General features: G+C 38.0%; 4 protein-coding genes, 2 non-coding genes and 1 pseudogene across 7 annotated transcripts; 2 read left to right on the forward strand and 5 right to left on the reverse strand.

Annotated features, from left to right (window-relative positions):
- Positions 1–37,168: 37,168 nt before the first annotated feature.
- Positions 37,169–39,941, reverse strand: LOC107790343 (uncharacterized). The gene is made up of 3 exons (XM_016612262.2): positions 39,391–39,941; positions 38,053–38,279; positions 37,169–37,533 (listed from the first exon to the last, which is right to left on the reverse strand). Exons 1-3 carry the CDS (start codon positions 39,697–39,699, stop codon positions 37,470–37,472), a joined length of 600 nt encoding a protein of 199 aa, XP_016467748.1. The 5' UTR covers positions 39,700–39,941; the 3' UTR covers positions 37,169–37,469.
- A 10,660-nt stretch (positions 39,942–50,601) lies between these two features.
- On the reverse strand, positions 50,602–50,690 carry LOC142170846 (small nucleolar RNA R16). The gene has a single exon (XR_012700459.1). It is a non-coding gene; the product is annotated as a small nucleolar RNA R16 (small nucleolar RNA).
- A 101-nt stretch (positions 50,691–50,791) lies between these two features.
- Positions 50,792–50,870, reverse strand: LOC142170845 (small nucleolar RNA R16). The gene has a single exon (XR_012700458.1). It is a non-coding gene; the product is annotated as a small nucleolar RNA R16 (small nucleolar RNA).
- Positions 50,871–52,909: 2,039 nt separating this feature from the next.
- Positions 52,910–55,863, reverse strand: LOC107790341 (uncharacterized; annotated as a pseudogene).
- A 4,682-nt stretch (positions 55,864–60,545) lies between these two features.
- LOC107790342 (uncharacterized) lies at positions 60,546–61,711 on the forward strand. Its single transcript, XM_016612261.2, has one exon. The coding sequence runs from the start codon at positions 60,722–60,724 to the stop codon at positions 61,592–61,594; it is 873 nt and encodes a 290-aa protein (XP_016467747.1). The 5' UTR covers positions 60,546–60,721; the 3' UTR covers positions 61,595–61,711.
- A 968-nt stretch (positions 61,712–62,679) lies between these two features.
- On the reverse strand, positions 62,680–68,441 carry LOC107790344 (uncharacterized). Of its 2 annotated transcripts, XM_016612263.2 has the most exons (7): positions 68,313–68,437; positions 67,122–67,258; positions 65,372–66,935; positions 65,217–65,295; positions 63,849–64,291; positions 63,440–63,538; positions 62,680–63,326 (listed from the first exon to the last, which is right to left on the reverse strand). In XM_016612263.2, exons 3-7 carry the CDS (start codon positions 66,818–66,820, stop codon positions 63,156–63,158), a joined length of 2,241 nt encoding a protein of 746 aa, XP_016467749.1. In that variant the 5' UTR covers positions 66,821–66,935; positions 67,122–67,258; positions 68,313–68,437; the 3' UTR covers positions 62,680–63,155. The 2 variants fall into 2 exon arrangements, with proteins under 2 accessions (XP_016467749.1, XP_016467750.1); XM_016612264.2 differs by lacking the exon at positions 67,122–67,258 and having other exon boundaries at positions 68,313–68,441.
- A 32,637-nt stretch (positions 68,442–101,078) lies between these two features.
- LOC107791064 (outer envelope pore protein 24A, chloroplastic) lies at positions 101,079–105,839 on the forward strand. The gene is made up of 3 exons (XM_016613057.2): positions 101,079–101,434; positions 102,069–102,428; positions 105,536–105,839. The coding sequence occupies exons 1-3, from the start codon at positions 101,234–101,236 to the stop codon at positions 105,614–105,616; spliced, it is 642 nt and encodes a 213-aa protein (XP_016468543.1). The 5' UTR covers positions 101,079–101,233; the 3' UTR covers positions 105,617–105,839.
- Positions 105,840–144,179: the final 38,340 nt, after the last annotated feature.

Here is a 144,179-nt window from a genome sequence, read left to right on the forward strand (position 1 = left end):
GCTAAACAACGCCACACGGAGACGCTTCCCACCAAAGAAGCCTGTAATCATTGAAGAAGCAGAAGTTTTCTTCCAACAAATGAAAATGCTAGACTACGAAGTGGTAGATCATCTACGCAAATGCCCCGAGCAAGTGTCCATGCTATCACTACTGATGAGGTCGGCCGAGTACCAAAAGATCTTGCTCAAGATCCTGAACGAAGCATACGTACCAGTTGAAACCTCAGTTGAACAACTGGAACGGATGACAGAAAGGTTCTTCGCCGTTAATCAGGTCTCCTTCAGCAAGAACGATTTACCCCCAGAGGGACCAGCACACAACAAAGCCCTGCATCTAACAGTTAAATGCGAAGACTACTACGTCAAGCGGGTAATGTTGGATGGAGGTTCAGGTGTTGACATTTGTCCGCTCTCCACGCTACTGAGAATGGAAATTGGGACCGGAATAATCCGCCCCAATAATGTCTGCGTAAGGGCTTTTGACGGCGTCAAGAGAGACACCCTTGGGGAAATAGACTTGGTGTTGACCATAGGTCCAGTGGAGTTTGAAATAATTTTCCAAGTGCTTGACATGGATACGTCCTACAATTTTCTCCTCGGCAGACCTTGGATTCATGCGGCAGGGGCTGTACCTTCCACTCTTCATCAAATGGTGAAGTTTGAGCACGAAGACCGGGAAATTATGGTCCACGGAGAAGATGAACAGTCTATATATCGGTACCCATCCATCCCATATCTTGAATCAAAAGAAGGGAGCGAGCACACGGTCTATCAGGCTTTCGAAGTTGTGTTAGCAGAGCAGTATAAGGAGGGAAGACCGTGCCCCAAACCTTTCTTGTCTAACGCCTCGATCATGGTAGCAAAAGAGATGATCCGGCACGGATTCAGGCCAGGGAAAGGGCTCGGACGAACATTGCAAGGAATAACGCAACCCATCACCTTGCCTTCCGCCAAGAAACTTTTTGGGATAGGTTTTCAACCTACTCCAGAAAATGAAGAATGGGCAAAGAAGAGGAGGAATGGGGGTTAGAAACTGCCTCGGCCACTGTCGGATTTATATGAAACCTTCGTCAGACCAAGATACACTGAAGAAGAAGACGATGAGGTTTTCACGGCTGAGGAAATCGAGGAGATATGTGGGGCAATGAGAGAAATGCTCTACGAGGCTCACATGGTTCAACCAGGAGAAGGCACCAGCACCGCCGAGATGCTATATATGGGACCAAACGCCAAACTTCGAAACTGGGAGGCCACGTCATTCCCGACTAGGCAGAAGTCCGGGTAGACCTGTCCTGCCACCTTTCCTACATCACGAGTTATCTCCAGGATATAACTTGGATATTTTCTTCCCTTCAATTGTTGTTTTGAATTCCTGAGTTGTAAACATTGTTGTCTTCCAAATTCCGAGAAAAAAAAATCATCATTTTTTTCTCATTTTTCCCTTTGTTCTGATTTTTGTTATTTTTCCTTTATCTTTTCTTTCAGTTATAATAATGCGGCTTTAAATATGACATGCTTGCGGACTTCACGCCCAGATCACAACGAGCTATTTAATTGTGAAATAATGAACCCAGAACCAGAATATGATGAAGAAGAGGCTTTTAGGGAAATAAACCGAGAGTTGGAACATTTTGAGAATAAACCTAAGCCAAATCTGAATGACACCGAACCGGTTAATTTAGGAACTCCTGAAGAAATCCGGGAGACCAAAATAAGCATTCACACGAACAAGAAAACGCGAGACGCGATAATTCAACTTCTTTTTGAATTTAAAGATGTGTTTGCTTGGTCATACGATGACATGCCAGGACTAGGTGTTGATCTAGTGGTTCATAAATTGCCAATTCACCCTGATTATCCTCCAGTTCAACAAAAGCAACGAAAGTTCAAAACTGAGGTCAGTGACAAGATTAAAGAGGAGATCACCAAGCAGCTGAAAACGGGAGTGATTCGGGTAGTCCAGTATACAACATGGTTGGCAAATGTGGTTCCAGTGCCGAAAAAAGATGGGAAGACTCGGGTATGTGTGGACTATCGAGACCTGAATAGAGCGAGTCCCAAAGATAATTTCCCATTGCCCAACATCCACATCCTTATTGATAATTGCGCCAAACATGAGATCCAGTCTTTCATAGATTGTTACGCTGGGTATTATCAGGTATTGATGGATGAAGAAGACGCCGAGAAGACTGCCTTCACCACGCCTTGGGGCACTTACTATTATCGGGTCATGCCATTTGGTCTGAAGAATGCTGGGGCTTCTTACATGAGGGCCATGACTGCCATTTTTCATGACATGATGCATCAAGAAATAGAGGTGTACGTGGACGACGTGATAGTCAAGTCCAGGATGCAAGATAATCACATCCAAGACTTGAGGAAGTTCTTCGAGAGACTGAGGAAGTACGACTTGAAGCTGAACCCAGCCAAATGTGCTTTCGGAGTCCCATCGGGCAAGCTTTTGGGCTTCATAGTAAGTAGGAGAGGTATTGAATTAGATCCAACAAAGATAAAATCTATCAGAGATCTACCTCCCCCAAGAACAAAGAAAGACGTGATGAGTTTGTTGGGCAGGTTAAACTACATCAGTCGATTCATTGCCCAGCTGACGAGCACGTGTGAGCCCATATTCAAGCTATTGAGGAAAGACGTGGCGATCAAATAGACGGCTGAATGTCAAGAAGCTTTTGACAAAATTAAAGAATATCTTTCAAATCCCCCAGTTTTGGTCCCACCAAAGCTAGAGAGACCACTGTTCTTGTATCTGACAGTCTTGGAAAATTCTTTCAGTTGCGTCCTCGGGCAACATGATGTAACCGGAAAGAAGGAGCAAGCAATCTACTACTTGAGCAAGAAATTCACCGGCTACGAGGCCAAGTACACTCTGCTGGAAAGAACATGTTGCGCTCTGACGTGGGTTGCTCAAAAGCTGAGACATTATCTCCAAGCTCACACTACTTTCCTCATAAGCAGGCTGGATCCTTTGAAGTATATATTTCAGAAACCAATACCTACTGGAAGACTGGCCAAGTGGCAAATCTTGCTTACTGAATTTGACATAGTCTATGTCACCCGCACGGTAATGAAAGCCCAGGCGCTAGCAGATCATTTGGCCGAAAATCCAGTCGATGAGGAATACCAGCCATTGAGTACCTATTTTCCAGATGAAGAAATAAACACCGTAGAAGTGGTCTCGGAGAACGCTCACGTTTGGAAGATGTTCTTTGATGGAGCCGTAAACGCCAAAGGTATAGGAATCAGGGCAATTTTGATTTCGCCTTCCGGTCAGCATTATCCCGCCACAGCTAGACTGCATTTCTTTTGCACGAACAATACAGCTGAGTATGAAGCCTGCATCATGGGCATGCATATGGCGATCAATCAGGATGTCGAAGATTTATTGATTATGGGAGATTCTGACCTGATTATCCGGCAAGCCTAAGGTGAATGGGAAACTCGGGATGTCAAGCTTATTCCTTACCGACAGCACGTGGAGGACCTCGACAAGCGTTTTAAATCAATAGAGTTCAGGTATATCCCGCGGTGTCACAATGAACTAGAAGATGCACTTGCTACCCTAGCTTCAATGCTACCCTACCCAGGCAACGCCTATGTCGATCCCTTGGAAATCCAAATCAGGGAGAGACACGGTTACTGTAATGTAATCGAGGCAGGATCATGTACACAGCCATGGTACCATGATATCAAGAGGTTTTTGAAAACGCAAGAATACCCCGAGCATGCTACCGGAGATCAAAAGAGAACCATCAGGCGACATGCAAGTGGTTTCTTTTTGAGCGGTGAGTTGTTGTATAAGAGGACTCCGGACCTCAATCTACTAAGATGTGTTGACACCGAGGAGGCAAGAAGGATCATGCACGAAGTACACGCAGGAGTGTGCGGACCTCACATGAACGGGTATGTTTTAGCAAAGATAATCCTTCGAGCAGGTTATTGCTGGATGACCATGGAAAAGGACTGCTTTGGTTTCGTTCGGAAGTGTCATCAGTGTCAGGTGCACGGTGATTTGATTCATGCACCTCCCACGGAATTGCATCCCATGTCTGCACCTTGGCCATTTGTTGCTTGGGGCATGGACGTCATTGGTCCGATCGAGCCGAAGGCCTCAAATGGACATAGATTTATACCGGTTGCCATCGACTACTTCACAAAATGGGTAGAGGCTGTCACTCTCAAGTCGGTCACTAAAAAAGTTGTAGTGGATTTTGTACATTCAAATCTTATCTGCCGTTTCGGCATTCCTGCAACTATCATCACAGATAACGCATCGAACTGGAATAGTCACTTGATGGGAGATGTATGCGAGCAGTTCAAAATAACGCATAGGAATTCCACTCCTTACCGGCCCAAGGCCAATGGCGCTGTAGAAGCAGCAAACAAGAACATCAAGAAGATTTTGAGGAAGACGATCCAGAGTTCCCGACAGTGGCATGAGCAGTTACCGTTTGCATTGTTGGGATATCGCACTACGGTACGCACGTCAGTAGAGGCAACCCCTTATCTTTTGGTTTATGGGACCGAGGCTGTAATACCAGCAGAGGTAGAAATTCCTTCGCTTTGAACCATTGTCGAAGCATAAATCGAAGACAGTGAGTGGGTTAAGACTCGATTGGAGCAGTTGACTCTGATTGACGAAAAACGAATGGCTGCGGTTTGTCACGGGCAGATGTACCAACGAAGAATGGCCCGTGCTTACAACAAGAAAGTCCGACCCAGGAATTTCGAAGTGGGTCAACTTGTACTGAAGCACATTCTGCCACATCACCTGGAAGCAAAAGGGAAATTTGCTCCAAACTGGAAAGGCCCATACATCATCAGGAAGATATTGCCGAGAGGAGCATTGTACCTAGGTGATATCGAAGGAAATGATCCCGAAACAGCAGTGAATGCGGATGCAGTCAAAAGATACTATGTCTGAGTGACACCCCAGCGATCCTGACACATTTGAAATGATGGAGGTTTTATTCCCACTACCCCAAACACTATCAACTCTCTCTACAATTCTTTGAGCCGGTTACAGTTCTTTGGTTACCAATCAAAAAAAAAAGAAAAAAAAAAGAAAAAGAAAACAAACAAAACAAAGAAAACAAAACATTGATCGAGGCCTGAACTACGTCTGACTTGATTCCGAAAGGATACGTAGGCAGCCTCTCTCTGAGGTTCAGTCACACCAACAATAAAATCCCATTTACCCTGAAATTGAAGTCGGGGCACACCAAACGGCTTAAAAATCGTAGTATCATCTACTTTTCTTTACCAAGCACGAGCCCTTCGAATCAATTACCAAAGGTAGGGGAAGACAAGAAGTGCCACGAATGGAGGCCGGTACACTCTAAATTGAGAGAAATAAAATGAAGAGTCTCGTCGTTGAAAACCTTTGGGGCACCGCGAGGCGACGGGAGTAGAGAAACCAAAATGAGAGAGCTTGTTTAGTAAAAACTCGCAAAGAGTGCTATTGAGCGACAGCAAGGAAGGAAATGAGAGAGGTCAGCTAGCGAAAACCCGCAAAGGGCGCTGTTGGCCGAAAGGATGACTTCACCCCAGGAAGTCTCGGCAAAGTTCCGCCGGTTTGGAAACACAGATCCATTTTTGGTTCGGGAGGAAATGCGAGTTCATTGAAGGTCAGACGTCCAGTCCAAAGAGCATGTCAAGTCCATTTAAAGTCAGCATTGTTTTCCTCAGATAAGTCTTTCTTGTCCCGAAAGGGACACTTCTTTTTTGAAATTTGCTTTCTCCGTTCTTTGTTTTTCTTCGAATCCCTTTCATTTTAACCCTAATTTCCAGATATACCAGAAAGATAAGTGGCAGGATTGGTTTCACGGAATTCCGTTTCGCAAGGGAAATGCCCCGCTTCATTGGTACGTTTGTCCGAACTTGATGATGGTTCATGATGTTGACTGCATTCTAAGTGAAGTCACGAAAACAAAAAATATATATAAAAAAAAAAGAGAGAGAAGAAAAATCCCCACAGGTTTTTCACTTTGTACAAATCCCCACAAAGAATCCGCTTTGTAAATATTCCCCAAATTGTCCGCCCCAACAAAATCCCCACAGATTTTCCCTTTGTACAGATCCCCACAGGGTCTCCCTTTGTAAAAAAAAAAATCCCCAACAAATCCGCTTTGTAAAATTCCCTAGCGAGCCTGCCCCAACAAATCCCCGGCAAGTCCGCTTTGTAAAAATCCCCCACAGAACCGCTTTCAAACAAATCCCCGCAGAGTTTTTCCTTGTGCAAACCCCCACAGAGTCTCCACAACAAAATCCCCATTGAAAATCCCCAAGCAAAACGGGGTGAAAAAAAAAACCAAAGCCTTGCAAGGCAAATCATCGCAGAATCTGGAAATGCAAGCCTGAGCAGTCTAAAAGGTTTTCGCCGTTTGAATCCAAGCAATGACAGAGTTTCTCAACAGAAATAAGGACGCAACAAAGCAACTGGAACAATCAAGGTCACCAAACCAACCGCCATTTCCGAGCTGACAATTGTTCTTTGTTTGAAAAGTTGAAACGGGTATAATCCAAGACAACCGTGCAAGAAGCAGGTGTCACCCAAAGAAGAAAGTACATGAGTACAAGAAATAGTTTGGCAATAAGGAATCCACTCGAAAGGTAAGTTTCCACAAAATTCTCTTTTACATTTTACTAAAACAAGAAAATTCAAAAAAAAAGGGGTCAGTTAGTATCCTCGAACTTTCCCATTAAGTCAACATCAGGGCTCCAACCCTGAACTGAACTTTTTTCATTTAGCCAGCATTAGGACTCCAACCCTGAACTGAGCATTGTCAGTTAGTATCCTCGAACTTTCCCATTAAGTCAGCATCAGGGCTCCAACCCTGAACTGAACTTTTTTCATTTAGCCAGCATTAGGGCTCCAACCCTGAACTGAGCATTGTCAGTTAGTATCCTCGAACTTTTTCCAGTTAGCCAGCATTAGGGCTCAAACCCTAAACTGAACTTTTTCCAGTTAGTCAGCATTAGGGCTCCAACCCTAAACTGAACTTTTCCCCTTTAGTCAGCATTAGGGCTCCAACCCTAAACTGAACTTTTCTCCAGTTAGTCAGCATTAGGGCTCCAACCCTAAACTGAACTTTTTCCCTTTAGTCAGCATTAGGGCTCCAACCCTAAACTGAACCTATTCCAGTTAGTCAGCATTAGGGCTCCAACCCTGAACTGAACTTTTTCCATTTGGCCAGCATTAGGGCTCCAACCCTGAACTGAGCATTGTCTGTTAGTCAGCATCAGGGCTCTAACCCTGAACTGAACTTTTTCCATTTGGCCAGCATTAGGGCTCCAACCCTGAACTGAGCATTTGTCTGATAGTCAGCATCAGGGCTCCAACCCTGAACTGAACTTTTTTCATTTAGCCAGCATTAGGGCCCCAACCCTGAACTGAGCATTGTCTGTTAATCAGCATCAGGGCTTCAACCCTGAACTAAACTTTTTCCATTTAGCCAGCATTAGGGATCCAACCCTGAACTGAGCATTGTCTGATAGCCAGCATTAGGACTCCAACCCTAAACTGAGCATTGTCTGTTAGTCAGCATTAGGGCTCCAACCCTAAACTGAACTTTTTCCATTTAGCCAGCATTAGGGCTCCAACCCTAAACTGAGCATTGTCTGTTAGTCAGCATTAGGGCTCCAACCCTAAACTGAACTTTTTCCATTTAGCCAGCATTAGGGCTCCAACCCTGAAACTGAACTCTTTCCATTTAGCCAGCATTAGGGCTCCAACCCTAAACTGAACTTTTTCCCTTTAGTCAGCATTAGGGCTCCAACCCTAAACTGAACCTATTCCAGTTAGTCAGCATTAAGGCTCCAACCCTAAACTGAACTTTTCCATTTAGCCAGCATTAGGGCTCCAACCCTGAACTGAGCATTGTCTGTTAGTCAGCATTGGGGTTCCAACCCTGAACTGAACTTTTCCATTCAGTCAGCATCAGGGCCCCAACCCTGAACTGAACTCTTTCCATTTAGCCAACATTAGGGCTCCAACCCTGAACTGAGCATTGTTTGTTAGTTAGCATTGGGGTTCCAACCTTGAACTGAACTTTTCCATTTAGTCAGCATCAGGGCTCCAATCCTGAACTGAACTCTTTCCATTTAGCCAGCATTAGGGCTCCAACCCTGAACTGAGCATTGTCTGTTAGTCAGCATTGGGGTTCCAACCCTGAACTGAATTTTTCCATTTAGTCAGCATCAGGGCTCCAACCCTGAACTGAACTCTTTCCATTTAGCCAGCATTAGGGCTCCAACCCTGAACTGAGCATTGTCTGTTAGTCAGCATTGAGGTTCCAACCCTGAACTGAACTTTTCCATTCAGCCAGCATTAGGGCTCCAACCCTAAACTGAGCATTTTTCTGTTAGCCATCATTAGGGTTTCAGCCCTTAACTGAGCATTTTTACCTTGTGGCAATATTAGGGATCCAATCCCGGAGTTGGCATTTTGTAGACTGAAATTTTCCAATCCCTTCATCAATTCTATAAACTGCCTGGCAATTAACTCACGAAACCTTCCTAGTGAAACTGGGACAGAAAATTTCGTTCGTTTGTTTTTCCCCACAGGTCTGACCTCGAGGCGCATGGATCGAGACGATCTACGAGATGAGTCTCGACCCAGAATGAAGAAAAGAAGAAAAAGACAAAAAAAAAGGAGAGATGTTCCGAGATACTTGGAAAAATGAAGGACGGATCGCCTCAAGATTCGATCAAGGTCCCGAGTTCTACCTATCCCCTCTCACTCAATATCGCAGAAATAAACAGGCGCCTACAACTTGCAAGCATCAAGATTCAGATCGAAGTCTACAAGCAGAATCAGCTAAGACTCAAGATCAAGTTGCAAAAGAATCATAGATAGGAATCTTGTAACTAGCAGTTGACAAGCATAAGTAATTAGTTCAGTTTCAATTTTTCTTTGGTTGTAATAAGGCAGTCAGTAAAGCAACTATGGCAACAGCGACAGCAGTAACAGCAAGCATTGCAATCCCATGGTAGTCACAGCTACCAAAGTTTCCCGAACTACATTGACCTGATTCCTGTTTAGCCCAAGATATGTAGGAAATCTTTGAAGCGAAGATTCGGTCAAATCTTTCAAAATGTGCTTCACACGGAGTATTCCAATATGCAAAATCGCTCATATCCGCTCACTTTATCTTTGTACGGAAACTCTTCGTGTTTTCGCACAAAGAGGGGCAGCTGTGAGCACGTGATTTTTGTTTACGCGACAATTACTCCAAAAAGAAATCAAAAATAATAGAAAATGGTCTTGCTGTACAATTTTTGGATTTTACGTGGCATTTTGTTAGTTATTTGTGATTTTGTCCATTGTTATTATCAAACAAAATACAAAACAAATGTGTGTCATGTGTAGTTGAACCATAATCCGGTTATTAAAAGGAAAATCACAAAATATGCGTCTTTTGTCCTATTCGTTGCTTTGGTGTGTTTTTCACCTATTTAAATATGTTAATATGTGTATGATAATTGTGTTAAGTACTGATTAGTGAGTGTTTAATTTCATTTTTTTTAAATTAGGTTTTGTATTTTTAAAAAAAATTATTTAGAAAATAAAAGAAAAGGGTGCAAATTGGTTTAAAATAGGATTGGGCTGGTTTCCTATTTAAAAATCTGAGGCCCAAAAAAGCAGCCCAAGCAACCGGTCTAGCAGACCCATCTCCAGGCCTCCAAACGACGTAGTTTGACACCAAAACTATGTCGTTTCAGGGGGCAACCCATCTCAGCCGTTCAAGCCACCCTGATCTAACGGCCCTCATCATATCCCCCGTACCCACATACAAACCCGACTCGTTCAACCCCGAACCAACCCGACCCCAATACTAAACCAAACGACGCCGTTTGGATTAACCCTTGAATCCAGGCCGTTGATCTCGAGTGATCTAACGGCCAAGACCCAACCATCCACCCCGTATAAAAGCCTCCATATCATACCCTGCCCCCTATCCAAGCACCCCTCCCTTAAGTCGTCTCCTTCACCATACCCCAAAACCCATGAAACCCTAACGCCGCCCTCTTTCCCCTCGCCATTAAACCCGGCGGCAAGGATGCCTGTGACCACCGCCTTAACACCCTAGATGCACCTCACCACCCTGAATCCAAATCCATCAACCGCTGAGTTCGAATCAGTCCCTAGGTTCTCGAATCTTCATTTGAAGATTCGAGCAGAACTCCGATCTACACCGATCTACCCCATGTTCATACCAGACACTCCCCTGACCTCCCTCATGACCAAACCAGGCTTGGTGTTGTCCGAATCTAACCAGGGAAACATAAATCCCAAATCTGCCCTTAGGAACCCTAGAAGTCCTGATGTACGGTCTGTGTCCGTTTGAACCAGATGATTAGGGTCTAATGGACCTTAATCGAAGTGTTCTCAGTTGAGAACACTTCGATTAAAGTCCGTTCAACCCCAAGAAAGGTCGATTCAAATTCGAGTTAGGGTTTGCTGATTTTTCCAAGACTCTAAGGTATTTTTGCTTTCCCTTTTCTTTATCAGTTCATGTGTTTGTTATAGTTAAAGGTCTATTCGTATGGCTAAATGTCTTTAGTTGATTTGCTTTGAATTTTGACTGTCCCGTCCACTTTGCCCAAGATTTCTGTATTTGGTCAAGCCCTTCTTCATTTTGTGTGTGTTTGTAAACTGTACAATCGACTAAAATTGAAATTGGTCGATTAATTAGTTCCCAGGGTCATTTTTGTTTTGACAGTGCAATCTGAACCCCTTGTTGATACTGTTGGATTTCTGATCATTGGCTTCAATTGTATGTGTTACAATTAGTATAGTCGAGTCGATATACGTCGTCAATTAGTTCAGTTTGGAATGGTGATAATCTGATCCCTGTCATTGGGTTGTCTGCTGAAATTTTGTTTGAATTCAATTAGGAACTGAGTATAGCATTGTCGCTATATATCAATTTGAATCAGAAAACATCTAAGGGTGGGGTTGTAGTTGAGACTTTGGTTTAAATTGATGGCATATGTATTCTTGGGCAGCATGTGCACTATGTTCCTTTAATAATTAGAGCAAATGGGACAGCATGTGCTGTCAGGCCATTTTAGGCTGCCCATACCTTTGTTTTAGTTTAATAAAATGATAAAGGGCTATCAGGGGAATCTCATGGGAGGGGTTTTATTTTTAAATAGTTGAGTGGAAGGACAGCAGACCACATGGGAGGGATTTCTGATGTGTCTAACAGGCTGTAAATGGCCTAATGCTAGGCTATAAATAGGAGAACTTCCATTAGAACAGAGGACTGGATTTTGGGAGAGACAGAGACAGTTAGAAAAACACACAGATAGAGAGAGAGCAAGGGATAGAAAACATACAGACAAAATCAGAAACTGTTCTTCCTATTGTTGTTTGGATTTCACTTGTTTTCAACCTCTTTAATCAATACTGATTCTTCCAAGTCCTAACTGAGGTTACTGGTTGTGTGTTGCATTAGTTTATTCCTGGATTTGGTCTGTCTGGAGTTCTGTTTCTACTATACTGTTTGCTGCTGTCATTTTGCTACTTTTTCCATCGGCTATAGTTGCATCTTGCACTGGAATTTGTTCTGCTGTTACTTGTTTGTTACTGCTGCTGTTCCTTTGCTATTGTTACTCTACTGACCTCTCTTCTTCTCCAATTGTAAGCACTTCCAGGTACATACTTCTAAAACCATGTGTTGTTGAAAGCCTGAAGTTTTGAAGTAGAAATAATGAACGTCATTTGCTTCACAGTACTCATGTTCAAGGCATAACAATAGTTTGAATGATAGTTAGCCTGTATTTGTTAAGCTCATTCCAACTGCATTAGTTCTGTATAAATGGATACATATCCCAACTGAGATGAACTGCAAAATAACATGTTGTTAGATCAGGTGTATCTCTACATGCACAACAATTTAGTTTGATTTAGTATAACATAAGAATCATGGCAAGCATCTGTATGTATTCCTGCATGGACCTTTGAACTGTCAAACTTGTTATATCCGGTCCAATTTGATTTCAAGAAAACGTACTTAAGTTAACCATGTACGCCAGTTCTCTTGTTGGATTCCCTGTTTCGATATAGGTTTGATAATAACTGTTATTGACATCGGCCTACCATTTAAACAAAGTAGCTATTAATAGGATCGGCAGGTCTTTACCTATTTTTGAAGCACGAAATAACGCAACAATTTTAAAAAACACTAATTTAATAGGCATGAGTTGGGTAAGATGGTCTGGCGCTTAGATCAAATAAATTTCCGAATGGACATCAATAATTGAGGTTAATCTCAGCACTAATAGTCGCGGACGATTATTCGTTTGTTCACATAATTGTGAGGAGTTAATCTAGCTATAGGATAATTAATCATGTTCGGATATATTATTTCATCATTCTCAATTTTGCTTGTAATTTCTAGTAATGTTCCCTTCAGGAAATGTGCGCCTCAATCTAGCATTTGATATGGTAGGCCTCTTTTAGGTTTGTAACGAGTTAGGATTTTCTCTCATTCATTCTAGAGACAAATATAATAGAAAATGTAGTCGCTGCAGGTTCGCCCTTTTAAAAAAATAAAATGAGACGAGCCTCGCCAAGTAAAAAATGCAAAAATTGCGGGGCCCTCATAAATGTGCTTATATCGAATACTTAAAATTGGGACGGACTGTTTAGTGAATTTCACTGCCTTCCCCAAAGATAATAATGCGTTAGACTCTTTAGGCGCGACTTAATTAAATTACATTCTTAAATTCGGGTGCGCATTTATGTGACCCAAATTCAAATCTCAACGGAGTCGAAATGTGTTAACAACTACGGGTGCATTGATTGTGACGTGGTTTGAGATGCATTTTCACGACGTTGCAATTCTATAAAAATAAATGATAATAATAAAAGCAGTTTTAAATTCAATAAAAGCACATAAGTCACAACATGTATTTAAATCAGATATTTAGCCATTATAACAATTTAAGCGACCGTGCTAGAACCACGGGATTCGAGGGTGCCTAACACCTTCCCTCGAGTCAACAGAATTCCTTACTTAGAATTTTTGGTTCGCAGACTTCATTTGCAAAAGTCGAAAATTTCCTCGATTTGGGATTCAAGATAAACCGGTGACTTGGGACACCAAAAACCAAACCTTTCCCAAGTGGCGACTCTGAATTAAATAAATAATCCCATTTCGAATATTGTCACTTAAATTGGAAAAACTTCCCTCGCGCATTTAACCCTTCGGGGCGGGCGCGCAAAAAGGATGTGTGACAGTATGCTTGTTAAAAGAGCTATGAATCAGTCATTGAGGAGGGGAGTGTTAGAGAAATAGAGAGAGTTCTTGGGAGTTTCACCAGTCCTGAAGAAATCGGTTGGTGAGAAAACATTTTAAGCCAGTTCTTCTTTAAGCAATCGGAGAAGTTTGAAAACACTTAAAATACTGGAGAGTCAGTCAGTTTCTGAGGGATCAGTTTGGAGAGTTTTAAGCTTGAAAAGAACAGAGAGAAATACTGAGAAGTCTCACTGTGTCATTGAAATTCCTTTCCTGCTTCAGTGATTTCATTTTCCTAATTCAAATACACTAGACTGATCTTGAGTGACTTGGAGTCCAGCTGAAATGGTTTCTGATTGAACTTTAGCCTATTAAAAGTTTCAAGTGGTTCTGGTCGTCTATTTGAGTTCATTTGGTTTGTTTTGGTACTGCTGTGGGTCAATCTTTTGGTTTCTATTTGGTTCTTGGGTCATTGAATCATTCTTGGGTTGAAGAATAACTGTGTTGTGGCTTTGTGAAATTCCTAATAGTTGTTGACTACCCTGCTGAGCTAACTGCTTCTACTTCCTGTTGTTTTCTGATTTCCAGGTACACAATTTGAACTCACCTTGATATAACTACAGATTTGAATGAAATGAAACCATATTTCAAGAGCCATGCTCGTTTGGAATGCATATGGTTGTATTTGATCATCTGTTGAGTAGTATACATATTTAACTCATCTAATTTGTATTGTATTAAGGACTGTATAATTAGAACCATTTCTGAATTGTTTAGACCAACTGATTCATACTGGACCGTATTTGGACTGTGAGTATTTGGTTTTCTCAGACTTGTGTGAATACTCTTAGCTAAGCATTCAGTCATACTTATATTCAGTAGAGCAAAGTCTTAACTAGCTAAGGTTAATTCCGGTGGTCATTTCAGGTTGCTTCATAAGTTATTCTAGTAAGTAATATAGTTGCAATAAAGTCATTTTAAGAAGCTATTTCAGTAGTAGTTAAGTTTGATTAAAATACTAGCTGAGTGTGCTAGGGAACATAAAGGATGTAAATAGCCAAACTATGTAATCAAGGTGGTCGTTCGTATACTTGAGGTTACCTCATGAGCAGTATACTCAATCCAGTCTTTGCATTTAATCTTGTCTGGGGTACGAATTATTAAAAGTGGAAAACTAAAATTTCAGCAAGTGTTTAGTCTTGTTTAAATTGGAGTTGTGGTTCATTTTGTCGAAAAGGGGCTGAGAGCCTATATTTAGGCGGTTTGGGCTTCAACGTGTGAACAAGGTGGCCTAGGTCCTGTTTCACATTACATTCGTTTGGACCTGGGCCCAGGCCTGTGAATGGCCTGCCCTTGTGCTTATTTGGGTCTTAATTCTTTAAAACGGGTTTCTTAAGTCATGTTAATTAATTAGACCCTTTTCTTTATTCAGAGAGACAAGTAAAATAAAAAATAAAAAAAAATCACCGTAGCTTTTAGGTTTGCCTTTTGAATTATAGAAATGAGATGAGCCTCGCTAAACAAACAGATAAATTATAGGGCCCTCATTAAATGTATATATAAAAATACTTAGATTTCGGGACGGGCCGTTTTGCGAATCTCACGGTTTTTCCCCAAAGTAATAACGCGCTAGTCTCTTTAGGCGAGTATTTTTATAATGTTACCTTCCTAAAATCGGGTGCGCATTTATGTGACCTAAATCCGAATCTCAACAATGTTAAAATATGTCAAAAACCACGAGTGCATTTATGTGACATGGTTCAAGATTTGTTTTAATGACGTTCAATTTTCCTTAAAAAATAAATAAAAAGCGGTTGAAGTTAAAATTTGCACATAGATTCAACATGTATTAAAGTCGAATATGACAGTTGAGCGACCGTGCTAGAACCACGGAACTCGGGAATGCCTAACACCTTCTCCCGGGTTAACAGAATTCCTTATCCGGATTTCTGGTTCGTAGACTGTAATACAGAGTCAGTTTTTTCCTCGATTCGGGATTCAACCGATGACTTAGGACACCATAAATCTCCCAAGTGGTGACTCTGAATTAAATAAATAAATCCCGTTTTGATTGTTCTTTAATTGGAAAAACTCCCTCTACGCCCCTTGCGGGTGTAGGTAAAAAAAGAGGTGTGACAGCTCTGGCGACTCTGCTGGGGAGCCGAACCCAGAATATCTGGTTCAGGGTTCAGAATTTGAGCTTAGATAAATTGTTATATTAGGCTTTATCTGATTTTGTTACATGTTTGGGCCTAATGTTCTAAGTGATGTTTTTACCGCTTTGATATTATCTGAACTGTATATAAACTGTTACGAAACCCTTCTCTTCTCATCTTCGGGGATGTGCTCACTGGTCGGGACTCCCTATTCTATTAGTGTCATACCTTGAAATAAGAAAGAGGCTCGGACAAGTTACTAAGCCGGATGACCTTTTGGTTCCCGGTACGTAGCCCCCTCCTCGACTCGAGTTGTCCGCTCGGGTACACAGTCTAAAACAAATACCCAGGTTATGAACCTAGAATAACTCAGCTTCATGCCGGATCCCGAGTAGGAACGTTTGTTTGCATCACGTGAGGCTCAACACAGGGGTTGGGTCTGTCTAGGACAGGTGTACCAAAAATGACAAAAGACCATCCTAATACATCTTACTTGCTACTTGTGCATTTGTTTGCTTCGGACTGGCATGCTGACCGACTTTTGAATATTTCGAGGAAAGAGAGATAGAGGTACGAGGGTTAAAGAGAATTAATCGCCTGTTTTAAAAAAATAAAAATAAAAAAAATCAATGTCCAAATAGCGTCGAAACTCTGCCGAATTTTGAGAAAATGAAAAAATGAAAAAAATGAAAAACAAAGAGAGTTTTGTTTACAAAAAATAGTTTTATTTGCCAATGAAAAAGAGTCTCGTTTTCAAAAGAAGTTTGTTTTATCAGCCCGAACTACGCCAGTTTGATTCTCACTGGGTGCAAGATACGTAGGCAACCCCCATCGGGTCCAACTTCACTTTTTGCGAAAATAGCCAAAAGAACAAAGTTTTTATTTAAAAATAATTAGGGTGGTGTCATTCTTGTTAGGAATAGCCGAATGTCCCTAAAAGGGCGCCGGAAGGCTATTTTTGCAAGAACAGCCGCCTAGGGTCATTTTTTCAAGGCTTTCACCGGTTAGCCGACATAGCCTTAAAATCTTCGACCTCGAGGTGCTAAAAGGCCGTATTGGCAAAACCGGGTTTTATTTCAAATAGAAAAGTGTCCATGTTATCCTTGAGTCAATTGAATAGTGATTTTTGCTTAACCACCCTAATAAATGTGCAGAATGAGCACAAGTCAGAATTTACACGTAACAATAGTGAACAAGATCCCTTTGGAGTTGCACATGTGGTGGGATGACTTGGGCGAATCAGGGCGCGACACAATCAAGCTATACCTGGGAGGCCTCACTGGGTTGCTGAAGATTAATCCTAGGGGGGATATCATAAAGACCTTGGTCGCATTCTGGGACCCGGCTCACAATGTATTTCATTTCTCAGATTTTGAACTTACCCCAACATTGGAAGAAATAGCCAGATTCATCGGGAGTCCCAAAGTTCCTCTGAGACACCAGTACCTGATTGCTCCGAGGGCCATAGCCGTACACAGGTTCCTAGACTCTTTGAAAATAAGCAGGGGGGTCCATAACCCAGACTTGGCAGCTGGATTTTGTACTTTGAAGTTTATATACAATAGATATGGTCACATAGGGGGTTCAACAAGCCAGAGAACAAAATCTGTAGCAAAGGAAACCGCCTTAAGTGGGAAAAACATAGGTGTTTTGCATTCATGGTAGCCTTTTTGGGACTTCTGGTGTTTCCTAGAAAAGACGGGAACATTGACATACGAGTATCTGGGGTTGTCAGCACTTTGCTTACTCAGGCCAACAACACTCTCGCACCCATGATAGTAGCTGAAATCTTCCACGCTCTCACAGCCTGCAAAGCCGTGAGAAATTTTTTTGAGGGGTGCAACGTGTTGTTGCAGATGTGGATGATCGAACACCTATGTAGTCGTCCTCAATTTATAGTTATGGGTTGACGGAGAAAATGTGCATAGAGGAATTTCCTACGAGGGTTGACGGAATCAGCTTATCAGAAAGGGTCAAAGAGTGGATAGCGCGCCTTCATTCTGTCACTGGAAGCCAAATAGAATGAACATTTGGATGGTTGCCTGTGGATGAAATCATATATATGCCAGCCACTGGACCCCATATCCTTTTGATGGGACTCAGGAGTATTCAGCCCTATGCCCCGTATCGAGTATTGAGGCAGTTGGGGAGATGCCAAATAGTTTCGAAAGATGAAGATCTTAGCGGCCAAGTAGTCGATATCGGGCCTAACGGACAATTTCATGAAGCAGCAGTCCGACGAATTTGGAGTGAGTGTCAATACTTAACAGCAAATACATATGTATGCGATCGGTCCAAAGGTGAAGTTTTGCCAAACTACTTTGCTTGGTATAGGAGAGAAATCGAGTTTGGGAGACCGGCCAAAAGACCCCATCTCCAGGAGTTCGTCAAGGCATCGCAAGAACAGTGGGATTGGTTGGCTAAAGAACATGGGTACAGGGTTACAATAGGCAAATTGGAGAAGCAAGTCATGGATTTGCAATTTGAGAAAGATCTGCAGGCCACCGCAGATGAGGGCGAGAAAAAGAAACTAGATAAAGAAAATGAGGCCCTCCGAGATCAAATTCAGAAACTAAAAGTAGCGGCAGAAAATCCAATCCGAAATAACAGAGATGAAAATCTCGTAGCTAACCTAAGGCAGAAAATGAGTAACTATAGTTTCTATTTGAACAAAGCAGAAAGTGAATTGGCCGGGGCTCAAAAACAATTAGCCAAAAATGTAGATGAACGGGTATGCTTGGTTAAGCAGTTGAGAGAAAGGTATGACGATGAGGTCACAGGGTTGAAGAAAAGGGTCATCGCCACGAGAAACAAAATGATCAAATAGGCAAAAGACTTCAAGGTTGAAAGGGAACACTGTCACACGACATTGGCACAGTTAAAAATAGACTTGCAACAACTTCAGGAACAAAACTATGCAGCCAAGCAAACCTTGGAGGCCGGGGCCCAGAAGATTGGGCGTTTGTTACAAGAAAAGGGCATCATAAGAGAGAGAATTAGAAACATCGTTGATTACATCATTATGAAGTGCCACATTTGTGAGGGTATGACCCGCACTACATTCTTTGCGGCAGTGATGACCTTTGTTAAACAAATAATGAACAATTTGGACCAACTTCAAAGGGATCTTGCACATAGGCCCGTGGCGAGACCGAATGATGTCCCACGGACACCAGGAGCATTGATGTACTCATAATTTTCCGTTTGAATCTGTATTTCCTTTTCTATCAAAGTCTGTGAGTCATGTTGGGTTTGCATTTTCTTTCTGTTCTGAGTCTGCATTTCTTTAGAGTATGATAGCTTGATTTCGGAGTCTGTTTGTCGTCTTTGCGTCAGAGTCTGTTGGTCTTTTGAAATTTGTTGATATTGAGTCTGCGTAATCGAAGCATATGTTTTATAAAAGCTAAAAATCCCAAAAATATTTTATTTACTTGCACACTTATCTGACAGAACTACGCACGGTCTGATTCATGCGGGGACATGATACGTAGGCAATCTCTATAGGATTCGACCACCACTAAAAGGGAAAAGGAAAAATAAAGAAGGATATAATAAAGAAAGTTTAAAATAAGAGGCACAATTGTGAGAGGCCGGAATGACGCACGCAACCGAAGCAAATGCATGATAGAAATGGTTAATTGCCTAGGTGCATTGCATCCCAATGTGTAATTGCATATGTGTTAAACTCTAAAAACTAACAAGTTTGTTGATTTCCAGAGAATTCAAGCAGTTAGTTTATTTAGAGGATACTGGCACATTATCATTACCAAACCAGATCAAAGGGACCAATACCAGAAATCATGTATATCCCGGAGGTTGACACTAGTGTTGAGGTAGAGGAGTTGGACGTCAATAAAATGAAAGAGGAGATGTTCAATCTTAAGCAACAGATGGCCGAAATGTACCAGGTCTGGTCCCAAGGGCAATCACCACCGTCTTACCCAGCCAACCCGGCTTTTACCCCACCATTATCTCAGTCTCGGGATCATCCCGCCACCAATCCAGGTTTTCCCATTTATCAACACTACCATGGAACTACTTCTCATATGCCGCAAGCTCCACCACCAAAATCGATTCCATTCCCTCCTCCGCCAGTCACCCCTATCTTTGTGACATCTCCACCAGCTGCACTCCAAAGATCCCTGAGTGAACCCATGTTCCAAGCCCAGGACAACCAGTATTATCCCCCAGAACCCACCCTCAAAGTTCCCGAAACCTACCCCTACGATCCACGTTCTGATCCCTCGAGAGAAGCTGAGAGACCAGCCAAAAATCCCGAACATGAGGAGATGTTCAGAAAAATGAAAAGCATAGAACAATCCTTCAGGGATATGAGAGGGCTAGGAGGTCAAGTAAGCGTGACTTACAAAGATCTATGTTTATTCCCAAATATACAACTACCGGCAGGGTTCAAAATGCCCAAATTCGACTTGTACAACGGACACGGTGATCCGGTGGCTCATTTGAGAGGTTTTTGCAGTAAGATGAGGGGAGCCGGAGGAAAGGATGAATTTCTAATGGCTTACTTGAATCAGAGTTTGAGCGGAGCAGCATTGGAGTGGTACACCCGCCAAGATCACGGAAGATGGTACACATGGGATGATCTGGCACAAGCGTTCGCTTGTCACTTTCAGTATAATCTTGAGATCATTCCAGACCGACTATCTTTGACTAAACTAGAGAAGAAACACAGTGAAAGCTTTAGAAAATATGGTTTCCGGTGGAGGGAGCAAGCAGCAAGGGTAGATCCCCTAACGAAAGAGAGCGAGATGGTCGATTACTTTTTGCAGGCTTTGGAGCCAACTTACTTTGGTCATTTGGTGTCCGCAATTGGCAAGTCTTTTAATGAGGTTGTAAAAATGGGAGGCATGGTCGAGGAGGGGCTTAAGTCCAATAAAATCATGAGCTATTCAGCGATCAAGGCAACCACTTAGGCCATTCAAAGCGGCACTGGGGTGTACTTGGGAAGAAGAAGAAAGAAGATATCACCACTGTTGAGTCCGGAGCCTGGCTCGAATCTAGAGGTCCGTCACCCTACTATATCCAACCTCGACCCTACCACCAAAATTACCCCTAGACTCCATATAGCCCTCCACAACATTACTACCCACTGCCAGATCCCCATTTTTTCGTTCATCATGCACAAACCTATACCCAAACTCCGGCACACGCACAATGGCGTGCGCCGGCTCCACAAAATCCATACCCAGCTCCACAAAACACATATCCACCCCCAAGGGCCTATAGAAATCCCCCCGGGACAAGTTTTTGACCAAACCAAGCCCTCAAGAATGAGAGGTCACAGAAGCAAAAGACTTTCACTCCACTGGGGGAATCATATACCAGTCTTTTCCACAGATTGAGGCAGTTGGGCATGTTGAATCCAATTGAGCCTAAAATGCCAAATCCTCCCCCTAGAAATCTTGACCACTCGGTGAGTTGTGAGTACTGTTCAGGGGTCCCTGGGCATGATACAGAGAAGTGCTGGAAACTAAAAACAGTTGTGCAAGAGCTTATTGATACTCATCGGATCGAGGTTCAAGCCCCAGAAGCACCAAATATCAATCAGAATCCACTACCAACTCACCATGAGACACACATGATTGAGTTGATACACAAAGAGGGGGAGCCCAGGAAGCCCTCACAGACGGTAATGATGATCCATTCCAGCAAAACCAGCTCAAAGAAAAAAGTAACTAGTGGGAAATTAGTGGTCCAGTTGAAAGGGGTAGATGATAAGCCAGTTGTGGTAGCCGAGAGAGGGTCGTCAAGCATTGTTGCAGTGAAACCAGAGAAAGCTAAAGTGGTAGTGCCAGGGGTTGCAAGTAAACCTGTTGTGGTCGTGAAGGGTGCTCGCACAGAGCCTGTTATTATAAAACCAGTAACTCAGCTTCCAGTAATCAACAACAAGGCTGTTCCTTGGAATTATGAACGGGTGACGGTGATTTACAAGGGGAAAGAAGTCAAAGAAGAAGTTTGTGAAGCGCAAGGTTTGACTCGCTCAGGAAGTTGTTTTACTCCCGAGGAGTTAAGAAGAGCTAAAGATAATTCAACGCCGGTAAAGAAAGCTGTAACTAAAGAAGAGGCAGAGGAATTTTTGAGGAAAATGAAAGTGCATGACTATTCTGTTGTAGAGCAGTTGAGGAAAACGCCCACTCAGATCTCATTACTCTCGTTGCTAATCCATTCAGATGAACACCGCCAATCGCTGATGAAAATCGTAAATGAAGCCCATGTTCCCGACAAGATCTCGGTAAACCATCTGGAAAAGATAGCCAACAAGATTTTCGAAGTAAGCAAGCTGAAAGTAGAAGAGGAGAGGATCCATAAGAACGGTATCTGTGTGCGGGGATTTGACGGCGGAGGAAAAGACTCAGTCGGGGACATAATGTTGGAGCTGACCATAGGTCCAGTAGAATTCACAATGGAATTTCAAGTGCTGGATATAGCTGTTTCCTACAATTTGCTATTAGGGCGATCGTGGATTCACTCCGCTAAAGCAATACCATCAACACTCCATCAGATGGTCAAATTTGAATGGGACAGACAGGAAATAGTGGTGCAAGGCGAAGATAATTTGTGCGCTCACAACAGCACCATTGTGCCATTCATTGAAGTGGAAGATGTCAAGGGACCATGGGTCTACCAAATTTCTGACGCAATGTCAGTCGAGAAAGTTCCAGAGGGGAAATGTATCCTGAATCCAAAGATAAACGCTGCCTCAGTCATGGTAGCGTATGAAATGTTGAAGAATGGTTTTGTACCAGGAAAGGGCTTGGGATCAGCGTTGCAAAGCATCATACAGCCCGTGTCTCTTCCTGAAAACTTTGGAACATTTGGTCTAGGATTCAAGCCCACAGCCACAGATATAAAAAGAGCCAGGAAATTGAAACAGAGGGCATGGGTCCTTCCAATGCCGGTCCCACGTCTTTCTATATTATTTGTCAAGTCCGGTACCAGGAGTCGCCTAGTGACAGCAATTCCCAGTTCTATGATTAATCCTGACAAGGAGTTGATTGAAAGATTTGAGAAGTTGTTCGCCAGTGTGAACATGGTGAAAATTGGAGAGGGTTCTAGCAACGCGGAAGTGCAATTTGTCGGGCCAAAAACAAACCTTAATAATTATAAGGCTACTCCTCTCCCTACTCAGAAGGAGTCTTGGTAGTTTGCTTTGATTTTCCTTTAAAGTTTGTACGGATTATTCTAGGGTTGTAATCCAGATTTCATTTTTTCAGTCTGTTTGAGTGTGCAAACCTTGTTATCTTTTATCAATCAATGAAATACAATTTGTCTTTCTTCATCATTCCTGATGGTTTTCCTTTTTGTTTTGTTTTGTTTTCTATACAGTTCTTTTTACGCTGGTTCTAATGACATGGCGTGCATAAGGAATCCTCAGCCCAGTCTTAAAAATCAATCTGATTCCGAAATGTTAGTTCAAGAAGTAGATTGTGATTACGAGTCAGAATACGAGGATGAGGATGAAGCCTTCGAAGAGATTAGTAAGGAGTTAATTCACTTCGAAGAAAAACCCAAACCCAACCTGAATGACACAGAGAAACTAAAATAAGTGTCCACCTCGATCCAAAAATCCGGGAGGAGTTAATCAAAGCACTCATCGAGTACAAAGATGTTTTTGCATGGTCATATGACGACATGTCGGGTTTAAGCACTGATTTAGTAGTCCGCAAATTGCCCACTGATCCAGCATTCCCTCCCGTCAAGCAAAAGTTGAGGAAATTCAAAACTGATATGAGTGTGAAGATTAAAGAAGAAGTTACCAAACAGTTGGATGCAAAGGTTATCCGGGTCACCCGATATCCTGTTTGGTTGGCTAATGTCGTGCCTGTGCCAAAGAAGGATGGCAAGATCAGAGTATGCGTCGATTACCGCAATCTCAAAAAAGCAAGTCCGAAGGATAACTTCCCTCTACCCAATATCCACATTCTGATTGACAATTGTGCCAAGCGTGAGATTGGATATTTTGTGGATTGCTATGCCGGGTATCATCAGATTTTAATGGACGAAGAAGATGCAGAAAAGACAGCCTTCATCACGTCATGGGGAACTTATTGCTACCGAGTAATGCCATTTGGGTTGAAGAATGATGGGGCAACTTATATGAGAGCAATGACTACTGTGTTTCATGATATGATACACAAGGAGATTGAGGTATATGTAGATGATGTGATCATAAAATCAAAACATCAGGCCGACCACGTCGAGGATTTGAGGAAATTCTTCCAGAGGCTTCGCAGGTACAACCTCAAGCTTAACCCCGCCAAGTGTGCATTTGATGTTCCATCTGGAAAACTGTTAGGATTCATAGTCAGTCGGCGAGGCATTGAGTTGGACCCATCAAAGATCAAAGCCATTATAGAATTTCCCCCTCCGAGGAACAAGACTGAAGTGATGACTCTGTTAGGAAGGCTGAACTACATCAGCAGGTTTATTGCTCAGCTCACGACAACTTGTGAGCCTATTTTCAAGTTGTTGAAGAAGGACGCTGCGATCAAGTGGATTGATGAGTGTCAAGAAGCGTTTGATAAGATAAAAGGTTACTTGACAAACCCACATGTGTTGGTTTCGCCAGAACCAGAGAGACCTTTGATTCTTTACTTGACAGTCTTGGAAAATTCATTTGGTTGTGTACTGGCGCAGCATGACGTCATTGGCAGGAAAGAACAATCCATCTATTATCTTAGCAAGAAGTTCACAGCTTATGAGGTTAAGTACACTCACCTGGAAAGGACATGTTGCGCCCTAACTTGGGTGGCACAGAAATTGAAATATTACTTGTCATCCTACCCTACCTGCCTCATTTCGCGTTTGGATCCGTTGAAGTATATCTTTCAAAAGCCTATGCCGACAGGAAGACTTGCAAAATGGCAGATTTTGCTCACAGAGTTTGACATAATCTATGTGACTCGGACTGCGATGAAAGCCCAAGCATTGGCCGATCATTTGGCCGAGAACCCGGTCGATGAAAAGTATGAGCCACTAAGGACTTATTTTCCTGATGAAGAGGTGATGCACATTGATGAACTAGAACAGGCCAAAAAACCAGGTTGAAAACTTTTCGTTGATGGGGCTGCTAACAGGAAAGGAGTCGGAATAGGAGCTATGTTTATTTCTGAAATAGGGCATCACTATCCTGTTCCGGCTCAGCTTCGGTTTTATAGCACCAACAATATGGCTGAATACGAGGCATGCATTTTGGGTTTGAGGCTAGCTGCAAATATGAATGTCCTGGAAGTTCTGGTCTTGGGAGACTCGGATCTTCTGGTGCACCAAATTCAAGGAGAATGGGAAACGCGAGATCTGAAGCTCATACCATACCGACAATGTGTGCATGATCTTTGTCAACGGTTTAGATCAGTGGAGTTCAGGCATATTCCAAGGGTCCATAATGAGGTCGCCGATGCTTTGGCTACCCTAGCGTCAATGTTGCACCATTCGGACAAAGCCTATGTCGATCCTTTGCACATTCAAGTGCAAGATCAACATGCTTACTGCAACATGATTGAAGAGGAATTTGATGGCGAACCATGGTTCCATGATATCAAGGAATACATCAGAATGGGGATATACCTAGTGCAAGCCACGGGGGATCAAAAGAGAACAATTCGATGGTTGGCAAGCGGATTTTTCTTGAGTGGAGGAGCTTTGTATAAAAGAACACCAGACCTGGGATTGTTAAGATGCATAGATGCTAGACAAGCTATGTCTGTCATATCCGAAGTACATTCAGGAGTCTGCGGACCACATATGAGTGGATATGTGTTGGCAAAGAAAATTCTCCGAGCATGTTATTATTGGCTCACCATGGAGCAAGATTGTATTATTTTTGTGCGCAAATGTCATCAGTGCCAGATACACAGAGATTTGATTCATTCTCCGCCATCGGAATTACACACAATGTCAGCGCCATGGCCCTTCGTCGCTTGGGGCATGGATATCATTAGACCAATTGAGCCAGCAGCATCCAACGGGTATAGGTTCATTCTGGTAGCCATTGATTATTTCACCAAATGGGTTGAGGCCAAAACTTTCAAGTCTGTAACCAAGAAAGCAGTGGTCGATTTTGTTCACTCACATATCATTTGTCGATTTGGAATCCCGAAGGTGATCATCACAGATAATGGTGCTAATCTTAACAGCAATTTGATGAAAGAGGTATGTCAACAGTTTAAGATTACACACCACAATTCTACCCCATATCGTCCCAAGGCGAATGGAGCAGTTGAGGCAGCCAACAAAAACATAAAGAAAATACTTCGGAAAATGGTGGAAGGTTCTAGGCAATGGCACGAAAAATTACCATTTGCGTTGCTGGGTTATCGCACTACTGTCCGTACTTCGGTAGGTGCAACTCCTTTTTTGTTGGTATATGGAAGTGAAGCAGTAATACCAGCGGAAGTTGAAATCCCATCCCTTCAGATTGTCGCTGAGGCTGAGATTGATGATGATGAGTGGGTCAAAACCCGTTTGGAGCAGTTGAACTTGATTGATAAAAAAAGATTGGCAGCTGTGTGCCATGGCCAGTTATATCAAAAGAGAATGGCAAGAGCATACAACAAAAAGGTGCACCCGTGGAAATTTGAAATGGGTCAGCAAGTGCTGAAACGCATCCTTCCACATCAGGTTGAAGCAAAAGGCAAGTTCGCCCCGAATTGGCAAGGGCCATTCATTGTAACCAGAGTATTGTCCAATGGTGCTTTATGTTTAACAGATATCGAAGGAAAATGCATAGACATGGCTATCAATTCTGATGCAGTAAAAAGATATTATGTATGATTTCTTTGGTATAATTGTTGATTGTTTGTATTTGGCATTATTTCGAAGATTGAAATGATGAAGGCAATTTGTTCTACTATCTAAACACTTTACCCTTTGTTCCCCTTTTTGAGCCTTATTTATTTCTTTCATACCCCTCTTTTGGAATCAATAACGAAAAAGAGAGAAAAAGAAAGAAAAGAAAAAGAGAAAAAAAAAGTGAAAAAATATAACAACAAGGAAATTCAGGTGTGAACTACGTTTGACCTGATCCCTGTTAAGGGTACGTAGGCAGCTTTACGGCTCGGTCATAGTAAAATAAAAGTCAAAAGATCCCCAAGCAAGAAACTGGGGCAAAGGTTGTTTTGTAATAAGAAATGTGATTCCAAAAGTTGTAATCTTAAACCCATGTCAAATTATTTTGAGCCTTTGATACCCTTTCTTTCTAATCCCATCCAAAATCCCACATTGCGGTCCAATGAAAGACCTTCTGATCAGTTTTCGAGAGATAACGAGTCGAGCAAACAGAGGTGATTCATATCAGGGTAATACTCCGGTCCAAGCAGGGAAATCAATAAAAATGAGAGAGAGTTATTGGTGAAAAACTTCACAAGCACCATAAGGTGACAGAAGTTGAGAGAAATAAAATGAGAGAGTCTTATCGGTGAAAACCTTCACAGGCACCATAAGGCGATGGGAGTTGAGAGAAATGAGAGAGTCTTATTAGTGAAAACCCCTCGAAGGGCACTATAAGGCGACAAGGAATTAAAAGGAGCAAACGAGATAAGCTTGATGGAAAGGATCTGTCGAGACGTCAAGCAGAATAAAAATGTTGTTTCGGAAAAACAAGATGGGTTGCGGGACCTTTTGAATGCAAAGAAGGGATATCAGAAAGATTGATTGGTGTAAATAGACTGGGTTGATTGATCTAAAAATACACGACATGACTATTGGGATTGGTTATACCATTCAGATAAGCCATTTTCTCTTCAAACAATCGTTCAGAAAGATTTTTCTTGTTCTATCTTTCGAAGTCATCATTTTACATTTCTTTTTGGTCAATAGTAGTTTGTTGTTAAGAAGTATTTTCAAAGCCAACTACCAGTTGCCAACATGGTGTAAGGTAAATAGGGGTAAGACATGCGAGGATAATGTGATGGAACGAGAAAGACGTCGTTATAAGACCAAATGATGGATTGGTCTAAGTTTTCGGGGACAGTATGGAGCAAAGGTGGAAAACAACGGTTGAGAGGTTGATGAATACAGATTCATCAAGAAGGTCGGAAGTTATCAGCCAAGTTTCAAGATGGTCGAACAACACGGAGAATGGAGAAGAGCCAAAGGGAAAACTGTCCCCAGCAAGAGCATCCCCACGTTTTAAACTAACAAATTCTCTTTGATTTTAAGCAGGGACAGGAAATGTTATTGAGGACAGAAGGACAGGCCACAACAAAGAGCGTCAAACTGGGGCAGAAAATTTTCTTTCATTTTGAAAATTTTCTGGAAGTCAGGTACCTACTTGGGGAAGAAGGAAGATAACACAAGTTTGGAGAAAAATGACACCCCCAACAGTTTTCGGAAGAAGGCAAAACAAGTTTTAAAGAAAGCAATTTCGGGAGAAAAATAATACAAGTCTTAAGGGAAGTAGTTCCAGAGGAAGGAAAACACCAGCTTTAAGGGAAGTAATCTTTGAAGGAGGAAAATAGCATATTTTTTGAATGAAACACCGAAGTTATCCCTGGAAGTTTAAGAGGAATGAAACACCAGTGTTGGGGAAGCAGTTCTGAAAGAAGAAAATTCAAGTTAGAAATGGTTCAGGAGGCAGGAAGGAACAATGGCAATAGAACGCATTTTTAAGTCATAATAGAAGTCAGGAGGCCGCCTGGAGAATAGAGGTACTATGTTTTTAAGTGGTAGTTGTAGTCAGGAGCCCGCCTGGAGAATGGAGGTGTTATATTTTGAAGAAGTTGTTAAAGTCAGGAGCCCGCCTGGAGAATGGAGGTATTATGTTTTTAAGTGGTAGTTGTAGTCAGGAGCCCGCCTGGAGAATGAAGGTATTATATTTTAAGAAGTTTTAGTCGAAGTCAGGAGCCCTCCTGGAGAAGGGAGGTATTATCTTTAAATTGTTTATTGAAGTCAGGAGCCCGCCTGGAGAATGGAGGTGTTATATTTTGTTGAAGTCGGGAGCCCGCCTGGAGAATGGAGGTTGTTATATTTTTAAGAAGTTGTTGAAGTCAGGAGCCCGCCTGGAGAATGGAGGTATTATGTTTTTAAGTGGTAGTTGTAGTCAGGAGCCCGCTTGGAGAATGGAGGTGTTATATTTTGAAGAAGTTGTTGAAGTCAGGATCCCGCCTGGAGAATGGAGTTATTATGTTTTTAAGTGGTAGTTGTAGTCAGGAGCCCGCCTGGAGAATGGAGGTATTATATTTTAAGAAGTTGTAGTCGAAGTCAGGAGCCCGCCTGGAGAAGGGAGGTATTATATTTAAATTGTTTATTGAAGTCAGGAGCCCGCCTGGAGAATGGAGGTTGTTATATTTTTAAGAAGTTGTTGAAGTCAGGAGCCCGCCTGGAGAATGGAGGTGTTATATTTTGAAGAAGTTGTTGAAGTCAGGAGCCCGCCTGGAGAATGGAGGTATTATGTTTTTAAGTGGTAGTTGTAGCCAGGAGCCCGTCTGGAGAATGGAGGTATTATATTTTAAGATGTTGTAGTCGAAGTCAGGAGCCCGCCTGGAGAAGGGAGGTATTATCTTTAAATTGTTTATTGAAGTCAGGAGCTTGCCTGGAGAATGGAGGTTGTTATATTTTTAAGAAGTTGTTGAAGTCAGGAGCCCGCCTGGAGAGTGGAGGTTGTTATATTTTCAAGTTGTAGTCGAAGTCAGGAGCCCGCCTGGAGAATGGAGTCGTAGTAGAAGTCAGGAGCCCGCCCGGAGAGCGAAGGGTTACAACAAAGATCCCCAGCATAAATTAAAGTTCAGAGGTCGGAAGGAAGGCAACACTAGTCAGAAGAAGGCGGTTCAAGCTTCGAAGGAAAAATATTTCGAAGCTCACAAGAAGGAAATAAGCAGTTCAAATTCGGCAATCAAGAGAAGACTACGAGTCAAGACAGAAAGAAAGAAACATCAGAGGAAACACCAGTCACCAAGACGTCAAAGCAACAAGAGACACAAGAGCACGGCTGAAGATCTAGATAAGATTTTGTAATTCATAGACTATAGTTTAGTCTAGCTTCTTGTTTTCTTTTAGCATGGTGTAATAAGGAGGTTAGTAAGTAGCGGCAGCAACAACAGTAACAGTAAAACCACAGTTCCGTGGTAGTCCCAGCTACCAAAACTTCCCGAACTTCAATGACCTGATTCCCTTTTGGCCACGGATATGTAGGAAACCTTTGAAGCAGAGGTTCGGTCAAATCTTTCAAAAATGATTCACACGGAGTAGCCGAACGGGCAAAAATTGCTCGTATCCGCTCACTTCATCTTTGCACGAAAACTCTTCATGTTTCCGGACAAAGAGGGGTAGCTGTGAGCACGTGATTTTTGCCCTACGAGAACTACTCCCAAAAATTCAAAATAAAATAGTTTTGTGTTGTTTGTGATTTATTTGTATTTTGTCTATGCATGTTTATTTCTACTTTAATTAAGAAAAATACAAAAATATGTGTTGTATGTGCATTTAGGAATTAATTTTACAATTAGAAATTAATTAAACAATATTTGGATTTGCGAGAATGAAAATCACAAAAATATGTACTTGGCATTTTTTTTTGGCGTTTAATGTCAAATTGTGTGGTTTTATTTTAATTGGTATTTAATTGTGTGTGATGATTGTTATCAGGAATTAATTGGTATTTTTAATTTGGTTTGTAGTTAAAGTTAGGATTTTAGTTTTGAAAAATAAATTAAAAAAGGGAAATAAAGGAAAAGAGGAAAAAATGAAAAAAAAAAGGGAAAAGAAATCGACCAGGCCCAAAAACCAGCCCAATTCGACGCCCATGTACCCGGTCCAGTTGATCTGGCAAACGACCACCCAAACGGCGTCGTTTCTGTCACGCTCAGTCTGGACCGTTGATCTCAATCCATCAACGGCCAAGATCATCTCTCCCTTACCCGTTCCTATACCCGCCCCGACCCCGTTACTATTAAACGACCCCGTTTGGCTTAAGTGAATTAATCTGGACTGTTGGTTCCCATCATCCAATGGCCCAGATTAATCAACTAATTTTTGATATACCAACCCCCACACCCCCCACTTGTCTCTTCAGAGACCAAAACACACACCACCTCTACCACCGTGCTCTGCCCACCGGAAATCGCCTCACGGCGGTGTGGTTCAAACAGCCCCAAAATTACACCACAACCTCCCCACGACGTCCTCTTTCCAAATCCCGAATCAGTTTTCTTCGAATCAGTACCATACGCTTCGAATCTTCAATCGAAGATCAGTCCCAAAACCCTAGTTCGTCCGTTTGACCCCAAAGTTACACCACTGAACCTCCTAGCTACCCTCGTCCCAAATCCCACCCCAGTTCTGTTCGAATCTTGTTAGAGCCTTTCGAATTTCAAATCGAAAGCAAACCCTAAAAGAACCAAACTTTAGACTGTGTACAAAGTTAAAAATTTGAGGTTTTAACCGACTTTAGTCGAGTGTTCTCAGTCGAGAACACTCGATTAAGGTCCGTTTTGGCTTCAAAATTTCAAGACGAAGTGTCGACTGAAACGGATTGAGTTTGGTCTGAAATTTCGAGGTATTTCTTTTGTTTTCCTTTTTCTTTTGTTGTTGTTTTATTTTGACTGATTAATTCGTCATTTTTGTCAAGTAGTTCTTCCTCCTCTTTCGGACCTTTTTCTTGGTCCAGTTTTCTTCTGTTGATTAACATATGTTATAAATAGTTTCGTCGATTAATCCGTTCATGTTTGTAGTTTAGTAGTTCTCGTCAAGTTGTTTGGTGTCGATTGTTTTGTTCTCAGCCTCAGGGCTCCATTCAGTATATCCTCAGTGTTCCTACATTTTGTGTTTAAGGTTAATTTAGAACTATTAGTGTTTGTTGTTATTATTGGTTCGAATTGCTTCATTTTGTGTGATGTTTGGTTCCCTTTTCTTTGTTGTTCATCATTTTTGCATATGAGCTCAGTTTGTTTGTCGATTCAGTGCGTTTACAGTGATCATTCATTTTGCGTAAGTTTAATTTAGAATTGTGAATATAGTTAGTCATTCCCATGTATCTGTGTCAATCATGGTCTGAAATTTGACCTTGGTAGTTCAATATGATTTTTGTTCGGATTCATTGGTCTTTATTTTTTATGCTATTTGATCTGATCTGAGTTCTAGCTTGAACTGCTGATTGAATTTGATGATTTGAATTGGCTATAGTTGTTGGGGTTGGTACCGATTGAAGGGGGAATTGGGATAGGACAGTAATTTCAGGGATATCAGGAGGGTAATATGGGGGGGGTTAAAAGTTTGGCAAATGGTCTTGCTAGTGGGCTGTCAGTAAAGTACTTAATTAACCAATAATCTAATGTGTTAGTGGGGAACAAAACATAATGGTATGTGGAGGCTTAAAAGGAATTGATTAAAATATAGCATGCCCATACCAATTGAATTAAATAATGGCAAGGAACATATAATAGTGGGGAATGCACTTGCTGATTTTAGGGACTGAAATAGGCGTTAATGATTAAAATAAAAGCACTAGGGTGATGGGGATAATTAAAGAATTGAAAAGATAAGATGTTAGTGGATTGAGCACTAATGGTATGCCTGTTAAAAGAGCTATGAATCAGTCATTGAGGAGGGGAGTGTTAGAGAAATAGAGAGAGTTCTTGGGAGTTTTACCAGTCCTGAAGAAATCGGTTGGTGAGAAAACATTTTAAGCCAGTTCTTCTTTAAGCAATCGGAGAAGTTTGAAAACACTTAAAATACTAGAGAGTCAATCAATTTCTGATGGATCAGTTTGGAGAGTTTTAAGCTTGAAAAGAACAGAGAGAAATACTGAGAAGTCTCACTGTGTCATTGAAATTCTTTTACTGCTTCAGTGATTTCATTTTCCTAATTCAAATACACTAGACTGATCTTGAGTGACTTGGAGTCCAGCTGAAATGGTTTCTGATTGAACTTTAGCCTATTGAAAGTTTCAAGTGGTTCTGGTCATCTCTTTGAGTTCATTTGGTTTGTTTTGGTACTGCTGTGGGTCAATCTTTTGGTTTCTGTTTGGTTCTTGGGTCATTGAATCATTCCTGGGTTGAAGAATAGCTGTGTTATGGCTTTGTGAAATTCCTAATAGCTGTTGACTGCCCTGCTGAGCTAACTGCTTCTACTTCCTGTTGATTTCTGATTTTCAGGTACACAATTTGAACTCACCTTGATATAACTGCAGATTTGAATGAAATGAAACCATATTTCAATAGCCATGCTCGTTTGGAATGCATATGGCTGTATTTGATCATCTGTTGAGTAGTATACATATTTAACTCATCTAATTTGTATTGTATTAAGGACTGTATAATTAGAACCATTTCTGAATTGTTTAGACCAGCTGATTCATACTGGATCGTATTTGGACTGTGAGTATTTGGTTTTCTTAGACTTGTGTGAATACTCTTAGCTAAGCATTCAGTCATACTTATATTCAGTAGAGCAAAGTCTTAACTAGCTAAGGTTAATTCCGGTGGTCATTTCAGGTTGCTTCATGAAGTTATTCTAGTAAGTAATATAGTTGTAATAAAGTCATTTTAAGAAGCTATTTCAGTAGTAGTTAAGTTTGATTAAAATACTAGCTGAGTCTGCTAGGGAACATAAAGGATGTAAATAGCCAAACTATGTAATCAGGGTGGTAGTTCGTATACTTGAGGTTACCTCATGAGCAGTATACTCAATCCAGTCTTTGCGTTTAATCTTGTCTGGGGTACGAATTATTAAAAGTGGAAAACTAAAATTTCAGCAAGTGTTTAGTCTTGTTTAAATTGGAGTTGTGGTTCATTTTGTCGAAAAAGGGCTGAGAGCCTATATTTAGGCGGTTTGGGCTTTAACGTGTGAACAAGGTGGCATAGGTCCTGTTTCACATTACATTCGTTTGGATCTGGGCCCAGGCCTGTGAATGGCCTGCCCTTGTGCTTATTTGGGTTTTAATTCTTTAAAACGGGTTTCTTAAGTCATGTTAATTAATTAGACCCTTTTCTTTATTTCAGAGAGACAAGTAAAAAAAAAATCACTGTAGCTTTTAGGTTTGTCTTTTGAATGATAGAAATGAGATGAGCCTCGCTAAACAAACAGATAAATTATGGGGCTCTCAATAAATGTATATATAAAAATACTTAGATTTCGGGACGGGCCGTTTAGCGAATCTCACGGTTTTTCCCCAAAGTAATAACGCACTAGTCTCTTTAAGCGCGTATTTTAATAATGTTACCTTCCTAAACTCGGGTGCGTATTTATGTGACCTAAATCCGAATCTCAACGATGTTAAAATATGTCAAAAACCACGGGTGCATTTATGTGACGTGGTTCAAGATTTGTTTTAATGACGTTGCAATTTTCCTTAAAAAATAAATAAAAAGCGGTTGAAGTTAAAATTTGCACATAGATTTAACATGTATTAAAGTCGAATATGACAGTTGAGCGACCGTGCTAGAACCACGGAACTCGGGAATGCCTAACACCTTCTCCCGGGTTAACATTCCTTATCCGGATTTCTGGTTCGCAGACTGTAATACAGAGTCAATATTTTCCTTGATTCGGGATTCAACCGGTGATTTGGGACACCATAAATCTCTCAAGTGGCGACTCTGAATTAAATAAATAAATCTCGTTTCGGTTGTCCTTTAATTGGAAAAACTCCCTCTGCGCCCCTTGCGGGTGTAGGTAAAAAAGGAGGTGTGACAATCTAAAGCAAGCACCTAAACAGTGGCATGAAAAATTTGATCAAATTGATTAATGATGGTTTTTCATCAATTGAAGTAGATAAATGTGTTTATACAAAATGTGTAAATGGTACATGTGCTATTATTTGCCTTTATGTGGATGACATACTTATTTTTAGTTCTAGCCTTGATTTGGTACATAAAACCAGATTTTTCTTGTCTTCTAATTTTAAGATGAAAGACATGGGAGAAGCTAATGTTATTTTAGGCATGAAAATTATAAGATATGGCAATAGTTTGATATTGACTCAAGAACATTTTGTTGAAAGAATTCTTAAAAATTTGATAATTATGATGTGGTACCTGTAAGCACTCCTTATGATGCTAGTAGTCAATTAAAAAAGAATAAGGGAGATGCTATAGATCAAAATAAATATGCTCAAGTTATTGGTAGTCTAATGCATTTGATGAATTTTACTAGACCTGCTATTGCATATGCTATGTGTAGATTGAGTAGATATACTCAAAACCCGAGTCATGATCATTGGAATGCATTACTAATAGTAATGAAATATTTGAGAGGTACCATGAACTATGGTATTAAATATAGGATTTCCCACTGTACTAGAAGGATACAGTGATGCTAACTGGATCTCTGATTCAGATGAGACAAAATTTACTAGTGGTTATGTGTTCACCCTCGGTAGGGGTACTGTGGCATGGAAATCAGCTAAACAAACAATAATAGCTAGATCTACCATGGAATCTGAGTTTGTGGTATTGGAATTGGCTGGCAATGAGACCGAGTGGTTAAAGAACCTTTTTGGCAAGTATTCCACTAGGAATAAAACCGACACCTTCTGTGTCGATGCATTGTGATTGCCAAGCAGCAATAGCCATTGCTAAAAATAAATCCTTTAATGGGAAGGGTAGACATATCTGATTGAGACATAATGTGATAAAGCAGCTGCTTAAAGATGGAATTATTTCCATATATTATGTGAAGTCAGAAGTGAATTTGGCCGATCCTCTGACAAAACCTTTGGGAAGAAAATTAATATATGAAACGTCGAGGGGAATGAGACTTTTGCCAATTTGAGTTTTATCATCTATGATGATAACCCAACCTATGTGATTGGAGATCCCATGAAGTAGGTTCATATGGGTAATAACAAGTCATTAGTTGTTCAAATGTGCACTATTAAATTATATCTCTTCCTATGATGTGTGTGTATATATAGTGCAAGACTGCAAGGAATGAGAGGCTGGGTTATTAAACTCTTAATCTAATCCATAGCCTAATATTAGGTGGTGTATTGCGCTGCAGAATACACTTGATGGATAGAAATATATGAGTGTGGTGTGGGCCGCTCCTATTAAATTTATGGCAAAAAATTTCTAAAGCACTCATGAAAACCAGGCGCGTGCATGGCTTATTAGCGCAAAACCGTGACAAACAACAAAGTGTGTGGAGGTATAATGTGATAGATAAGACACCAAACTTACAAAAGAATTCTTATTTCATAGAAGTTCTAAACTTTCCCAATTGTTATGTAAGTTTAATCTTATTTTATCTAGGTTTGGTTTATAGTCCAAGAGACACCAGATTCGACGCATTTTGCTCATTTGTGAAAACCCAACCAGTTATTTAATTTTTTATTTTTTAATATTCTTTTTGAGATATGTGGGGGATTGATAGAAAAATATTTTTGATATCTCAAAAAAAAAAACTAAAACTATGTCTGGATTTATTTTCTTACTATTATATTAATGGGTCTTTATTATAGTAATTATTTCAAATATATTTGTAACAGAAATTAGTTTAATGTTGAATTTAATTTGGGACAAATAATCTTACCAATGCATTTTCTTTGCCCTATGTATATATATATACGTTTTTGGTTTTACTTTGAAAGTGTGTGTGAATTAAAAAAATTCTTTCTTATTTTGTTTTGTGTTGGGTTTAGTTCTTAATCTTTGTTGTTTCTGCTCCTAGTTATACTAGAAGAGTTTGTTGAATCCTGGGGGATACGCTCAATAATATTCATCTCAGTGTGGGCGAAACATCCTTAAGGACAGTGTCTTTGACACGCTTCAAGCTAAATCTTTTATTCTCCATAATTATTCAATTTTTCCAACAATCTATAGGTCATGGGTTCGAACCGTGAAATCAACCACTAATACTTGCATAAAGGTAGGCTGCCTACATCACACCCCTTTGGGGTGCGACCTTTTCCAAGACCCTTGTGTGAGCGCAAAATGCTTCGTGCATCGGGTTGCTCTTAATTTTCTCTTACTTGGAAGATGGATTAACATGTAAAGCTTGATCACTATGCTACTGAAGATGACATGGCTAAAGTAGGAGCATCATTGTCCAGTTTGAAGTTTTCTTACAAGAGTTTGGTTTTGTCATCAACTGTAACATTTTCTTTTCCAATTTAGCAGCCTGTGACTAAAAGTTACTATTCTTTTTAACTTCTTGCACTAACAGAAAATGTATACTCCTGTTTGTTTCCTGGATTTTCTATCAAAAAATCAATTGAATTCTAGAGATATATTCAACTTAACGGAAATCATACGAGACGATGAATGATGAAGATTAAAAAGCATCTTGACATTACTATCATTACTTGGGAAAAAATAGTATTGAACATATGACCCCGACCCCTTGGTTCTGAATTGTACTACATAAATATTACTCCAATAAGATTGAAACACGTGATGTATAGTAAACCAAAAATTTACTGCTAAAATATTTTTATTATTTGACATAACAGGTTGGACCATCACAGTTCGAATATAATACACAAAATTTTTGAGAATTCATAAAAAGTGAGTTTTGGCTCTTATTTGTTATAGATATTTAATCGATTTTACTTTGGTTGCCAAACTTAAATGTGCTTACACATTTGTTTCTCCTGTCAAGAAAAGATGAATACTCAAGACTACAGTTTTTAAGAGTTGTTCTATTTTTATGTTTTTGCAAAGTTTTTTGTAAAAACAAAGAATTTAATTCGATTTTCTCTACTATTTACTACGGTTTTTTTAAATTCCATTGGCCAAGAGATGTTGAAGCTGCATAGATTATTTGTATTGTACCTATTATCATGGAGAAAATATAGAAGGGAAATGAGGTAACGATTCCATATTGATTCGAATTAATCCATACACTCCCATTTTTAATAAGATTCTGGCTAGAAATCTTTAAATAGGAAGTAATACTGTAACATCATAGTCCACCAACTGGCTTTGAAATGGTATTATTGACTTGAGAAATCAAAAGGAAGACCTTTGCCTTCACTGAAATTTGATCATTTGATATCAAAACAAAGCTCTAGTAGGTATACTATGACTACCAAGAATAATGAGTTCAACCACAACTCTGCATCTATCTTCATCTCAATAGACACACTGCACTTCCATTATTGCTGTTGCTTTGTAATCGTCTTCGGCTCGCTTTTTGATCCTCTTTCCTTCTTTACTTCTCTGTTCACATTCATAATAATCAACCAGATCAAACAATTGTTTGTTATAAGTAAATTCTAGTCTAGATTCAGTTTCAAATAGTTGGACTTTTAGGAAAAGTTTCAAGTTTCAACTACCCTTTTAATAGTGTTAAGTTTCTCCTCAAGACAGTTGTTTTCTCAGTGAACCCATGAAAAATCATCATCTCATATGATAAAAAGCAGTAAAGACTAGTTTGGTGTAAGTAAACTCTACTGTAGATTCAGTTTTTTCAATCTTTGTAGTTTTAGGAAAAGTGTGAACTATTCCTTTAACATTCTTAGGTTCCCCCTCAAGATAAGTTGCTTTCTAAGCTAATCCAATTTTCTAAGATAAAAAAAAATAGTAGAGAGAAGAACACAAATCAAAGAACCCCCTAATTTACTATTAGAGCGGAACAAATATCAAGAATTCATATAGCCTAATTTTGACTAGCTTGGAACTGAGACGTAGTTGCTTGATATGTATATTATACAATAAAACAAGGTTGGAAAAATCTACCTTGGCTCGGATTGCTGGTTGGAAGGTGATTCATAAGTGGAAATGGAACGCATGGACATCTTGGCAATCTCCGCCACAGCAGTGTCTCGGATAGCCGGTGAATCACTCGTCAAATCTAGGTATGCTGCTTGGAAAGCTTCTTGCCAGAATTTAGGCAACCTGATTCTGCTACTCTGTGTGTACACATCCCACATATGTTTTACCATTCTCTCTTTTTCCTCCAATTCCTACAGATCAGCAGATAAATTCAACATCTTAATACATAATGGTGTAAATTTCAAGATATAAAGATCTCAAACAAGAAATCCCATCATCTAAAGTGTATAAAGAAATAAGAATAGAAAGAGGAAAAGCATTAAAGAAAAGGACTTTTTTTAGGTGATTTGACCTGAAACGTACACCTCTTATCACCAATCAACTACATTTCAATACCAAACTAGTTGAATCAGCTGACTTTATTACTAATACATCTAGCAAAAATCAATTCATTTTTTCTTAGTTACTTATGATTTGCCTTATAGTAAGTGGCCCCTCAAGGTCAAGGAAAAATCAGTTCAAATGTAACATCTAAAGTAGAAAAAGAAGATTAGGAAAAGGGACAGTCAAAAAAAACTTTTTAGGTAAATTTACCTGATTTGTACTCCTAATCTAACCACTCAAGTAATCAACTACATCTCAGTCCCAAACAAGTTGGGACTAAAATCAATGCAACTTAGCATTTTAACACACAAAATGGTGAAACATCAAGAGATCAAACACCCCAGAAAAGCAAATCCATCATCTAAAGTAGAAAAAGAAGATTAGAAAAGAGGAAAAGATAAAAAGTACAGGACTTTTAAGGTGACAACAACAACAAGTAGTCAACAACAAACCCATTACATTCTCACGCATGGGGTGTGGGGAGGGTGGTGTGTATGCAAACCTTACCCCTAACTCGTGCAGGAGCTATTACCGAGAAACTCTTGGTACGTGGGGTTTGGGAGGGGGTGTACGCATCTCTTACCCCTGCCTTGTGCAGGTAGAGAGCTATTTCCGAGAAACCCTCGGCACGTGGGGTCTGGGAGGTGTGTACGCATAACTTATCCCTAACATGTGAAGATAGAAAATAGATTTCCGATAGCCCCATAGCTCGAGCAGGACTTTTAAGATGAATTGACTTGAAATAAAAGCCTACTACAACCAATCAACTATATTTCAATACCAAACTACTTGAATCTGTTAACTACACAACCACTAAATCTAGAAAAGATCAAATATTTTTTCTTATTTACTTGAGATTTTTACCTTATAGTAACTGACCCATCAAAGAAAAAGGAAAAAGGAGAGTAGAAAAAGTACCAGAATATCAAGATCATCATGGATCGAGAAATCAGAAGCATCGGATAGACGGCTGAGATTAGCAGCAGACCAATTGAGACTGAGAGTGAGAGAGCCAGTAAACATAGACCAAAAAGCTAGCAATAAAATTGCAGCCAATACCCACAATTTATATTTACCTTTACCCAATAGTCCATTACATCCTTCTTTTTTCCCACTTGCTGCTGCTGCTGCTGCTACCGCAACTGAAGCTGCAGTTGGTGTTACTGTATATGTAGTAATACTTCTTGTTTGAGCTTCTTCCTCTTTCATTTCTTGGTATATTCTCATGATTTTTACAACCCAATTAAGAAAAAATAAGATCTTTGCTAATAAGAATCTTGAAAATGCAGAAGTGAGAGTAGAGTTTTTGAGAATCAAGAAGATGGGTGTATTAAATAGTGGTGGTGATGTTTGGATTTTTAATTTAAGGAATAGTGTGTAGAGGTGAACACAAATATGAGATGAGATGAGGGGATTGGGATTCAAAAGTTAAACCACCGACAAGAGTAGAGAGTGGGACAGTGCCATTAACAAATGTGGTGTTCTCACTGTATATATCAGTAGTTATTAGTAGTAGTACTAATTAGCTGTGAGGAATGTGGAGAAACAAACATAGCGGTAACAAAATGGATAAAAGAAAATATTTATTCACCCGTATTATTCTTAAAAAAATAGGTTGAATTATAAATTTTTTAAAAATGGGTTAAATATGAATAAGAACCATATTATCCATGTAGAAAATGGATAACCAATAGATAACTAATGAGTTTAATTTTCATATTTGTAAAGCCTTAATTTGGGAGTTACTAAAGTTTGGGTCCCAAAGTGATCATATTCAAGAAGTCATGGATAATATGGATATTTATATTATCTGTCGGTTAACCCATATTTTATCCGTATTAAATATGGATGGGGTCGGATAATTTATCCGTTTTTATATTACCCGTTTTCGACCAGCTCATATCCGATCTGACGCGCAATAAGTTATATTTTGGGATCTTTACACAAATAGCCGGTCATATTTACTATTTATGTTTTCTAGCCATATACATATATTATGCATTGATTATATACAATTACATATGTATAATATATAAATAATGCGTATATTATACCATCGCTGGCTATTTTTAGTTTAAGCAATTGAGTAAGCGACTATTTGGATTAATTCTTCTATTTTTATTTTTAACTAAAATTTTCGAGTTTGAGTCTGAGGTTTTTATTTGGGAATATTTTACCTTAATGCGAGATTTCTTGCCACGAATCCAAATTTAACTGACGTCTTAAAATATATATCGGCACCAAATGAAAAACAAACAAAAAAACAAAAAAAAAAATATAAATATGAGGAATGTAGAGAATATTAGACAGGGCATGTGGGGTTTGTTAAATACATTTGACTAAATTGGCATGCCGTCAATGACTTTGTAATTTGTATGGGCTTTCAAGACCTGTGGGTCAGCTAACCTTTTATCTTTTCGTATAGGGAAATTTTCGGTTTCTCGAAATTATATTATCAAATATGTTCATAGTTTGCATATTATTCGTCATGCTAATAGTATTTCTACAAAATATAAATAATTCATTAAATAAAAAATTATTGTAACTGTAGACTTCCTTATTTAGGGGCGCTAATATTGGGGAATTAAATATTCTTTCAAATATTTTACAACCACCTCACTCACGTATCAAATCACACCCCACGATTTCCTCTTCAATCACCCACGATTTCCTCGTCTAAAACCAGCGAAAATCTGCATCATTGACAACTATTAAAAAGCTTTGAAACTTTGAATTCGAATTTGGGTTTTCAAAAGACATTTGTTTGTTTGGATTGGATGTTGTTGCAAAGAATTGAGAATTCTCTTTACGTCTCTCTCTATCTCTTAATCCCAAATTTCAGTAATACAAAGCAAAGGAAAAGAGAGCAGCAATTTCACCATTGACAGCCATTAAAAAGCTTTGAAGCTTTGAATTCAAATTTGGGTTTTCAAAAATCATTATATGTTTGGCTTGAGTGTTGTTGAAAATAATTGAGAATATGGTTTGGAGTTTATATCTCAATTTTGAGGGATTTTGGTGAAGATTAGACTTAGTTTTGGCTGAATTTCAGATTGAAAGAAGAAGAAGAAGAAGAAGAAGAAGAAGAAGAAGAAGAAGAAGAAGAAGAAGAAGAAGAAGAAGAAGAAGAAGAAGACATGACATACATTATATTGCAAAAATTATAGAAAAATTGTAGACTTTGTTTATTTATTTTTCTTTTATTCATTTACCTATTGTATGAAAGTTGAACAACATTGTATAAAAATTGTATTTAAGTGGTATAATATTATAGTTATATATAACTTAGTAGAAATAATGTACGAAAATTGTAGATAAGTTGTATAATATATAATTAATTGTATGAAATTTGTTTTTACTATGTATAAATCAGATACAAAATATACAAAAGACATATTGTATAAATTTTGTATGTAAGGTTTATGTTATTGTAGTTGTATTTAACTGGGTGAAAATAATGTGTGAAAGTTGTAGAAAATTGTAGATAAGTTGTATTCCTCTGTAACGCGAGATGTTGGCATATCAAGTAACTTTAGTGTTCCAGACGAACATGCATAAAAATAAAGATAAATTCTGTTATGAACAGTTTGTAGAAATTTTGTAGATAATTTGTAGAAACATTGAAATTCTGTATTTTCATATTAATTTTTCAAATGATATGTAGTTTTATTGTAGAATAAATGTAAAAATTTTGTAGATATTGTGAAAATCAATACTGATATACGCCATAGTTAAATGAATAAAAGAATACAATTTTATGGTAGTAAATTGTGCATCCGCACCTCATGCTCAGTTCTGCAAAGTCAAGAAGACATTTTGTGCATCCGCACTCAACTCACGTAACTTTACAAATCCACAAGCAACTAGAAAATTGGTCATGTGCCTCATTTTACTTTACAATCCTCAAGCAACTAAATAAATGGCCATGTGCCTGGATTTTGACTACAACAACTTGATCAATAGATGAAGCACAACCTAATTTCAATTCCTCAATTTTGTGTCCCCGAAAACAAGCCATTGTGAGTCTTATTTGACTCATTCCTCACATTCAACCTATTCTACAAATTCACGCCTCTTTACATACAATACAACCATAATTTCTTGAATTTAAAGGTATAGCAATATATATAACTTAAAAAACATCTTCTCCTCTACACAAATTAGCTCCAAATTAGACGAAGTGGAAGAACAAGCTCTCATCAAAACTTTTAACACAAAAGCACAAAGCTCAAAAATAAATAAACAACAAAATACATTTTTTCTACAATTTTTCTATAATTTCTGCAATATAATGTATGTCATGTCTTCTTTTTCGAGTTTCAATCTGAAATTCAGCCAAAACTAAGTCTAATCTTCACCAAAACCCCTCAAAATTGAGATATAAACTTCAAACCATATTCCTAATTATTTTCAACAACACTCAATCCAAACAAATAATGATTTTTGAAAACCCAAATTCGAATTCAAAGCTTTTTAATGACTGTCAATGGTGGAATTGCTGCTCTATTTTCTTTTCCTCTTATATTACTGAAATTTGGGATTGAGAGATAGAGAGAGACGTAGAGAGAATTCTCAATTCTTTGCAACAACATCCAATCCAAACAAACAATGACTTTTGAAAACCCAAATTCGAATTCAAAGCTTCAAAAATTTTTAATGGTTGTCAATGGTGGAGGGGTTACAGATTTTCGCTAGTTTTAGAAGAGGAAATCGTGGGTGATTGAAGAGGAAATCGTGGGAATTTGGAGAGAGAAACTTGGGGGAGTGGGAATATACGGTTGAGTAAAATTAGGAGACTAATTAATACCATTAAAATCCTAAAATGGTACATAAATAGTAATTATATTAAAAGTTAAGCATGGAGGGTAATATAGTTTACTATATGGCATAAGAATGTAAAAATTACTTTCGTATATGTAACTAGTAATCTGCCTAACAAAGTGTATGCAAAACAAAAAAATTTATTTTGTGTCTCACACAACTAACATTAGTTATATGAGGCTTCTTTCTTGTCTTACAATTTTGTGGTCCTAAAACTTTGTGGACCCAAATATATAAGATACGGGTCCACAAATGAATGAGATAAGAAGAGACCTCACACAACTAGTGTGAGTTGTGTGAAGCACACCATAAAATCACTTGAAACGAAACAGTTACGACTCGTTTAGTACTGGGATAAGGAATAATTAATCCCGGGATAAAATTTGAGATGAGTTTATCCTTTATTTAATTGGGATAAAATCATGGCATAACTGATCCCTGAATTAATTATCCCGAGATTGTAGTATTTTTTAATCCCTATGAAACAGTTGGACTAATCTCAAAATAACTAATCCCAAAATAATTAATCATGTGATAAGTTATTTCCAACCAAACGACACCTTAAACTCCCCCCACATCTCAGAGTTTGACCTTTATAAACATATAATCTCTTCATAGGAAACATTTTACCTATTTTTCTATAATCGTTGTATGCACTTTTTTTGTTGTTAATTTTAAGTGTATTCATAAAAGACTTAAAAGTCTTTAGGTATGGAAAATCCTTAGTAGGGAGATTTTCTTCCCGAATGTGGCCCTATGCAGTGCGAATCCGAATATTATTGGGCTTCAATACGGGTTTCGGATAGAAATTTTTATCTCCTATAGCAAAGGTTAATACCTTATTTATTTTAAAAAATTATATTTTATAGATACCTTTTGATTTTTATATCAAATATTTATTTATGGTTTCCTCCTACTCTTAAGCCATAAAATACTCTTTGTATTATTTTTCTCTCTCATTCTTTCAGATTTTTCTCCACCCTCCCTCTCTCAACGCCAGTATTTCAGCAGTCGAACACCGGCAACCACTATCCACGTTATGTCTTCAGCAGTCGAACACCGGCAACCAAACAATGTTTTCCTTGATTTCGTGGTTAATAGCAACCCACCATTCTAAATCAATTTCTTAGTTCTCAAATTGTGCAATAAGAATTTGGGTCGTGTTTTATTTGTAACACCGGCAACTAAACAATGTTTTCCTTGATTTCGTGGTTAATTGCAACCTATCCTTACACTCTCCACAATCTCCATTGGGTCGTGTTTTCACTACCGGCTTCCGGTGAACGGCGGATTCGCTGGAAATTAAGGTTTGTTCTTGAACAAAGACGACGGAGTTTGGGGCTGAGCAACTTGATTTTCTGTTAATATATTTCAATGTATTTTTCATGTATTTCATTGTATTCATTGTCTTTTTTGTAATTCAATGTATCTCATTGTATTCCATGTATTTCATTGTATTCACTGTCTTTTTTTTTCATTGTATTTCAATGTATCCCGATGTATTATATGTATTTCATTATATTCATTGTCTCGCTATATGCCATGAATATATTCATATATTTTTTTAATTAATATAATTTATGTATTCAGATGTATTATATAATTTCTCTGAAGATTGCTATGTTTTTGGGGTATTTTTTAGTTGAGAATCTTCTTTATAACCGAAAATACAAAATTTGTGTGTTATAATTGAGTTTGTTGAGTTATATTAGGAGTCTATTATGTTAATTGATTCACTTTCCGTTTTAAAAATAGTGTAATCCCCTATTTCACGTCGTGAATACAGTCGAATACAGTTGAATACAATAATCTGTCCAGCTGTAATTCCATGTTTCACTCCATGAATCCAGTCGAATACACTCGAATACAACAACTGATTAACTAGACTTCCCAGATTTACGCCTATTTTTGCTACTGTATTCATGAATACAATAGCTTAAATACATCAAATACATCTTATAACCACACAGAAGGTATCTATAATCCGTAATATAACAAATTGTATCTATAGATGGCTAATTACTACCAAAAGATAGTGTTTTATGAAAATTTCTCTTCCGGATACCGGGTGGGAAACAAAAAAAAGTGTTTTTGTACAAAATAATACAATATTCATATGACACTTAAATAACCAGAAATCCATTTTGGAAAATGCTACAAATACGAAACATGCCAAGTGGCAAGTGTTAACAGTTTTCTGTTTTGACGAAGTTGCAACGAAAATGGCCTTTTCACATTTGGTTTGTCAAACTCTTCAACTATTTAAAAAAAAACTATTAATAGTTGCTTTCTATTAAAAGAAGCCAAAAGATAGTTTTCCTCAGCCTAAAGCGTATCAATGCGCGTAAAACTTCCACAACGTTATGTTATTGCTGTTCGGGGGACCTGGGTGGTGTTTTGTTAACGAGTATTTTAATATATTTTAATGGTTCTTTTTTAATGACAAACTTGACTTTTTAAAAGATGTAATCCTTTTTAGAGAAGGTGGTTTTAATCTCTCCCTGTTTTTTAATAGTAAATTCTCGACTAAGATGGTTTGTAGTTCCTTTTTTTGACAATTTTTGAAGTGTGTTTGCTTTGGAAGAACGGCTGAAGATTCCAAACGGTTGATGCTCAACTCATGCCAGTTTTATTAAAATAAACAAATATAGACAAAAATCTAAAAAGAGCTGATGGTGATTTACAATAATAAAGATTTCACAACCAGTCAACTAACCAACCAATAATGTTTCTGTTTACCCTAAAAATTGGATGACAATTAAACTTATAATGTGGCTTTAAGGACACGTGATTTCACCTAATACCAATTGATAAGTGTAAAGATTAGCAATAGAAAATAACAATAAAATAAGGCAAATTAGTGTTTGAACGGAGTCCAGCCCTCGAGTTTGAACACTCTCGAACTGACCACTGCAAGAACAATTAAAAGTATAACAATATGATGAACAAGAATATAAGCTAGAAAGTATTGTATTGCTTTGATATTCGTGAATGTAAGATGGTTACAAAATGATTAGGGCCCTCTTTATATAGTAGAGGAATCCTATTTATGGCACAATTATAATTACAAAAGCAAATCTCATGATTAACATAAATAACAACCCTTGATTTGATTTGTTCTGAAATTTACGCCATGATCTTAGCCTAGTCACTGATATCTTGTCTTTCTGTTATTGTGCTTTGCTCGATGTCTGTCTCATTTGGTCTCGATCGCTACTGGCCGATCTTCGATAGGTACCTCAGTCCTCGAACTCGGTGCCTTATTCTCGTACATCGGTCTGATCCGTTGTGAGGTCGACCTTCGATGTAATTCTCTGGCCTCGATCAAATAGTAAAATTGGGTAGGCTCAGTTTTAACCGTATACAGATAGTCCCTTCGTTTCTTGGAGTATAATGAGAAGAAACGAATTGAGCCTTCGATTTTGTGCCTCGACTTGTCATGATGTCATCTCCATGACGTAAGCGATGGAAGTGACTGAAACGTCCCGTCGGTTCACATATTGAGGCATTAAATGCTTGTCAGTTGCTGTCCGCCATTATTGATTTTGAACTGTCATCTTCTTCCTATAAATGTGCTTTCCTTCTGTTTTGCCCAAACTTTACTCTTAATCTCTGCCCTAATCTTTAAAGTTTTTCACTTCCTTCAAGCTTTTTCGTGCTGCACAATCTTTAGGTTTCGTTATCAACATTCCCTCAAAACACCAAACCCCATTCTCTTCTTCCTTCTTTCAACTTGCAGAGATGGCAAAAATGTCTAAAACTGTTCCACAAAAGGAGGGCGCCTCTTCATCGCGGCCGGACGGCGATAAAATGCCAATGGAGCCGCGCCCTGAGGAGTGCATTCCCGAGGGGGGTGTGATCTTACTTCCGACTTCAAAGTCGAGAAAATTTTATCTATCACTGGCCGGCGTGAGCCAATGTCGAGATACATGTGCTCGATAACTGAGAGCGACCTTGAGTAGGTCAAGAAAGACTGCCACTAGGAGAAGAAAGAGGCGGTGATTCTGGGCCCCGAGGAAGATATCACTACCCATGTGAAAGGGTTTCTAAGTGCTTACACTTATCTTTTCACACTAGGCCCCGTTGATCCCGTCATCATTGACTTTTGCCTCCAATATCAAATAACATTAAGTCAGATCCACCCTTCCTTTTGGCGGATTGTCATTCTATTCGGATTTTTCACGAGCAAAGTCGAAGGGACGCCTTTCACCCTCTACCACCTCATCAGGTTGTATAGGTCCCATCTTTTTCGAGGTGGGTTAATAAAGCTTCAGCGTCGGGCCATCAAGGTGTTGTTCTCGAGCATAAACGAGGACAAGGATCGAGGGTGGATGGGTTGGTTCGTTCGAGTGAAGACTTCCGACCTAATTCCGACCGAGAAGTAGAATATGAAGCGTAAATTCAAACCTTTCTTTAGCTTCTATTTACTATTTTGTTTCATTTACTTCTCCTCATCGACATCCTTTTCTATGGTGTAGCGGTCTCTTGGATGACTGGTGCGATTCCGAATCTCGATAGTTGGGTTCGGACTCTAGTTTCGACCTCCCCGTACTCTGAGCGCTCATGGCGCGATTTAGCAAGGGGCCGATGGGAGGCCAAAAATCACGGTAAGCCTTTTCTTCACGTATCTGATGGCTTTCGTTAAACTGTTTCCCTCTTATACTCACTTGACTTCCTTTCGTACAGGCCTCGAGAAAGATGCCGTCATGAGGCCCTCGTCCAGGGAGGAGGAGGTTTCGCCCCCGGTCGCGAAGCCGGCGAAGGAAAAAAAGGGTCTCACCCTCCGAGACTCTAAAGCCCAAGAAGAGTAAGGCTCGTAAGCCGAAGATAGATACCGCCCCTCTGCCCGCTGATGTAGCTCAGCAACTGAGAGAGGAAGAAGAAGATGAAGACAAAGGCTTCGCACTGGCTGCTCGAGTGAAGAAAAATGTTGATGCCTCAAAGGCAGCTGAGTCAGTTGGGGCCGAAAAGACTTAGCCTCGAACCAAGGGGATCTCGGAAGAGGGCCCGAGTAAAGTCCCCGAGTCATCGGAGGCTGAAGATGCTTCTTGCCGAAATGAGCAATTAGCGGGTGTGCCTAAAGGGGCTAGCTCTGAGGCCCTTCAAAATGAAAAGAACGCCCCAAGTGACTCGCTTGGGGCATTAGAAATTGGCGATTCGCCGAGCCTAACTACATTTTCTGCGGGGCAAATTCAGGGGGCCCAGGCCTTGGGGACTTCCGATGTGGAAAGAGCCCACGATGGGGAGGAATTTTTTTGTGGTTGCTTTACGGAGTCGAAGATGCTATCGACCTGAGTGATGCATCGAGTCTCTTCGATGAAGCTCAACAACTTCTGAGCCAGGTAAGCCTCAGCTCCCTTAATCGATATTGCGCTTACATTTATTTTTTCTTGCCTAATTTCCTTTCTTTCTACATAGGCCTTGACATTTCATCGGGAAGCGTTATCTAAATTCTGGGCAGAGCTGAGCCGATGCGAGGCCGATCTTCAAAGGCTCACGGAGGAGAGAAATGCCCTCAAACTTCTCAGCGGGCTAAAAGAAAAGGAGATCAAGGACCTCCCAGCCGAATTGCCCACAACTTATAAAGAGCAAATCGACCTGATTGAGCAGGTAATGAAATTTTTTAGAAGCTCGATGTATCAATTCGGGAATGACGACTAATACTTCGATCCTGCATGTTCAGCAGAAGGCCGAAAAGATCGAACAACTTCGTCAGGAGGCCAACATGATGAGGGCGGAGACTTTGGGGTGAAAACAAAACATGGACCGCCTTGCCTCGGAGAAAGATACTGCTCGATCCCAACTGTCACCGGTCAAACGTCAACTCCAAAGCATGAAAGAGGAAAGCTCGACCCGAGCCAAAAAAATTAAGGAGCTCGAGGCTCGGTTGGCCATCGAACTTGCAAAGGTCACATCTGATGCAGAAAAAGTAAAAGCTAACGCGAAGGCGATCGTGGCCGTCTACCGAGCTGATGTTGAAGCTGCTCAAGCTTGAACAAAGGAAGTTGCTGACACCGCTCAGACTCGATCATACTGGGAGGCCGAGCATGCCAAGTACCAGTCTCGAAGAGAGACTCTCGAGGAGATTCATGCTCGTGACTTTAACCTGGCTATCGAGATCGAGAATGCAAAAGAGTTTGAGGCCGAAGCCAAAGCGTTACTCTCTTCTGATGATGATTCCGGGAGCGCGAGTGGATCCAAGAGTGGAGGGGACTCCGATGATGAAGACACAACTCCCGAAGAAAATTAGGCACTTGGAATTTTTCTTTTTTGAATTTTTGTGTAGGATCCTAATCGGTCCTTGCTTATCTCGACTTTTGTCTTGTGAAAATTCCAATTTGCTTTTCACCTTATGACAATTTGTAATCAAGTGTTGAAGAATTTTATTCATTCCGCGAAAATCCTTAGAGGTGCCAAGCTAATTATATCCAAACTTTTAAGATTTTTCAACTATATTTTAGACCTTAGGTGAATACATCTCAACCAACATATTAATAGGAGTATTATGGTTTAACTATTTAACTTGTCTGTCAACCTACTAAATTCCTCCTTTTCCAGAGTTATGAACAAGTCATACGAAACATAAAGTACGAAATTAAGCTTCAGAACTTGAGGAAATAATATATTTTCACCGAAGATGATCTTTTTTCGCAGTTAATCTACAACTGCTTCTTTAAAGAATTTAAATACTTGCAGCGATCCATTTGAAGCATCTAGTGGTTCATCTGCTTTACTAAAACCAGTGAACTATAAAGTGATAAAAATTTATATTCATGACATAATTTGTATAAATACTGATTGTCAATTCGTTTATTTTGTGATTTCAGTTTTCTTTTTATCCAAGAAGTTTGTATTAGTACCAAGTTTGTATTCCAAACATGAGATATAGCCATGAATAAACAAGCCAAATAAGATGCACAATAACCAAAGAGCTGAAACAAAAAATCTGCTCAGAATTTGCAATTAAATAATCACGGACACTTATCATAAGTCCAGACATAATTTTGAGCAAGTTCATCACTGCAATCAGATGAAACCAAAAAATTTCAACACCATATTCAGCATATAAATAACACAAACAACAGAAATTCCAACCAAAACTGAAATAAAAAAACACAAATTAAATTTATTTGTATTAAAACATTAGCTATAGCTTTCAGAGAAATTCCATGAAAGGAAGTAGTGCAGACATTCAACACAGCATCAGGTTCTGACCGCCCGTCTGCTTGTTCCTCATCAATAAGCTAACAAAATAAATTTATTTAATAAATAATACTAGTAAATATTTTCAAATCTAAATAATAATTAGGAGGCATCAGAAAATTAATTGAGAGTTATTTGTCTTCATTCATTTTCAGTGTGTAGTATAAGTTTTTTGTTTATCATCATTTGCCTCCTTTACTGCAATTATAAGCAAACTTATCAAGCAGAAAATAAAACTAAACAGAGAAAAATTAAACAAAAAAAAATACATTTTAGATCTATCTCTTAGAAGAAGAATAGCATCAGATAATAAGCGGAGTAAATAATCAACAAAATTATTCAGTATTTACTGTGTTATATCATCATATGCCATAGGAAAATCATTAAAAAATAAAAAAAATTAGAAGAAAAAAGTCGAAAATTTTTTATATCGGAAAAGGCAGCGATTTCAGTTTAAGCATCAGCTATATCTCCTCGTTTAAATCTTTCAGTACAAGAAGAGGATAAATCCGATGGTATTTTAAAAAACAAAAATAAATAAACAGATTATACATATATATAACTATTTTTTGTAAACTCAATTGACGGAGAAAAGCTAATGTTCTAAGAAATAACGGAGAAAATCTTGCTTAAATAGAGTTTGGACTGTGCTTAGGGTTTTGGAGTTGCGGCGTTTGGCCAGAAAACTAGCGAATATCCTTCTTTGCCCCTGTGGTTTTTCAAAAGTACATTGTGACTCCTCCTTAATTTTTAATTACTAAAATACCCATTTTTTAGTAATATCCTTCTTTGCCCATGTAGTTTTTAATCTCAATTGATATGATGTTAAGGATTTTTTCTATTTTAAAAGATTATTTTTACTATGAAAAATTTGTGGGATTATAGTACTATGAAATTATTTAAGACTTTTTACTCTCTTTTTGACAAAACTAGTAACAAAACTACAAAGAAGCATACTTATTGAAAAGTGATTATTTCCATATATACTTGTCTAAGCGGAACATTAACAAGTATGGGCAAAATATAAATTGGCCGATCGGTAGAAATTAATCACATTCACTAACCAAAAAGTGCATCTTTCATACATCTATCCTAGTTAATTATGTTTATTTTGATATATTAATCATTTTCAACGTTATTATTCTTATTTTTGTTTATAGTTGGGTGTTAGTTCCATGTAGTAACTTCATGTTCATCTATGTATCAACACTGCATGACTACTTTGACATTTAATTCACGATAAATTATAAATTAAAGCAATCAAATAGCAAATTTACTCTTCGAAGTTATTGTTATATGTTTCTATCTATATAATTTTTGTTGACCTCTTTATATCAAAATTGTCTTTTCTAAAATTTCACTTCTGTTGAATAGGGAAAGAATGTATGACATTTATCGAGAATTCGGGAAAGTTTATTGGCAAGAGGAAATCATTTTTTAATCAGCCTACCTATTTATGTATTCGAGGAAGAGGCTAAAAGCGGAAAAGACCAGGTTTCACACATATAAGACATGTAAGGTATGGAACGAGTAGTTTATTAAAGAGCGAATTTAATTCTGTAATCGTCTTCTTTATTCGAAAAATATACTTAAAGATAATTTGATTTACCAGAAAAAACAAGACACTATGAGGTAAATGAATTAAATATATTATTTAATACATCAATCTTGATCAGATTACATTAAGTCTTATATTTGTACTGTTATTACAACAATCTTGATTAGATTACATTGAATCTTAATGTAATCTATATCATGTCTACATTAAATGTCTATCACCATTGTCCTATGGCCCTATAAAATGTGAAGTTTCTCCTCCATTTGCATAACATCACAAACAACTTAAACATGGAGAAAATTAATATAACCCTTTTTCTTCTTGGCTTTCTATTTATTTCTCATTATGTGGTCATAATCCAATCCAAAATCCCTTACCCTCCTTGTGATCCATGCACTTGCACTGGTAATCAGTGCAAAAAAAAATTTGGAAGTTGGTATCAATATGAATGGCCGGAGTTGAAAGGAGTTGAGATCATGAAAGCTAAAGCCATCGTAGAACGCACAAATCCTTATGTTACTGGCGTCGTGCTAAAAGATATTTATTGTATTGTTACAATGGACATTTGTTGCAATCGTGCGTGGCTTTGCCCTGATGAGCATGGTCGTGTTAAAAATGTACCAAAGGTTGGATGGTAAAAAGTTTTATCGATAGAGGAACTAGATCGGATTATGGATCCGAATTATCATTCTCAACTTTGAAATATATATATTATGAAAAAATCTTTTTCTTTTCAAATAATATTATGTGGATGTACTACTTCGTTCTCTTTTACATTTTGATCTAAGCTCCATGAGCACTATCTCAAATAGTAATAGTAACAACAGCAACGATTCAGTGTATTCCCATAGGTGAGGTCTGGGTTAAATAGTAATAGTAGTATTTAAAAAATATGGCTTCAAATTCTTTCACAAGACTAAAAAAGAAAAATAATCAAAAAAGAAAGTAACATTCTATCAATATTTACAAATATTTTCACATTAGCTGGTAGCCACTAACGCTAACATTAGAATAGGCTGTCTACATCACACCTATTGACGTGTGACCCTTCCCCGAACCTTGTACGAACATGGGACGTCTTGTGCATCGGACTGCCTTTTTTAGGATACAGCTCTATTGTCAGCTAAAGCAATCCTAGGATCCCATTCTTCATTTTCCTTGTTAACATCAGCAGGAGGCAAAAAACAATCCATTGACAAACCACTTATATTAAAATCAATCTCTTCAATCTTCCATGTTTCCTCAACTTTTGCTCTATAATCTATGTTCTTTCCATATCTATAAATTGTTGCTGTAGTTTTCCCATTGTGTGCTATGTTTACACCTTCAATATACCGATAATCTTTCAACATAGATTCCATACTTGTTTCCCAAAAAACACAATCATCTTCTTTAGCTGATTTCAATCTAACTAGTTTTGTGTCCTCAAATTGGATAAGAAGTCCGGAGCGTTGGCTAAAATAGCCCCATATAGTGTGATGAACAACTTCTGTGTTAGCTGTACTTTGTGCCTTTATCATGTCTTTGCTTGTCTCAAGCTTTAGTATAAAACATTCTTCATCTTTAATTTTCTTTTCACCAATACAAACAGCATTCAAGAATAAATTGGCTGTTGATCTGGGGTCTAATCCCTGTTGATCAAGAAGAATTTCATGAACAAGAGCAGTATTTATACAAGTGACCATTTAGACTCCACTTGAGTAGAACTAGTTGTTGGATGATTGCATAAAGAACAAAAGGGTAAGAGCGTGACTTGCAAATCAAAGACAAGAAGTATGTTACATTAGCCACCGAAAGATGATAAAGAATGTGTAATGGCAGCCTAGTGCACTAAGCTCCCGTAATGTGCCGGGACCACGAAGGGCCGGATTACAAGGGTCTATTGTACGCAACATTATCTTGCAGAAACGGGTTGAACCCATGACTTCCTGGTCACATGGCAGCAACTTTACCGGTTACGCCAAGCCCCCTTTCAAATGATAAAAGAATGTCTAAAGAAAATTTTATACCACAAAAATTCGAGTTTAACTTCTATGCACTAACGGTCTAAAAAGTATTTATACAATCAACTCACTTATACGATAATTAACGAGTTTTGATGCTTAGATCCTCCAAAAATGCTTACAGATGTGGAGGCATTTTTGAAAGATCCCGAGCAACATAGATTATAGGTAAATCTCCATGATATACATTAACTATTAACTTGCTAAAACGGCAATGAACGTGTTCTCACAGGTAAAACTACACATCAGTGTATATAACTTAAATTCTAAAGCCACGTGAGAAAAAGGGGTACCTGAAAGAACCTCCGGGGTGGTCTTGGAGGACCTTTTGAAGCATTAGAATTGTTGGAAGAGTGACTCCAAGCTACTATACCATTACTACCTGCACTGACCTTGCAATCAGAAACAACCAATTCTAGAAACCACAAATCAGGGTTCTTTTGCCAAAGAACAAATCCTCCATCCTCACAAGTCCTTTTGGAATTCATATGGTTACCACTTTGGTGAATATCTGATGTTGCCATCTGCAATTGTCCCACTGCATACATGCTATTTAATGAATTTAATGCAACTTGCCCTCCACTAGCTGCTAGATATTGTTGTACTATGTATTTTGCAGTAGAAGCCTTCTGTTGATCACAATCAAAAGGATTTTAGCTTGTTGTTTCAGAAATTTAAGCAAAATCTATCAGTAAAAGCCTTCTGTTTACCACAATATCAGAAGGCATATAATTGAAAAGCATAAAATTCCATGGATTTGAAAGGGAGCCTTGGCGTAACTAGTAAAGTTGCTGCCATAAGACCAGGATGTCATAGGTTCGAGCCATAGAAACAGCCTCCTGCAGAAATGCAGGGTAAGGTCGCATACAATAGACCTTTGTGGTCCGGCTCTTCCCCGGACCCCGCACATAGCAGGAATTTAAGTGCACCGGGCTGCTCTTTTTTTTTTTTGCAAGATAGTTAGTGCGGCCCGAAGCAATTTTCGAATCACCTTTGCTACTACATTAGAATCTTCCCCAGAGTCATCAAGATTCACCAAATTATATAGTATATATTACCAAGAAAATTGTTTTAACCCTATTTTTCCAATATAATTTTTCAGCAAAAGAGATTCAATTGAACCCCTAGCCTCCGCATGGGTCCGCCCCTTGTCCACCAAAGTAGGTGTTACATTCCGAAATCATGCTGAATTCCTATATAAGATGCTTAGATTTGACCTTTATTATTTGACGAATTGAGGCATAATTGGTTGATTTTTGTCGATAGATTGAAATAAAAACCAATTAAACATTAGCATGAATATAGAGCACTCACAATGGAACCATCCATAACAGGCAAGCTAATGGCATGATCCAATTGAACTTGAAAAGGAATAAGAGCAGAGCCAACAATTTTCAACAAGAATATAAACTGATCATTATTGCTTGAAACAGCCTTTGATTGAGCAGATAATTTATGAGCTTTCATAAGATTGCGCATATTTTTCCATCTTATGGCTGCATTACTACCCATTTTGCTAAACATTTCTTCTGGAATTGGCACCTCTAAAACTGTGTCTAAACCATCTTCTCCAAATTAGGACACAATTTCCTCATTGTGTAAAATGTGACACTATCCTTCAAATTTTTATGAGAAAAAGAAATAAGAAAAATTTATACACGAGAAATAGGAAGATTGTAGGAACATTTCGTTCTTGCAATAATTGAGAAAATGGGGTTTCAATAATTTTTTTCTCATTTGGAAATGTTTGAATGGAGTATGTGATTTTGAGAGAAATTTGGGAAAGAGGAAAAGGAGAAATGTAGGTTTTTTTGGTAGTTGCTATCGTGTGGGCATGATTTTGGCGGGAATAATATTTTTATAATATGGATAGGGTATCAAATGGGCGTGTAGGATAAATATGGACGAATTAAAACATGCTAAACTAATAAGAGTAATTTTCATAAACCATTATAGTTTAGAGCCTAATTATCATACGTAATTATAGTTGCCTAATTACCATTCATTGCGAGTCGAACTCAAGACCTCCGCTTACTATTTAGCGGGTACTCTAACTAATTGAGTTGTGAAAGCTTGTCGCTCTCTTGTTTCCGTTTAAAATAATTGATCTCTTATTTCAGTACTACAGATAGATTTGCTATAAAATTCAAATATAACTACAAATTGTAATTTCTGAAAGTATAGTTGCGAATGATAAATACAATAATATATTATATATGTTTGCTATGTCGCGTAATTTTCAATCAATAAATAGGCGAGTTAGTAACATGGCCAAAGGTTTCTTGGGCTTCTATGGCTTAAATTAAGATGTACTAAACAATAGAACATATACTGACTTTAATTAATTTTAATTATTCTTAATCTCTTGTTGTCAAAGACGGATCAAATATTTAAATTTGATAGAATCATCTTTTAAAGTTCTAAGTTCTGAACTTATTGCACTTCAAAAATTATGAGTATTTGATAATATTACGGTATTTTTCTATATATCATCATACTATATTATAAATGTGAACACCTTAAGTCAAAGTTAATTTACAAATTTACCCATCAAAGATTGAGTGACGATTTTACCCTTAAATTAAAAAAATATTCGAACAATATTTATGTACAAAGAGGTAAATATACGTTCCAATGAAAAGAAAAAATAAATAAAAATTTAAATTAGAATGCGGACCCATTAAGATGACCAGCTTTTAATAAGCCCTTTGGGCTTCTTCCAAATTGTCTATGCAAACTTGAGTATTTTATTTATTATTCTACATTCAAAATTGTATAGCAATTATATTCGAAAAACTATTGCTGCTCAATTCATTACAGATGACCGTGAGCCTATTTCTATTATATAATATAAGCATTTCGTGGTAACTGACATTCAAGCTACTAGAGTCTCTCCTGCTTCCTACCGTAATTAGATTCTTTAAAAAAGACATTATCTTTTCAACATTAATATGTAAAAGCACTAAATAATATAAATGTATCTGGCACCTTTGGGGTTTGTGAAACTTTTAGTATTCCTAATTAATTAATTAATTGTGCAACTTATTACATTATGAACTGAATTCATGAAACTTTTCAGAAGAGAAAGTACAAATCAAAATACAAATTGTCACAAAGCTCTCCCTGAATATATTGCTACTTTTGTTGCAGTTGCAGTTGCAGTTGCAGTTGCGTCTTCGTCCTCTTGATAGAGAGACATCAAAGCTCTCCCTAAATATATTGTTACTTTTGTTGCGGTTGCGTCTTCGTCCTCTTGATAGAGAGACACCATATGGTACATGTATAATCAAGGAGCTGAAAGTTGTGTATCATCAAAGACGTGCGCTAAGATGATAATATGCTATAAGCTATGGCCTCAAAGAAGTTTTGACATTTGTGCTTGCTAAGTCGGGAAATATTTTCCAGATCTTTTTAAAAAAAAATAATAAGTGCACAATTAGTGTTTATAAGAGTAATATGGGATTTTCAGATGGGAATGAACTCAGAGCTCAGGTTTTATGTTTGTTATCAGAATTCTTTAAGTTTTACTCGACGAAAGTTCTTTTGAAATTTGGAATAATTTGGTTGAGGACAAAACATGAAATTGGAAACTAGAGTTAGTAATGTGTTTGATAACAAATAGTTTATATCAACAAGGGTTATAGGGAATTAATAATTTCTTCATCCTTAACTACAGCTTTCGAGCCTTGATATGGAGCCGATAACAAATAGTTTAGTCAATTTATTTAATTTGCTAGAAGAAATATAGTATATAGTGATATGATGTAGAACTAATTGACTTATGACATCCAAACAAATGTGTATTTGAAAGAATTTAGCCTATGTCATACTAAACCATAATTAAGAATGAACTATTGGATATCTACTCATTCTTTTTTAGTTATTCAGGACTTGGTATATTTTTGTCTCAAAGCAAGATTCTTTCTCCTTATGTGTGTTGCTCATATAGGTCGTATTATTGCATATTTTTTATTAATATGAATAGTTTGACTGCACAAATAATTATATGTACTGATTGTACAGGACAATCTACATTTAGGAAAAAAAGATGAAAATGGACAAAAAAGAAACATAAGTTTGAGGCCATTTATAAATGCAATGTGGTTGCCACAATTTTTAGCCATCTATCTATCATCTCTTTCTCTCTCTCTCTTTTTTGTGTGTGTGTGCACGCTTAATTTAGCCAGTCAACTAGGGTATTTGAATTGGCTTTTAAGCTGGTCAAATCAGCTTTTAAGTTGTTTTTACTTCCTTTTGTCCAAAATAAATAATTTTTTGGTTTTTTTCTTGTGGTCCAAAATAAGTGATTTTCCAGATTTCAAGAATGAATTAATTATTTTTTTCCTACATTGCCCTTGGAGTAATTAATGTTGGAGTATGTGTTAGGAATATTTATGTGAAGAGATAGTAAAGGTTAATATGGTCAATTTCATTGCTAATTAATGTTAAAAGGTAAATTTCTTAATGTGTGGAAAAAAACAAAAAATCACTTATTTTGGACCGAAGGGAGTAGCTTTTTTCAGTATTTGACAGTTAAAAAATACTTAAAATAAGCTAAAAACTACTTAACAAGCTAAAAACAATAAGTTGGGCATTGCTTTTTGGCTTAAAAGCTATTTCTACTAAAAAGCCATTTTTTAAGCCAATCCAAACGGACTCTAAATAAGGCTGAGAGATAGAGAGAGTTTTGTCTTTCTTAACTAACTTGTTTGAATAAAAGAAAATTACCCTAACGATCTCCTATATTATTTTTATAATTGTCCTATATTATTTTTATAGATCTTTTATGAAAAGATATTATAATTAAAATAATATTTGCAAATAACTACAAAACTAAAAAAATATCCTCCCGTATTAGAACTTTATACTTTTAACATATGATACTCACATGCAACACACGTGATCAAAGATTAGTATATACAAAAAGCACATAATGTTAATTAGAGAAAAATGCCGAACAAATAGTGACACAGGAATAAGGATGGAATAAAGAAGACAATATGACCAAATCAAAACAACCTTAAATCTTTTTTTCTTTTTCTTTTCTGCTAATAACCTTAAGTCAATATCGACTTTTTGCAACTTTTATCATTGTCATTCCTTTTTTATATTCGGGGAAAAAAGAAAAAAAATTATTCTCATTAATAGGACTATCTTTATGGTATTTGGACAGCAAGGAATTCTTCAACTCACAGCTGGATACATTTTCAGCATTTGTTTAGCAAAAATAGCAGGATGATTTTTCTACGTAAACTCCTTTTTTGGATAACTAACTAACAACCTTTTATATCAAAAATAAAAATTAACCAAGAAAAATATACTGATATAAATTCTGGAGCTTGCTGGCAATAGTTGACAAAGTTTGCTTCATTTTTTTTTATTTTTTTTTTGGCATTTGATATTAAGGAAAAATCTAAAATCATTAAATTAAGAGTGGGTTTGGTACGACGAAAGCCACTTTTGTTTGCAAATGTTTTTTGGTGTTTATGTGTCGGTAAAATATATTTCTCGAAAAAATACATACTTCTTAAAAATTAATAATAATATTAGCAAATTGAAGAATTTTTTGATTAAAAACTCCTAAAAATTAATAATAATGTCGTAGTGTTAATTGGAACAAGTAATATAAGGTCAAAAGCTAAGATAATTGTAAAGAAAATGACTTATAGCCACTCATTTTCCTCCTTAGTCGCGACGAAGGAAAATATTTCTGGTGGTAACTAAACACCAATAAATGGCTTCCTCATGAAAATTATTTTCCTACAGAATGACTTTTGTCATACAAAAAAGCGGGTAAACATTTGAAATAATTAAAAGCATGAAAAAAAATATCATGGGCAGTTAAATAATATAGTTAGACATTTCTATAACAGCATTACGTATATAACAATCATTCATTTTAAAAGCCAAGTTTTTTTTGGAATTAATTTTCATGCTAAGTTATAATATATGTTCTTTATATATAGCAGCACTTCGCTATAATAACCAAAAAAATCTTGAACAAACGAGATTGTTATAGAGAGATTTGACCGTAGAATGCAACGCCATGGCAGTTGAATCCAAATTACAGTCAGACCTCTCTATAACAACATCACTATATAACAACCATTCACTATAAAAACCAAGTGTTTTTTGCAACCAATTTCCATGTTAAGTTATAATTTATGTTCTCTATAGTAACACTTCGCTATAATAACTAATAAAATCTGGAACAAACGAGGTTGTTATAGAGAGGTTTGACTGTATCACGAAAGATAAATACAAAAGAGAGATAAAAACCTTTGATGTCATACATCAAGAATTAACATTACATAAAAAACTACTTGGGACCATTTCCTCTATATCTAGGATTATCTCAAGGGAATTTATATGTAGCTTTCACATCTGAATGTCATTACCTCACTCAGATTTAGTCAGTCATAATTCTCCTGATATTAGGGGGGGAAATTACTTTTATTAAAAGATTAGCCTACTGTCAGCTGATCAAAAGCCGGCCATTTCTCCTCCTCGTCAATTTTCTCATATAAAACAACACCATATTCTTGAACTCCAAACTCATAGAGTTAATCGGTAGTGAACATTCCGTCTGTAATTGTACAGGCGTCCATAGCAATAACATATTTTGGTTCAGACATTTACTCGCAATTTTTCAGAACTTTTTAGAATGAGAAAGCGTTTCAAACTCAAGCTTTCTATACCTTCTTTTAGCTTTTGTCGATCCAAAAAAACTTCTTATTTGCCAAAAAATCCAATGCCAACTTCACTATACAAAATTTCCCCTGCCTATAATCTTGATATTTCACCTATTCCAGTACCCCCTTCAACCCCATATCACCCTTCTCTTAAACAATTCAGAAAAGATCACAACTTGACACAAAAAACATATAATTCGCCGATTTCTGATTATTCTGATCATGACAATAACATGATCATGAAAAAGGAGAATAGTAGAATAAATGAGTCAACAAATAGTAGGTTGAATAATATGAGTTTTGCCTCTACTGATAGTGGCTGGTTCAGTTTCAACAGTGAATGTAGTAATGAGAAGCCTAATGATGAAACTGAAAGCTTTATTTCTTCTCCAAGTTTTGAATCTTCATTTGACGTTGATTATCCTATAGACCCTTTAACCGGAACCAGAAGGAGGAAAAAGAATAACAACGCGAAAGTAAGGAGGATCAAACGTTACATTTCGAATAGTTTTAAGGATTCTGATTATCAGAAGATTACTACAACAAAAGCATCTGTTATAGAGAAACTGATGCCATGTATGGCTGATGGGAAAGTGAATGAGAGTTTTGCAATAGTGAAAAAATCAGCAGATCCTTATGAAGATTTCAAGAATTCAATGCAGGAAATGATAGTGGAGAAACAGATGTTTGAAGCAGCGGATTTGGAACAGCTTTTGCTTTGTTTTCTGAGTCTTAATTCAAGACAACATCATGCAATTATTGTTGAAGCTTTCACTGAGATTTGGGAGGAGTTGTTTGGTAAATCTTCAAAGTCTGTGGATTTAAAACTTAGAAGATTTCAATGAACAATAATATAGCATCATGTTGGTTTCAAGTTCAACTTCCTAAAATTACATAAGGAGAATCACATCACATGTTATTTTTTCATTTGTTTAATCATAATTTTTCGTATGGTCGTGTAATCTGGCTATTGTGCTTTGCTATTTTTTTTAATAGTTATATTATGACTCATGTTATATACAATGATTATTGATTATTATCCAGTTTTATTTTTATTTTGCCAAAGAACCTTTCCATCACCTGCGAGCTGTCTCTTATTGAGATAATAATGACGAGAATACTATATGGGTCAAAATCTATCTCTAGAATATAAGTCAAAACGGCGTCGGTAAAGTATCCCAGGCCGCCAAGGGTCGAGGCGATCTAATCAACTATGAAGACCATGGTCGAAGAGTCAACAAGGGCTGAAGCCGAAGAGTCATCAAGGACCGAGGTTGAGGTCGAGCACCCTTGACAGGATTATAACAGCCAGTTTTAAGTTTAAACATAGGATATAAAAGAAAATATTCTAGTAGATATTCTCCGTACTTGTACTATTGGGGGTTTTTTTAAACATGTTCCATATAAATAGAAAGAGACACACGTGAGAAATTCATTTGTAAAATACTTGTTGACTTTAAAGGAGAGGATCAAATTTTATTGCAAGGATACAAACATAACTTTTTGGCTAAGATTCTTGTCCGCACTTTTCCCCAAATTCGAGAATAACTCCAATATTCAAAGGATTGTCCATCACTCATCATTGTCAAAAAGAATATTCATTACTTTCATCTTGTCTTGGGTGACTCTTTCGCATTTATTTACATAAATGTCATTGCATTATTTCTATTTTGATTCTTGACCCTCGACTATTGCATGTTGTCACTCCTATTAGAACAGATCTGCGCGTCATTCGATATACTATTACGATTTCTTTCAAGGATATTATTGTTAACAAAGATTTGCCCTCATTTTTATATGTTTAATTAGTTAAACCAAAATCCATATTGTCGGTCAAACAAATACCACTTGAACCATGCATTTGGCGACTCAGGATAACCGTCATTTGATCTAAAGTACAAAGCAGAATCACAGATTAAAAGTCATTTGATCTGAAGCACGAAGCAGAATCAATATTAAAATGTATTAGGTTCTGCACAATGAACAATAATATTTCATGTTACATTATTGGACACAATCAACCAGCAAGATACACGATAATCCATTTGTAGAGCAGGAATATTGAAAAACCTGCAAAAGCTGGCTGCACGTAGAGGCCTCAGATGTCGATCTAAGGGAATCATCGAGAAATATATCACTTTCCCTGATTTCACTTGAGCATCATATTAATCTGGGCAAAGCCTTATGGGCTGTTAAAGTAGGTCTGGGCTGAGGTCGTTCCACTGCTGCCACCTCTTTGGTAAAGTAGGCTGATGGGTCGCAAGAATCTAACCACACCCACATAAATGGTACAAAGTTTTCCAGCTTTTCATACTTTTAGAGAACTTCCAGTAATCACGGAAACAAAAAGCTATGTGAAGTAAGAGAAAAGTCCGTTGATTGTTACTAAGAGGCTAACAAAATTTCTCATAGAATCAGGTCTTCTTGTTTGTCGCCATCAGATTCCAAAGTTAGCTCGGGATCCTCAAAATAGCTGACATGACAGAGCATACCACCAGCTTCATCAGCAAAAGAAATTTTCCTTCCCTCCCTGTGGACTGTGTTCTTGGAAACAGCAGCACCATTTTGACTCAATTTCTATATCACAGAAAACCAATGACTCAAATAATGAGTTATGAAGTCCATATTCAAACATTGGAAAAGTTTGAAGATAGAGCAACTATGAATAACAGAAAATGAATGGTACCAACCATGATTTTACAGAATCTGGTGCAGTCCCTAGTCATCATTGACAACCACTTTCGTGTTGTCTCTTCGACTTTTGTTGCACTTTTTATGGCAATCTTCACCTGTCAAACATAAGATACTAGAGGCTGAGAATGATATACTTACATGACATGCAATTCATCTAAGCATGTCATTCTAATGTAGCCTTTTCCCCGTGTGTCACAATGCCTATTTCAAGTTTATAACCGAAATAAAGATCAAATTGATATATTTTCAATTGTTAGATAAGGTCTTGGAAAATGAAACATCACTAGTACTTGAAAATTTAAAATGAAAAGTATCATTTGCTATATCAGACATAACTATGAATTACTTTGGTCATTTAACTCAACAATGCATCTCGGATATGCCAGTATATCTGGAAGAACATACCTCATCAGCATCATTCTTCAAAGAACTGGTGCGATATGCTTCAAAGAGCAATTTTTCTTCTACCATATCCTTCATCGACTTCAATTCAGACATAAGCTTCAATGCTAGAGATTCCATGTCATGCATCTGCCTCTGTGAAAATGCTATAGCACTCTCTGAACAACGTGTGATAGAGGTGCACCCAGTGTTAAGTTGAGGTAGAGAACGCGAAAGACGAGGACCTTCCAGATTGCCTTTCGGAGGGGAACTCTGCTTTTGTAGATTGCCTTTTGGAGGGGAACCTCGTTTTTCAGTCTTCCATCTCCTAGCAATCTGCTTGGGACCTATAAAAACTTTAACCTTCTTAAGCCGTGCAGATCCTTCGGAATCTTTAGTTGTGCTAGCATCAGCAAGGTGTGATCCTTCAGAATTCTCATTCCCAAAAGTGAGCTTCTCTTTACATTCTGAAAGAATTTAGCCAAGAAAAAATAAGTCAGCTTCTGTGGCACTCTCATGTTCTGAGGCAGTTCAGAACATTTAGGAAGAAAAATATTATCCTTATCACAAGCAATACAAAGGACATCATCATTAAGAGTAAGAGAACCAGGAATTTCAATCCAAGCTTCTGTGGTCACTCTCATTCTATGGATTGATTGGAATTAAGTCCAGAAAAACATGTGTGGTGGATAATCTTAAGGAATTTAATAACTTTCAAGGTTGAAGTATGAAACCAAGAGTTTATCGTTCATTTGACAAGTTCTTTCATTTCAACTGGTAAATTAGAAACTTACTCATTTCTTCATGTTGCGCGATACGAGCTAAAAGCAGAAGTTTTCCACCCATCAGTTAATATTTGATATGATACTAGAGTCAAAGCAAGAAGGCACTCTAAAACATAAGTCTGACAAGAAGTAAGTCATTCTCTTCTTCTTTTAATAATAGTCTGTTATCTTCATTTGTCAACACATATACGCTGGATAATATATAATTTGCAAATTATTTAATTTGTCTGATTTACTGTAAATCAAAAGGCTTGTAAATGAAGACAGATCTGTGTCTAAAGTAAAACCTTTAGAACCAAAGATAAAATTCACAAATATCTGTTTGATTTGTCATCTGGTTATTGGTTCTTGGGCTCAACCAAAGAAGCAACTACCAGAACTCTTAAGATGAAACAGCTAAAATGAACTTTGAATTAAGTTGAAGCACCGTTCAGTTGTTTCTCTGATCTCAACTGACATCGATTTATCAGTGAAGAAATGTGAAGCAATGCATCAACTGTGCTTGGAGTTGCTATGCATATACATCAGTTGAATTATATAGAAAAGTGATAAAAATATAAAGTCTGTCCACCTTATGATGAAAAACCTAATTTCATATATGACTTACTATAGTTCTCCAGGTCATCGATTAATTCTATGGAGTTCATAGCCAGACAAAGTCGCTCTTGAGAACACGGAGAAATAGCCTGCATAAGATTATATAGTTTAAAATACTTCAAGAAATACAGATAAAGCAAATTATCTTCAGCAAACACCCCTAACCTTTCGTGTTGATAGAAGTCTCTCAGGAGGCTGTGACAGCTCAGACGCTGAGATCTGATCCAAAGCATTCTGAGATTGACTGGTTAACGTCAAATCTTTTTCCTCACAAATACTTGAAGATTTCAGAGGCTGATTTTCATCATCCGAGCAATTTCCTGTAAGGCAGCACTCTGTTAGCTGCTCCTTGTCATTTATGTCATCTACGAATGGCAAACTATTGTCGCTGCCCGAGCAAGTTTGCAAATTACACGATAAGATACACTTATCAACGGGGTCATCAACTGAACAAAATTCCTGATTTGAGAGCAAAACTTCCTTATCTCCATCTCCAGACATGCAAACATCATCTGCATAATGAAGACCAGCACTGTCAGTGCTATTAGGTATCATTGCCTCAGGAATGTGAATCACAACATTGTTGGTACTCTGACCAGAACTCTTATCCATATCAGAACAATTCCTGAGGCAGTCATGCATGCCTAAACTATGATCGTTTGCAGTTGCTACTATCTCTGTAGATCTTGATGGAGCAAACAACTCTTTTTGACTGTTTTCTGTATAACATCTGTCCTCCTGATTATTTACCTCTGCTAGCGCTTCACTAGCTGAGTAAATATATTTAGGATCCACATGTTTGAACTGATCATTGGAAATCTGATTAAGAGTACAGAGTTTCTGCTCTTCTGCAAATGAAACAGGTATCTTTTCCTCAGAGTCAAATACGTCTGATAATTCACTACGCGTAGTTGCATCAGAATTAGGTTTGCTATCCATCCAGATATTAGAGGGGCAATTGGAAGAATCTGAGTTTCGTGACATTGAAAACACAGATTCTGAAGTCTCAGCTATAGGCTCTGGCACTTCAGGTAAATCAGATCTGAGCTGTGGAGAAACTTCAGGCTCCAGAACCACTTCAACTTCAATTGATACAGGTTTGTTTGGTGATGCAAAGAGATTTCTGTTGGTGCACCTTCTTTTACGATTTGCTTTCTTGGAAATCCCCAGCTTCAAATGACTAAGGGGTACTTTTAGATCATCATCTTCCTCTGGCTGATAACATCCGTCAGCCTGCTTTGGACTTGTAGAAGTAGGACTTGGAGTAGCAAATTTCCTTTTCTTGGACTTGCATCTCTCCTTTAGTAGTTTCAGTGTTATTTCTCCAGAATTATAATCAGCTGACTGACTGCTTACCTCATCATCAGCAAGGCAACCAAATTTGTTATTTTCAGGTTCTATTGTCTTTAATGTTCTGTCTACTACTGGAAAACATTCAGTTTCACACTTAACATGTGAACCCCCGAGTCTAGCATGTTCAGTATCACAGATGTCTTTTAACTTCTTGATAGTCAGATCAGGCTTTCCATGAGAATCTACATTACGGACCTTTACTATCAACCCTCTTCTCACAACCTGGATATAGTGCAAGTAGTTGCCACTCCTTCGCTCCATTGACTAACAGGTTTGGCTCGAGTTCATGAACTATTGGTGGAAATGCAAATGCCTATCAAGGTGTAGTAACTCTACCCTGACTATATCTCCAAGATGCCACCAGTTTTCCAGAATACTGCAGAAGAAAGAAACCTTATAATTTTACTCAGATAACCTCCTTTGGGCAAAAACCCTATTTTGGGATGTCTAAAAAGCCAAACACTTAATTATTATCTCATATTGATGCTGTTATAAACAAGAAAAAACAGTTCAAGCAAAAAAAAAAGTATGTGGAGATACATGGAGAAAAATGAACACAAACCTATACAATAATGCAGAGTAGTTCAACAAATGATGGAACTGTAGTAGGAAACAACAGTGTCACGTCTTCCACTGAGTAAAGATCAAGATGTCGACCAACCCCAAGAACTGAAAAGGAAATGCCACTCCTACCAATAGCTTTAACCAATTTCACATTGACTTTCTGGTTAGTAATGTCTAACAAGGTGAGGTCCAAAAATCATAAAACTAAGTCTTCACATTAAGAAAGATTTTCTTAGCTCAGTATTTCAATTCACATGGAGCTGAATCGGAAAGACAAATAAAAAGGAAAGCAAAAATTTCACATCTAGTAAATTACATAAAAGTTAAGTAACATCACATAAATAAGACAATGGCATTTGCAAAAAAAAAAAGGCAAAGTGGGGGCAGGAAGTGACAGAAGAAACCACTGGGAAAAGTGGGACAATGAGATGCCAAATTTATGCCAGGTTCCGCCACACCAAGTAGCTTTTGCTCAAACAATGTATTTGTGTAAAGAAATTCATCAAAAATGTACAAATATTAAATCTAGAATCTAGTTATTAGCACAAATATTAAATCTACAATCAAGTTAGCTCCGCCTCTGCATATACAAAGTCTCTGAAAATTGTTTCTACCTCACAGCCCTATATGTTTTCTCTTGACAAGACTGAAAGATAAGAGAAAGTTTCTACCTTACAGCCTTAGCTCAAGCACGAATAGTCAATTAGCAATTTTTTTACCTATAACACTTGTAATTATGAAAACTAGATCTCAATTTGACTTAAAAAAATCTGAAAGTACATTATCAAATGCCCAATAAACTAAGCTAGGAATATCTGAAATTAATCACTTAAAACACCTTTTTTAACCAAATAAATTAATTAAACCACATGTTTCCAAGTAAAAACAAATGGGTATATATAAACATGGTTCATTTAACATATATTCCCAACACATTTTTTTCAATCAAAACGGTAAACTGGATCTATCCGTGCATACAAGTCGAAGATCCAAAAATTATAGAATCTTGATTGGAGGCAGGAGTAGTAAATGAATATGGGATCTATAAAATCCTTAAAAGGCTAATATATTGAAATAAATCTCATGTTTTAATTAATTGTAGAATAAACAAAGAATGCTTTAACAGAAAGACAAATCAACAGCTCCAGAAAACAGATCTGGGAATAAACAGATAGCAAATTGAGCTCACCTGATTCTGAATCGCTGGTTCGAGAGTGACAGAAGAAAGTTGAGGAGAAAGATGAGCGACTGAATTTTCCCGGGTAAATTAGTGAAATATAAGGATATTGCTGAATGTGAAAACGCGCCAACATTATTGGCGGGAACTGGACTAGGGCTTTGTACTTTTATATTGGGCTTTACGATCCCGCTGACTTGGTACCTGCCTATTTTCCTTTTGTCTTTATTTTTTATTTTTTGTGATATTTGCACTTTTGGTCCCTCAATTGTTGATACATTTCGACTTTAGTCCTAGTAATAGTGGCTAAGCACATTTAAACTTTAGTTTATTAAAACGAAAAAGGGCCAAAACAGCCCCTAGACTATTGGAGTTGGTATAATAATATCCTCTGTCCACCTATTTTGTCAAATTTATCCTTACCGTTTTTTTCGGCTCAACACTACCCTTATGACTAACAGCCCTATTTAGTAGAAATAAAAAAATAATTAATTTTCACATGTCATCATCTCATTGATCTAACTTAAAACCCACCCCGAATTAAAATAAATCTACCCACATCCAACCCGTAAACAAAAATACATTTTCCCTTAGTCTATCCTTCTTCCTCTCCATCTTCCATTTCTTTCTCCTCTAACTTTTCAAAATACTCCAACATCCGAAACCCTCACACACCTATTTTTTTAAGCAAACAAAATTTTCTCTTATAGTTCATCACCTTCTTCTTTCTATTTCTTCCTCCATTAAATATATACATCGACACTCCAATTTTTTTCTTTCACAAAAATACCATTCATCATCAATTTTTTCTTACTACATTTCACTCTTTCTTACAATAAACTCAACAAAGTGTTTATTATAATCACCTTCTCCTATTCTCTCGTATTCTTAGACATGCTCTCAAATATTCTTCTTGATTTTGCCGTCTCTTTCTTGAAATTGGCGGTGTTGATATAGCATGATGATCATCCTCGTACTACAACTTAATTTATGGACATGATCGGATGTTCAGAAAATATACACTGAAAAAATTTGCAAATGCTCAATGACCATCACCCTCGACTCTTTGTTAGTGTTCATATGTCCGGATGAAAGTTGTATGATATAAAATGTTGGTGACTAAAAAATTTAATTGTTTGAAAATAAAACTTTAATGGTGTTTGTGGTGATTATTCGAATGAAGTGCAACGTCACCAAAAAAATGAGAAGAAGAAGAAGAAGAAGAATATGAATGCATAGACGTTGGGGTGGGGGTGAAGGGGGAGATTGATACGGTAATGCATTTTTTAGAAGAAGATAACATTTGGAGAAGAGAAGAGCAAAGAAAAGTCAATTCCTTAGATATGGGTTTTGGATGCGAGTGAGTTTATTTTAATTTGGGTGGATTTTAAGTTAGGCCAATGAGACGATGACACGTGAAAAATAATTAAAGCTTCTTTTAAAACAAACAATGTTGTTAGTCATAAGGGTAGTCTTGAGCCGGAAAGAAAACGGTGAGGGTAAATTTTGCAAAATAGGTGAAAGGAAGGTATTATTGTACCAACACCAATAGTTCAAGGGCAGTTTTAGGCCTCTTTCGTTATTAAAATGTGTATTTTGATCCGTTCATGTAGGAAATATGTGATATTTAGATTATTTTCAAAACTATAAAACATTCAACAATGAAGCAACATTACATATTTAACATAACACATTGGTAACTAAATGGTCCAACACCAAGTAATTCATTAAATATTTGAATTTATGAATGTTTGCTAGAAGGGATCAATATGCACATATCAATTAATTGAAGATTTAATGTGCTTAACTAGAAATTATAAGGATTAAAATAAAAATTTATTGATATTTGAGAGGCTAAATTCACAATTTTCCTTTTATTTTATTTTTTTATTTTATTGGTATTAATTACATGCAACCGCCTTCATTTTCTCTATCAGTGAATATTTTTAATTTTTAAATATACTTATTAAAGTGTTTTGCGGTGAAATATGAAAAAAAAAAAGTTAAAATATTTATACCCAAAAAGTCACATTTTATAAAACCAACAAATGTAATACCTTCAATCAAAAAAACTAACACAATAATATATATACAAAAAAAAATACTTGAAAATCAATGTCATGGTTATTATTATTATCTTTTTTTGTTGGTAACTAACAAATTTTGTATTAATCGCCAGTAAATTTTACGTATCCATAGCATGCTTATAACTCAGCAGTTATAACTCTTACATATTCTAAAGCCTACACTAATTGTCTATATCAAAACATAAAATGATGCACCATGCTACTAGTCCAGTGGTGGCTCGTACGTTACATATGTAGGCTAACTCACGTGCAATACCATCAACTCTTCTGCTTCTCTTTTTAAATAATCGCAGGTTCCTTTCTGTCCAAATGAAGTGAGTTATCTCAACATATACCATCCTAAAGACTTGTGCTCATTGTGTTTTACCCTTAGCGCATTGTACAACCAGTGCATATGTTATTCCCAATTATCCCTAGCAACATTCTGCCTTTGCAACAATTGCAGGATTCTATGCCACGACTCCTTGGCAAATCGACAGTTGACGAACAAGTGTTCCATGTTCTCAACATGAGCTTGGCATAAGGAGCACTTTGGATCTACAGCTAGTCCCCATTGTATCAGCCTATCTGCATTCACCAATCTCCCATGTAGTTACAGCCACATGGTGAATATAGATTTTGGCCTGGCATTGTTTTGGAACACCAAGCATTTCCAGTTAACTCTTGGTATGTTTCCCAACAACTGCAAGTAGAAGCTGATGGTCATACTCTTTCTTTAATGTTGTTGATGTTGCAACTGTTGAAGTGTTGTTCTAGCATTTAGGATCTGTCTCACTATCCAACTTGTTTGTTTGGGAATTGACACCTCTTCAAAGTGTTTGTCTTTGATGTAGAAAGCATGTATCCATCTTATCTATAGTCGATCTTGCTTATTTGCTACATCCCAGCAGACTTCAGCTAGAGTAGCCTTGTTCCGTAGATGCAAATTAATCAAGTTTAGGCCCCCACTTGATTTAGGTGTACGCATTTTATCCAAGGCTACCAGAGTTTTTTTGTGATCACGTTTATCCCAGACCAGATGTAGCTTCTGCAATATGAATAAATTATCTTCAAGACCTTTGAAACAGAGTAAACAGCTGCGACCAATAGGATTAAATACCAAATAGTACAGTTTGAACAAGTTGTACTCGACCATCACATGATAATTTCTTTGTTGTCCAGGAAGAGATCCTTACAACTATTTTCTCTATCAAAGGTTGCCACTATATCAATGAAAGCTTTTTGGTAGCAAGTGGGATACCAAGATATTTGAAAGGCAGTTCCCCCAGTGTGAAACATAAATGTTGCACGATATCCATTCTTACAGTCTGAGGGACTCCACCAAAGTGCATTGAGCTTTTTTCCAGATTTGCTTGTAGCCCTGATACTTGGGAACATTGACTAAAACATCTATGAATAACAAAGATTGAAGGAATGTCACCTCTAGCAAATAACAGAAGGTCATCTGCATAACTAAGGTGTGTGATCCCTAGTTTGGCATATCTTGGATGAAATATGAAATTTTTCGCTTCTTTGAGACTATTAAGACTTCTACTAAGATACTTCATAACTATGGCAAATAGGAAGGGGGAGATATGATCTCCCTGCCTCAAACCTTTAGCAACATCAAAGGGTGGGTGGATTCACCATTTATCATGACAATATAGTTAACAGTGGTAACATACTTTATTATCCATGCTACAAATCAGAAATCCCAGTTCTATTAGGACCTGCTCAAAAAAACTCAACCTCGACTGAGTCATAGGCTTTTTGAAGATCAATCTTGATCATACATCTGTCATAAATGTGTTTCCTTGTATATGCCTTTACTAGCTCATGTTGTAGTATGATGTTATTAGCTATTCTCCTGTGAGGAATGAAGCCAGCATGTGCCTCACAGATGATAGAGGCAATGACTTGTTGTATCCTGGCTACTAGCACTTTAGATATGAGTTTATAAAGCATGGTGCAACATGCAATTGGTCGATAATCTTTGATTGTATTAGGACTATATTAGGACTGGGTATTTTAGGCACCAATGTGAGAGTAGTGCAGTTAACAGCTTTATACAATTAAAAGTCTTTGACGGCTTTAATGATCAATCATGCCTTTTTAAAGAAGTAGGTATTGTATCAATCAATTCCTCGTGCTTTATCATTATCAATAGCACATGATCCAGCATAGATTTCTTGGTCAGTAACCTCAGCACATAGAGCAATCTTTTGTTGTTGTGACGGACTGGTCCATTTCTCATAATCAATTTGTTTATAGCAAGGAGAGAATGGGTTGCTGATCCCACTAGTGACTTATAAAACTCAATTATACTGTCAGGGTGAGTAAGCTTATTACATGTGAGGGCCACAATTTCATTTAGATGTTCTTCTGACTTCTTTCCTTCATGACAGCTACAAAATACTTGGTGTTTGAATCACCAAGTCTAATCCATTTTGCTCTAGACTTCTGTTTCAATACACTTTCCTTTATGAGAGTCATTTTTCTAAATTCTGTAAGAGGCTCATTTCTTCTTCAAACAGTGAATCATTACATGCTGCATTGATCTTCTCCTGTATGTTTCCTAATTCCACTATAGCCTGTTCAATCTTTAAGCTAATGGTTCCGAACTGTTCATTATTTAAAGTTCTGAAATGTGGTCTTAGGGTCTTCAGCTTCATCCAAACATTCTTTATCTAGCAAGTAGCATATGATTGTCCCCAAATCCTTTCTACAATAGCAATAAAACTATCATGCTTAGCCCAAATATTAAAGAATTTAAATGGTACTTTGCCATGTTTTGGAGCTGAGTGTAAAGTTAGTGTCGTGGGAGCATGATCAGAAATAAATGGTAACCCGTATTCAGTAGTCACATGACCCCACTGCATCTTTCATTCAAAATTACCAAGTGTTCTGTCAAGCATGCTATATATTATATCTGCACCATGTTACTTGTTCGACCATGTGTAATACTCCCCTGTCCAAGGCAGTCCATTCAGTGATAGTGAAGTCAGGCAATTAGCCAAATCCTAAATTTTTGTATAGTTAATAGGATTACCCAGAAGTTTGTCATTAGAATACAGTACAATATTGAAATCACCATATAGGAGCCAAGGTTTGGTAATTCTTACTGCTAACTCTTTTATAGATTCACATAATTGTTTCCTTTGTTCCAGAGTATTATATCCATAGATAGCTGTAATTTCATAATCCACCACACACAGCCTATCCTGTACTAAACAATGTATAAGTTGAGCTTCGGTTCTTAGCAATGTAACAATATACCATTGAGGATCCCATGTAAGCCACAATCTTCCATTTGGTGCATGTTGATAATTTGTAAAAGAGTTCTGCCCTGGGTTTACATTTAGCATCACCTTACTTGCATTATATTCTTTGACTCTAGCTTCAACTATTGTTGCTAAATTTATTTTCTGGCTACTAATATATTTTTTAACTCTTTTTTTTGTATCTCTTATTTACAACCCTGATATTCTAGAAGAGCCACTTCATTAGCAAGTCATGTGACCCCTACCTTTATCAGGTGGTAGGGTGTTAACTATCCAGCTTCCACTTTGTAATGGCTCAAAGACATTTTTCACTGATATAGCTGACACTGCTGGAAAATTTACCATATTCAGTTCAGGCATAGTTCTTGCAGCTTTACCCTTATCTACTGTTACATCCAAATTGTCCTTGTGTTGTTGTATAGGCATTTGAAAATTGTCCTGCTTCTCTTGTGCATGAGCTCCAACAATTGTCTTCACATTTCCTCTGCCCTATGGACCTTCTTTGCCTTACTGAGGAAGAATGTCTTGTGTCTGTTGCTGAGCTTGGTCCCCTGGTTGGTTATCCTGATTGTCTCCTCCATTCAATGGGCCTTTGTATCCATTCCATTGTTACCTTCTTAGGCTCTCTTCTCCTTATAGATTGCTTCTCTTGTTGATTATTTGGTCATTGCTCTATGCCACACTTATGCCCCACCACTAGGCATTTCTAGCAATACTCAGGTTTCTAGTCATCACTAGCTGTGTGAATTGCGTGCCATTAGGATCCATAACCACTAACTCTAGAGGCAGCTCTTTAGTGATGTTTACTTCTATCAGCATCCTCGCAAAAGACACTCTGATTTTCATTGCAGTACACTCATCTGCATATATAGAAGTCCCAATTGCACTAGCCATTCTGCTTAAAGAATCATGACCCCAACAGTTCATAGGCAACTTAGGAAATTGGATCCACAAAGGAATTTTTGTAGGAAACTCCTCATTGAAGTCAAAGTCTGGTGTCCAAAGCTTTAAAATAATAGGTCTATTGTTGATCGTATATGGCCAAGAATAATAGATTTCCTGCATGTCTGCTTTGTTATGACATTTAATGGTGTAGTAGCCTCCTCATGTAGGTATAACTCGGGTTCAACAACATTTGCCCAATTAATCCCAATATATCTCTTCATAGTGTAAGAACCTGACACTTCCCCAATGATTTAAGCTATCGCTACACTTCTCCACTTCTCAGTCTCTAGATCAATTTCAGCTTTGTCTAATTGCACTACAATTTGTCCAACAATAATTTGTGGAGGTATGTAAGATAACAACGTACCATTCTCAATTGCTCTGTTCCTCTGAAATAGATTTGTCCATGGTTTGGCCTCCGCAACAACTACCTCACAGGCTTAGTATTCTCCACAATCATTGTTCCATTAGCAGCATGTATAGGATTCACTGTTTCATTGCCAGAAAATATTGTTCCCTTACTTGCATGTTGGATCTGGTGCTCCTCAAGGCTGTTAACTTCAGTTGCTATTAGAGGAGTGTTCAGATCTAGCCTCTTTTTAATGCTAGAACTTGTCGACGGTGATCCCGCTTCACAGCTCGTTATCCCCACTGCAATTTCAATTTCCTGCACCACTTGTTTGTGAGAAGGTGTGCCTAATTGATCCTTCTCCTTTCCATCAGCTTGGATTCGAGCACCCACAGAGCTACCAAATATAGCTATGGGGTTCTTCTTGGGCCTACCACGCCCTCGTCCCCGTCCCCGTCCTCCTTCATTTGCCATGGATGAGCACAGTCAGCGCATGTTAACTATCATGTGCCGAGAGCATGTTTTAGTTAGTTCAGTCAACTTGATTTTCTCTTTAAGCCTTGCAACCTATTATTATTATTATTATTATTACCATCATCATCATCATCATCATCATCATCATCGTTAATGGAAAAAGTAGTAGACAAAAATATTAAATAAAGTAATATGCTTGTTTATCCTTAAAATTGGATAACAATTAAACTTATAATGTGGTTTTAAGGACACGTGATTTCACCTAATCATATTATCATATCATCGTCATATCATATCATACTAAAAGTGGGAAGATCCTAAGTAGAAGATTGAATTACCTAAATGCCCACTAAAAATTAATAGACTTTTAGATCCTTATAAAACTAAATAATACCTTAAATTTAGTACACAACATACGTTAGTTATAAGGTTAGTCATGAAATTTTAAAATTCTGTAGATACATGTATCTCAGGTATTGAATTTATACAAAGTTAATTTCTTTTAATTAATACATGTATCACCCCATTATTCCGTCAAAATCTGGTGCGTTAAACAAACTTTTCTTCTTTTCTCTCATAATGTGAAGCTAGCAATCAAGGAAATGAATTATTCAATATAATAAATAACATTTATTAGGATAATGATCAATGGTCTCTTCAATTCCTTGCAATTATTTTGCTCTTGAAAATCAATATAATCTTTGCAAATGCTCAAGTAATTTGAAATTGTGAGCAAATGAAGAGACTGATCAAAGACTACGTTGATGGATTGAGGTAGGTTGCAGCTTGGTGTATGTATGTCTCTGGTTGTACAATTTTTCTTTTTTATTGTGCCTATGGAAATCTCTACCATTCTTCTAATCTTTCTCTTTTGTTTAAAATAGCTACCAAAGGACAAAAACACTTTACAAATTTTATTTTCATTATTTCATATATATAATTTTAGAAAGATATATCACTTATCTATACCTTAGATTTCATCATCTTTGACTTGTTTCTTTTTTCATCTTAAAGAAGTTTAACATGTTTATGCATATAACAGGCATTTAATTAGAGATTAAAAAAAAACAAAATGAAGGAGAAAAAAAAGAACTAGATTATCTAATGAATTCTTTTTTTTTTTAAATTGTCTTTTTGAAGTTTTCACGTGTAAATGAGTTCGTTTCTATTTTTTGGAAAACTGAGTTACATGGGAAATCAAGATGTTGATTAAATTTTATGTTAGTTTATTTGTTTAGCCTTAAAATACTATTAATTTGACATGAAATTTTTCGACTTTCTTATATTTTGTGAGGTTATATGGTACTTGGTGCTCTTGATGCATGTTTCTCCAAGTTTTAATTTTTTTTGTTAAATTATATGTTCTTTAGTAGATTTTGCCTTGAAAGTGATAATATCCCGAAAAAGATTTTGTGGGTTTTGCTTATTTTTTTCGATTATGTGGTACTTGGTGCACTTTTTTTTCTCTATAAGTTTCAATTTCTTTGTTAATTTTCTGTTATTTGTCTGTTTAGCCTCAATTTTTGCTTCTTATCAGAAAAGGATTTTAGAAAATTTGATTAATTTTTTGTGATTATGGGGTATGTTTTGTTTTTGTATCTACATTGTACTTCAATTTTCCTGAAGTTCTAATAAAGTGTAAATCTGGTTGCTAGTGGAACTAGAAATACGTCCAGTTTACTCTTTATCTTTTACAAAATTTTATAATTATAATTCGGGTGTTCTTGCAATCTAAATACATTTTGTATATCACAATAACTCTTACTTTAATAATCCAAAGAAAACTTAAATTTGATTGCCCTTCAACGGACACTTGGATATGTTTTTGTATTTACTGCTTGTTTGGATGGTTGTTACATATTGTATCGTATCGTATTGTTATTTTAAATATAATTTTTGTTTTGATTGTTACTTAAATTTTATTATATCGTATTGTTAAATTCGTCGTTACGTAACGATGAAATGTGCCACTTTATGTAACGATTGATTTGGTGTGATCGCATCGTTTCCTTGTGTTTTTCCTTCAATCTCACCCTTCATTATTATTAAATAATTTTATTTTATCATTTACCCTACCTTTTTATATACCGTATTATAATTTTTCTTTGTAATATTGCAAGTTTATTCATCATATTACTGGTGCATGATACCATGAAACGACGACAAAACGACACAATTCATCCAAACATTGTATTCATCAAACGATACAGTACAATACAATACGATACGATAAATTATGAAACGATATGTAACAACCATCCAAACAAACTGTTAGTGAAGCCCAGTATTCATTCTTTGTTTGAATATTATTCTGGCTGACTCTAAATCTTTAGTATATTTTGTGGATTAGTTGGTGTTAGACTGTTAGTAATCTTCTTTCTTTAGGAGAACTATATTTAATTGTTTGATTTTACTTTATTTTTAACTCATCAATAGTACAACTATTTTCAACATAAGATCCAAATGATAAACTCTTACTAAGAAATTAGAATCTATTTAAAATTTGTGCCTTTTATTATTATCTTAGTAAGGAGATAATTTCTAAGTAGGTTAGCGTTAATCTTTTCACATATTTTGGTGATATTTTCATTTGGCCAAAAAATTGCAACTCAACTAATTAAGAAGATGGCGTTCGTGCCTTTTCTTAAACTGAAATTTAAATATATTATGTGGATAACTCAGAAAGGCATCAAAGAACTTTTGTGTATAACTTTATAGGTTAGCTAAATAACATCAATAACTAACGATAACAATAACAATCCACTTTATTTTCACAAGTAGGGTCTAGGAAATATAGAATTTATGCAGACCTTACCCCTACCTTCAAGAAGGCAAAAAAGTTGTTTCCAGTAGACCCTCGTTTTAGTAAAGAAAAAGGGAAAACACAAGCACACTAAACAGAAATACACAACTAACCGTATGAACCATTTTTAAAATTAAAATACCACATTTAATTTTTATTTCAAAATCAAACATATCTATTAACAATATTTGTAATTTTAAAAAGTTTGTATTCACTGTTATTGGGTACACGCACAACATACGTGCCCAGAAACTAATTATATTAAAAGCACGAAGGCCCTTTCGCTTATTTTTTCTTTTAAAAATAGATTTCACATTAGACAAAATTTTAATTTAGTTTTACTAATTAAGACTTTAAAATCAAGTAAAATCTTGCATATTAAATAATTACCTTTTTTGAACTGCTATGTAGGAAATCTAAATATTTTGAACTTAAATATCGATTAAAATTTTACCTTACAGAGTTATAAGATAAAACATATTAATTAAGTAATATATAAAGCCTAGCCTAGAAATTTCGAAAAACCTATACTTTATTTATGGTGTGAAATTGAATGGTAAATAAAGAGTGGAAAGAATCAAATTAAAATTGACATTGATCTTGTTTATTATAGGTCCTATATGATTTTTCTTCCTTTATTTTTAAAGTATCGTTACCATGAATCCATGATAACTAAGAATAACTTGTATCATGTTATGGAACAATAAAAGAAGAAGAAGAGTATTGTAGAGAAAAATAGAGAGAAGAAAATTCTTATTGATATAGGATGAATTACAATGGAATAGAACCCTCTATTTATAGGGAGAGATTGACTTAGCCACCAAGCAATAAACCCTCTAGAAAGTTCTTTACGAATTCTCCTAGGTTGCTTGTTCTCATTAATTAGTAGACCAACTAAAATTAGGATTGAATCTCATAAACACTGGAAATATCAAAAGTGAATATGGGCTCATTCACTTGCCATGTATGTCACACCTCCTTTTTCACTACACTCCCGTAAAAGGGTGTATAAGGAGTTTTTCCACTTTAAGTGACAATCGAAACGGGATTTATTGTTAAAAAATTCAGAGTCGCCACCTGGGAGATTTATGGTGTCCCAAGTCACCGGTTGAATCCCGAATCGAGGAAAGGCTTGACTCTGTTTAACAGTCCGCGAACCAGAAATCCGAGTAAGGAATTCTGTTAACCCGGGAGAAGATGTTAGGCATTCCCGAGTTCCGTGGTTCTAGCACGGTCGCTTAACTGTTATATTCAACTTAATTATCTGACTTTAAATAATTATGAACCTATGTGCAAATTTTAACTTCAACCGCTTTTATTCATTTTTTTAGAGAGAATTACAACGCTATTAAAACACATCTTGAACCATGTCACATAAATGCACCCATGGCTTTTGACATATTTTAACATCGTTGAGATTTGGATTTGGGTCACATAAATGTACACCCGAGTTTAAGAAGGTAATATTATTAAACTAACGCGCATAAAGCAATTACGAATTTGCAACTTTGCGAGGGCCATGGAAACTAAATGGCACGCCTCAATATAATTAGAAGAGTCATACTTAATTAAGAGGGGCCAAGATGTCGGATCTGTTCTACATATATATTAACAGTATATGATTGTGAAAACGGGCCAGGCGCAATTTCAGTGCATAGGCTCCAAGATTTCTTCCCTTTTTAAATTAAACTCATAGCCAATATAAAACTCAATCCCTAAATTTGCTCCCAGGAAACTTATTGCTTTCCTGGTGTCTTGCGTTGACACAATGACAGAAAAAAACAAACTGTCTATGCCATGAATTCAAAGCTCACTAACTAATCACCATTTTAATAAGGAAGATTTGAAGGAAACAGTAACATTTAAATCTCATAGTATGCTAGATCTCAGCTGGAGAGTTCAACAGGATAATCGAATCAAACACAGAAGTGTAACTCGAATCAAGAAAAGGTTAAACATTGAGAACGATCTGTAAGCACGTGATTTTTGACCCTCCCCGAGAATTTTCACATTTTAGTGTGAATATGTGAAATTGGGTCTAGTATAGCTATTTTAACTATTTTTACTTTATTTCGTTGCAAAAAGAAAAATTACAAAAAAAAAAGTATATATATAAATTTTAGTTTATGTATCCCTCATAAACTAGAAAAAATCAAAAATTGCACTTTATTTTGGTACTTTATATAAATTCGAAAATTAACAAAAATATATATATATAATTCTATTAATGTTTTGAAGTCATTTTAATACAAAAAATATTATTTCATATTTTTGTCTTTATTAAAAAACGAAAATTACAAAAAAAATAGTTTTATTAATATTTTATAGTTATTTTAACTTTGAAAAATACAAAAAATATTACTTCATATTTTATCTTAATATTTACGAAAATTACAAAAAAATGGTTTTATTAATATTTTATAGTCGTTTTAACTTTGAAAAAATACAAAAATAGTACTTCATATTTTATCTTAATATTTACGAAAATTACAAAAATAGTTTTATTAATATTTTGTAGCTATTTTAAAACCTTAAAAATATTTAAAAAAAGATATAGTTTTGTTAAATACTAGTCTTATTTTCGGTAGTTATTTTGCTTACATAGGACTAGTTAAGCAACGTGTTCCTATTTCTCGGGTCCGGGCAAAAGAATAATATTCGGGTTCAAACTACCCGGTTTTAGGCCTAATTTCGGACCTAGCCCACAATAAACCGTGTCCAGGACACATGGGGAACCCCACCACGCGTGGGGGACATAAGTCTCGAACCCCACCACGCGTGGGGCTCATTTTTTGGGGCAAACCCATACAAATGCACGAGACTTGGACTGGAAAAAGGGGAACGACACTGTTGATCATCTTCTTCTTCTTCAAAAGAAGAAGAAGCAAACCCTACTGAAGGGGATCCCTACTTCCCCCTACGTCCAAACCACCTACTGCCGGCGATATCCAGCCACGACTAACAGCTTCCCTACCCCCCCAACGCAAAAACCACCAACTCCCCATCGCCCATAAACCACCACCCCAAACAGCTTCCTCCGTCACCTTCTTCCTCCTTTTGAAAACAAGAAAAACCCTAGGGACCCTCACGAAAACCAGCAGAAAACCACCCAGGTACCACCCCCATCCCGTCGCCTTTCCGACGTTAAACCACCACCAAACAGACCCCAAAACCACCGTCAACCTCCCCGCGTCCAAACCCAACACCAGTCCAACAGCGTCTCGCCTGCGTCGTCCAAACTACCAGCCCGACGAGTAGCAGCAGCGTTGCCACCTTCACTGCCTCCTCGCCACTGTCCTCACCTTCCCGGCGTAACCCACCAAACCAGTCGTGACACTCACCTTACGTCCGAACGACATCGCCATCTTCCTCCGTGAACCCACCATGGCTGCCTCCACCAGCTCCCTCCATTGAAACCAGCTCCACACGCATCTCGTTCACCACCCAAACCGTCTCGACCTTAACCCAAAACCACCAGTCCGCCGTAACCACCACCCAAACGATCACCCTACTGTCCGAACGACCCCTTTGCTTCATATCCACGTACCAACTGCTGCGTCAAAAATATACAGTAGCCACCAACATTCTTGGGTGTTGACAGTTTTGGGGTCCAAGCTTTCCATCGAGGTCGTCTTTGGTTTGTCGAGGTGTTAGTCCGAGGTTTCGTCGTTGTTCCGCGTCCAGTGAGGTCTGGTTTGAATTCCGTCGGGGTCGTGTTTGTCGTCCTGAGTTGGCCGAGGTTCAAAGGTTAGTAAACCTCGATGTATTAGATAAAGGAACTTTACATTAAATGTTCGAAGATGCAATATATAAATTGATATGATGATTTTTTGCTTATGTTTCACCGTATGCATCTTAGTTCATTTTTGTGTTATGTTATTGTTGTTTACTTGATATCATTTGATTTAGTTGTATTAGTAGTCCTAAGACACAGTTTGACGTTGATTCGCTCGTCCCTTCGTTGTCTCAGTTTATTTGGACAAAATTAGTATTAGTACATGTTGTTACTACGCCCGAAACACCCATTCACTAGACTCATTTTATTAAATTTTGACAAGCTATAAGATTTTAATTGTAAAGAAGCCGTAAGATTTAGTATTGCTAAAGGCGTAAAAATGGCATCCTTTTAAAATATATATAAAAAAAATAATAAAATAAATGAAAAATAAATGATAATAAAAAATAAAATGAGACGAGCCTCGCCGAATAAAAATACAAATTGCGGGGCCCTCATAAAACATACGTATCAAATACTTAGATTCCGGGACGGGCCGTTTAGCAAATTTCACGGCCCTACCCCAAAATAATAATGCGTTGGTTGCTTTAGGCGCGTTTTAATAATGTTATCTCCCTAAACTCGGGTGCACATTTATGTGACCCAAATCCAAATCTCAACGGAGTCGAAATATGTCTTTAGTCACGGGCGCATTGATTGTGGCGTGGCCCGAGATGCATTTCCATGACGTTGTAAATTCCTTTTAATAATAAATGAGACGAGCCTCGACAAACAAAAATGTAGAAGCTGCGGGGCCCTCTAAATGCATATATATTAAAAATACTTAGAATTCGGGACATGCCGTTTAGCAAATTTTACGGCCTTCCCCAAAATAACAATACGTTAGTTGCCTTAGGCGCGTCTTAATAATTTATTTTTCTTAATTCGGGTGCACATTTATGTGACCCAAATCCAAATCTCAACCGAGTCGAGATATGTCAATAACCACGGGTGCATTGATGTAACGTGGTTCGAGACATGTTTTCACGACGTTGCAAGTCCTATAAAAATAACAGTGAATGATAAAAGCGGTTAAAAGATAAAATTGGCACATAAGTTCACGTTTGTATAAAATCAGATAATCAAGCCAAATATAACAGTTGAGCGACCGTGCTAGAACCACGGAACTCGGGAATGCCTAACACCTTCTCCCGGGTTAACAGAATTCCTTATCTAGATTTCTGGTACGCAGATTGTAATATAGAGTCATTCTTTTCCTCGATTCGGGATTAAAATTGGTGACTTGGGACACCCTAAATCTCCCAAGTGGCGACTCTGAAATAATTAAACCAATCCCGTTTCGATTGTCCTTTAATTGGAAAAAACTCCCCCTGCGCCCATCGGGCGCGGAAAAAGGAGGTGTGACAGCTCTGGCGACTCTGCTGGGGATTAAAAACCCAGAACCACTGGTTCAGGGTTAAGAATTCGAGCTTAGAATAATTGTTAGTATTTGGCTTTATTTATTATCTGATTATTACATGTTTTGAGCCTAATGTGCTAAATGCTGCTTTTACCGCTTTGATATTATTTGAACTGTATATAAACTGTGCCGAAACCTTTCTCTTCTTACCTCCGGGGATGTGCTTACTGGTTGAGACTCCCTATTCTGTTAGTTTCATACCCTAAATAAAAGAGGCTCGGAAAGTTTCTAAGCCGGCTGGCCTTTTGGTTCCCGGAAAGGAGCTCCTTCCTCAGCTCGAGTTGTCCGCTCGGGTACACTGTCTAGAACACCGACCCAGGTTTTTGAACCTAGTATAACAAAGCCACATGCCAGATCCCTAGTAGGAACGTTTATTTGCATCATGTACATTTGACTTAGGGGACTCAACATAGGGGTTGGGTCCGTCTAGGACAAACAACCTGAAAATAATAGACCATCTTTGGCATCCTATGTGCTACATGTTGTATTTAGTCAAGGGCGTATGGGTCATTTGGTCATTTCCAGCATGATGTTATTTTAATCAAAGCATGGGGAACATTTGTGGAATCCAAGAAGCCTTGGAATTCCCTATGTCCCCCACGCTTGCTTTTTGGGAAAGCACATGGGGAACATTTGTGGAATCCAAGAAGTCTTGGAATTCCCATATGTCCCCCACGCTTCATATGTTGGGAAAAGCGCATGGGAAGCATTTGCGGAATCCAAGAAGTCTTGGAAATCGTTATGTCTCCCATGCCACATTTTTGAAAAAGAAATAATAAATATAAAAAATAAAAATACAAATAAAAACAAAGCATGAAAATTCAAAAAGATTTTGTATGTTGTCATCATTTTCCACATATAAGAAAATCGTGAAAAAAGGAGAAAATAACAGCATAGAAGTCCGAGTAGAGTCGAAACTCTGCCGAAATTTTGAAAATGAAAAAATGTCTTGTTAGTTTGTTATATTAAAAGCAAAGGAAAAAAAAATCATCATTGTTCTGTCTGGTTTTTAAAAAAAAAAATATTAAAGAAAATAGTTTGTTTTGCCATTAAATGAAAATAAAAAAGAGTATGTTTTTTTTTTAAAATAATAATAAAAAAAAATGTTTTATTTATTTTACTTTGTTTGTCTATGAAAATGCCAAAAATAAAAATAAAAAGAGTCCGGCGTTGAATGTGATTTTATTATTTGTTCCAAAAATAAGTATATATATAATCCAAAAAAAAATTCAAAAGAAAGTTCAAAATTCAAAAAAGATAAAATAGATAAATAAAAAATCCGAAAATATTTTTATTCTTCTTTAGAAAATTCAAAATTCAAAAAAAACATGTTAGAAGCATTTCTTATATTGAAGGTAAAATTCCGAAAATATTTTCTTCTTTTCTTTAGAATAAAAAAAAATGAAAATTCAAAAAATATTAGTCTTGCTTTTAAAAAGAAAATCAATCAAAAAATAATTCCTCGCTTCTTTTAAAGTAGTTCTTTTAAACGAAAATTAAAAAAAAAAGGTTAGTTCATCTGCTTATTATTATTTGCCTACTTATTCTTATTTGACCGAACTACGCGGGTTTGATTCTCACCGGATGTGAGATACGTAGGCAACCCACATCGGGTCCAACCCCACCTTCTCAAAAAAAAAGGAAATGTTTTATATTTTTCGTCAATTTGTTTGTTTGTTATGAATGAAAAATAATAGTCTATTTGATTGTTGTGGGAAAAATAATAAAAACAAAAAATATAGAAAATGGAAAAGGGTCCTCTCAAAAATAGTTTATTCGCCCGAACTACGCGGGTTTGATTCTCACCGGATGTGAGATACGTAGGCAACCCTCATCGGGTCCAACCCCACCTTTTGCTAAAATAGCCAAAAATCAAAAAATTTAATCTTGTCATAATTGAGTCGGGTGATGTCCAACCCACCTTTTGCTAAAATAGCCAAAAAACAAATAAATAAAAAATATATGTCAAATTTTAATTTTGTCATAAAGGAGTCAGGTGACGCTGTTTTATCAAGACATAGTCGAATGTTCCCGAAAGGGACGCCGGAAGGCTGACTTTGCATAAACAACCACCTTTGGGTCATTTTGATATATGGATCCACACAGCCTAAAAATCTTCGTCCCCGAGACGTTGAAAGGCTGTGTTTGTAATATTGAGTTTTCTAATTTGAAAAACAATAAAAAGAGTCATAAAGAAGTCGGGTGATGCTGTTTTGTCATAAAAAGCCGAATGTTCCCGAAAGGGACGCCGGAAGGCTGACTTTGGATAAACAACCACCTTTTGGGTCATGTCTAGGAGTTTGGTCCAGTTGACCCACACAGCCTTAAAAAGCTTCGTTCCCGAGACGTCGAAAGGCCGTGTTTGCAACACAAGGTTTTTATCGTAATTTGAAAAAAAAACAACTAGTCAACGGTCAGGTGAATACCGTTCAAATTTTGTCATAATAAGCCGAGCCAGCTTCGGCCGCGTCTTAAACCGTTCTTGCCGAAATAGCCTTAGAGTATCTTTCAGTTGTCGAAAGGTTATTTTCGTAAAAGAATGGACAAATTTGTAAAGTGTCATAAAATAATCCTCCCCGGCCTCAAAATTCATGTGAAATTTGGAAGGGGCCACATTTGCAAAAAATAACCGTCCGGTTGCATTTGGCAAACGGGGAAAGGAACTATCCATCCGTTTGAGTTTGTAATTGTTGGTTAGAGTATGCGAATTATTTTGATTTTCGGGTCCGTTTGTTGTCTCTTGTCAAAAGTCTGTTTTTGCAATCAAGTCTGTTTTAATTTGAAAGTTGGAAATTCCAAAAGAAATGTGTGTTTATTATTGTTTATCTTTTATTGGTCCGAACTACGCAAGGTCTGATTCATGCGGGGTCATGATACGTAGGCAATCTCCATAAGATTCGACCACAACAAAAAAAAAGAAATGAAAAAAAAGAAATGGAAAAAAGAAATGAAAAAAAATGAAAAAAAAAAGAAATGAAAAAAAATGAAAAAAAGAATGAAAAAAATGAAAAAGAAAAAGCGAAAAAAAAAAGAAAAAACATCAAAAAGAGAAAAGAAAAAAGATGTTGTCAATAATGAGGACCGACTGAGTCCATTCTAACCTGTTTGTTTTGTAAATAAGTTAAGGTGGTTGGTTTGTGGTAAGCCGGACAACGACACCCAGAATCCTTTACTTGCACCTCCTGATGCACACTCTGCGGGGATCAGGCCTGATGACGGAAGCATTCGAGTCCTATTGGGAACTTGTTGACTAAGGGCAATGATATTGAAGTTGGCAATGGTCATTGCAATACTAGTGCAAAGCTCAGTGGCTACGATGCCAAGTTTGATAAAATGGGAGGAAGCTCCGTTCCTTGGTTAACAAGAAAGAAGCAGTTGGTGGCTTATTTTGTTGTCCTTTCTGTTGTTCGGATTATTAGGGTTATAAGTCGGATGTTGTCTTGTCCAATTTGTTTTAAGATTTTGTTCTGGATTGTTTTGTTTTGTTCGTTACTTAAACCATTTCACCGGTAGTCTAATACAAAATCCGGTCTTTTATTATTTCCAGTCATCTTTTTGTTTAGTCCTTTTATCATTTTTGTTCAAAGCCGATTCTAGGGACATGACATGCGCACACATTTTGGGCCTAGTCTTTAAAGTTAATCATAAAACCCTGGAAAGGCGATCAGACCATTTAAAGAAAATAAGGACGGTTTGAGATTATTCAGAGCTCGAGTCATGTGGAACTGGGGCAAGTTAAGCACAAAGAAAACCGTTAAAAGCAAGATTCGCCTAAATTTGCATGAGGGTCGTTCATAATAATGAGAATGAGAGTGTCGCCCAACGGTGCTTTAGAAGTGACAAATGAACAAACAAAGGTTGCATATAATTGTCAAGTCCAGCACCATCGGAAGAGACTATAAATCTATTGTTTAAATGTGTTGTTTGCACTTGGCATGTCTTGAAGACTGGAATGACGAAGGCATTTTGTTCTACTACCCAAACACTCTATCCTTCGCTACCCCTTTTGAGCCTTATTTATTTTTCTTTCATATCCCTCGTTCGGAATTAGTAGCAACGAATAGAAATGCAAGCATGGCATAAAACAAAAAAAAAACAAAAAAAGGGAAAGAAAAGAAAAAAGAAAAAGAGAAAAGAAAATTGATAACAAAAAGCAAAAAAGGGAAAGTCAAATGAAAAAGAGGAATTGGGAACTACGTTTGACCTGATTCCTCAAAGAGGATACGTAGGCGCTTCACGGCTCGGTCATAGTTTTGAAAAATGAAAAAAAAAACAATTAAGATATCCCCAAGCAAGAAACTGGGGCAAAAGTTGCGTTTGTTGTAAATAAATCTAATTCCGAAGGTTGTAATTAATAACCCAAAATCGATTCATTTTTGAGCCTTTAATACCCTTTCTTTCTAGCCCTATCCAAAACCCACATTACGGTCCAAAGAAAGACCTTCTGACCAGTCTTCAAAAGATGCCAAGTCAGACAAATAAGATTCTTACCGGCGAACATAACATTCTGTTTCCACAACAGAAAGGACTCTAATCTCCAACAAAAAGAGTCATGCCGGCAACACTCCAAATTCCCAGCTGGAAAGTGATACAAATGAGAGAGTCTTATTGGTGAAAACCTTCACATGCACCATAAGGCGATAAAAGCTGAGAGAAAACCAAAATGAGAGAGGCTTGATAGTGAAAACCCTTCGGGCACTACAAGTCGAATAAGAGTGAGAATCAGATGGGGAATCGCCAATTGAAGATCTTGAAAGAGGATTGACGGTAAAGGATAGGCCCCATATGCATGTCATGGCCATTAGAGTCGGCATCTGCATTTGATAGGGTTTTTATTTATAATTTCTTTTGTTAAAGAGTCATGTTTTTTTCCTTTGTCTTTTTATTCTGTTCCCTTTTATCTTTTTTCCTTTCATAGAAAAATCCCCAATAGAGTCTGTCTGGTCAGAACAAGTATGAAATGACATCAAATAGGCCATCAACTTTCCAAAATGAGATCTGACTAGTACATCCAAGTGGTATAGTCAGCAGGGAACAAACGCGAGGCCAGTGTCAAAAGATATCCCCAGCAAAAGGGAATTGACAGAAGGATTGACAAGCGTCAAGAGGGATACCGTTGCTTTTATCAAAAGTTATAAACCTCAAGGCCAAGGCCCATGAACAAAGCAAGGAAAGCAGTGAGCATGATTTGGCGAAATCCATACTAGACTAAAAGGTCGGGAAAATGCCAGTTTCCGAGCTATGCCACAAAAGAAGAGGGATATCCCCATCAGAAAGGGATTGTACCCAGCAAATAAAATCGTCCCCAAAAAGTTGTGCAACGCAAAGCAAGGAAGGAAAAGAGGAAAAGCCATCCCGTTGGGAGTATCACAACCAACCACCATGTTTTAAACTAACAATTTTGTTTGATTTGAAACAGGTAAAGGAAATGGCATTGATGCCAGAACTGCATGCCACAAGGGATATTATCAAACTGGGGCAGAAAATTTTCCTTCCATTTAGAAAATTTTCTGGAAGTCAGGTACCCCCAGCTGATAACATTTTACCCAACAGTGTTATCCCTAGCAGGTAAGTAAATAATTCCTCAAAAGTGTTATCCCTAGCAGTTGCGAGGGGGTCCAACACAAGGTTGGAAAGGCGGCATCCTCAGCGGTTCCTTTCGGGGAAATGCAAAACGACTCTCAAGGGAGGTAGTCTTCGAAGGAAGAAGCTATGCAAAAAAAAAAAAAATAAAATCAAAAAGAAGAATAAAAATATAATAATGAAAAAACAAAAAAAGGGTAAAAAGTCATCCCCATCTAAATAATCCCCAACAGTTTCGAGGGAGGACAACGCAGGTAAGTAAATAATTCAAAAAAAAAAACGAAGGTTTCATTAATAGGAGACGCACTTCCTAGTTTGAAATCATTAGAGTTCTACCCATAGGAGATGCATTTCCTCCTAAGTTCGTTTTAGTTGCACCAATAGGAGATGCATTTCCTCCTGAGTTTTAGTTTTACCCATAGGAGATGCATTTCCTCCTAAGATCGTTTTAGTTGCACCAATAGGAGATGCATTTCCTCCTAAGTTTTAGTTTTACCCATAGGAGATGCATTTCCTCCTAAGTTTAAGTTTCACCCATAGGAGATGCATTTCCTCCTAAGTTTGTTTTTACCCATAGGAGACGCATTTCCTCCTAAGTTTATGTTTTACCCATAGGAGATACATTTCCTCATAAGTGGTTGTTAAAGATATTTAAAAAAAAAAACAGCAACAAAAAATGACCTAGTCTGACGAACCTTCTCCTAGGATCAAAATCTTAGTCCGATGAATTTTTCTCCTAAGATAGAGACCTAGTCTGATGAACCTTCTCCTAGGATCAAAATTTTAGTCTGACGAATTTTTCTCCTAAGATAGAGACCTAGTCTAACGAACCTTCTCCTAGGATCAAAATCTTAGTCTGATGAATCTTTCTCCTAAGATACCCAAAAACAAAAAGTCTTAGTCTGACGAATCTTTCTCCTAAGATACCAAAAAGAAAAGACCTAGTCTGATGAACCTTCTCCTAGGATCAAAATCTTAGTCCGACGAATTTTTCCCCTAAGATAGAGACCTAGTCTGACGAACCTTCTCCTAGGATCAAAATCTCAGTCTGATGAATCTTTCTCCTGAGATACCAAAAAAAGAAAAGACCTAGTCTGATGAACCTTCTCCTAGGATCAAAATCTTAGTCCGACGAATTTTTCTCCTAAGATAGAGACATAGTCTGACGAACCTTCTCCTAGGATCAAAATCTCAGTCTGATGAATCTTTCTCCTGAGATACCAAAAAGAAAAAAACCTAGTATGATGAACCTTCTCCTAGGATCAAAATCTTAGTCTGACGAATTTTTCTCCTAAGATAGAGACCTAGTCTGACGAACCTTCTCCTAGGATCAAAATCTTAGTCTGATGAATCTTTCCCCTAAGATACCCAAAAACAAAAAGTCTTAGTCTGACGAATCTTTCTCCTAAGATATCAAAAAGAAAAGACCTAGTCTGATGAACCTTCTCCTAGGATCAAAATCTTAGTCCGACGAATTTTTCTCCTAAGATAGAGACCTAGTCTGATGAACCTTTTCCTAGGATCAAAATCTCAGTCTGATGAATCTTTCTCCTGAGATACCAAAAACAAAAATGACCTAGTCTGACGAACTTTCTCCTAGGATCAAAATCTTAGTCCGATGAATTTTTCTCCTAAGATAGAGACCTAGTCTGACGAACCTTCTCCTAGGATCAAAATCTTAGTCTGACGAATTTTTCTCCTAAGATAGAGACCTAGTCTGACGAACCTTCTCCTAGGATCAAAATCTTAGTCTGATGAATCTTTCTCCTAAGATAACCAAAAAACAAAAAGACCTAGTCTGACGAACCTTCTCCTAGGATCAAAATCTTAGTCCGATGAATCTTTCTCCTAAGATGCTAAAAAAAAACATTTTTGAAAAAAAAGAAAAAAAAAAGAAAGAAAAAAAAGAGTCATTTTCCTAAACCCAGGCGCCCACCTGTATAACGAGAGGAATACATTCCAGTTTTTATTTCAAGTGTTGAAATTGGGAGCCCGCCCAGATAACAGAGGCATACATTTCAGTCTTTACTTTTCAAGTGTTGAAATTGGGAGCCCGCCCATAGAACAGAGGAATACATTTCAGTCCTTACATTTCAAGCATTGAAGTTAGGCGCCCACCTGTATAACAAGGGAATACATCCTAATCTAGTGTTTAGTTCGCTCTCAGCACTGCATCAGTAGTATCAGTGGGCTACGATTTTGCTAACGACTCACAAACCTTCCCAGTGCAAACTGGGTTAGGAAATTTTGTTTGTTTTAATTGTTTTGATTGTCAGGGACCCGCCTGTAGAACGGAGTTTGTTGCGTGTCGAAGATAGAAGAAGTCAGCAGTCCGCCTGTAGAACGGAGAAACATTTTTCAAGATCAAGCAGTGACCCACTGGAAAGCAGAAGGTTACAACAAAAATCCCCAGAACTCAATCCAAGATAGAAGCAACAAGAATCTCGCCCCAAGAGTGCAAGTCAACAGTCTGGGATGATCAACAGAAGCTGGTCACAAAAACAAAAACAAAAAAAAAAAACAAGAAAAAAAAAGAAGAAAAAAAAAGGAAAGAGAAGAGCCCAAAATACGGAAGCGGAGAACAAATGTGGTCTGCTCAAGAACTAGCACCTACAACTAGCATGTATCAAGGTTCAGATCCAAGGTCTGTATGAAGCACCATTCAAGACTCAAGACCAAGTTTCAGAAGACTTAAGAGATAGGAATCCTTGTAACTAGTAGCTGATAGGCTTAGTTAGTCTTTTTCAGTTTTCATTTTTGTTGTAATGACAGGACCGCGGACCGGAACCTCAACGGAACGGCACCTCGATCGGCTCTCCACCTCGGTACACTTCACTATCTCTCTCATTCCCGAACTACACGTGGCCTGATTCCTGTATAACCAAGGATATGTAGGCAGCTCGGATACCAGGGCTCGGTCACATTCCCTCCCTTTCCTGAAGTGTAGTCCGTCCAAGTAATGGTCGGGTCAAAAACACGGCTAGTCGTTCTTTGTCGGAAAACTCTTCGTGTTTCCAGTCAAAGAGGGGCAGCTGTAAGCACGTGATTTTTGACCCTCCCCGAGAATTTTCACATTTTAGTGTGAATATGTGAAATTGGGTCTAGTATAGCTATTTTAACTATTTTTACTTTATTTCGTTGCAAAAAGAAAAATTACAAAAAAAAAGAAGTATATATATAAATTTTAGTTTATGTATCCCTCATAAACTTGAAAAAATAAAAAATTGCACTTTATTTTGGTACTTTATATAAATTCGAAAATTAACAAAAATATATATATAATTCTATTAATGTTTTGAAGTCATTTTAATACAAAAAATATTATTTCATATTTTTGTCTTTATTAAAAAACGAAAATTACAAAAAAAATAGTTTTATTAATATTTTATAGTTATTTTAACTTTGAAAAATACAAAAAATATTATTTCATATTTTATCTTAATATTTACGAAAATTACAAAAAATGGTTTTATTAATATTTTATAGTCGTTTTAACTTTGAAAAAATACAAAAATAGTACTTCATATTTTATCTTAATATTTACGAAAATTACAAAAATAGTTTTATTAATATTTTGTAGCTATTTTAAAACCTTAAAAATATTTAAAAAAAGATATAGTTTTGTTAAATACTAGTCTTATTTTCGGTAGTTATTTTGCTTACATAGGACTAGTTAAGCAACGTGTTCCTATTTCTCGGGTCCGGGCAAAAGAATAATATTCGGGTTCAAACTACCTGGTTTTAGGCCTAATTTCGGACCTAGCCCACAATAAACCGTGTCCAGGACACATGGGGAACCCCACCACGCGTGGGGGACAAAAGTCTCGAACCCCACCACGCGTGGGGCTCATTTTTTGGGGCAAACCCATACAAATGCACGAGACTTGGACTGGAAAAAGGGGAACGACACTGTTGATCATCTTCTTCTTCTTCAAAAGAAGAAGAAGCAAACCCTACTGAAGGGGATCCCTACTTCCCCCTACGTCCAAACCACCTACTGCCGGCGATATCCAGCCACGACTAACAGCTTCCCTACCCCCCCAACGCAAAAACCACCAACTCCCCATCGCCCATAAACCACCACCCCAAACAGCTTCCTCCGTCACCTTCTTCCTCCTTTTGAAAACAAGAAAAACCCTAGGGACCCTCACGAAAACCAGCAGAAAACCACCCAGGTACCACCCCCATCCCGTCGCCTTTCCGACGTTAAACCACCACCAAACAGACCCCAAAACCACCGTCAACCTCCCCGCGTCCAAACCCAACACCAGTCCAACAGCGTCTCGCCTGCGTCGTCCAAACTACCAGCCCGACGAGTAGCAGCAGCGTTGCCACCTTCACTGCCTCCTCGCCACTGTCCTCACCTTCCCGGCGTAACCCACCAAACCAGTCGTGACACTCACCTTACGTCCGAACGACATCGCCATCTTCCTCCGTGAACCCACCATGGCTGCCTCCACCAGCTCCCTCCATTGAAACCAGCTCCACACGCATCTCGTTCACCACCCAAACCGTCTCGACCTTAACCCAAAACCACCAGTCCGCCGTAACCACCACCCAAACGATCACCCTACTGTCCGAACGACCCCTTTGCTTCATATCCACGTACCAACTGCTGCGTCAAAAATATACAGTAGCCACCAACATTCTTGGGCGTTGACAGTTTTGGGGTCCAAGCTTTCCATCGAGGTCGTCTTTGGTTTGTCGAGGTGTTAGTCCGAGGTTTCGTCGTTGTTCCGCGTCCAGTGAGGTCTGGTTTGAATTCCGTCGGGGTCGTGTTTGTCGTCCTGAGTTGGCCGAGGTTCAAAGGTTAGTAAACCTCGATGTATTAGATAAAGGAACTTTACATTAAATGTTCGAAGATGCAATATATAAATTGATATGATGATTTTTTGCTTATGTTTCACCGTATGCATCTTAGTTCATTTTTGTGTTATGTTATTGTTGTTTACTTGATATCATTTGATTTAGTTGTATTAGTAGTCCTAAGACACAGTTTGACGTTGATTCGCTCGTCCCTTCGTTGTCTCAGTTTATTTGGACAAAATTAGTATTAGTACATGTTGTTACTACGCCCGAAACACCCATTCACTAGACTCATTTTATTAAATTTTGACAAGCTATAAGATTTTAATTGTAAAGAAGCCGTAAGATTTAGTATTGCTAAAGGCGTAAAAATGGCATCCTTTTAAAATATATATAAAAAAAATAATAATAAAATAAATGAAAAATAAATGATAATAAAAAATAAAATGAGACGAGCCTCGCCGAATAAAAATACAAATTGCGGGGCCCTCATAAAACATACGTATCAAATACTTAGATTCCGGGACGGGCCGTTTAGCAAATTTCACGGCCCTACCCCAAAATAATAATGCGTTGGTTGCTTTAGGCGCGTTTTAATAATGTTATCTCTCTAAACTCGGGTGCACATTTATGTGACCCAAATCCAAATCTCAACGGAGTCGAAATATGTCTTTAGTCACGGGCGCATTGATTGTGGCGTGGCCCGAGATGCATTTCCATGACGTTGTAAATTCCTTTTAATAATAAATGAGACGAGCCTCGACAAACAAAAATGTAGAAGCTGCGGGGCCCTCTAAATGCATATATATTAAAAATACTTAGAATTCGGGACATGCCGTTTAGCAAATTTTACGGCCTTCCCCAAAATAACAATACGTTAGTTGCCTTAGGCGCGTCTTAATAATTTATTTTTCTTAATTCGGGTGCACATTTATGTGACCCAAATCCAAATCTCAACCGAGTCGAGATATGTCAATAACCACGGGTGCATTGATGTAACGTGGTTCGAGACATGTTTTCACGACGTTGCAAGTCCTATAAAAAGAACAGTGAATGATAAAAGCGGTTAAAAGATAAAATTGGCACATAAGTTCACGTTTGTATAAAATCAGATAATCAAGCCAAATATAACAGTTGAGCGACCGTGCTAGAACCACGGAACTCGGGAATGCCTAACACCTTCTCCCAGGTTAACAGAATTCCTTATCTAGATTTCTGGTACGCAGACTGTAATATAGAGTCATTCTTTTCCTCGATTCGGGATTAAAATTGGTGACTTGGGACACCCTAAATCTCCCAAGTGGCGACTCTGAAATAATTAAACCAATCCCGTTTCGATTGTCCTTTAATTGGAAAAAACTCCCCCTGCGCCCATCGGGCGCGGAAAAAGGAGGTGTGACACGATCGTCTTCACAACTAAGCAATTTCTTTGCATAAAAATGTTGGCAGCATACATCACCTAGATTTCACTTAAATCATGCCACTCATGAAACTTCATAGTAAACAAGAACCAACAACTTCATGACCACTGAATTCACAATAAAGCATAAACTAAAACATTGACATACTCAAACTTCGTCGCTACAGCTCTAACTGGCTATCAAAATTCTCACCCATTTTGAAGTTTTAACAAAGGGAAAGATGTCCCAAAGCTAAACCGTGGAGACAAAAAAGTTCCTATGAATCAACTTAGAGACTCGACCAAACTGGTTGCTGAAGATAGATCTAATCACATACTAAGGAGGGGCTTGCCATTAAACAACAATAGCTATGAAACAATTTAAAAGAACATCAGATGAACAAAGACCAATCAGTTTGTAGGGAACCTGATCCCAACTCAAAACACTTCAATTTACACTAGCAAGCCTTCAGTTCAATACAACGAAATCGGCAGAACACCACAGAATATTGTGAAATCAGCAAAAAACTGGTCACAAAAACTTTAACAATGCTGAATCCTCAAACAGAACACCACGGCTAACAGTGGAAGCCATTCTAGGTCGACTACACATTTCCAGTACAACAGTCTACTGAACTATTAACTAACCTCCCGACTTTACAGCTCAAGCGGGGTGCAGCAGAAGGAGCATATAAGGACTAGATGAACCATTAAGTCAATAACTCCCTCACAGTTTATACACAACAAATAGGGAGTAAGGTAAACAATCTGGGAATACCAAAGTTAGACTTAATGTTCTCCTGATTTCAAATGCTAAACATGAACAAGAATCAGGTCAAAACCTTCATGTTCTAGTATCACAACAGAAGTAGGAAAATGATACGACTCGAGAATACGGACATTCCTTCGACATAAGAGCAGTCCATAAATATAGAGGTCGCATGAGATCCTAGCTATAAGTTTGTAATGTCCAATATGGTATGATCCGAACACAACACCAGGAATAGAATACTAAATGACGACTTCGCTCTAGACCAACAAATCAGAATCACAACACATTGTTAACATGAGCATGGACTATGTTCTAATAGTTGAAACCTTGAACCTTCATGAATAATCACAAGACTTCCCTTTTGTTTTCTCAGAAGAAAAACAATTTGAACTTTCAGAAATTCGTGGTTAGCTCAGTTTCACACAACTATACCTCGAACTTCAATTTCAAGTCCAAATAATGGCAACAAACAGATTCGAACCAAGTTTTCAGCTATAATACATCCGAGAAAATCAACATAACTCAATACCAAAAATCTCAGCTAGTCACAAATCAATAAGAAACTGGATTCGAACTCACTGGTTCAATCCCACAAAGCTCAAAATGATAATAACAAAGGAGCAAACTCAGAAATTCCATAGCAAACTCGTATCACGACATGAATAAAAAAACTAGCACCAGAACGATTTGTACTCAACTCACTTTAATACTTTACTGGTTATGGTTCTTACAATACTTTAATAACACCCGAAAGTAAAACAACCGAAGGATTAAAGATGAACCTGAATCGACAAATACTTTTGATTGACTTTAATTGACCGTTAATACAAGTGGATCCAGCAGCGGATATCAAAACAATAGCAACAATATTGAGCAGAAATCATGAAATTCAGACAGAAATTTGAAACAAGCACCAGGGTTCAACACTCAACACAAAATACTGGCTTAACTTCAATCGAACCCCATTTTAGAACAAGGAATCATAAAAAATTATGAGAAATCTTTTCTATTTTTTTTTTGTAATTTTTCTCAAAATGAAAGTAAAACTCAAAAATCGAAACTCGGACTATACCCCTCGCTTTTGTTTGTTTTTCTCAAAACGCCAACGAAAAACTCAAGAATAGAAAACTAAAGAAGAACTTTCAGAAAAAATTCCCCCAGAATCCTCTCCCCAAATTTCCTCTCTTTTACAAAAATCCGAAACGATCCTTTTGAAAACGAACCTCTGATGAATGTGGGGCTTGGATTGAGTGAAATCGATCCAACGCCTCACACTCATCCAACGAATCGTTCTCAGAACCTTCCAATCGCGTGCTATATCTCACCTTCGAGCGAGTGAGATGACGGGGGATCTTTGGTGTCAGAACCGTTAGAAATGGCAAGAAGAGAGAAGGAGGAAAAACGTAATTGGAGATTGGATTCACTCGCCATGGATTTAGATGATTTAGGGACGAATTTAGGCTTGTTGGAGAAGAAGAACAGTAACGCTTTGGGTTTGGGACTTAGGGCTCGTCCGCTTCTTTCATTTGGGTTTAATCCATTATTTGGGGAGCGGGTTGGCGGGCGGGTTTGGCGTAATTGGGCTGGGGTGAAGGATTTCATTTTGGGCCTGGACAAGAAAATTGGAGATGGGTCCAATTGATATTGCTCTTCTTTTTATTTTCACTTATTTTCAATTTTTCCAAAAGTTCTCTTTGTTTTTGTTTTTTTTTCTTTTTTTTTCAAGATTAAATAAAAATCTAAATTAATTCCTAGAACTTAATTCACCTAACTAATTAAACCTAAATGATAATTTGTCACAATTAATTAAAAAAAAACAAATTAAAAGGAAAGCTACTTAAAATCAAAGTTAAAATTAAAAATGCAAATTAAAATATTTTTGTGTAATTTTCCTTTTATAAACAACCTAATTGCTTAATTAGCCCTAAAATGTTAAATTAAATCCTAAATGCAAACGCACATATATTTTTGTATTTTTCATTAATTAAAATGCACAGACAAAAAATGCAAACAATTAACAGATATACTACAAAAATTTACGAAATTTGCAAATAATGAAAGAAATTATTTGATTTTGAATTTGTGGGAGTAATTCATATAGGGAAAAAATCACGTGCTCACAATGTATACCACATAAGATGCATCTATAAAATGGTTACATGTGCGATTATTATTAACCCGTAATATGATGTTTTGCGAGGTAACTTGCTCAATAATTTAATTTCGAGCATAATTTCCAGATTTTCTATTTAAGAAGTTCATCTTGATAAGTTGGTTTACATCATAGTTGGTTTAGCAAAATAATTTATAGAGTGTCTCCACTTAATAACTTAACTATTGTTTATGAGAACAAAGTTATCCATATCAGTTTGATATAGGTTATATACGAAAGTATATTACATTCTCCCATCATAAGTGCTTCAGGGTCAAAAACCAAATAATTCCATCGTATTATTATTAATGTGCAGTGTGTATTTTGATTAGCACCATAACACACAAAGATGGATTTTCAAAGTTGAGGAAAACAAGTTAGTTTTTCCAACATGAGGGGGAGAGACGATAAACAATTGAGAAAAAGTTATGTGGAATGAATTATCATTTGTATATCTAGATCCTCAAATACGATAATATGAACTTGAAGTTCATAAAAAGATAATTCATCTGCAATATATTGCAAAGTATGCTAGATGCATTTGCTGACCCAAAGAAAGTAACTATATTCTCATTGCAAATGCTCATATTAAGTCCTAGAAGGACAAAGTCTATGGTACGCTTAAAGCATATAGACAAATCGGTTTCAAATAAACTTCTTGATAAAGAAGATGAGCAAATGATCATAATAAAGGAGACAAGTGATCTAGAAGATCACATGACATAACACTTCATAAAATCTCATGAGAGATTCAGGTACCTGAATATATGAATGAAGAGATCTCTATGTTATATCTTTATGAAAAATTTTTGGAACTGATATAAAATGTTTGTCGACGACATCTATCATAGCGCTAAGTATAGATGAGGATCTTAAGTCTATCGAATATAAACATTCACCTTAAATAGAATTCTATTTATAATGTATCAAAAGTTTTATGTAAAGATTTTTGTGTGAAATGAGTACGTAATAAATAATTGTAATTGATATTGAGTGTATTAACAATAAAAACATTTTTATCCGTTACTGATTATAAATGTATTATCTAATACTGCATTTAATGAATATTTTCTCATATGGTTTTGAATGCCTCTCTTATTTTTACTTTTTTCTTTTACTTTAATTCCTTGGCCTTTGTATTGTGTTTCTCAGTTTTATTTAACAATCTAAGCTTTATATTAATATTTATTATTTTAAAAAACTTACATGTTTGATGTTAACTTTTATTTTCTAACTGAAATATATTTTAATGATTTTATTATGTAGTTTTTAAAAATAATTGTGCTTAGAGATTAAAGGTTTTAAATCAACTAAATTTTGTAAATGTAGTCCTTCTTTGGATAAGTTCTATCTTAAATATCCTGTATAATATCAGTTGGTACTCCTTCGATTCGTGTCCTTATTTGAATTATGTAACATAATAATATTTTTCATGTTATTTTCTAATATTAAAACTTCAAAATTACTAAAATTATATTTATTAATTTTTTGTATGATGTTTGAAAAATACACTCAGTAATTCAAATTTTATTGATCAAAGAATTAAAACTAATTAATTTTATATAATTTAATTATCCTAATAATAATAAAAAATTATAGAGAAAGACTTTTTGTGAAAATTATGTTTCATTCTCTGGTGATGGACGTGCTGACGTGCCACATCCAAAGAGAAGTGCCGCGGTGCATGCTATTTGCAGATGATATTGTATTGATTGACGAGACGCGAGACGGTGTAAACGCACAATTAGAGGTACGGAGGCAGACCCTGGAAAGGGTTTCAAGTTGAGCAGGACAAAGACAGAATACTTGGAGTGGTAGTTCAACGACGAGACTCTAGGAGAGGAAGGTGAGGTGAGACTGGACTCGTAGGTCATCCCTAGGAGAGGGAGTTTTAAGTACCTCGGGTCTATTATTCAGGGGGTGGAAGGATTGATGAAGATGTCGCATATCGTATTGGGGGGATGGATGAAATGGAGATTCGCTTCCGATGTTTTGTGTGACAAGAAGGTGCCACCGAAACTTAAGGGTAAGTTCTACAAAGTGGTGGTCAGACCAACGATGTTGTATGGGGCTGAGTGTTGGCCAGTCAAGATTGCTCATGTCCAAAAGATGAAGGCATCAAAGATGAGGATGTTGAGATGGATGTGCGGGCACACCAGGTTAGGTAAGATCAGAAATGAGGTTATTCGCGATAAGGTAGGGGTGGCCTCTATTGAGGACAAGATGCGTGAAGTGCGGCTTAGGTAGTTTGGTCATGTGAGGAGGAAGAACACAGACGCACCGGTGAGGAGGTGTGGGAGGTTGACATTGGAGGGCCTACGGAGAGGTAGAAGTAGGCCAAAGAAGAGGTGGGGAGAGGTGATTAGGCAAGACATGTCGCAACTTCAGCTGACCGAGGACATGACCCTTGATAAGAAGGTATGTATGTCGAGAATTAGGGTAGTAGAGTAGGTAGTGTAGAGTGTTCATAACATTAGTATTGGCATACGGTCTCGTTTTCTGTTAGTAATAGGTTTTTATGACTAACCGTTGTTTTCTTTCATTGCTGATCACTTTACTGTCTTATTATGTTATTCTGATTTTATATAGCTTTTTGATACCGTCCCTTTTTGCCTATATTTTTATTAATGTGGTACTTATACTATCTTGAGCCGATGGTCTATTGAAAACAAACTCTCTATCCTCGTAAGGTAGGGGTAATGTCTACATACACACTACCCTCCCCAAACCCCATCGTGTGAGATAATACTTGATATATTGTTGTTGTCTCTAGTTATATACCAATACTATTATTACATATAACTTATCCCAACATTCATAATTATTATACTCTTTAACTCAATATCAAATTCTAAAAATACTATTGAATGACACTTAATAATTGCACGTAAGATATATAAAGCTTAATAATATTTAAATTAATTTTTTAAAGTTTTATATTAATTATATTATTGATATAGGTTGGGGAAAAAAGTGAGAGAGACTAATTAGAACGCCGGCCCGAGGATTTGCTAGAACTATCCTAAACCTCAAGGCCTCAATTTCCCAATCTTATCCCGCTCGCAAGGGAATCAAAACAAAGCAAAAAACTTCCATTTTCATTCGGAAATGATGAAGGCATCATTCAAAGCTCGATATGAAACGGACAAAGCCGCCGCCGCTACTACTGTCGCCTTCAACGCCGGCGACTTTAAGCTCCGAGCGTCCATGACCGATGCTACTGTTGTCAACGGTCCTAGTTTAAACGGCTTAGCTCTTGCCGTTGAGAAACCTGGCTCATTCATCATCGACTACAACGTCCCCAAAAAGGTGTCCTGCATCACTCCTTTTTTTCCCGAATTTTTTGTGTTTAAATTTGACTCAGCCTATGTCAGTTTCGCAAATCATAGTCCGTCAGTGAAAAAAATGAAGTTTACTGTAGTTAAATAGAACGACGGAATAAATACAATTATACAAATGATTTATAACTGATCCTAACTATAATTAGGAATTCAGATGTAGTTGATTGATTGACTGTGCTCTTAAATTCGTATTAGCTCTTAATTATTACTAAAATTTCTGTGGTTTCAGGATATTCGGTTTAAATTTAGTCCGTCAGTGAAAAATACTTGAGTTAAATATTACAGAATAGATACAAATGATTTTTACATTAACGGATCTTATCTAGTTGGGAATTGAGATGCAGTTGATTGATTGTGTTTTTAAATTCGCTTTAGCTCTTAATTGTTACTACTATTGAAAGTTCTGTGGTTCAGGACATTCGGTTTAAATTTAGCCTTCAGTGAAAATACTCGATTTAACTAGAATGGACTAATACAAATAATTTATATATAACGGATCTTAACTAGTTCAAGATTGAGATGTAGTTGATTGATTGACTGATTCATTGTGTTTATAAATTTGCTCTAGTTCTTAAGTAACGCTAAAATTTTTGTGGTTTCAGGACATTCGGTTTCAATTTATGAACTCAATCAGGGTTATGGAGAAGCCATTGAATTTGAATTACATTCATTTTCATGGAGACAAACGAACAATATTGGATGGAACTTTGGTGTTTGATTCGGCCAATAAGGTGTCGGCTAATCACGTGATGGGGTCGGGAAGTTGTAAATTGAAGTACACTTATGTGCATGGAGGACTTGCTACTTTTGAGCCGAGCTATGATACAGCAAAGAACGCATGGGATTTTGCGGTTTCACGTAAAGTTTATGGGGACGATGTGTTTAGGGCTACTTATCAGACGACGAGCAGGAATTTGGGGCTCGAATGGTCCCGGAGTTCAAAGTTAAATGGATCTTTTAAGGTATAATTTCTAAGCTTTTCATCCATACCAATTACCATTGCATCTGAATTACGAAGCTAAGCTATGCAATTTCAATTGGCATGCTTATATTTGTTGTTGTTCATTTTTGTTAATTGAATATTTTCTGAATTTTGTATCTTACTAGCTTGTTGATCTCATTTGCCAAACAAAAGTCTTAGTTGATGGACAATGCTTTTAAAGTTACTCGAACCTTACTAGAGAACTGTCTTCTAGTGAAATATTAAAGCATTTACTGGATGTGTACATTCTACTCCACTTGTATTTCTACTGGTGATGGTGTATACTATTTGTAGATGACATAATGTTGATTGACGAGACATACGTCGGGGTTAACGCTAGACTGGAGGTTCGGAGACATACCATAGAGTCTAAAGGTTTCAGGTTGAGCAGGACTAAAAAAGAGTACTTGGAATGCAAGTTTAGTGACGCAACACATGAGGCGGATGTAGAAGTGAGGATTGATACTCAAGTCATCCCCAAAAGAGGAAGCTTCAAGTATCTTGGATAACCCAAGGAAATGGGGAGATTGATAACCCAAGGAAATGGGGAGATTGATGATGATGTCACACATCATATTGGAGTGGGGGAGGATGAAATGGAGGCTCGTCTCCGGTATCGTATGTGATAAGAAGGTGCCACCAAGACTTAAATATAAGTTCTATAGAGTGGATGTTAGACCAATTATGTTTCATGGGGCAGAGTATTGGCTAGTCAAAAACTCACGTTAAGAAGATGAAAGCAACAGAAATGAAGATGCTTATATGGATATGTGGACATACTAGGAGAGATAAAATTAGTAACGAAGATATTCAGGGTAAGGTGGGAGCGGCCTCCGCGATGGACAAAATGAGGAAAACGAGGTTGAGATGGTTCGGACATGTGAAGAGGAAGAGCACAGATGTTCTAGTGAGATGGTGCGAGAGGTTGACAATGATATGTCTAAGGAGAGATTGAGGTAGATCGAAGAAGAATTGGGGAGAGGTGATTAGACGGGACATGACACATCTTCAGCTCACTGAGACATGACCCTAGAGGTTTTTTTTTTTTTTTTTAGTATCTTAGGAGAAAGATTCACCAGACTAAGATTTTGATCCTAGGACTGTTCATCAGACTAAGTCTTTTTTTTGGTATCTTAGGAGAAAGTTTCATCAAACTAAGATTTTGATCCTAGGAGAAGGTTCATCAGACTAGGTCTCTATTTTGGTATTTTAGGAGAAAAGATTCATCAGACTAAGATTTTGATCCTAGGAGAAGATTTATCAGACTAGGTCTTTTTTTTTGTATCTTAGGAGAAAGATTCATCAGACTAAGATTTTGATCCTAGGAGAAGGTTCATCAGACTAGGTCTCTATCTTAAGAGAAAAATTCATCAGACTAAGATTTTGATCTTAGGAGAAAGTTCATCAGATTAGGTCTCTATCTTAGGAGAAAAATTCATCAGACTAAGATTTTGATCCTAGGAGAAGGTTCATCAGACTAGGTCTTCTTTTTTGGTATCTTAGGAGAAAGATTCATCATACTAAGATTTTGATCCTAGGAGATCATAGAGGTCGAGGGTTAGGGTAAAATGTTTGTAGGCAGTCAAGCGATTTCTTCTCTTTTCTGTGGGAAGACGTGGTTCTAGTTTAGAGCATCTAATCTGCTCCCTCTTCTCATATTATTATCTTATTTTTCAATTTTATTACCACTGTTATTTCTTTTGCCTGGGTTATCTTACTCTTTTTGCTACCAATACTTTTCTTTTCTTCAATATTTTCATCATAGCGTCTTTACTCTTGTATTTCTCAAACTTTTTTGAAAACGCTTTTCTTGAGCCGAGGGTCTATCAGAAACAGTCTCTCTACCTCACACGAGGTAGGGTAAGGGCTGCGCACATTCTATCCCCCCATACCCTACTTGTGGGACCACATTGGATATGTTGTTGTTGTAACCTATGGAATGTGGGATAATCTGTAATCACATGACATGATTTTGAAGCATTTAAATCGAGGGAATGTAATTGTACCTTGGTGTTTAATAGGTATTACACCGGGATAATGTTTTTGTTTAACGGGGTTGTATCCTTTAGGTTTTGTATACAGCTTCAGGATAAGAATTGGATCGCAGGGGTGCCCCCCCCCTCCCTCTGTGTGTGGGGGTTGTACGTGTGTGTGCATACCCGACTATGTATATACACATAGGAAAGAAAGTATCTTTGCTTGTTTGTTTATCATTTTGGCTCAGTGATAAAACACAATTGTCGATATTATTTTGAATTGTTCATAATTGTGAGTCAGCAGCCAATGTCTCGCCTGAGAAGGGCCTAAACCTCCTAGATGTCACAAGTTTAGTAATTGATCAAATTCTTGTTTGCGGTGAAGGCTGCATGTCAAATTGGAAGTTCATTTTATGGATTTAGTAATATAAATGTTCCTATGTCGTATTGGTTCATGGATTCATTTGTTGGGATTTTCTGATTTTGTTGTGCATCAAACAAAAGGATTTTTTCCCTGTTAAGTGTAAGCGACCGTGAAAGTCATTCTGCATTGGTTCCCTGATAGCCATTTGAAGGACCATTGCCTCGTTGGAGTTGATGGACGATGAAGCAGGACACGTCTCTGTGATTTTTGGAGTTATGTTTTAGCATTTCTGAAGAACCAGCTTAGATCCATCATGTTGCTATAAGTGTGTTTTCTATCTGGTTGTTTGGGACAGACGAACAAGTTAAAATGGCCTTCAATTGTTAATAGTAAAACAGAATGTTCTTATTTGTGTACACCTATATGTGATATGCCATGTGCAAAGAAATGCCCAAATTATAGCATTTACTATTGTCATCATTCATCATATTATCATCATCGCTATTGTTATGCATTCTGTGTGAAAATATTTGGATTATTTAATAGTTGAACTATAATTTATTTGCCTTTTCAGCTGCTTCTTCATCTTCTTTGTTTTTTTTGGTTGCTGGTGCTTCTTGATAATTTGTTCAAGGTTTGGTCTATCGATATCTAGTGAGCTAAGTGAAGCATCTAGGAGAAGTGCTACATTTTTTTGTTTTGTTTCACTGGGACCATTCTGACTCAAGTTCTTCTTCCTATCTCCAGATTTGTGCATCTCTCTGTTTGCTTGAAGAACGCAAAATGCCGAAGTTAAGTGCTGAGACTTCGTGGGACTTCGAGATGTGATTTCGTTTTTTCGGCCATTATTCAGATACAATTACTTCTAGCTACCCATCATCATTGGGCTTCATCTAATGTTTTCTTGCTGAATTTGTTGATTCACAAGTGGGCTAATCGTTTTGATATGGTTAACTATTAGGGGTCATTTGGTAGGATGCATTAGAGAAAATAATGTATGCATTAACTTTTGATATTACTAATCCATTGTTTGGTACACTTTTTCAACCTATCATTACTAATGCAAGTATTAGTTATACAACCTATTTAGTATTATCCTATAACTATTATATAGAAAATCATGGTATTAACAATACCAAAGCTATTAATGCATGCATTAGCATGGTTAAAGATAAAATTGTCCTTAAAGTCTTTTAAAACTAAATAATATGGAGGGTATTTTTGTAAACAATTAATTTTCTTAAAAATTATGCATTTTAAATTTTAATACACCATATTAAATAGCGTATAGGAAATAATCTCTGCATAAGACATTATTAATATACCTTATTCGGCATTATTTTTATACACCCTACCAAATGACCCCTAATTTTCTTACAAATTATGCAATGCATTTTAATTTTTAATACACCATACCAAATATTGTATAGGAAATAATGTCTACATAACTAATGCTTGCACTACTAATTTCTGCGTTACTAATACATCTTATTCAACATTATTCTTATACACCTTCCCAAACTACCCATTGGAAGTTTTATGGTCAAATGACATGAGTATAGATCAACAGCTGCTTTTCTTCCGTTTCAAGATATATCCTTGTTTTTATGCCTTTGACTTTACCCAAATTGACAATTTGCCTGTAGTCTCCCCCTTTAACGCTCCACCAAAATGATGGATCCATTATCTTCTTCCTAGCTTTATTTGGTCATTTGGAGATACTTTGAGATATTGATGGAAATCATTTCAAGCTCCTGCCATTTGTAGTTGTCTCATTACATTCTTGACAAAGGCTGGCAAATTATTCTACTTGATTGGTACAGTAGCATTAATCCTTTACACGTTTTCGAGAGGTTTTATAAATATTTGAACACTCAGTTTTGCCATCCTTTGGCTTGTAGATTTACTAGGTATTCACTGTACATACATCATATTTTCTCTCTCTTTCGGATCTCAATAGAAAACCGTCCAATCAGGACATAAAGTTTGTGTATAAATGTTCGAGTTAACACTAAAACTTAGACATTTGCACTCTAGACCATGTCATTCTTGAAGAGAGTATGAGTTTTAATGGAAAAAAAAAATCTAGTAGGAAACGATTTCCTCTTTAATGGGCTTATGTGGCGTGGATCCAAAATAATCGAGACTCAAATGTGAGTATCTAGATGATAAATTTAGAAAATATAAAGAGTGCGTTTTTTATTCTTATTTCTAGAAAAGAATGTAGTAGCTAGTAGGGTGTGAGATAAGAAAAAGCACATATCATTTTAGAGGGCATAGTGTAGTTCAATCTTCAAATATCCGAACTTGGATGTCTCAAAATAGTGACACTTCTTTTTCCAGTTATTTAAACCAATAATTTTAAATAACGTTTCAGCTAGCCAAGAATGTTCAATACCTGTAATCTTACTTTAGTACTTAATTAGTTTAATTATATGGAACATTTTTTTGGTACACTGTAAAATGTTTATCAACTTGTGATTTTTCCAAAAATTTTGATCCATTTACACAATGCACCTTTAGTATATACTATTATAAATTTCTATTCTCGCACTGTTTAATAATTTGTACCAACTCACGTGAATAAAATCCTTGGCAGCTAATTAGAATTTACATTACCGAATTTAATCTAACTTCCACATGGGATAAACCATGTGGAAGCAAACTAGAAACCACCCCCCAAAAAAAAAAAAAAAGGAAGCAAACTTGGAGTAAGTGGCCAACCTGTTAAGTTCAAGTTTGTCCTTATAGCACAAAGCCATAAAGCATAGTAGGCGGATTTACCTTTTTTTTTTTGTTGAGAAAATACATAAATTGCCCATTAAACTTTTTCGGAAAATCATTCACATACCTTAACTTTACGGGCGACCTATGTCCCCCCTATTCTTAGTCAGTCTTGTGCTAGGATATGTAGTACACGCGCGCCGCCATGTGTCAAAAGTTGCTTTATTTTTTTCCACTTATTTAATTACTTTTTTATTTAACTCTTTTTTTCCATGTCATCTTCATCACCACCTACACCACCATGGAACCAGCTCTAAACCACCTTGAAAAGCTGCAAAAACAGAAAGAAAACCCAAAAATAGTAGCCATGTCTTTATCCTTCAAAGTCATGTAAATTCGCCACCAAATGATCGCTATTTTCGCTTCTTTTAACCACTAAAAATAAGCTGGCAAAACAGCCCAAAACAGAGTTCAAACCCCCCACAACTAACCCCCAAAATCAACACCTAAAACTCACCCCAAAATACCTCAAAATCCACCAAAAAATCGTAGCAAAATCAGTTGCGAAAACCAGAAAAGAGCTGCGAAAATCAGCTCCACGACACCCCCAAATTCCAGTAGTTTTCCCCCCTTTAAAATCACTCTAAAATCACTGAAAATTGCAGCAAATTCCAGCCCTAAAACCTCCCCAAAACCTGCTAAAATCAGCCCTCAAAACCACCAATTTACAACTCCAAAACACCTTAATATCAGTCCAAAAAATAAGCCCTTGGTTGTGAGATATTTTGTCTTCTTTCTTTTTAATTCTTTGCAGTAGGATTATATTGATGGAATATGGCGAAGGAAACAGACGAGTGGAAATAGAGACTCAACAAGAAGAAGAAAAAGAGAAGCAAAAGATAAAACATGACTTAGTTTCAAGAAATGAGGAGTAAGATGGTGGCACTGGTTTGCTAAAATGAAGAAAGAGAAAAAGAAACGAAAAAAGAAAAGAAAATGAATAAGAAAAGAGAAAAAATTTGTATTAAGTTTAATTAGTTAGAGTATCCAATAGGAAAGTGACACCTGGACAATTAAATTAGTTTAAAGCTTATTTTTTTTCTTCCCCACGAGCATCTATGAAATGAGCTACACTTTTCATGTCAGGTCATCACTTAATGGAATATTAAATTTAGCTTAGATAAAAATAATGGGGTGTTAGGACACCCGTAAAATTTAGGTGTGCAAATAATTTTTACTGACAAGTTTAATGGGTACTTTATTCATTTTCTCTTTCTTTTTTTTTCATCTCGGCTTTACTGATCAACATGTAGTGCAGACTAACAATGAACAAAAAGTGCCTCATGGTCAGAGGAATTTTCTATAATAATGGCAAACATCGATTTGTTAGAAAAATATATTTGGCAAAAAGAAAGAAAAAATAATAATTTCAAAAGGCATATAGAGTTACACAATGTTATTACCATCAAGTCTCACATCCTACTTGAAAACTTGAGAGTGTAATTACTCTCAAAGGCTTTAGGGTAAGGAAGAGAAGTCCTTGCCTTACACAATATACTCCCTACGTGTCTATGTGTAAATTATAATTTAAAAAATGTATAAGGCCTTTAATAAAACAATTGGATTTAGGCCACTAAGTTTATCGAATCGTCATTGATTACTCCCTCTCAATTACACCTAATTTTCTATTAACTAAATAATTATTTAATTAAATAAACATGTTAAATTGTGTAATTACATCCCGTTATATCTAAAATCCAATTTCATTATAGCTTTTTAACATTATTCACAAAAGCTGCAATGGAAAGTAATTGATAGTTAGGGACAAGGGAACGAGTTAAAACATAAATTCATTGCTTACTAAAATTTCGAAACATCCCAGTTTAGAAAAGTATAGTGTCCATTTGCAACCATTAGATCTTTTGTAATGCAACTGATATGCACCACATTTATGATTACCTTGCTTGCGTTGCTTATTAATATTATTAGGTTGGTTGACATGTTGATCCATGTCTTTATTTTAAACTTTTTCATGATAGTTGGCCATTGCAAAGCAGAGATGATCAGCAGGAGAAGCTGAAATGATTATTACTTGAGATCATCTAAATAATACTACTACTCTTTCTTATATACTCTGTTTAGTACGCAGTGTTAAATTCATCCTCACCAGATTCAAATTAAACAACTAGTAATTATATTTTTTAAATAGGTTTCTACATAGTTGATTATTTTTTATTTAAAGTCAAAGGCAAATCAATTTTGACGGTTATTTAAAGGGAATTTTTCATAAAGCACCATCTTTTAAGTCTAATTAGCCATTTATAGATACCCTTTGCTATATTACGTGTTATAGATACCTTTTATGTTTTTATACAATGTATTTTATGTATTTAAGCTGTTGTATTCATTAATACAACCAAAAAATAAGCGTAAAAGCTGGAATTCTAGCTAAGTTTGACATGTATTTAGCTGTATTCAAGCGGCATTAACGTTAAATACAGAAGGTTAAACTGGTTAAAAACGGAAGAAAATCAAATCACATGATATTCTCCTAATTTAACTCCACGAACTAAGGAAATCAAATCACATGATATTCTCCTAATTTAACTCCACGAACTAAGGAAATCAAATCATATGATATTCTCCTAATTTAACTCAACGAACTAAAACGATCCCTTATTAATCTGTATTTGAAAGATACATAATAAAGATTATAGCTGAATAAAGAGAAATACATATGAATAATACAGTTGAGTAGAACTGTATACAGTTGAATACAACAAAATACAACTTAATTCATCTGAATAAAACACTTGAATACAACAAAATACAACTGAATACAGCTGAATAAAACTCTTGAATGCAACAAAATACAACTAACTTCTGCTGAATAAAATAGTTAAATACAACTGATTAAAACTGAATACAAGAGAATACACATAACTTTTTAATACATCTAAAATATATAAATTAATGCTACTGAATACATGTGAATACAGCTGAAATATACATTCGAATACAACTGAATACAAAATAGGCGATTTGGGCGATCTAGAGAGAGAAGCAGCCTGATGGCTTCGCCGGCCGGCGGCCAGCCATTAATTCCGGTTGGTCAGCCCCTTAACACATCTGCCCAACCTCTTACAACAACTACAAACAATCCCCATCCCTCAAATCCCACAAACGAAGCCATGAATTACGCAAAAACTGTGAACCCTACTTCAACGACCACTGCCAAGCAGAATCGAGCCGCTACAGTTGAACCAATTGCTCTTCGTCTATCAAAACCAACGAATTAAACTTACCCTAGGCGATTGTAATGGAGTGATAATAGAGGAGAACTAGAGAATTTGGGTGGGAGGAGAGATATGAATCGTGGGTTGAGGGAGAAAGAGTAAAGTATATGCAAAAAGAGAGAGAACGTGGTTAGTCAATTTTACTGTGATTATGTGAGAGAAAAAACTAAAAAGGAGAGAGAAAAATATTATTTAGCATATATGGTGCCTTAAATGTAGGATGTAACTATAATTAGATATTTGACTATAAAGTATAAAAGGTATCTATAGGATGTAATATTTTAAAATGGTATTTATTTAAAATAAATAGGGTACTAAGGTTTTCTATAGGGTGTAAAAATTCCTTATTTAAATTTAAATCAAACTAAATCAAGCCCAAAAGAAGAAGAAGAAGAAGAAGAAGAAGGAGGAAGTGCACGGTTAGTCACTAATAACACATGTATTTATTTTTAAGCCACTGTTAAAAATGTCTTTAGTCTTTAGCCACTGCTTTAATAAACTTTAATTGCCCAGATGAAAATACCCTTTTGCTCATGTCCTTAACTTTTGAACTTAACTGCAGCACTTCAAGACTACATGTCCTTAACTTTTTAACTTGGAACTCTAAGTTTAGGACTTCAGGACTACATGTCCTTAACTTTTGAACTTGTAACTGTAAGTCAGGACCTATTGTCCTTAACTTTTAAGCTTGTTAGTCTAAGTTCAGGACCAAGTGCCCTTAACCTTTGAACTTGTAATTCTAAATTCAGGACCAAAAGTCCTTAACTTTTGAACTTGGAACTCGAAGTTCAGGACTAAGTGTCCTTAACTTTTGAACTTGTAACTGTAAGTTCAGGATCCATAACATAGCAGAAAACCAAACGTTATTTGTATCTTTTCACAAAAAAAAAAAAAATAATAATAATAATTGCAATTTACATATAAGATTGATGTCAAATTACACAACAGAAAGCTAATAACAAAAAGAAACAACTAAAAAAATAAAAGACTACAGAACCTGACCAACCAAAAGAAAAATAAAAATAAATAAAACTCAGAAAGTTTGTTTTCTAAAGTTTTCTGTTCTAGGATTGCAGAAAAGAACACTTCACGATCATCTTTATCCAGTTTGTTGCTTATACCTTAGAATCTTGAATGCGTCTAAATAATCATTCAATTCTTCCTTCAAACAGAAAAAACTATCAATCCATAAGAGCCCACCAGGCCTCAAAACTCTATCAAAATCATACAACACAAAATTCAGTAACACAAAATCAATCCAGCCATCAAGAAGCCTAATCGTATGAATCAAATGTAATGTGTTATCGAAAAATGGTAGCCTCTGATTTATAGTTAAGTAAAGAGGAGTAGCCCTCGAAGAGCAATCATCTCGTTAAATGGTGCACCAAGAAACACCGAAGAAAAAAATCCTTCCGGTAAAGTTCTTCTCCCTAACATGAAAAAGATAGAAGAAAGGGTAACACAATTTTTTCATATTAATTTTAATAGACTAGTGGGTACTATTGCTAAGCATTAAAAGTACTGGATAAAAAGTAAATACCACTTTAAAAAGTGGCTACCCCACACAATTTTTACGAAGAAGAAAGTATCGATTTCTTTCGTAAAAATAGCACGAGCTAGCCAGTTTTCGGACTGGTCATTCAAAAATAGCCAACGTTTGCAAAGTCATTCAAAAATAGCCAGTATTTTGCTGCAACACGGAAAGTTCCAACATAATATACTGGAGATCGGTGCACCTGTATATGAACTTCCAGCATATTATACTGGAACTCTAACACGCGGAAAGTTCCAGTATAATATACTGGAGATTGGAGCACCGGTGCTCCAATCTCCAGTATATTATGATGGACCGGTATATTATACTGGACCATTATACTAGAGTTCCAGTATACTTATGCTGGAACTCTAGTATAATATACTGGAGTTCCAATATATTATGTTGGAATTCCAGTACATTATACTGGAGTATTTTTCCGGATTTTGAATAGTGTTTTCGTTAAGATTTATCTTTACATGAAAAGTGGCTAAATTTCGATTACTTTTGAAACGATGACTATTTTTGAATGACCACTTGTAAATCTGGCTATTTTTGGGTTTCCATGAACACCTCTGGATATAGGAAGCATGGGTGTTTGTCGGTCGGTGCAGTACGATATTTAGATATGTCGGTTCGGTATTTTCGGTATTCGATTTCTTAAAATGCTATATCAATACCGTACCTAATTTTATTTGGTATGGTTCATCTTTCTCCTTCGATTTCGATTTATTTGGTACGGTAATTTTGATTTGTTCGGTTTCAATATTAGCTAGTGCATAAACCACAAACTTTAATATTCTTAATTAATATACTCACAAATATAAAAATAAAAATCTTCTAAGCTCACATGAGTATTGCCAAATAAATTTATCCAATACCAACAAGTATCAACCCATAGAGAGAAAAAGTGTACAAAAAGGAATAATTTAATCATTAAAAAAATCTTGTTACCTGCTTAGAGCTAATTGCTGAAGTTAGAAAATACAACAAATGCAATTCAGTATATGAGAAGAAACACCCTAAACTGTAAAAATATTATGTTAAAATGCTTGGCATCCTAGAGAATAAGAGTCAAAATCTGCATCCTACCATGTTCCTCCATTTTCCTAAAAAAGTGCATGGGCTTTACTGTCACCCTCAACATGCAAACCAAAGAAAAGTATTATGTATCTTAGTATATTATAATTAATAATATGCATATTGAATAACTTATTATATATTTCGGTATGGTATCAGTATTTCAATATTATTTTGTTAATACCAAATACCATACCTAATACCAAATTTTTTAAGAACTTAAACCAAATACAAAATACCAAATTTTTTTATTTCGATAGTAATTCAGTATTTACCAAATTATGCACAACCTCTATGGAAAACTGTTATTTTTGAAATTTTTACAAAAAGAAATAAAACTAATTAATTACAATTTATTTATAATATATTTTATCTTTGACTGTTATATCTTCATCACTTCAAGTGCATCTTTACAAATATTACTCTTAAAACCATAACTTATTTTACTCTCTTTATTCACCTGATAAAATATATATAATGTCCCATAATTTCTCTCGTGTGGCATTAACTATTAAACTACTAAGTTTAGTAATAGATATTATTTATATGTTATAGAATAAAAATATTTGCACTTTAAAAATGACAAAATAATGGAAATACAACTCTTTCATCTCACACTTAAACTGTAAGATTTAAATATAAAATAAAATATACTACTCAAACCTACCACACGTAATGTAGTATATTTATTTGCCTAAACTGAGTTTCATCTCCAGAATGAGACAAATTAATTCTATTCCAACATTCCTTTCCAATTATTTGTTAATATCATAAGACTATTACTGCATGATGAAAATTCAGATCCCTCATTTTACTGAGCTAAAATATATTGAGAATCTAAATGTCTGAAATATGTCATATTATAAAAACATTAAAACAAAAATGGCGCAAAAAAAGTTTGTAAGAAACTAAAGAGACATTTCAAAGTCCAAAGTCAATTTTAAAATTGAGGCCTACGATTTTTTCACCTATTGGGTCAAGAGTCCTGCGTTTTAAGTACAATATTCTAGTACGGTTGTCAGAGCTGTAATGACTAGTTTTCAAGATAGGATATTAAAGAGAGTATTCTAGTGGATATTCTCTGCACTTATACTATTAGGGGTCGTTTGGTTGGAATACGATTTATACCGGTATAAGTTATATTGGGATAAATTATGTTGGGATTAGTTATGATGAGATTGTTATTTATTCATTGTTTGGTCTGTTGTATTAAGAATGACAATTGCATAATTTCTAAGAAGAAGGTATAAGTTATACCGATGGTAATTACCCCACCTTCTATATAGTATAAGTTATCCTAGTGTCAAAATTAACACCGGGATAACTTATACCTGGTTCGCTAGCCAAACAACGTATTAAGGTGATATTAAATTTTTATACCATCCTTATATCTTCTTATACCTCATACCAAACGACCCCTTAGGGTTTCTTAGGAACATGTCCCATATAAATAGAAAAAGAGACAATGATAGGGCATGTGATATTCATCTGTAAAGAACACACTTTGACTAAAAGACTTGGCTCGCACTTGCTATGATACAAACATCACCTTTTCACTAAGATTCTTATCCATACTTTTCCATCAGATCCGAGAATAACTCGAATATTTAAAGATTTGTCTATCACTCATCATTGTCAAGAGAAATTTCCATTCATTCCATCCTTTATTGGGTGATCATTCCTCCTATTTACTTAAATGCCATTGATTGATGTTCATTACTATTGAATGTTACATTATTGCTCATGATTTCTAGAACATTTTTTATATGTTATTGCCACTGTCGGACCAGATCCGCACGATATTTATTGCTTCTTTAACAACCTCATCTAAGGATATTATTGTTAGCTAAGATTAACCCCTATTTACATAAATTTAACTATTTGAACCAAGATCTATATTTTTGGTCAAACAGTCATAGTCTGATTCAATCTTCAAAAAGGTTCTCAGTGACTTGCATTTGTTTCGTCGATCGATACTTCTCTTTCTTTCATTGAAACAAGTCTAACATGCCTTCTCAGTCTAGTGAAGGGAGTGATGCGATCCCTTTGGCGATGGTGTTTTCCCCTCACAAGGAGAATATTCTTGTCGTCGTCGATGATGGAAGTTTCCCGTTGGTGGAGGATATAGTTCCTCGCAACCCTAATACTATGTCTGATTTCTCCAAATTACCCGATGCTGACACTGGAGCCTTTCGGCCTTCCCTATCACGTCGAATTGATCCCGGCCGGATGGGATACGATACATGTCCACCATCCTAGATACTGTGCCTTTTACGCCTATTCCTTCCAAATCGGCTACACTCTCCCTATTCTTCCGTTGGCGGAAGAATTATGTCGTTATTACGACATTTGTGCAGCTCAGCTTGCGTCGTACATTTATAAGATGATAAGGATGCTTACCAAATTTACCGAGCTAGCCGAGGTCGAACTGAGTTTTCAACATTTAATACATCTGTTTGCTCCTAGCTTTTATAGGGAGATGTTGTTGAACCTTCGCCGCCGAGGAGGCAAGTGCCCTGTGGTAAAGGTGGATGACAAAGCTAACCTCCAGTTCTGGTTCAACTTTTTCTTCGTCAGAATCGAGGATGTGGTGGCCAACGTCGATAGTTTTCTTGAGGCTTGGAATTACACTCGTAAGTTCCTAATTTCCTCGTATGTAGATATCTGATTTTTTTCTAGTGATTGGTCGTGGGATTTGACCTTTTTTCCTTTTTTTCATGCAGCCAAGACCCTGCCTCCTCCTTTGGTCAAGGACATTTCTGACTGGGTTGGTCGGCTCCTCCCTCACATCATAGGGATTCGTGAGTGGTCGTGTTTCTTCAAGAGGTTTGGTCCTACTCTCCTCTTGATTGGTAAGTTCCCTTTATTACCGATGTCTTAGTTCTTTTTTTTTGGTTTACTTTTGCTGACCTTTCCTTTGCCCTATGTTTTTCCTAACTTCGGCCAGAGGATCTTCGAGTAGGCCAAAAGCTCCTGCACCGCATTCCGAAAAAGGAAAACCACTATGTCCTCGGCTCCCACCCCTTCCTCGACTACAACTGCTTCTATTCGTGCCCCGATCCCTTCTTCGATGAAGGATGCTTCTGAATCTATCCCTTCTTCAACCATGTAGACTTTGGCTGCGGAAATCTCGACTTCTCAGTTGTTCTGCCTTATCGATGAGGACGATGGGCCTATGCATAGTGATTGGGATTTGGTGCCTCGTAAGAGGAGGTTTCTAGATGCTAGCGACAGGGTTTCCAGGGCTATTGGCTTAACGGAGGGTAATTTTTTGTTGCGCGGGACCGTGACCATTCTCATTGGAGATGATATCGAGCCAGGGTTCAAGATTTCGGGGTTGGTGGAAGCCGACATGGAGATGCCCCTTCCTTCTGCGGCGATGGAGGCAAAAGGACTGGCCGCTAACATTCTCGATACTTTGAGGCAAGAGGAGGCAACGTCTTCCCATCCAGCTACTAATACTTCCTTACTAGCCAACGAGAGAGGCAAAGGCATCGCTGAGGAAGGCGATGAGTCAGGTTCGGACGTTGATGCGGACGACCTGAAGATGATGGAAGAAAGGTTTACCTAACTTGAGATAAGGTTGGGTGGTCTATGAGGACCATTATGATCTTTATGGATCATGACTTGCTGAAGAATATAGAGGACGTAGTCCCTGGCCTCGACCCTCTTTGTTCCGATATAGAGGTTAAGACCCTCAAAGAGTTGGACGACATTATTTTGTCGATGAGAATTGCCGATCTTGCTCTTAGAGTGAGTGTTTGGTGTTTTTGGTCCATCTCTTTTTTTGTCTTTATTTTTCGGGGTGTTTCCATTTCTGACTTACTTCTTTTCTTTTCGTGATTGTAGACACTGATTTTGGAGATTGAGAGCGCTCGGAGGAAGGAGAGGTGCAGAGAAATATTTGTGAGGTTGAAAAACAAGTACTTCGAGTATTGCAGCACGTATCTAGAGTTTCGCAGGCGATTTCGTGAAGGCGGGATATACAAGCCCTTCGCGATGAGTTGAAAGAGAAGAATGATGAGCTGGTGAAAGCCATCGAGAAGTGTAGCATCATTGAGGGGACGTTGAGGAGTAGGGAAGAGGAGCTTGAGGCCAGCAAGGGCGTGGAGGACCAATTGAGTGACCTTCAAGCACAAGAAGAGTGATCTTGAGAAGGCAAAATCTCCCCGTTTGGATGCTCGGAGAAAACGGGAGATGCTTGACTTGGCGAATAGGACCCTCCGAGCCAAGAAGGAGAATGACCTGTCCATGGCGAAAGCTAAAGAAAATCGACTAGAGGAGAGGAGAGGAGAGCTGGAGAAGGATAACTCCATCCTTCATGATCGGGTGGCTGCTTTGGTAGCTGAGAATGCCCAACTGCTTGCACAACCATCTTCTTCTCATACTTTAGATTTTCCCAATGTTCCTCGGGAATTATATGAGGAATGGATTCACACTGAGGCTCGGTTGGATGTGTTTCGAGATTTGCATTAAGCGGGATCCGTTTCTGAGGTTGCTCTTGAAGATGTTCGTGTTAAGGATCGTGAGGCTCGAGTCGCTTGTGTGTATGATCCCTCTACGCTTAAGGCCGATGATGACGAGTAAAACGAGGATGTAGACTGACTTAAGGAGAATGCCTGGTATGATGTTGCATATCCTGAGGGCGAAAGTGGCGATGTCGAGGGTGCTGGTGGTCAAAGATGCGACACTGTTGAGGACCAAGTTGGCAGGATGTTGAAGGTCGTGATGGTGGTGGCTAGTAGTTTTCTCTTTTGATTTTTTGTATATATTTTTGCTGGCACCTTCACAAGCCTATTGTAAAAAGTTTTTAAGTATATAAAATATCAGAGTTATTCTTTGCATCTTCTTCCCTCCCTGTGATTTACTTTCTGTACTTGTATTTTTTTTGCTTCTATTGTTTGCCTGTTTCGCTCTTTTCTTCGTAGGTGTTGTCTTTTATCTGGCCATGGCGTTGGAGTCGATAACGCATTGTTTTTCCTTTTTCTATCTTTTGTGTTGAGATGCAACTGAGGGGCGATAGGTGTTTGTTTGATCGTAATTGATCGTGACCTTTCGTTCAATCGCGACCGAGGGTCGGTAGGTGTTTATTCGAGCGGGGTCGAATATAACCTCTTATTAAAGCGTGGACGAGGGCCAATAGGTGTTTGTTCGAGAGGGGTCAAACGTGACCTTTCATTAAATTACAGTAGAGGGCCGATAGGTGTTTATTTGAGGGGGGTCGAACGTAACCTTTATTAGGATTGCGGCCGAGGGTCGGTAGGTATTTGTTCGAGCAGGGTCGAATATAACCTTTCATTAGTATTGCGGTCGAGGGCCGATATATGTTTGTTCGAGCGGGTTCGAATGTAACCTAAACATGAGAATTGTGTGCTGATAAGCGTAAAGTTTATTGCTTTAACATTGTTGCTTTGGTTACATACTTGGATAAATTTACAGATTGGGAGGGAAAAAGGTACAGCTTGGGAAACGCTTTTTCTCTAAGAAGTTGAAGTATTTGAGGTGGCTGATATTCTAATTATTTGGTAGTAGCTTTCCTTCCATTATCTCTAATTGTAACGAACCCTTGTTTGCTTCGGCTGTGATTTTATATGGACCATCCCAATTTGTTCCCAGCTTGCCTTCCTTGGGATCTTTGCTCTATTGAGTTTTAGATTTCAGTACGTAGTCCCCGACTTGGAGAGGACTAACCTTTGCTTTCTTGTTGTAATAGCGCTCTGCTTGTTCTTTTTGGGCGACCATTCTTATGTAGGCTATATCTCTTCGTTCGTTGACTTCGTCGAGTTCCTGCCTTCTACTCTCGTCGTTACTCATGCCGCTCTCATAGGAGTAACTTAGGCTGGGTTCTTCGGCCTCGACTGGTATTACTATGTCGGTCCAGTAGACCAAAGAGTAGGGAGTCTCTCCAATGCTCGTTTTTGGAGTTGTTCGGTAGGCCCATAATACTTCTGGTAGTATTTACGGCCACAGTCCCTTGGCGTTTTCGAGCTTCTTCTTTATGATGTTTAGTATTGACTTGTTGGAGTACTTCTCTTGCTCGTTAACAGTGGGGTGATATGGGTTCGAGAGTATCCTCTTGATATGCCATTTCTCGAAGAATTCAGCGGTTTTAATTCATGTGAACTGGGGTTCGTTGTCACAACTGATTTCTTTGGGAAGGACGAACCGACAGATGATGTTTCTCCATATAAAGGTGATTACCTCATGTTCCCGTATTTGGGCGAATTCTCCTGCTTCCACCCACTTAGAGAAATAGTTAGTTAAGACCAAAAAGAATCGCATTACCTCGCCCTGCTAGTAGGGGGCCCATGATGTCTATTCCTCATTTGATGAACAACTAAGGGGAGGTGGCTGAGTTGAGGTGCTCGCCCACTTGGTGAATCATTGGGGCGTACTTTTGGCATTGTCGCACTTCCTCGCGAAATCTGTGACATCCTTTTTCATGGTGGGCCAGTAGTATCCTGCCCATATGAGGCATCTGGCTAGTGCTCGATTGATGGAGTGAGCTCCAAAATGGCCTTCATGAACTTATTCGAGGACGCGCTGGGTTTGGTTCGGGCCCAACCACTTCTCTAGAGGGCCGCCGTAAGTCCTCTTGTACATGACGTTATAGAGGAGGTTGTATCTGGCCGCCTGCATTCTTAGTTTATTGGCCTATTTTTTGTAGCCTGGGAGTGTGCCGTCCTGCAAATATACGCTAATACAATTGCTCCAGTACCAAGTTAAGTTTATGGTTCTTACCTCGATTTGGTCGAGTAATGAGTTGAGGAGGTGGACTACGCTTTCATCTCTAGTTATGATGCTTTTGGTTGATGCGACTAGTTTGGCGAGGCCATCTGCCTTGGCATTCTGCGCTGGTGGGATTTGATCAAGCTGACATTCGTCAAACTGAGGCAATAGCTTGCAGATTATGGTCTGGTATTTTTGCAATCTTTGTTCCATGATTTGGAAAGCCTTTGTGACTTGGTTGACTACAAGCTGGTAGTCACAATAGAGTTTCAACCGTTTTGCCACGTATTTGAGTGCTAGCCTTAAATACGGACCCCGATACGTTGGATGTGCCATCAGTGTATATGACTCAAAGGTCTTGTGTCTGTAGGGAAGCTTGGACGACTTCCCTTTCAAGTATCCCCTCGATACCTTTGATTTGGTCGGGTTTGACTTCGATCCCTCAATGCGATACCAGGAAATCCAAGAATTTTCCCGAGGCTATGCCGAACGCGCATTTCTCCGGCTTCAGCTTCATTCCGTATCATTTAAGTATATCGAAAGTTTCTTTCAAATAATTGATATAATCCTCTGCCCTTTTGGATTTAACCAGCATGTCGTCTATGTATACCTCCATGGTTTTGCCGAGCTGGTATTTGATCATCCTCGTTACCAATATTTGATATGTAGCCCCCGCGTTCTTTAGCCCAAACGGCATGACCCTATAGAAATATGTTCCTTGGTGGGTGATGAACGTGGTGTTTTTCTGATCTTCTTCTTCCATCAGGATCTAGTTATAACCCAAGTAAGCATCCAATAAACTTAATAATTTGTGCTCAACCGTTGCGTCAATGAGTTGGTCAATGTGAGGTAACCAGAACGAATCACTCGGACATGCTTTATTCAGATCTATGAAGTCCACGCACATCCGCCATTTCCCATTCTTCTTTTGGATCATCACTACGTTGGTGACCCATTCGGGGTACTTCAACTCCCTAATGGAACCATTTTCTAACAGTTTTTCCACCTCCTCGCGCACTACATCATTAATTGTGGAGTTGAATTTACACCTGATCTGTCCACCGAGGGTGGAATGGGTCGATGTTTAATTTGTGCGTGGCGATTTCCTTTGGGATGTTGGGCATATCTGCATGGCTTAAAGCAAACAAATCTACGTTAGCTGTTAAGAATTGACTGAATTTTACCTAGTTCCTGAGCCGATATAGGCCTTTTTGCTATGGTCGCTGAGGTCTAATTGAACATGAACAAGGTCTTTTATGGCCTATTCTGCAGCTTCGACCATGTTGGGGTCTTTGATGCCATCCCAAGTCTCATCGTGCTCCAACTTCAAACCTGCTGGTTGCTATGCCTCTTTTTTTGTCTTTTCTTTGTTGTGTGGCCGAGCTGTCTGAGGAAATGCGGTATCATTCCCAGGATGTGCACTGTTGTGCACGCATACTGAATATTCCCCATAGAGTAGAGAATTTAATTACTTGGTATAAGCGTAGGGGGCAGCTTTCATGGGATGCATCCACGATCGTCCCACTATGGCATTGTACACAGTGGCCTGGTCCATAATATGGAACGTTATCTCTAGAGTTATGCCGCCGGTCAAAACGAGGAGTGTGATTTCCCCAGATGTCTATTCAACTACATTATTAAAGCCAGTTAACGTGATACAGAGCGACACTATCTTATCTTCGAGTTTCATTTGGGTAAGTACTCGGGGATGGATAATGCACGCGGCGCTCCCCTCATCTACTATAATGTGTTTGATATCGGTTCCTAAAATTCGTAAAGTAATAACGAGGGAGTCATTATGAAGAAAAGTCAAATCGTCAGCATCCGACTTGTCAAAGATGATACTTTCTTCAAGTTCATCGTACCGTTCACGGGGTGATATATCGCTTAAGTTTGTGGGTAGTGGTGCACTGTCACGACCCAAACTAGGGGTTATGACTAGCACCCAAGCCATACTTGCCGAGCACCAACATACATTTTATCTAACCTTCCTTACTATCTTTAAGGGCCGACGAGTTCCATATAAAAGTTAGACATGGGTCAAGAACAACTAACAATGAAAGGAATGACAGGAACATACATAACATAGGATGACAAGACTATCAAGAATAAGGTATGAGCTACCATGCTTCCATAAAAGGCTATACAACCAAAATCAGCCAACAAGGCATACCAAACTATACAAGAGTCGACACCTGTCTATGAGTCTCTAAAGGAATATAAGTGCTGCAACATTGCTGGAACAGGGCCCCGACATACCCATAATATCTATAACAAAAATGCATACCAAGACCACGGCAAGTCCGGAGGAAGGATCTCGCCAATAACCGCTGAATTGGGCAGTCTACTGTGGTGGGGTAGCTGCGTCTACCTGTCTATCAGGACCTGCAGCACGACATGCAACATCCACAAATAAAAAGGACGTCGGTACGAATAAAGTACTGAGTATGCAAGGCAGGAAAGCATAATTATGAACAATAATGTAATTAAGGATAGAGAATATACACCCTGTAACATCTGGGTGCCTCTGAGGGCTACTGACATGAAATGCATGATACATATATATATACATAAACTTTTAAAACATACGCCTCTGTGGGCATCATCATCATCATATCATACCCGACCTCAAATAGGTCTCGGTAAAAATGTACCCGGCCACGTGAAGCTAGGTAAAACCCAATTGACCAGTGGTTTCATAATACGTGTCGTACCCGGCCGACTATAGCGTGGCTCGGTAGAGTAAAATATATATATAATGCATGCAGGACTAATTGGAATCATATTCTGAACCTTTTGGAGTGACGTAAGGTCGATAGTCTCCGTACACATTATTTGGACTAACTCTTCATCAAGAACATTATAAGAATAAATAAGTACCAACAACATTGATAACATAAGAATAAGAGAAGCAACCTCAACATCAATTGTTCCATAAGAAGGGAAACAATGTAAGTACTGCTAGCTTCTAAGAGTAAGAGTATCTTTGGAAGCTCGTTCATTGCATTATGTACAATAAGAGTCGTGCAAAAGAAGGAAAGGGATAGCCTCACATACCTTGTATATACTTTCCAACCTCAAGCTGTGCAAATGTCACGACTCCTTTGTCTACAATAGGAGAATTGACACTATCATTAACATTTAAGCGTCGTAACTATTATGTACCGACCACAACCTATTTTACGATGAAATAGACAGAACCTCCCCTATATATATGACTTCACACAAGTCAAAACTATCACCAAACAGCCCAACATTCCCCGATCACTTCATACACAGAACGACAACCATAATAGTGTCAAACAATCCGAAGATGTTACGACGAACGACCAACAAACCACACTACCATTATGTGGTGTTTCTCCAAAAGCTTTATCTTCTCAAATACATAAAAATAGTAGCAAAAGCGACAACCCAATAGCAACATGAAATAGCTCACAAAATAGCCCCGCAATTTTCGTAACTCAAAATTCATTTTTCAGTTTATTTAAACATGTTTCAACTTGTCTTTTCTTTCAAATTGAGAAACACAACTAAAAGTACATAATTAAGCCTCTTATCCAATAAACCAGTCATGAATTCAACTTAAAAATAAGTTCACAAATAGCCAACCATGATGCAAGAACAAACAATATACCACTCTTTCGAAACTCGCTAGGTCTAGTCTTTACGATCGAGTTACAACTCGCAAACGCATAGATAATGGAAGGAGGAGCATAAACTTATCTTGTAATGAATATAACCCACGAAACCTGGTCCTTCTTAATCAAAAACCAGTTCCTCAATGCAGCTACAAGAAGGAGAAAGAGAAACTAGCAAGCTGTCCGGACTTTTCGGCACTAGAATCACGTCGTAACACTAGAAATACCCTAGGGTTTGTGTGGCATTTTTGGGGAGGAGTTGTAGTGGTTCAATTTGGTTTTGAAGGTATGAAATATGGGTGAAATAACTGAGTTGATAATTCCTTAAAAGTCCCCTCTTGGCCGACTTTGGGGCTTTTAATTTTGTCCTCTCATTTTGGCAAGTAGGTGATGCACCTACTTGTCACCTTACCAATCTGCGCAGGCTTGCAAAAATACAAATATCTCTATACTCGGAGATTGTATTGATGAACGGTTTAATGTTTTGCAAACTAGACTCATAGAGCTTTAATGTGGTAGGTATATCACCCCGTATTTCTTAGTAAATTGGGAGAAAAATTTAGTAACATTCGACCTAAAGTTTAAGTAAAACTATGAACCTAAGTTGCGACAACTTTTGTCGACTTTTGTTTCATAACTCGTTTGACTTCAAGACTTATGATACAGATATTATATGATTCAAGTACCTTAAAACACAACCTCTTGGGTATATTAAACACCGCTAGGTTTACCCGAAAATACGAGTTACAACATCCTTGATTAGTTTAACTTCTAATACTTGTAAATCACCCTTATACACCCTTGTATCACTTAAAACCAATAGGATTAACTTCTTATCATCTCAAAGATAATTCCTTCTTGGATTTACGTTGACTAACTTATGGAATGAACTAATGCGTGTGGATATGGGTTTTAACACCCTACCCCCTTAGGAACATTCGTCCTCGAATGTAAGGGTTCATGGGGAGTTTAAATCATCGTGGATTCCGGCCAAGTTTCTCCCATAAATAGAGGACGAACTTGCAAGCAGTTAACTCAACGTATGGCCTTACAAGAGTATGCAAAGCATTATGGACATGTACATTATCTGCATATCACCATTTTGTATTAAGGAAGAGTATTCTCAAGTTATTGCTTACCTCATAGAGCCATTTCACCTTCCAATGTATCATGTGTTCCACCAGCATCCTTGTTATCTTCATTCTGGAATAGGTACGGGTATTTAGACTTCATCTCCTCTTCTGCTTCCCATGTTATTTCTTCCATATTCTTGTTCCTCCACAATACTTTGACGGAAGCTACATCTTTTGTTCTCATCTTGCAGACTTGTCGATCTAATATAGCCACTAGCACTACTTCATTTGATAGATCCTCTGTAACTTGTACATCTTTAATAGGGATGACTTGAGAAGGGTCTCCATTACATTTCCTCAACGTAGATACATGGAATACCGGATGGAAAAATTCCAATTCGGATGGCAATTCTAACTCATAAGCAACCTGTCCAATTCGTCGAAGAATTTTATATGGACTGATATACCGCGGACTTAGCTTACCCTTCTTCCCAAAATGCATAACACCCTTCATCGGCGAGATCCTCAGGAAAAACCAATCACCAACCTCAAACTCCAGATCACGACGTCGTACATCAGAATAAGACTTTTGCCTGCTTTGCACCGTCCTCAATCGTTTTTGTATCACTTTTACCTTCTCAATGGCTTGGTGGATTAAATCTGGCCCATATAATTCTGTTTCCCCGACTTCAAACCATCCAACTGGTGATCTACATCTTCTCCCATATAGTGTTTCGTACGGAGGCATCTTAATACTAGAATAATAGCTATTATTATAGGCGGATTCTATAAGTGGAAAATGGTCATCCCAATTCCCCTTGAAATCTAGAACAGATGCTCGTAGCATATCTTCAATTGTCTGAATGGTACGTTCAGCATGTTAGTCAGTCTGCGGATGAAATGCAGTGCTGAGATTCACTTTGTGCCTAAACCCTTCTAAAATGACCTCCAAAAGTTAGCTGTAAATTGAGCTCCTTGGTCCAATATAATAGATATTGGTACACCTTGAAGCCTAACAATCTCCTTGATATATAACTTCGTATAATCTTCAGCCGTGTAAGTTGTCTTAACTGGAAGAAAATGGGCACATTTTGCAAGTCGATCAACTATCACCTAGATGGATTCAAACTATGATAAGAGCGAGGTAATACAATAATGAAGTCCATATTAATCACATCCCATTTCCAGGTTGGAATCTCTATGTTCTGAGTCAATCCATCGGGCTTTTGATGCTTGATCTTTACTTGTTGACAATTAGGACACTAGGCTACAAATTCTGCAATAGACTTCTTCATGTTATCCCACCAATACTGCTCTTTAACATCATGATACATCTTTCTCGATCCAGGATGGATGGAATATCGGGATTGATGAATCTCAATCATAATCTTCTTTTACAACCCTACCACATTAGGTACATATAATCGGCCCTGGTATCTCAATGCCCCATCTTCTCTGATCTCGAAAGCTGTAATCTTACCCTACTAAATGCCCTCTCTCAATCTTACTAAGGTAGGATCTTCATATTGCCGTGCTTTTTAGATGTCAACATGGACGTCGTATAAGTAGTGCCGCCACATCTTCAAAGCATGTATTACTGCAGCCAATTCCAAATCATGGGTTGGATAATTCTTTTCATGCTTCTTCAATTGTCTTGATGCATAAGCAATCACCTTCCCATGCTGTATCAATACGCACCCCAAACCTATACCTAAGGCATCACAATATACTACATAACCTTCTGTTCCTTCAGGGAGAGTAAGCATTGGTGCAGACGTCAATCAATTCTTTAGCTCCTGAAAACTACGTTCACAAGCGTCATACCACTGGAACTTAGTAACTTTCTGTATTAACTTAGTCAATGGTGCTGATATAGAGGAAAACCCTTCTACAAACCGCCTATAATATCCTGCTAGCCCTAGGAAGCTGCGGACTTCTGATGATGTTGTAGGTCTCGGCCAATTCTTTACTGCATCGATCTTCTAAGTGTCGACACTAATACCCTCGTCAAATATCACATGGCCAAGGAATGCTACTGAATTCAGCCAGAATTCATATTTGGAGAGCTTAGCATATAACTTACAATCTTGAAGCGTCTGTAATACTATCCGCAAGTGGCCCGCATGTTTCGCCTCGGAGCGAGAATACACCATAATGTCATCAATGAATACAATTACGAACACATCAAGATAGGGCCTGAATAGACTATTCATGAGATCTATAAAAGCTGCTGGGGCATTTGTTAGCCCGAACGACATTACCAAGAACTCAAAATGGCCATATCTTATCCGGAAGGCTATCTTTGGAATATCTTTCTCCTTAACCCTCACCTGATGATACCCTGAACGTAAGTCAATCTTGGAGAAATACTTTACCCTGGAGTTGGTCAAAAAGGTTGTTAATTCTTGGAAGTGGATGCTTGTTCTTTATAGTAAACTTATTCAACTGTCGATAATCGATACACATCCTTAACGACCCGTCTTTCTTCAACACGAACAAAACTAGCGAACCCCAAGGTGAAATGCTAGGCCTAATGAAGCCCTTATCCAGCAAGTCCTTCAACTGTGCCTTCAACTCTCACAACTCTGCCCGGGCCATCCTTTATGGAGGAATAGATATGGGTTGAGTGTCAGGCAATACATCAATGCTAAACTCAATCTCCCTTTCAGAAGGAAGGCATGGTAGTTCATCTGGGAAAATATCTGGAAATTCATTGACCACAAGGAATGATGGTAGAGTAGGCGGCTTCGCCTCCGCATCCCTAACACGAACGAGATAATAAATATAACCTTTTGAGATCATTTTCCTTTGCTTAAGATAGGAAATAAACCTACCTTTCGGTGTAGAAATGTTCCCCTTCCATTCAATGACGGGTTCACCAGGAAACTGAAACCTAACCATCTTCATATGACAGTCAACATTTGCATTGCATGAGGTCAACTAGTCCAGCCCCATTATCACATCGAAATCAACCATTTCTAACTCAAATAAATTTGCCTAGTTTTGGCGACTACAAATCATCATTGTGCAACCTCTATATACCATCATAGCAATCACAGAATCTCCTATCGGATTAGATACCGCAAGTGGTTTACTTATCAATTCAGGTTCAACGCCAAACTTATTAGCCACAAAGGGTGTAACATATGATAATGTAGATCCCGGATCAATCAACGCATATACATCATAAGAAAACACAGACAATATACCTGTAACAACTTCCGGAGACTACTCCAGATCCTATCGACCTACTAGAGCATAGGTTCAATTTTGAGCACCACTCGAACTCAGCACTGCACCTCTACCTCTACCATGACCTATAGACTACTGAAAACCCCGTGCTGGAGGTCGAACTGATGAGGAAGAACCATACATAGATCCAGTCGGCTGAGCCATACCATCACCTCCTCTATTAGGACAATCCTGCATTATGTGGCCAGACTGTCCACAAAAATAGCACGCATTAGAACTTGGACGGCATAGTCCAAAGTAGGGGGCCTTACTGCATTGATCACAACGTGGTGTTAGGGGTCTCGTCTTACGAGCCTGATGCCCGCAAACTCTGACCTGGACCAGAATAGGTAAATCGATTATATCGAGGCCTCTGAAACTATGAAGGAGCACTAGCTACAGATGGTGCCGAACTCCTCAAAGACTGGAGCCTGACACTGCCTCTGAAGTCATCAGAATACCTTAAAAATCTCGCCCTCTTATGCTGGCCCCTATCCTGCTCCCTATCTACCCTTTACTGGCGATTACGGTACTCTAGGGTCTGGGTATAAGCCTGAATACGGGAAATATCCATGCCATCCACCAAAGAGGCTGTTGTGCGCTCATTTATCAGATGTTGTCCCAACCCATTCACGAACAGATGCACCCTATCGCTCATCTCTGGTACCATATGGGGAGCATACCTTGCTAAAGAATCAAGCTGCATACTATACTCTCACACACTCATATTACCTTGTCTAAGGTTCAAGAACTTATCAGCTTTAGCTCATCGTATCTCAACTGGCAAGTAGTGACGAAGAAAGGCCTCAGAAAATTCCTTCCACACAGCTGGAGGAGCATTTGGACCCTGGATCTCTCCCAACAATCATACTAGAAAACAGCTAAATCCTGTAGCCGATAAGAAGCCAACTCTATTGCCTCTGTATTACTAGCATGCATAACTCGCAGTGTACGATGAACCTAATTAATAAAAGTCTGCGGTTCCTCCTTAGGGTCTGATGCAGTAAACACTGAAGGGTCTAGATTAATAAAATCACGAACTCTCCAACTAACCGGTTTTTAAACAACACCGATATTTTGCCTATGAGCCTGAGCAGCTACCAAGCTAGTCAATGACTACACTGCATTCTACATATACTAGTCTGTAATGCTAGATGGAGGAATAGGTGGTGCTGGGTGCCTCCTAATTTCCTCTGGAGAAGATGGAGTAGATGAGGTATGAGATGACATCTCACTCTGAGCCTCACTTTGGCCTGTTCTGGCTTGGGGCACCTGATTGGTACCCTCTCCTGCAGATGTATCAAGCCGTCTACTAACTGTTTGCTTCCTAGTCGAAGGTATTGCTGAAAGAAAATAAAGTGAATATTAGAGACGAACACTTACGACTCAACTCTACGCACGATCTAGATTCAGGAAGAAGGTAACAACCCTAGATGTCATGTAGCCTCCTGATTATAAATGTGGCGCACTACACATTCATAATCAAGACTCTACTAGACATGGCTCATAGACAACCCCTAGGACAGACTTGTTTTGATACCAAGTTTGTCACGACCCAAACTGGGGGTCATGACTAGCACCCGAGCCATACTTGCCGAGCACCAACGTACATGTTATCTAACCTTACTTACTATTTTTAAGGGCCGACGAGTTCCATATAAATGGTAGACATGGGTTAAGAACAACTAACAATGAAAGGTAATAACATGAACATACATAACATAGGATGACAAGACTATCAAGAAACTATATATAAGGTATGAGCTACCATGCTGCCATAAAAGGCTATACAACCAAAATCAGCCAACAAGGCATACCAAACTATACATGAGTCGACACCTATCTCTGAGCCTCTAAAGGAACATAAGTGCTGCAACATTGCCGAAACAGGGCCCCAACATACCCATATATATATATATAACAAAAATGCATACCAAGACCACGACAAGTTCGGAGGAGGGATCTCGCCAATAACCACTGAACTGGGCAGTCTACTATGGTGGGGGAGCTGCATCTACTTGTCTATCAGGACCTGCAACACAACATGCATCATCTACAAATAAAAAAGACGTCAATATAAATAAAGTACTGAGTATGCAAGGCAAGAAAGCATAAGTATGAATAGTAATGCAATTAAGGATAGAGAATATACAACATGTAACATCTAGGTACCTCTGAGGGCTACTAAAATGAAATGCATGATACAGACATATATATGTACATAAAATTTTAAAACATATGCCTCTGTGGGCATCATCATCATCATATCTTACCCGGCCTTAAAGAGGACTCGGTAAAAACGTACTCGACCATGTGGAGCTCGATAAAACCCAACTGATCAGTGGTTGCACAATAGGTATCGTACCCGGCCGACTATAGTGCAGCTCAATAGAGTAAAATAGATATATATACTCATTGGAATCACATTCCCTTTTGGAGTGACGTAAGGTCAATATTCTCCGTACACGTTATTAGGACTAACTCTTCATCATGAATTTTATAAGAATAAAGAAGTACCAACAAAATTGATAACATAAGAATAAGAGAATCAATTGCAACATCAATTATTCCATAAGAAGGGAAACAATGTAAGTACTGCTAGCTTCTAAGAGTAGAGTATCTTTGGAAGCTCGTTCATTGCATTATGTACAATCAGAGTCGTGAAAAAGAAATAAAGGGATAGCCTTACATACCTTGTATATACTTCCCAACCTCAAGCTATGCAAATGTCACGACTCCTTAGTCTACAAAAGGAGAATTGACACTATCGTTAACATTTAAGTGTCGTAACTATTATGTACCAACTACAACCTATTTTACGATAAAACGGACAGAACCTCCCCTATATATATGACTTTACACAAGTCAAAACAATTACGAAATAGCCCAACTTTCCCCGATCACTTCATACACAGAACGACAACCATAATAATGTCAAACAATCCGAAGATGCTACGACGAACGACCAACAAACCACCCTACCATTATGTGGTTTTTCTCCATACCCTTTCTCTTTTCAAATCCATAAAAACAGTAGGAAAAGAGACAACCCAATAGCAATACGAAACAGCCCACAAAACAGCCCCACAAGTTCCGCAACTCAAAATTTATTTTTCAGTTGATTTAAACATGTTTCAACTTGTCTTTTCTTTCAAATTGAGAAACACAACCAAAAGTACATAATTAATTCTCTTATCCAATAAACCAGACATTAATTCAACTTAAAAATAAGATCATAAATAGCCAACCATGACGCAAGAACAAACAACATACCACTCTTTCGAAACTCGCTAGGTCTAGTCTTTACGATCGAGTTACAACTCGTAAATGCATAGATAATGGAAGGAGGAGCATAAACTTACCTTGTACTGAATATAACCCACGAAACATGGTCCTTCTTAATCAAAAACCAGTTCCTCAATACAGCTACAAGAAGGAGAAAGAGAAACTAGCAAGCTGTCCGGACTTTTCGGCACTAGAATCACGTCGTAACACTAGAAATACCCTAGGGTTTGTGTGGCATTTTTGGGGAGGAGTTGTAGTGGTTCAATTTGGTTTTGAAGGTATGAAATATGGGTGAAATAACTGAGTTGATAATTCCTTAAAAGTCCCCTCTTGGCCGACTTTGGGGCTTTTAATTTTGTCCTCTCATTTTGGCAAGTAGGTGATGCACCTACTTGTCACCTTACCAATCTGCGCAGGCTTGCAAAAATACAAATATCTCTATACTCGGAGATTGTATTGATGAACGGTTTAATGTTTTGCAAACTAGACTCATAGAGCTTTAATGTGGTAGGTATATCACCCCGTATTTCTTAGTAAATTGGGAGAAAAATTTAGTAACATTCGACCTAAAGTTTAAGTAAAACTATGAACCTAAGTTGCGATAACTTTTGTCGACTTTTGTTTCATAATTCATTTGACTTCAAGACTTATGATACAAATATTATATGATTCAAGTACCTTAAAACACAACCTCCTGGGTATATTAAGCACTACTAGGTTTACCCGAAAATACGAGTTACAACATCCTTGATTCATTTAACTTCTAATACTTGTTAATCACCCTTATATACCCTTGTATCACTTAAGACCAATAGGATTAACTTCTTATCATCTCAAAGATAATTCCTTCTTGGATTTAAGTTGACTAACTTATGGAATGAACTAATGCGTGTGGATATGGGTTGTAACATGCACTTTACCCTATTGATAGAGGCATCATCATCGCGGCCAATGATTATGTTGATGGTACGAGCTGGTGATCGCGGCTTTAGCGGGCCATGATGTTCACGTCCTTTGGCGAAGTTGGTCCTCCCTTTGCCGCTTAACATTTCTTTGAGGTGCCCTTGTCTTAACATGTTCACGACTTCTTGCCTGAGGGCAATGAAATCTTCGGTTTTGTGTCTTTGTTCCTAGTGGAACCCACAGAGGGAGTCAGACTTCCTGGTGTTTGGGTCTGATCTCATCTTCGACGGTCATTTCACTTTCGCTTCGAGTTTCTCCATAGTGTAGACTATCTCTGTAGGTGACACACAAAAATTGTGAGAAGATAATAAATGAGGCATACCTCTTTTATTCCGATGAGTCCCCGTCCTAGGTCTGGACGGGCCTTCTTTATAGCGAAGGGAGGGTGCGACAGCCGCCCTGACATATGGTTGGTGCTCCTTATTATGTCATGGAATCGGGTGATCTCTTCTATTACTATCTCTTCATTCTTTTCTAGATTTGGCCCGTACCAAGGTTATCCGGTGAGTTGGTCCGTTGAGATCGTCTTCGTCTGCTCAAACCTCAGCACAATAAGTGTTGTGTATTTCATCCCAAGTGGTTGGAGGATATTTCATCTATAGACTCAACAACTTTCTAGTTTAGTTGCTCTTGAACCCTCTTGATTCAACCCGTTGTGAAAAGCTACGACCACCATCCCCTCAGATACATTTAGTAAAGTTATCTTACTCTGTTGAACCGGGTGAGAAAGTGCCTCTTCTGGGGACTACTTAATAGCAAATATGTCGTTCACTCTTGCCTCGGACTTCTTGGCTCCGACATGTGCGGTTAAGAACTTATTGGCCATTTCTTCGAAAGTTTCTATGGAGTGTGTTGGTAGCTGCGAATACCATTGTTAATGCTCCTCCCATGAGGGTTTTGCCGAACTTTTCAGCAAAATGGAGGACACTTGTTCTTTGGTGAGATCGTTGCCTTTCAAGGTAGTGACATAGTAAGTCATGTGATCTTCAGGATCGGTCATTTCACGACCCCGGTTCTCCCTCCATGAACCATTGTGATGACACCTAGTCTCTACGACCAGGTAAACCTAAATTGCGGAAATAAAAACAATTTAAAACAAGAATTTAGTAATAATAGTGTTTAAATGTCCCACTCCGCATACACATGTTTAACTCTCAATACCAATACGTAAATACAAGACCTGAAAACCCACGAATCACAAGCTAAGATCAATACTACATAGCTCTAACTCCGGAATGTCTAATAAGAACAGAAAAATACAGAAGGGCTAAATACTAAAACAGGAATAGAAAGGGACTTCTCGGTCTGCAGACGTGTCAGATGCACCTTGAAGTCTCTAAAGCACTCACCTGCCTCAAGGATGGTAGGCCTGAGTAGCGGTACCTGGATCTGCACATGAAAAACATGCGCAAAAGGGGCATGAGTACACCACAACGGTACTCAGTAAGTGCCAAGCCTAACCTTGGTTGGGTAGTGACGAGGAAGGTTAGGGCCCTACTGAGGTTAAATAAAATATAAAGATCAACAGTATAGAATAGAAAAGTATGAATAAATATAGTAGTAAAATAACACAGGATGTATAGGACAACAACAACTATAAAGAAACAAGGTAAACACGGAAAGGAAATACAGCTCAACACCAATAATAACAATCGGGAATCTCCTAAGATACCGTCCTGTAGTCCCATATGTACATATTTAATGGATCTCCCGGGATCCTGTCCCGTAGTCCAACTCATAGTGCGCGGGGATCTACCAGAATCCCGTTCCGGAGTCCCAAATGTAAATACCCAGTACTGAGGGAATCTACCGGGTGCATTCCCGTAGTTCCATATAACTATGCAAGGGGATCTACCGGAATCCTACATCCGTAGTCCCAAAATAAACAGACAAGAGGGAGCTACCGGAACCCCACATCCGTAGTCCCAAAATAAATACGCAGCAACAACAGGAAAATATACAAAAATGGCAAAATATTATATTGAGGCAACAAGTGATTCTAGCCTAGCATGCTGCACAGAATTCAGGTAAGGCAGGTTGAGCAAATAAAGCAATTAAGTCACTTAGACATGCTTTCCTAAACTAACAACAGACTTAATAGTGTAAGTGATAGAAACAGGAAAGGAAAACATACTAGTAATTACTTAAAGAAAATCGAATTTCTAAAAATTAGCACATGTACGCACTCGTCACCTCATCTACTAGACATTTCAATTACCAAATATACCAATACTAAGGGGAAGGTCCCCCACACAAGGTTAGACAAGCCACTTACCTCGAACAGGCTCAAAAATCAATTCGAAAGCACGCTCATGCCACGAGTACTCGACTCCAAATGGCCCAAATCTATTCAATCCAATTTCATAATGTAAATAACACTTCAAGCAACTGATTCTACAATTAAAGTCTAAGCTAATACACAAAATTATGAAAAATGACCAAAATGCCCCTCGGGCCCACTTCTCGGAATCGGGTAAAATTTATATTTTCGAAATTCTCATACTCTCACGAGTCTGTACATAACAAGAACACTAAAATCGGAGTTCAATTGACCCCTCAAATACCCCTTTTTGAGTTTCTTAAACTCAAACCCTAATTACCGATTATTTCCCAAATTTTCCACCACTAATAAGGTATTTAATCACATAAAAACAAGTTATGAAGTCAAAAATGTTACATCCAAGTGATTCCCCTTGAATCCCTCTTCAAAAAGATTCAAAATCGCCTAACAATGGAGGAAACTAGGCTAAAATTCGCGAAATAAACCTTTTAAAACATTCTGCCCAAGCATATAATTCCTTCTTCGCGAACGCGGTCAAGGCCTCGCGTTCGCGATGTACAAAAATGACGTTGACCAAAATTCCTCTTACGCGAACGTGATAAGGCCTCCGCGAACACAATGATTTACCCAGACAAGCCTTTGCGAACGCGTTCCTCTCATCGCGAACGCGATGAGTAAATTCTACTAGGCCAATTTTCTTCCTACGTGAACGCGAAGCCCAATCGCGAACACGGTTCACAAGTATCCAGCCCTTCGCGAACGCGAAGGCTAAAATTTCACTAACCTCCACTAACTCTTCGCAAACGCGAGGGTCCACTCGCGAACACGAAGAGTAAATATCTGCAACAGCTGAACCTGCAATTCTGCAACTTTTCAACTACTAAAAATGATCTGTTGAGCATCCGAAACACACCCGAGGCTCTTGGGACCTCAACCAAAGGCATCAACATATCCTAAAACCTTATTCAAACTTTTACCAATCTTCAAAACACCTCAAACAACATCAAATCAACCAAAACACATCTGATTCAAGCCTAATCTTTCCAAAATCTTCCGAATTACGTTTTTGATCAAAAACTCAACCAAACCACCTCCGAATGACCTGAAATTTTGTACACACATCCCAAATGACATAACAGAACTATTGCAACTCTTGGAATTCTATTACGACTCTCGGATCAAAATCTCGCTATCCAACCGGAAACTTCAAAAATTCAACCTTCGATATTTCAAGCCTAAATTAGCTACGGACCTCCAAAACACATTCCGAACACGCTCCTAACTCCGAAATCATCCAACGGAGCTAACGGAACCATCAGATTTTCATTCCGAGGCTGTCTTCATACTATTCCGACTACGGTCAACTTTCTAACACTTAAGCTCTCAGTTAGGGACTAAGTGTCCCAAAACTCTCCGAAACTCAAAACCGAACATCCCGACAAATCAATATAGCAGAATTAAACTTGGGGAAAGCAATTAATAGGGGATTGGGCATTAATTCTTAAGACGACCGGCCGAGTCGTCATATCCTCCTACACTTAAGCATTCGTTCGTCCTCGAACGAGCATAGAGACATACCTCAAGTAGTGAAAAGATGAGGGTAATAGTTGCGCATATCCTGCTCGGTCTCCCAAGTTGCCTCCTCGACCGGCTGGCCCCGCCACTGAACTTTCACAGATGCAATGTTCTTTGACCTCAGCTTTCTAACTTGCCTGTCCAATATTGCCACTGGCTCCTCAGCATAAGATAGATCCTTGTCCAACTGGACTGAACTGAAATCCAACACGTGAGGCGGATCACCGTGATACCTCCAGAGCATCGAAACATGGAATACTAGATGAACTCCGGCCAAGCTGGGAGGTAAGGCAAGCTCATAAGAAACCTTCCCAACATGCCTCAATATCTCAAAAGGGCCAATAAATCTCGGTCTCAACTTTCCTTTCTTCCTGAATCTCATAACGCCCTTCATAGGCAAAACCCGAAGCAGAACCCGCTCTCCAACCATATAGGAAACATCACGAACCTTCTGGTCTGCGTAACTCTTCTGTCTGGAATGGGCTGTGCGGAGTCTATCCTGAATCACCTTAACCTTCTCCAACGCATCCTGAACTAAGTCTGTGCCCAATAATCTGGCCTCACCCGGCTCATACCAACCCATCGGGGATCTACACCGTCTCCCATATAAAGCCTCATACGGTGCCATCTGAATGCTGGACTGATAGCTGTTGTTATAAGCAAACTTCGCCAATGGCAAGAGCTGATCCCAAGACCCTCCAAACTCAATCACACACGTACGAAACATATCCTCAAGAATCTGATAGTGCGCTCGGACTATCCGTCCGTCTAAGGGTGAAATGTTGTACTCAACTCCACCCGAGTACCCAACTCATGCTGAACGACTCTCCAGAACCATGATGTAAACTGAGTACCCCTATCTGAGATGATAGACACTAGAATACCATGCAGACAAACAATCTCCCAAATATAAATCTCCGCCAACCGCTCGGAGGAATAAGTAGTATACACAGGAATAAAATGAGCGGACTTGGTCAGCCGATCCACAATCACCCAAATAGCATCGAACTTTCTCAAAGTTCATGAGAGCCCAACTACAAAGTCCATGGTGACGCTCCCACTGCCATTCTGGAATCTCTATCTGCTGAAGCAATCCACCCGGTCTCTAGTGCTCATACTTCACCTGCTGACAATTGAAGCACCGAGCTACAAATCCAACTATATCCTTCTTTATCCGCCTCCACCAGTAGTGTTGCCTCAAATCCTGATACATCTTCGTGGCACCCGGATGAATGGAATACCGCGAGCTATGGGCCTCCTCTAGAATCAACTCTCGAAGCCCATCAACGTTGGGTACACAAATCCGACCCTGCATCCTCAATACCCCATCATCACCAATAGTCACATCTCTAGCATCACTGTTCTGAACCTTGTACTTGAGGACAAGCAAATGAGGGTCATCGTAATACCGCTCCCTGATATGATCAAATAAGGAAGACCGAGAAACCACACAAGCTAGAACCCGACTAGGCTCCGAAAGATTCAATCTCACAAACTGGTTGGCTAAGACCTGAATATCCATCGTCGTAGGACTCTTCGATGCTGGTAAATAAGCCAAACTCCCCAAACTCTCCGCCCAGCGACTCAAAGCATCGGCCACCACATTGGCCTTGCCCGAGTGATACAGAATAGTGATGTCATAGTCCTTCAGCAACTCTAACCACCTCCTTTGGTGCAAAATTAGATCCTGTTGCTTTAACAGGTGCTGCAAGCTTCGATGGTTAGTATAAATTTCACAAGGCACACCGTATAAGTAATGGCGCCAAATCTTCAGGGCGTGAACAATGGAAGCTAACTCAAGGTCATGAACTTGGTAGTTCTTCTCATGTATCTTCAATTGTCTGGACATGTAGGCAATCACCCTACCATCCTGCATCAACACCGCTCCGAGGTCAACCCTCGAGGCATCACAATAGACCATATAAGACCCTGAACCTGTAGGCAATATCAAAATTGGGGATGTGGTCAAAGTTGTCTTGAGCTTTAAAAGCTCGCCTCACACTCCTCCGTCCACTAGAACGGAGTGGGTCAACCTGGTCATAAGGGCTGCAATCGATGAAAACCCCTCCACAAAACGACGGTAGTAGCCCGCCAAACCAAGGAAACTGCGGATCTCGGTAGCTGAGGATGGTCTGGGCCAACTCTGCACGGCCTCTATCTTCTTTGGATCCACCTGAATACCCTCACGCGATACCACGTAGCCTAAGAATGCCACTAAATCCAAACAAAACTCACATTTCGAGAACTTAACATATAACTTCTTCTCTCTCAGAGTCTGAAGCACAGTCCTCAAGTGCTGCTCATGATCTTCCCGACTCCGGGAATACACCAAAATATCATCAATAAAGACAATGATGAATGAGTCAAGATATGGCCAAAACACACTGTGCATCAAATGCATAAAGGTTGTTAGGGCATTGGTCAGCTCAAATGACATAACAAGAAACTCGTAATGACCATACCTAGTCCTGAAGGCAGTCTTCGTGATATCTGGTTCCCAAATCTTCAACTGATGGTAACCTGATTGCAAATTAATCTTAGAAAATACCCGTGCACCCTGAAGATGGTCAAACACATCATCAATATGAGGCAAAGGATAACCGTTCTTCATTGTAGCCTTGTTCAACTGGCTATAATCAATACACATACGCATAGAACCATCCTTTTTCTTCACAAACAAAACAGGAGCACCCCAAGTAATACACTGGGCTGAATAAAACCCTTATCAAGTAATTCCTGTAACTGATCCTTCAACTCCTTCAACTAAGGAGGGGCCATACGATACAGAGGAATAGAAATGGGCTAAGTGTCTGGCAATAGATCAATGCCAAAATCAATATCTCTATCAGGCGGCATGGTTGGAAGGTCAGATGGAAACACATTGGGAAAATCCCGTACTACTAGGACTGAATCAACTGAAGGGGTATCAATAATGACATCTCTCACATAAGCTAAATATGTGTCACACCCCTTCTCAACCATACACTGAGCTTTAAGAAAAGAAATAACTCTGCTGGGAGTGTGATCTAAAGTACCCCTCCACTCAACACGCGGTACACCTAGCATAGCCAGCGTCACGGTTTGGCGTGACAATCAAGAACAACATAATGGGGTGCCAACCAGTCCATGCCCAAGATAATGTCAAAATCTACCATGCTGAGCAACAATAAATTGGCTCTGGTCTCAAAACCACTAAGAGCAACCAAACACGACCGATAAACACGATCCACAACAAGAGAATCTCCCACAGAAGTAGAAACATAAACAAGGGGAACTCAAAGAATACCGAGGTATACCCAAATACGGAGCAAAATAAGAAGACACATAAGAAAAAGTGGAGCCTGTATCGAATAAAACTGATGCATCTCTGTAACAAACCAGTATAATACTTGTGATGACAGAATCAGAGGCAACAGCCTTGGTACGAGCAGGAAGGACATAGTATCTGGCCTTGCCTCCCCCTCTAGGTCAACCTCTACCTCCCCGACCTCCACCTCTAGCTGGCTGAGCAGGTGGGGTAGCAACTGGAGCTATAACCATAGCCTGAGAACTCTGTAGGGCACGTTGTGGCTGAGAAGTCTATGGAGGTGCACCCCTCCCAAGTTTGGGGCAATTCCTCACCGTATGACCTGTGTCACCACACTCAAAATAAGCTTTGGGAGGACGTGGTGGTTGTGACTGGCTCGGGTCAGATCTGCTGGACTGACCTCTGAAAGCACCCCACGTAGGAGGCACGCTAGAAACCGGATGTAAATAATAAGGCTCCTGAGGCCTAGGAGGAGCTGGAGCACTACTGGCTGCTGGAAGAGCTAAATGAACAGGGTGACTCATATAACCCCTACCATGACGACCTGTAGCTGGGGTACGAGCACCAAAATAATGGCCCGACTCTCGAGACCTCTTAGCCTCCCTCTCCTCTCTCTCCCTAACATGCATACCCTCAATCCTCCTAGCAATGTTCACCACCTGCTGATAAGAAATATCCATCTCCAACTCACGAGCCATACTAGACCTGATGCTAGGAATAAGCCCTTCAATGAACCGACAAACCCTATCACAGACAGTAGAAACCAAGGCTGGTGCATGCCTAGCCAAACTGGTGTAACGGGCAGCATACTCTGAGACAGTCATAACACCCTAGTGCAAATGCTCAAACTTGATGCGCCATGTATCCCTGAGGCTCTAAGGAACATACTCTCTCAAGAACAGATATGAAAATTGAGTCCAAGTTAGTGAAGCAGCCTTATTTGGACTGTCAAACTCATAGGTGCGCCACCACTCATAGGCGACTCCTCGAAGCTGGAAGGTAGTAAAGGAAATCCCGCTCGATCCTGATATACCCATGGTACGGAGAATGCGATAACTCTCATCTAGAAATCCCAGAGCATCCTCCAATGCTAGACCGCTGAATATATGAGGTTTGTACCTCTTGAACCTCTCAAGCCTTAGCTGCTCCTCCTTGGAAGCCGTTGCCCTATCCTCAGGCTAAATTGGCACTGCAGGCGGTATAGGAATAATCTCAGGGACCTGCTCAATATGCACTCGAGGCTTGACAGTGTGGGCGGAGGGAGTCTATGCTCCTCCCCCAGCCTGAGATGTAGCTGCAGCAAGGGTAAGCAACCCTGCCTGAGCCAGAGTGGTGTACATGCTCACGAACTATGCCAAAGTCTCCTTGAAGAGCTGGAGTAGTAGTAGCTGTAGACGTGTCAGGTTCCTGGACTCCGGTTGGAACTGCTGGTGGTACCTCGGAGACAGCTTGCGCAGGTGCTTTGGCTGCACCACGTGCACGTCCTCGGCCTCTACCCCGGCCCCGACCTTTGACGGCTGTAGTAGTGGGTGCGGGTGCCTGATCATCTCGGGTAGTACGTGTCCTCACCATCTGTGAGAGAATAGAAGACAGAAGTTTAGAATTGTAATGTCAAAATATCGCACAACAAGGAAATCAAAGGAAGTGGAATTTTCCTAACAGTTACATAGGCTCTCGTAGATAAGTACAGACATCTCCATACCAATCAATGAGACTCTAATAAACCGGCTTGTGATCCATGACTCCTATGAACCTAGTGCTCTGATACCAACTTGTCACGACCCCCATTCTCCCTCCGTGAACCATCGTGATGGCACCTAGTCTCTACGACTAGGTAAGCATAAATTGCGGAAGAAAAACCAAAATTTGCGAAAATAAAAACAATTTAAAACAAGAATTTAGTAATAATAGTGTTTAAATGTGCCACTCGGCATACACCATATTTAACTCTCAATACCAATACGTAAATACAAGACCCAAAAACCCACGAATAACAAGCTAAGATCAATGTTACATAGCTCTAACTCCGGAATGTCTAATAAGAATAGAAAAATACATAAGGGCTAACTACTAAAGCAGGAATAAAAAGGGACTTCTCGGTCTGCGGACGCAGTAGATGTACCTCGAAGTCTCTAGAGCAGTCACCTCCCTCAAGGATGGTAAGCCTGAGTACCGGTACCCGGATCTGCACATGAAAAACATGCGCAGAAGGGGCATGAGTACACCACAACGGTACTCAGTAAGTGCCAAGCTTAATCTCGGTTGGGTAGAGACGAGGAAGGTCAGGTCCCTACTGAGGTTAAGTAAAATATAAAGATCGACAGTATAGAACATAATAGTATAAATAAGAACAGTAGTAAAATAACACAGGATGTACAGGATAGCAACAACTATACAGAAGCAAGGTAAACACGGAAAGGAAATACAGCTCAAAACCAATAATAACAATTGGGGATCTCCCAATATACTGTCTTGTAGTCCCATATGTACATATCCAATGGATCTCCCAGGATCCCTCTCGTAGTCCAACTCATAGTGCGTGGGGATCTACCGGAATTCCATTCCGTAGTCCCAAATGTAAATACCCAGTACTAGGGGAATGTACTGGGTGCATTCCCGTAGTTCCATATAACTGTGTAGGGGGGTCTACCGGAATCCCACATCCGTAGTCCCAAAATAAATACGCAGCAACAACAGGAAAATATACAGAAATTGCAAAATTTCATATTAAGGCAACAAGTGATTATAGACCTATGAATGTCTTTATTTGGACCGTAATATGGGCTTTTGGATGGGACTAGAAAGAAAGGGTATCAAAGGCACAAAATAATTTGACATGAGTTTAAAATTACAACTTTTGGAATCACATTTCTTATTACAAATACAACATATGCCCCGATTTCTTGCTTGGCGATCTTTGAATATTTTATATCCCTTTGACCGAGCCGTAAAGCTGCCTACGTGCCCTTAACAGGGATCAGGTCAAACGTAGTTCACACCTGAATTTCCTCGTTGTTATATTTTTTCACTTCTTTTCTTTTCTCTTTTTCTTTTCTTTCTTTTTCTCTCTTTGTCGTTATTGATTCCAAAAGAGGGGTATGAAAGAAAGAAATAAGGCTTAAAAAGGGGAACAAAGGGTAAAGTGTTTAGATAGTAGAACAAATTGCCTTCGTCATTTCAATCTTCGAAATAATGCCAAATACAAACAATCAACAATTGTACCAAAGAAATCATACATAATATCTTTTTACTGCATCAAAATTGATATCCATGTCTATGCATTTTCCTTCGATATCTGTTAAACATAAATCACTATTGGACAATACTCTGGTCACAATGAATGGCCCTTGCCAATTCGGGGCGAACTTGCCTTTTGCCTCAACCTGATGTGGAAGGATGCGTTTCAGCATTTGCTGACCCACTTCAAATTTTCAGGGACGCACCTTTTTGTTGTATGCTTTTGCCATTCTCTTTTGATATAACTGGCCATGGCACACAACTGCCAATCTCTTTTCATCAATCAAGTTCAACTGCTCCAGACGGGTTTTGACCCATTCATCATCATCAATCTCAGCCTCAGCGACAATCCGAAGGGACAAGATTTCAACTTCCGCAGGTATTACGACTTCAATTCCATATACCAACAAATAAGGAGTTGCCCCTACTGAAGTACGGACAGTAGTGCAATAACCCAGCAATGCAAATGGTAATTCTTCATGCCATTGCCTAGAACCTTCTACCATTTTCCGAAGTATCTTCTTTATGTTTTTGTTGGCTGCCTCAACTGCTACATTCGCCTTGGGACGATATGGGGTAGAATTGCAGTGTGTAATCTTAAACTGTTGACATACCTCTTTCATCAAATTGTTGTTAAGATTAGCACAGTTATCTGTGATGATCACCTTCGAGATTCCAAATCGACAGATGATATGAGAGTGAACAAAATCAACCACTGCTTTCTTGGTCACAGCCTTGAAAGTTTTGGCCTCAACCCATTTGGTGAAATAATCAATGGCTACCAGAATGAACCTATGCCTGTTAGATGTTGCTGGCTCAATTGGTCCATTGATATCCATGCCCCAAGCAACGAAGGGCCATGGTGCTGACATTGTGTGTAATTCCTATGGCAGAGAATGAATCAAATATCCGTGTATCTGGCACTGATGACATTTGCGCACAAAACTAATACAATCTCGCTCCATGGTGAGCCAATAATAACCTGCTCGGAGAATTTTCTTTGCCAACACATATCCGCTCATATGTGGTCCGCAGACTCCTGAATGTACTTCGGACTTGACAGACGTAGCTTGTCTAGCATCTATGCATCTTAACAATCCCAGGTCTGGTGTTCTTTTATACAAAACTCCTCCACTCAAGAAAAATCCGCTTGTTAACCATCGAATTGTTCTCTTTTGATCCCCCGTGGCTTGCACTAGGTATATTCCCATTCTAGTGTATTCCTTGATATCATGGAACCACGGTTCACCAGGTTCGCCATCCAATTCTTCTTCAATCATGTTGCAGTAAGCATGCTGATCTCGTACTTGAATATGCAAAGGATCGACATAGGCTTTGTTTGGATGGTGTAACATTGATGCTAGGGTAGCCAAAGTATCGGCGACCTCATTATGGACCTTTGGAATATGCTTGAACTCCACTGATATAAACCATT

Source organism: Nicotiana tabacum, chromosome 16 (assembly GCF_000715075.1).
Source record: "Nicotiana tabacum cultivar K326 chromosome 16, ASM71507v2, whole genome shotgun sequence".
NCBI lineage: Eukaryota > Viridiplantae > Streptophyta > Magnoliopsida > Solanales > Solanaceae > Nicotiana > Nicotiana tabacum.

Bases quoted from the DNA above. Each gene is read 5' to 3' on its own strand.
- LOC107790343 (XM_016612262.2), bottom strand. From the start codon at position 39,699: ATGAGAATATACCAAGAAATGAAAGAGGAAGAAGCTCAAACAAGAAGT. The intron at 38,280-39,390 runs GTACTTTTTCTA...GCTGATCTGTAG, and splicing joins ATGATGATCTTGATATTCTG to GAATTGGAGGAAAAAGAGAG. The intron at 37,534-38,052 runs GTAGATTTTTCC...GAATGTGAACAG, and splicing joins AACCAGCAATCCGAGCCAAG to AGAAGTAAAGAAGGAAAGAG.
- LOC107790342 (XM_016612261.2), top strand. From the start codon at position 60,722: ATGAGAAAGCGTTTCAAACTCAAGCTTTCTATACCTTCTTTTAGCTTT.
- LOC107791064 (XM_016613057.2), top strand. From the start codon at position 101,234: ATGATGAAGGCATCATTCAAAGCTCGATATGAAACGGACAAAGCCGCC. The intron at 101,435-102,068 runs GTGTCCTGCATC...TTGTGGTTTCAG, and splicing joins ACTACAACGTCCCCAAAAAG to GACATTCGGTTTCAATTTAT. The intron at 102,429-105,535 runs GTATAATTTCTA...TCCTATCTCCAG, and splicing joins AGTTAAATGGATCTTTTAAG to ATTTGTGCATCTCTCTGTTT.
- LOC107790344 (XM_016612264.2), bottom strand. From the start codon at position 66,820: ATGGAGCGAAGGAGTGGCAACTACTTGCACTATATCCAGGTTGTGAGA. The intron at 64,292-65,216 runs GTAAGTCATATA...AAATTCTTTCAG, and splicing joins CGATGACCTGGAGAACTATA to AATGTAAAGAGAAGCTCACT. The intron at 63,539-63,848 runs GTATGTTCTTCC...TATGTTTGACAG, and splicing joins TGAAGAATGATGCTGATGAG to GTGAAGATTGCCATAAAAAG.